A 144179-nucleotide genomic window follows, 5' to 3' on the forward strand; every position below is an offset into this window, starting at 1 on the left:
CAGGGGAGTTTCGGTCTGCCCTTGTACATCACTTCAATGTCTATCAGAGTACCACCAGTCATTTATGAGACCGATATCAAGCAACAATTCTACACAAGACCGGCCTCGATTTCTGGCTGTTCGCTTTCCGAAATGGAACTGTCACAGAACCTGCAAATTGAGAGACTTTGAACCAGAAGGCCTGGTGCTGCAAAGTCTACATTGACATCAACGGTGCAATAACCATATAACACAGGTTGAGATTCTAACTAGGATGTTTACGTCCAGCTTCTAAAATTACAGAATGACACAATCAACTTTCTCTAGCACTTACTATCATGGAAGCTTTCGAGTATATCCTATATATCATGAAATGGTAGCTCAGCATTATGTTCACAGTACCTGACTCTGTCATGCAATGACTGCTCCCTAGTTGAACACAACTTTAAGTCCGGCAAAACTACAGATATTAAAATTCCATGTATTAACGCTTGACATGTTGAATGTATTTTGATTCTAAAACTACAAATCGACAGAAACATTTTGACATGATGGTATAAGTCTGCTACATACAAAACTCGCTGGGCACACCATTACCACGAAAATAGGATACACTATTGCATGTGAAGAAGCAATTGAGCTTTCTTGTAATTACATACAGGAAAATAATATGCTACTCCACCATAAATGTGGACACATTGTAAGACTCATATTTGTACCTGAAAAGTGCACATCGACCGTACAGAAAACTTCGTAATTCAATATTCGCTCTCGCCCAACTCTGACCATCGCGGATCACTTGTTCGCTAGCAGTAAACAATACGAAGCCAGGAACCTTCGATATCTATTGCATCAAACGGCAAGGACTTAAGCCAATACTCATTTGTATCTACAGTCAGAGGGCTTAAACTACTGGTCAAATACAGATATTATTCCAAACTACAAGTGCTCATGTTGCAAAATACTGCTGCACATTCTTGACTAGAAACAGTTCTGCAAAATACTATGATCACATGTGGAAAAACAAGCAAATTGTTGCCATGACCATACTACACATGAACTTTTATTAGGTAAAACAAACTGGAAGAAACAAAACATTACTGACTCCCTCCACACAGACCATTACAGTTTCGGTTCGTGAACAAATTATCGAAAGAATTACATTAATTTTGTTTGACATGCTATTGTTATCTCTCATGATTGGACCATCGAAGAGCTGCTCATGAATAAAAGGTACAATCAATGTTCCCTTTGTTACGTTCGTACTGATTCTTAACCATGCAAAACACGTGATTTGTTTAAAAATATTGAAAGTAGCCAGCCGTTGCTGTGTATGCAGGTAACGCAAGAAAATAATCCATATCGCTTGTATTTTTAAGAGATTTTGCCAATGGCTATAGGTCGACACGAGGGGACATATAACAGGGGCTTACCTGTTTAGCAGGTACAGTACAACTTCAGCGATGAAGGTCGTCATAATATGCTGTTCCCTTGTCTGCCTTGCCGGTAAGTAACTGTTGGAAACTCAAACCTAACAGAGCACACCCTTCAAGTTTAGCATGAGGAACATATGACCTAACCTTGGCTCCATGTTTGGTCTAAATCAGAAATACTTGCTACGATTGTTTGTAGCCATTGTCAAAATTAATTATTAGGATCCACAATGTGTTTCTGAGTCAAGACAGATGGAGAAAATGATTTTTTCAAGGGGTTTTCCGAAACCCTTTTCAGCGTGTTGCCAATTTCCTCTTTGACGTTCACATTTCTTCACCACAGCCTTCATTCACCTCTATGCTCACGCTTCAAGTCATTAGATAATCTTCAGTTGTTGTTCTACAGCTTTCATTCACCTCTATGCTCATGCTTCAAATCATTAGATAATCTTCAGTTGTTGTTCTACAGCCTTCATTCACCTCTATGCTCACGCTTCAAGTCATTAGATAATCTTCAGTTGTTGTTCTACAGCCTTCATTCACCTCTATGCTCACGCTTCAAGTCATTAGATAATCTTCAGTTGTTGTTCTACAGCCTTCATTCACCTCTATGCTCACGCTTCAAGTCATTAGATAATCTTCAGTTGTTGTTCTACAGCCTTCATTCACCTCTATGTTCACGCTTCAAGTCATCAGATAATCTTCAGTTGTTGTTCTACAGCCTTCATTCACCTCTATGTTCACGCTTCAAGTCATCAGATAATCTTCAGTTGTTGTTCCACAGCCTTCATTCACCTTTATGCTCACGTTCCAAGCCATTAGATAACCGTATGCCAACTTTCCAAGCAAAATTAGTCTTTACGATGATCAGTTTCGTCAGTGTAAAACAGCGGTGTATAGATACTTGTACCGTATTCACGTATAAGGGTGGTAAAACAAGACAAGCCGAGGTAAGATAACAGCACGATGAATGTGATACCAGTATGGTTGGGGATAACAAATGGGCGAGGCGAATTTTTTTTATGTAAGAACATATTTCAGCGCACAGAGTGCCAAGGTATCAGCGGCATTGCTTTAAACGTGTGCTTAGATGGAAAAAGAGAAACATCGGGCCACAATATATCATACACTACACAGTTGAATGATTCAAACCAAGGTCCCACCTCAGTTTTGTCTTTGTGAGATATTACCATCGGCGCGTAAGTTGTTTTTGCTAATATCTCAGTTTATATGTTTTGACAGAAGCTAAATTCTTGATACGGTGGCTACGTTAACCTCATTTAGTCGAAAATTGCACAATACGTGAAAGGAATGGAACTGAATATGTTGTAAAGGCGTCGAAAGTGGTCGATGTCTCGGCTCTTCCGATTCGCACCGAAAGACGGATCAAGAAATGCTTTAAAAGATGTCAATTAAATATGATGTGTCATGAAAATATGACATAGGGGTCATAACCCATAACCATTCAGCTTATAAGACAAGTCGATATCATGAACATTTAATACTTGGTAATATCAAACCCTTACGAAGTTTGGACTTACTCTCTACCGACTGTCTATAGGGGAAATGGTAGTTCAGTACGACCAACTTCCGGATGAGCAAGGACAGGGCTTACTCCATGTTACTGTAAGGGTGATTTTGAGTGGTGAGCTATGATAAAGTAAGTGTCAGTGTCTGTTTTCTGCTTTGATAAACTAAGGATGTGATCTTTGTGTAGATATTGGTTTTGAAGGGGACGCCTAGACTCAGATTGAATGTATTGGTCAGTGTAGGGGGGTTTGCGGTAGACAGAGTTTGGATAGTGTTGTCTGCAATGCGGCTGTCCAGACCGACCAGGAAAGGAAGATGTGAGTTGTTTTCAGTTTCGATAAAAAACAAAATTCGGGGATACCGTAACAGTTGGTTAAGGTGTTGGCGGAGGACAAGTGCGTCGTGATTTTGACAGAGAATAACAAAGGCATCATCAACCTTCCTGAATTAGATGTTGGTTGGTTGGTTAGTGAGGTGCAGAGTGGTTGTTGCTCGAAAGAGGTCATATAAAATCCACAGGCAAAAGAAAATTCACAGGTGCAATTGGAGCTGAAATCCCAAATATGCTAACTGGTAAACTTATTGAAGAACGTTGATTGTATAAAACCAACCATCATGTTTCTTTTGTCAAAATGCAACCCAATGCATTTGAACGCGTTTTGCACGAAAGTCTGCAGTGGTCACCACTACATCACTGTTTATTGTTACAATATCATTTTGCTGATAAAACACGTCTGTTGCAGTGTACTTCAACATACAGTTTCCATTTCATCAAAAGGTTTTGTTATTTTTATCTTAATGAAAGAAGCAAAACCTGTGTACTTTCTTTTGCTCGTCAGTTTAGATTTCAGATAGCACAGGAGAATCTGCTGAGAGATGTCATCACCCGGGTAACGTCAGATTTACACCGCACTCAGCAATGTTCCATCTGTATAAGGTTGTGGTTTGTAAATAATCGAATCTAGACCAACCCAGAGATCACTGATCAGCGCAAATTTGAACCATGTGAAAATGGGTTGACATGTGTCAACCAAGTCAGCGTGTCTGGCCACCCGATCCCGTTAGTCGCCTCGACAAGTATGGGTTACTGAAGGCCCAGTATTCTAGCTCGGACGTTCAAGGGTCAGCTGGATGATAGAGTCAGTGAAGCTTTTAAGGTTATGAATGCGATGCAAGAGGATGTGAAGGTTTTCGTTAATGGGTGCACCGGTACATAAGTACATTTGTAAATAGGTACACTGGTTAATAGATAAAACGATAACTAGGAACACTGGTAAATAGGTACACTGAGGAATAGATCAAGAACATCATATCTTAGTATATTACCAGGTTTTGTGGTAGATTTGTGTTCGTCACAAAACTGGGTTGAATCTGCGATGTAAGGCTCTGCACTTTTGCCTAGGGCGGCAGGATGTTTGAGCATTATTGTAGGTGTTGAGCATTATTGTAGTACACAGCACCTCTTGAGCAAACTAAAGGTCTACCTGTAGGGGGTTTTGTGAATGCTCACTGCGGCATGTGCATATGGGGTTTGTAGGGAACTGTCGGCTTGCGATGGAGTCGTGGGTTATCCTTATCTTTAGTTGTCCTTAAGTTGCTTTAGGCGGGCCTTACGCTGTCTTTGAAATTTCTGGGTGGGATCTTTGCGGGATGGGGTGGTGTCTTGAAGGATGTTGTCAACCAAGGACTCAAAGTTTGGAGTGTTGGGAACCACAATTGTCTTGCCTTTGTCAATGGTACTATGGCTATACTGGTATCTCTGCGGTGATGACCTTTTTCTGTTCTTGAGATGTTGGGTCGTTCTGACTTGGACAGTTGGACTTCGCTAGGATGTCAGCAATCCGGTGGCGGAGGAAGTCGATCTTGCCGCCAGGTGCCAGATGTTTAAGGTTCTTCTCGATGTTGACGATCAAGTCATCGTGGTGGTTGGTTGGGTGGGGACGAACTTCCAGCTTCTGGACAGTACGCTGATTTTGACCTTGATAAGGTACATGTCACTGAGGTTGACAACAGTCCATTCAATTAATTGGTACTCACCTGAGTCGAGGCGCTCTGTATTGCGGGTGGCCGACGTCGTCAGCAGGAGCTGGAGCATCTTCACGTGGGTTGGATTAATCTCTCCTCAAGGAAGTTATTGGCACGTCCAGAAAAGTGAGGTGGTTGCTGTATAGGATGTGCTATTATAAGGGTAAAGCTATTTCTCATGGCATTATCATTTGCAGAAGGCCGAGGTCTTTCATGAACTGCCCGACGAAGGAGGGCAGTTGAAAAGACCAAGGGCTCCTGCAAATGATAATGCCCTGAAAAATAGCTTTACCGTTATTATAGCTAAAATGAAGAGAATTTTTTAATAAAATAAGAATACAAAAACTGCGGCATCGGTTTAGAAGCATTTACTGCCAACACCAAACGACGGAGGTCACTGACACACATTTTACAAATACAGACACGTCATAGAACAACACAGATGATGTCAATATTGAGAGTGACGATATTCGACCTTGACCTTTGCCCATACTACCAGCCGCCATTGTTTCCAGTGATCAACAACGTTAGACTTCAAGTCGATATTTTCATTGCTGTATGTTGTCATTTATGGTACAATTGTTATTGTTGGCACAGGCAGGAAAGTGTGCTTAATGGCACAGGCACATGTGACGAATGTTAGCCAGATATATGGTCAATAATGAACCCAAGTTCAAAAGAGCCGTGGGTGATTAAACTTCAACAGCTGAGCTACTTATGACGTCACCTAATCTATACCAAAACGTCGCGATTGTAAAATAAAGTTGATCATCCAGGAAAGACTTGCCATTCATATTAGGCTCAACTTCTAGAATATGGCACTCAAACAGTTCGCTTGGGCTCACGATTCGTTCATTTTCAAACTATAACATTTCTAAGTCTCCATGCACTTGCATTTCGCGTTTCCCAGCCAAAACAATTTGTACTATTCTATATATTCGAGGCTTCATAAATTTCTACATCGTTAAAGCTAGACTAAACTGTATAAGGATGATATCGCTGATAACAGGACGTGCTGGGTGGAGTAGAACGCATGGGGAAGAGATGGACATAATCGCAGATTATTGAGCGCGCGAGATGGACAAGAATGTATAGAGGGAGATTATCGCCATCAGAATGACGTGTTGGATAGAGTGGAATGTATAGAGGGAGATAATCGCTGACTACAGGATGTGCTAGCTTGAATGTATAGAGGGAGATCATCGCTGACTACAGGATGTGCTAGCTTGAATGTATAGAGGGAGATAATCGCTGACTACAGGGTGTGCTAGCTTGAATGTATAGAGGGAGATAATCGCTGACTACAGGGTGTGCTAGCTTGAATGTATAGAGGGAGACAATCGCTGACTACAGGGTGTGCTAGCTTGAATGTATAGAGGGAGATAATCGCTGACTACAGGATGTGCTAGCTTGAATGTATAGAGGGAGATAATCGCTGACTACAGGGTGTGCTAGCTTGAATGTATAGAGGGAGATAATCGCTGACTACAGGATGTGCTAGCTTGAATGTATAGAGGGAGATAATCGCTGACTACAGGGTGTGCTAGCTTGAATGTATAGAGGGAGATAATCGCTGACTACAGGATGTGCTAGCTTGAATGTATAGAGGGAGATAATCGCTGACTACAGGGTGTGCTAGCTTGAATGTATAGAGGGCGATAATCGCTGACTACAGGGTGTGCTAGCTTGAATGTATAGAGGGCGATAATCGCTGACTACAGGGTGTGCTAGCTTGAATGTATAGAGGGAGATAATCGCTGACTACAGGATGTGCTAGCTTGAATGTATAGAGGGAGATAATCGCTGACTACAGGGTGTGCTAGCTTGAATGTATAGAGGGAGATAATCGCTGACTACAGGGTGTGCTAGCTTGAATGTATAGAGGGAGACAATCGCTGACTACAGGGTGTGCTAGCTTGAATGTATAGAGGGAGATAATCGCTGACTACAGGATGTGCTAGCTTGAATGTATAGAGGGAGATAATCGCTGACTACAGGGTGTGCTAGCTTGAATGTATAGAGGGAGATCATCGCTGACTACAGGATGTGCTAGCTTGAATGTATAGAGGGAGACAATCGCTGACTACAGGATGTGCTAGCTTGAATGTATAGAGGGAGATAATCGCTGACTACAGGGTGTGCTAGCTTGAATGTATAGAGGGAGATAATCGCTGACTACAGGATGTGCTAGCTTGAATGTATAGAGGGAGATAATCGCTGACTACAGGGTGTGCTAGCTTGAATGTATAGAGGGCGATAATCGCTGACTACAGGGTGTGCTAGCTTGAATGTATAGAGGGAGATAATCGCTGACTACAGGGTGTGCTAGCTTGAATGTATAGAGGGAGATAATCGCTGACTACAGGATGTGCTAGCTTGAATGTATAGAGGGAGATCATCGCTGACTACAGGATGTGCTAGCTTGAATGTATAGAGGGAGATAATCGCTGACTACAGGGTGTGCTAGCTTGAATGTATAGAGGGAGATAATCGCTGACTACAGGATGTGCTAGCTTGAATGTATAGAGGGAGATAATCGCTGACTACAGGGTGTGCTAGCTTGAATGTATAGAGGGAGATAATCGCTGACTACAGGATGTGCTAGCTTGAATGTATAGAGGGAGATCATCGCTGACTACAGGATGTGCTAGCTTGAATGTATAGAGGGAGATAATCGCTGACTACAGGGTGTGCTAGCTTGAATGTATAGAGGGAGATAATCGCTGACTACAGGGTGTGCTAGCTTGAATGTATAGAGGGAGATAATCGCTGACTACAGGGTGTGCTAGCTTGAATGTATAGAGGGAGATAATCGCTGACTACAGGATGTGCTAGCTTGAATGTATAGAGGGAGATAATCGCTGACCACAGGGTGTGCTAGCTTGAATGTATAGAGGGAGATAATCGCTGACTACAGGATGTGCTAGCTTGAATCTGAAGAGGGAGATAAACCATCCAGTTCAGGAAGGTTGATGATACCTTTGTTATTCTCTCTGAAAATCACGGCGCACCTGTCCTCCGCCAACACCTTAACCAACAGTATCCCCGAATTTTGTTTTCTATCGAAACTGTAAACAACTCACATCTTCCCTTCCTGGTCAGCTGCATTGCAGACATCACTATCCAAACTCTGTCTACCGCAAACCCCCCTACACTGACCAATACATTCATTTTGAGTCTAGGCGTCCCCCTCAGAACCAACACCGACACAGGGCATATGTACTTTTTTTCCCTGCTCACTTCACCACATTGTCTATGAACATAATCTGACAACAAATCTATCACTAGACAAAATGACACACACTCAGTATAAACTGTATTCGTTCCGTGAATGACATCGATATCTCTCTTCTGTAGAGAGCTGAATTGTACAGGGCTCTTTAACACGAAAATATGATGCCAAAAACCTTGAAATAAAGCAATAAAGTAATGGCAAGAACCCATACCATCCCTGTCCATCTGTTATCTGCTAAACCACATAATATGTGAGCTTGTCAACATATCCCCATAACTCAAAGTAACAGTAAACCATTGCTTTTCTATGTCCATAATTGCAGGCGCAATTTCTAGATGATAGTTCGAAGAGGTATAAATATTAATTACCGATGTCAATAATATTTGGTGACAGTGTATTTAATGCACCGTGTATCACACACGTGTACATTGATTTCTTGTTGGTAATATGAGAGAAATATTGCCCCTAAGCTACCAATTTTTGCCATAAATTTTGAACTATCGGATATTCTATAACGTAGATATAGATATTAACTGCGATTAATTTCATAAAACACAGGACAATAGGGTAATGTGCTTGTGCATTAACAGCATAATGTATACTCTGCCAAGAAAACAAACGCATATGTTTAATGCATGCTGACATTCGAAAGTGTCAACTTGCATGAAAGTTTGATGGAGAAAAAGTCATTGGCACTATGAAGAATCGTGAACAGGGATATTGCCCATATAAGGCCATTCTGCTTCTAGACGGTCCTTAGCATTTCTTAGCTAAACAAATTAAAGAATATGCCGAGACTCTAGATCGAAACATTGCCATTGGACGTCTGGACGCAGGGGAGTCTCAGTCTGCCTTTGCACATCACTTCAATGTCCACCAGAGTACCGTCAGTCGTATATGAGACCGATATCAAGCAACAATTCTTCACAAGGTCGGCCTCGAAGTGGCAAATAGACCTTTGGCAAATAGAGTACGAAAGGTGTGATGTCATTTTTGCTGACAATGATGGTCAAGTTTAAATAATGTGACATGTTTGACGAGGTCTCTGTCCTGGAGAGACAGGTATCAATGTTAAACTTTGTATATACTTGACATTTTCGCAGCGGTTATTCACTTATCTGATCACCAAATGTGTATATAGCTGATATAACACACGTACGGTGATTATTACCTATTTTAACGAAAGCGTTAATATGCAATCTAAATGAAATTTATAGTCAGCTGGGTCTGCAAAAGAAGTGCCTTTGAAACGAAAATTGAATTAACATATCACAGATCAAGGACCATCAACGATGAACACACATACCTTAGAGCACACACATACATTTCAACGCTGTGCAAACCTTACTTAGATCACACACATCAACGCTGAACACACGTACCATAGATCACACACATCAACGCTGGACAAACATAACTTAGATCACACACATCAACGCTGAACACACGTACCATAGATCACACACATCAACGCTGGGCACACGTACCATAGATCACACACATCAACGCTGAACACACGTACCATAGATCACACACATCAACGCTGGGCACACGTACCATAGATCACACACATCAACGCTGGACAAACATAACTTAGATCACACACATCAACGCTGAACACACGTACCATAGATCACACACATCAACGCTGAGCACACGTACCATAGATCACACACATCAACGCTGAGCACACGTACCATAGATCACACACATCAACGCTGGACAAACATAACTTAGATCACACACATCAACGCTGAGCACACGTACCATAGATCACACACATCAACGCTGGGCACACGTACCATAGATCACACACATCAACGCTGAACACACGTACCATAGATCACACACATCAACGCTGAGCACACGTACCATAGATCACACACATCAACGCTGGACAAACATAACTTAGATCACACACATCAACGCTGAGCACACGTACCATAGATCACACACATCAACGCTGAACACACGTACCATAGATCACACACATCAACGCTGGACAAACATAACTTAGATCACACACATCAACGCTGAACACACGTACCATAGATCACACACATCAACGCTTGACAAACATAACTTAGATCACACACATCAACGCTGAACACACGGACCATGGATCACACACATCAACGCTGAGCACACGTACCATAGATCACACACATCAACGCTGAGCACACGTACCATAGATCACACACATCAACGCTGGAAAAAACATAACTTAGATCACACACATCAACGCTGGGCACACGTACCATAGATCACACACATCAACGCTGAACACACGTACCATAGATCACCCACATCAACGCTGGACAAACATAACTTAGATCACACACATCAACGCTGAACACACGTACCATAGATCACACACATCAACGCTGAACACACGTACCATAGATCACACACATCAACGCTGGACAAACATAACTTAGATCACACACATCAACGCTGAACACACGTACCATAGATCACACACATCAACGCTTGACAAACATAACTTAGATCACACACATCAACGCTGAACACACGTACCATAGATCACACACATCAACGCTGAGCACACGTACCATAGATCACACACATCAACGCTGAGCACACGTACCATAGATCACACACATCAACGCTGGAAAAAACATAACTTAGATCACACACATCAACGCTGGGCACACGTACCATAGATCACACACATCAACGCTGAACACACGTACCATAGATCACCCACATCAACGCTGGACAAACATAACTTAGATCACACACATCAACGCTGAACACACGTACCATAGATCACACACATCAACGCTGAACACACGTACCATAGATCACACACATCAACGCTGAGCACACGTACCATAGATCACACACATCAACGCTGGACAAACATAACTTAGATCACACACATCAACGCTGAGCACACGTACCATAGATCACACACATCAACGCTGAACACACGTACCATAGATCACACACATCAACGCTGGACAAACATAACTTAGATCACACACATCAACGCTGAACACACGTACCATAGATCACACACATCAACGCTGGGCACACGTACCATAGATCACACACATCAACGCTGAACACACGTACCATAGATCACACACATCAACGCTGAGCACACGTACCATAGATCACACACATCAACGCTGAGCACACGTACCATAGATCACACACATCAACGCTGGAAAAAACATAACTTAGATCACACACATCAACGCTGGGCACACGTACCATAGATCACACACATCAACGCTGAACACACGTACCATAGATCACCCACATCAACGCTGGACAAACATAACTTAGATCACACACATCAACGCTGAACACACGTACCATAGATCACACACATCAACGCTGAACACACGTACCATAGATCACACACATCAACGCTGGACAAACATAACTTAGATCACACACATCAACGCTGAACACACGTACCATAGATCACACACATCAACGCTTGACAAACATAACTTAGATCACACACATCAACGCTGAACACACGTACCATAGATCACACACATCAACGCTGGGCACACGTACCATAGATCACACACATCAACGCTGAGCACACGTACCATAGATCACACACATCAACGCTGGAAAAAACAAAACTTAGATCACACACATCAACGCTGGGCACACGTACCATAGATCACACACATCAACGCTGAACACACGTACCATAGATCACCCACATCAACGCTGGACAAACATAACTTAGATCACACACATCAACGCTGAACACACGTACCATAGATCACACACATCAACGCTGAACACACGTACCATAGATCACACACATCAACGCTGGACAAACATAACTTAGATCACACACATCAACGCTGAGCACACGTACCATAGATCACACACATCGACGCTGAGCACACGTACCATAGATCACACACATCAACGCTGGACAAACATAACTTAGATCACACACATCAACGCTGGGCACACGCACCATAGATCACACACATCAACGCTGGACAAACCTTACTTAGATCACACACATCAACGCTGAGCACACGTACCATAGATCACACACATCAACGCTGGGCACACGTACCATAGATCACACACATCAACGCTGAACACACGTACCATAGATCACACACATCAACGCTGGACAAACATAACTTAGATCACACACATCAACGCTGAGCACACGTACCATAGATCACACACATCAACGCTGGACAAACCTTACTTAGATCACACACATCAACGCTGGACACACGTACCATAGATCACACACATCAACGCTGGACAAACATAACTTAGATCACACACATCAACGCTGGACAAACATAACTTAGATCACACACATCAACGCTGAACACACGTACCATAGATCACACACATCAACGCTGAACACACGTACCATAGATGACACACATCAACGCTGGACAAACATAACTTAGATCACAAACATCAACGCTGAACACACGTACCATAGATCACACACATCAACGCTGGACAAACCTTACTTAGATCACACACATCAACGCTGGACACACGTACCATAGATAACACACATCAACGCTGGACAAACATAACATAGATCACACACATCAACGCTGAACACACGTACCATAGATCACCCACATCAACGCTGGACAAACCTTACTTAGATCACACACATCAACGCTGAACACACGTACCATAGATCACACACATCAACGCTGGACAAACATAACTTAGATCACACACATCAACGCTGAACACACGTACCATAGATCACACACATCAACGCTGCACAAACATAACTTTGATCACACACATCAACGCTGAACACACGTACCATAGATCACACACATCAACGCTGAACACACGTACCATAGATCACACACATCAACGCTGGACAAACATAACTCAGATCACACACATCAACGCTGAACACACGTACCATAGATCACACACATCAACGCTGGACAAACATAACTTAGATCACACACATCAACGCTGAACACACGTACCATAGATCACACACATCAACGCTGGACAAACATACCTTAGATCACACACATCAACGCTGAACACACGTACCATAGATCACACACATCAACGCTGGACAAACATAACTTAGATCACACACATCAACGCTGAACACACGTACCATAGATCACACACATCAACGCTGAACACACGTACCATAGATCACACACATCAACGCTGGACAAACATAACTTAGATCACACACATCAACGCTGAGCACACGTACCTAGATCACACACATGGACGCTGAACACACGTACCATAGATCACACACATCAACGCTGGACAAACATAACTTAGATCACACACATCAACGCTGAGCAAACGTACCATACATCACCCACATCAACGCTGGACAAACCTTACTTAGATCACACACATCAACGCTGGACACACGTACCATAGATCACACACATCAACGCTGGACAAACATAACTTAGATCACAAACATCAACGCTGAACACACGTACCATAGATGACACACATCAACGCTGGACAAACATAACTTAGATCACACACATCAACGCTGAACACACGTACCATAGATCACACACATCAACGCTGGACAAACATAACTTAGATCACACACATCAACGCTGAACACACGTACCATGGATCACACACATCAACGCTGAACACACGTACCATAGATCACACACATCAACGCTGAACACACGTACCATAGATCACACACATCAACGCTGGATAAACATAACTTAGATCACACACATCAACGCTGAGCACACGTACCATAGATCACCCACATCAACGCTGGACAAACCTTACTTTGATCACACACATCAACGCTGGACACACGTACCATAGATCACACACATCAACGCTGGACAAACATAACTTAGATCACACACATCAACGCTGAACACACGTACCATAGATGACACACATCAACGCTGGACAAACATAACTTAGATCACACACATCAACGCTGAACACACGTACCATAGATCACACACATCAACGCTGGACAAACATAACTTAGATCACAAACATCAACGCTGAACACACGTACCATAGATGACACACATCAACGCTGGACAAACATAACTTAGATCACACACATCAACGCTGAACACACGTACCATAGATCACACACATCAACGCTGGACAAACATAACTTAGATCACACACATCAACGCTGAACACACGTACCATGGATCACACACATCAACGCTGAACACACGTACCATAGATCACACACATCAACGCTGAACACACGTACCATAGATCACACACATCAACGCTGGATAAACATAACTTAGATCACACACATCAACGCTGAGCACACGTACCATAGATCACCCACATCAACGCTGGACAAACCTTACTTTGATCACACACATCAACGCTGGACACACGTACCATAGATCACACACATCAACGCTGGACAAACATAACTTAGATCACACACATCAACGCTGAACACACGTACCATAGATCACACACATCAACGCTGAACACACGTACCATAGATCACACACATCAACGCTGGACAAACATAACTTAGATCACACACATCAACGCTGAACACACGTACCATGGATCACACACATCAACGCTGAACACACGTACCATAGATCACACACATCAACGCTGGGCACACGTACCATAGATCACACACATCAACGCTGGACAAACATAACTTAGATCACACACATCAACGCTGAACACACGTACCATAGATCACACACATCAACGCTGGACAAACATAACTTAGATCACACACATCAACGCTGAACACACGTACCATAGATCACACACATCAACGCTGGATAAACATAACTTAGATCACACACATCAACGCTGAGCACACGTACCATAGATCACCCACATCAACGCTGGACAAACCTTACTTAGATCACACACATCAACGCTGGACACACGTACCATAGATCACACACATCAACGCTGGACAAACATAACTTAGATCACACACATCAACGCTGAACACACGTACCATAGATCACACACATCAACGCTGGACAAACATAACTTAGATCACACACATCAACGCTGAACACACGTACCATAGATCACACACATCAACGCTGGACACACGTACCATAGATCACACACATCAACGCTGGACAAACATAACTTAGATCACACACATCAACGCTGAACACACGTACCATAGATCACACACATCAACGCTCAACACACGTACCATAGATCACACACATCAACGCTGAACACACGTACCATAGATCACACACATCAACGCTGGACAAACATAACTTAGATCACACACATCAACGCTGAGCACACGTACCATAGATCACACACATCAACGCTGGACAAACCTTACTTTGATCACACACATCAACGCTGGACACACGTACCATAGATCACACACATCAACGCTGGACAAACATAACTTAGATCACACACATCAACGCTGGACAAACATAACTTAGATCACACACATCAACGCTGAACACACGTACCATAGATCACACACATCAACGCTGAACACACGTACCATAGATGACACACATCAACGCTGGACAAACATAACTTAGATCACAAACATCAACGCTGAACACACGTACCATAGATCACACACATCAACGCTGGACAAACCTTACTTAGATCACACACATCAACGCTGGACACACGTACCATAGATAACACACATCAACGCTGGACAAACATAACATAGATCACACACATCAACGCTGAACACACGTACCATAGATCACCCACATCAACGCTGGACAAACCTTACTTAGATCACACACATCAACGCTGAACACACGTACCATAGATCACACACATCAACGCTGGACAAACATAACTTAGATCACACACATCAACGCTGAACACACGTACCATAGATCACACACATCAACGCTGCACAAACATAACTTTGATCACACACATCAACGCTGAACACACGTACCATAGATCACACACATCAACGCTGAACACACGTACCATAGATCACACACATCAACGCTGGACAAACATAACTCAGATCACACACATCAACGCTGAACACACGTACCATAGATCACACACATCAACGCTGGACAAACATAACTTAGATCACACACATCAACGCTGAACACACGTACCATAGATCACACACATCAACGCTGGACAAACATACCTTAGATCACACACATCAACGCTGAACACACGTACCATAGATCACACACATCAACGCTGGACAAACATAACTTAGATCACACACATCAACGCTGAACACACGTACCATAGATCACACACATCAACGCTGGACAAACATAACTTAGATCACACACATCAACGCTGAGCACACGTACCATAGATCACACACATCAACGCTGGACAAACCTTACTTAGATCACACACATCAACGCTGGACACACGTACCATAGATCACACACATCAACGCTGGACAAACATAACTTAGATCACACACATCAACGCTGAACACACGTACCATAGATCACACACATCAACGCTGGACAAACATAACTTAGATCACACACATCAACGCTGAACACACGTACCATAGATCACACACATCAACGCTGGACACACGTACCATAGATCACACACATCAACGCTGGACAAACATAACTTAGATCACACACATCAACGCTGAACACACGTACCATAGATCACCCACATCAACGCTCAACACACGTACCATAGATCACACACATCAACGCTGAACACACGTACCATAGATCACACACATCAACGCTGGACAAACATAACTTAGATCACACACATCAACGCTGAGCACACGTACCATAGATCACACACATCAACGCTGGACAAACCTTACTTTGATCACACACATCAACGCTGGACACACGTACCATAGATCACACACATCAACGCTGGACAAACATAACTTAGATCACACACATCAACGCTGGACAAACATAACTTAGATCACACACATCAACGCTGAACACACGTACCATAGATCACACACATCAACGCTGAACACACGTACCATAGATGACACACATCAACGCTGGACAAACATAACTTAGATCACAAACATCAACGCTGAACACACGTACCATAGATCACACACATCAACGCTGGACAAACCTTACTTAGATCACACACATCAACGCTGGACACACGTACCATAGATAACACACATCAACGCTGGACAAACATAACATAGATCACACACATCAACGCTGAACACACGTACCATAGATCACCCACATCAACGCTGGACAAACCTTACTTAGATCACACACATCAACGCTGAACACACGTACCATAGATCACACACATCAACGCTGGACAAACATAACTTAGATCACACACATCAACGCTGAACACACGTACCATAGATCACACACATCAACGCTGCACAAACATAACTTTGATCACACACATCAACGCTGAACACACGTACCATAGATCACACACATCAACGCTGAACACACGTACCATAGATCACACACATCAACGCTGGACAAACATAACTCAGATCACACACATCAACGCTGAACACACGTACCATAGATCACACACATCAACGCTGGACAAACATAACTTAGATCACACACATCAACGCTGAACACACGTACCATAGATCACACACATCAACGCTGGACAAACATACCTTAGATCACACACATCAACGCTGAACACACGTACCATAGATCACACACATCAACGCTGGACAAATATAACTTAGATCACACACATCAACGCTGAACACACGTACCATAGATCACACACATCAACGCTGAACACACGTACCATAGATCACACACATCAACGCTGGACAAACATAACTTAGATCACACACATCAACGCTGAGCACACGTACCTAGATCACACACATCAACGCTGAACACACGTACCATAGATCACACACATCAACGCTGGACAAACATAACTTAGATCACACACATCAACGCTGAGCAAACGTACCATAGATCACCCACATCAACGCTGGACAAACCTTACTTAGATCACACACATCAACGCTGGACACACGTACCATAGATCACACACATCAACGCTGGACAAACATAACTTAGATCACAAACATCAACGCTGAACACACGTACCATAGATGACACACATCAACGCTGGACAAACATAACTTAGATCACACACATCAACGCTGAACACACGTACCATAGATCACACACATCAACGCTGGACAAACATAACTTAGATCACACACATCAACGCTGAACACACGTACCATGGATCACACACATCAACGCTGAACACACGTACCATAGATCACACACATCAACGCTGAACACACGTACCATAGATCACACACATCAACGCTGGATAAACATAACTTAGATCACACACATCAACGCTGAGCACACGTACCATAGATCACCCACATCAACGCTGGACAAACCTTACTTTGATCACACACATCAACGCTGGACACACGTACCATAGATCACACACATCAACGCTGGACAAACATAACTTAGATCACACACATCAACGCTGAACGCACGTACCATGGATCACACACATCAACGCTGAACACACGTACCATAGATCACACACATCAACGCTGGACAAACATAACTTAGATCACACACATCAACGCTGAACACACGTACCATGGATCACACACATCAACGCTGAACACACGTACCATAGATCACACACATCAACGCTGGGCACACGTACCATAGATCACACACATCAACGCTGGACAAACATAACTTAGATCACACACATCAACGCTGAGCACACGTACCATAGATCACACACATCAACGCTGGACAAACCTTACTTAGATCACACACATCAACGCTGGACACACGTACCATAGATCACACACATCAACGCTGGACAAACATAACTTAGATCACCCACATCAACGCTGAACACACGTACCATAGATCACACACATCAACGTTGGACAAACATAACTTAGATCACACACATCAACGCTGAACACACGTACCATAGATCACACACATCAACGCTGGACACACGTACCATAGATCACACACATCAACGCTGGACAAACATAACTTAGATCACACACATCAACGCTGAACACACGTACCATAGATCACACACATCAACGCTCAACACACGTACCATAGATCACACACATCAACGCTCAACACACGTACCATAGATCACACACATCAACGCTGGACAAACATAACTTAGATCACACACATCAACGCTGAACACACGTACCATAGATCACCCACATCAACGCTGGACAAACCTTACTTAGATCACACACATCAACGCTGGACACACGTACCATAGACCACACACATCAACGCTGGACAAACATAACTTAGATCACACACATCAACGCTGAACACACGTACCATAGATCACACACATCAACGCTGGGCACACGTACCATAGATCACACACATCAACGCTGGACAGACATAACTTAGATCACACACATCAACGCTGAACACACGTACCATAGATCACACACATCAACGCTGAGCACACGTACCATAGATCACACACATCAACGCTGGGCACACGTACCATAGATCACACACATCAACGCTGGACACACGTACCATAGATCACACACATCAACGCTGGGCACACGTACCATAGATCACACACATCAACGCTGGACACACGTACCATAGATCACACACATCAACGCTGGGCACACGTACCATAGATCACACACATCAACGCTGGGCACACGTACCATAGATCACACACATCAACGCTGGGCACACGTACCATAGATCACACACATCAACGCTGGACAAACATAACTTAGATCACACACATCAACGCTGGGCACACGTACCATAGATCACACACATCAACGCTGAACACACGTACCATAGATCACACACATCAACGCTGAACACACGTACCATAGATCACACACATCAACGCTGGACAAACATAACTTAGATCACACACATCAACGCTGAGCACACGTACCATAGATCACACACATCAACGCTGGACAAACCTTACTTAGATCACACACATCAACGCTGGACACACGTACCATAGATCACACACATCAACGCTGGACAAACATAACTTAGATCACACACATCAACGCTGGACAAACATAACTTAGATCACACACATCAACGCTGAACACACGTACCATAGATCACACACATCAACGCTGAACACACGTACCATAGATGACACGCATCAACGCTGGACAAACATAACTTAGATCACAAACATCAACGCTTAACACACGTACCATAGATCACACACATCAACGCTGGACAAACCTTACTTAGATCACACACATCAACGCTGGACACACGTACCATAGATAACACACATCAACGCTGGACAAACATAACATAGATCACACACATCAACGCTGAACACACGTACCATAGATCACCCACATCAACGCTGGACAAACCTTACTTAGATCACACACATCAACGCTGAACACACGTACCATAGATCACACACATCAACGCTGGACAAACATAACTCAGATCACACACATCAACGCTGAACACACGTACCATAGATCACACACATCAACGCTGCACAAACATAACTTTGATCACACACATCAACGCTGAACACACGTACCATAGATCACACACATCAACGCTGAACACACGTACCATAGATCACACACATCAACGCTGGACAAACATAACTCAGATCACACACATCAACGCTGAACACACGTACCATAGATCACACACATCAACGCTGGACAAACATAACTTAGATCACACACATCAACGCTGAACACACGTACCATAGATCACACACATCAACGCCGTACAAACATACCTTAGATCACACACATCAACGCTGAACACACGTACCATAGATCACACACATCAACGCTGGACAAACATAACTTAGATCACACACATCAACGCTGAACACACGTACCATAGATCACACACATCAACGCTGAACACACGTACCATAGATCACACACATCAACGCTGGACAAACATACCTTAGATCACACACATCAACGCTGAGCACACGTACCTAGATCACACACATCAACGCTGAACACACGTACCATAGATCACACACATCAACGCTGGACAAACATAACTTAGATCACACACATCAACGCTGAGCAAACGTACCATAGATCACCCACATCAACGCTGGACAAACCTTACTTAGATCACACACATCAACGCTGGACACACGTACCATAGATCACACACATCAACGCTGGACAAACATAACTTAGATCACAAACATCAACGCTGAACACACGTACCATAGATGACACACATCAACGCTGGACAAACATAACTTAGATCACACACATCAACGCTGAACACACGTACCATAGATCACACACATCAACGCTGGACAAACATAACTTAGATCACACACATCAACGCTGAACACACGCACCATGGATCACACACATCAACGCTCAACACACGTACCATAGATCACACACATCAACGCTGAACACACGTACCATAGATCACACACATCAACGCTGGATAAACATAACTTAGATCACACACATCAACGCTGAGCACACGTACCATAGATCACCCACATCAACGCTGGACAAACCTTACTTTGATCACACACATCAACGCTGGACACACGTACCATAGATCACACACATCAACGCTGGACAAACATAACTTAGATCACACACATCAACGCTGAACACACGTACCATAGATCACACACATCAACGCTGAACACACGTACCATAGATCACACACATCAACGCTGGACAAACATAACTTAGATCACACACATCAACGCTGAACACACGTACCATGGATCACACACATCAACGCTGAACACACGTACCATAGATCACACACATCAACGCTGGGCACACGTACCATAGATCACACACATCAACGCTGGACAAACATAACTTAGATCACACACATCAACGCTGAGCACACGTACCATAGATCACCCACATCAACGCTGGACAAACCTTACTTAGATCACACACATCAACGCTGGACACACGTACCATAGATCACACACATCAACGCTGGACAAACATAACTTAGATCACACACATCAACGCTGAACACACGTACCATAGATCACACACATCAACGCTGGACAAACATAACTTAGATCACACACATCAACGCTGAACACACGTACCATAGATCACACACATCAACGCTGGACACACGTACCATAGATCACACACATCAACGCTGGACAAACATAACTTAGATCACACACATCAACGCTGAACACACGTACCATAGATCACACACATCAACGCTCAACACACGTACCATAGATCACACACATCAACGCTCAACACACGTACCATAGATCACACACATCAACGCTGGACAAACATAACTTAGATCACACACATCAACGCTGAGCACACGTACCATAGATCACCCACATCAACGCTGGACAAACATAACTTAGATCACACACATCAACGCTGAACACACGTACGAAAGATCACACACATCAACGCTGAACACACGTACCATAGATCACACACATCAACGCTGGACAAACATAACTTAGATCACACACATCAACGCTGAGCACACGTACCTAGATCACACACATCAACGCTGAACACACGTACCATAGATCACACACATCAACGCTGGACAAACATAACTTAGATCACACACATCAACGCTGAGCAAACGTACCATAGATCACCCACATCAACGCTGGACAAACCTTACTTAGATCACACACATCAACGCTGGACACACGTACCATAGATCACACACATCAACGCTGGACTAACATAACTTAGATCACACACATCAACGCTGAACACACGTACCATAGATCACACACATCAACGCTGGACAAACATAACTTAGATCACACACATCAACGCTGAACACACGTACCATAGATCACACACATCAACGCTGGACAAACATAACTTAGATCACACACATCAACGCTGAACACACGTGCCATGGATCACACACATCAAAGCTGAACACACGTACCATAGATCACACACATCAACGCTGAACACACGTACCATAGATCACACACATCAACGCTGGATAAACATAACTTAGATCACACACATCAACGCTGAGCACACGTACCATAGATCACCCACATCAACGCTGGACAAACCTTACTTTGATCACACACATCAACGCTGGACACACGTACCATAGATCACACACATCAACGCTGGACAAACATAACTTAGATCACACACATCAACGCTGAACACACGTACCATAGATCACACACATCAACGCTGAACACACGTACCATAGATCACACACATCAACGCTGGACAAACATAACTTAGATCACACACATCAACGCTGAACACACGTACCATGGATCACACACATCAACGCTGAACACACGTACCATAGATCACACACATCAACGCTGGGCACACGTACCATAGATCACACACATCAACGCTGGACAAACATAACTTAGATCACACACATCAACGCTGAGCACACGTACCATAGATCACCCACATCAACGCTGGACAAACCTTACTTAGATCACACACATCAACGCTGGACACACGTACCATAGATCACACACATCAACGCTGGACAAACATAACTTAGATCACACACATCAACGCTGAACACACGTACCATAGATCACACACATCAACGCTGGACAAACATAACTTAGATCACACACATCAACGCTGAACACACGTACCATAGATCACACACATCAACGCTGAACACACGTACCATAGATCACACACATCAACGCTGGACAAACATAACTTAGATCACACACATCAACGCTGAACACACGTACCATAGATCACACACATCAACGCTCAACACACGTACCATAGATCACACACATCAACGCTCAACACACGTACCATAGATCACACACATCAACGCTGGACAAACATAACTTAGATCACACACATCAACGCTGAGCACACGTACCATAGATCACCCACATCAACGCTGGACAAACCTTACTTAGATCACACACATCAACGCTGGACACACGTACCATAGATCACACACATCAACGCTGGACAAACATAACTTAGATCACACACATCAACGCTGAACACACGTACCATAGATCACACACATCAACGCTGGGCACACGTACCATAGATCACACACATCAACGCTGGACAAACATAACTTAGATCACACACATCAACGCTGAACACACGTACCATAGATCACACACATCAACGCTGAGCACACGTACCATAGATCACACACATCAACGCTGGGCACACGTACCATAGATCACACACATCAACGCTGGACACACGTACCATAGATCACACACATCAACGCTGGGCACACGTACCATAGATCACACACATCAACGCTGGACACACGTACCATAGATCACACACATCAACGCTGGGCACACGTACCATAGATCACACACATCAACGCTGGGCACACGTACCATAGATCACACACATCAACGCTGGGCACACGTACCATAGATCACACACATCAACGCTGGACAAACATAACTTAGATCACACACATCAACGCTGGGCACACGTACCATAGATCACACACATCAACGCTGAACACACGTACCATAGATCACACACATCAACGCTGGGCACACGCACCATAGATCACACACATCAACGCTGGGCACACGTACCATAGATCACACACATCAACGCTGAGCACACGTATATCTGACACCAGTGCTGTAGAATAAGTATCGTAAGTTATACACACCTGTGCTGGACAAACGTGTTGTTTGTACAGAAACAGAAGGCAAACGTAGAGGATGCTGGTTGTATTACCTCTCGATCGGTTTATTGCTGTTTCAACTTATTGTGGTAGATATGTTCAGTGATATCCACGCAATACATCCACGTATCCACCAAAAACAGACATGGAATAGCTGTTCAGAAGTGAAACTTCCACTTTCGTTGCAGACAGGATAATGTCACCACAACTCTTTATTGACGTTTGGAATCGATATATCTTGATGCATTTTGTGGAACTGCTAGTTTTATTTACTTCTGTTTGTCACAACCTGTGACAGGAGCATCAATACGTCATGTTTCATTGATCATGTGCCTTTAAGTTAGAAACTCAACTTCAGGTGAATGTACCGTAGTGTACTGAACAGCGTTAAGGTGTGTTTTAATTCTGAAGAACATATGTACAGTGTCCAGATAACTGAACAGTACACTACAGTAGTTCGAATACTAAGAGTATCAACAATAGATACAATGCTACCAATATTTACAACAGTTGTAACGCTAACAATACTTACCACATTTATAGAGCTAACAATACTTACAACAGTAACAACACTTACAACAGTTGTAACGCAAATAATACTTAACACATGCCACCAATATTTACAACAGTTACAATGCTAACAATACTTACAACAGTTACTATGCTAACCATACGTACAACAGTAAGAAAGCTATAAATGCTTACAACAGTTATAACGCTGACAATACTTACAACAGTTAAAACGCTAACAATACCTGTAATAGTTACAATGCTAACAATACTTACAACAGTTAAAACGCTAACAATACCTGTAATAGTTACAATGCTAACAATACTTACAACAGTTAAAACGCTAACAATACCTGTAACAGTTACAATGCTAACGATACTTACAACAGATACAACGCTAACAATACCTGTAATAGTTACAATGCTAACAATACTTACAACAGTTAAAACGCTAACAATACCTGTAATAGTTACAATGCTAACAATGCTTACAACAGTTACAACGCTAACAATACCTGTAATAGTTACAATGCTAACAATACTTACAACAGTTAAAACGCTAACAATACCTGTAATAGTTACAATGCTAACAATACTTACAACAGTTAAAACGCTAACAATACCTGTAATAGTTACAATGCTAACAATACTTACAACAGTTAAAACGCTAACAATACCTGTAACAGTTACAATGCTAACGATACTTACAACAGATACAACGCTAACAATACCTGTAATAGTTACAATGCTAACGATACTTACAACAGATACAACGCTAACAATACCTGTAATAGTTACAATGCTAACAATGCTTACAACAGTTACAACGCCAACAATACCTGTAATAGTTACTATGCTAACAATACTTACAACAGTTACAACGCCAACAATACCTGTAATAGTTACAATGCTAACAATACTTACAACAGTTAAAACGCTAACAATACCTGTAATAGTTACAATGCTAACAATACTTACAACAGTTAAAACGCTAACAATACCTGTAATAGTTTCAATGCTAACAATACTTACAACAGTTAAAACGCTAACAATACCTGTAATAGTTGCAATGCTAACAATACTTACAACAGTTAAAACGCTAACAATACCTGTAATAGTTACAATGCTAACAATACTTACAACAGTTAAAACGCTAACAATACCTGTAATAGTTACAATGCTAACAATACTTACAACAGTTACAACGCTAACAATACCTGTAATAGTTACAATGCTAACAGTACTTACAACAGTTACAACGCTAACAATACCTGTAATAGTTACAATGCTAACAGTACTTACAACAGTTAAAACGCTAACAATACCTGTAATAGTTACAATGCTAACAATACTTACAACAGTTAAAACGCTAACAATACCTGTAATAGTTACAATGCTAACAATACTTACAACAGATACAACGCTAACAATACCTGTAATAGTTACAATGCTAACGATACTTACAACAGTTACAACGCTAACAATACTTGTAATAGTTACAATGCTAGCAATACTTACAACAGTTAAAACGCTAACAATACCTGTAATAGTTACAATGCTAACAATACTTACAACAGTTAAAACGCTAACAATACCTGTAATAGTTACAATGCTAACAATACTTACAACATTTAAAACGCTAACAATGTAATAGTTACAATGCTAACAATACTTACAACAGTTAAAACGCTAACAATACCTGTAATAGTTACAATGCTAACAATACTTACAACAGTTTTAACGCTGACAGTACTTACAACAGTTGCAATACTAGCAATACTTACAACAGTCATGAGTGATGGTACTGACGTGGGCGTCTAGTCCCTCTCGCTTACTGGTAGTTGGTAAGAGGCAGTTTTAGATTGGGTTGGGTTGAGTTGGTCTTTACGTCACATCGGCACTATTTTAGCAATATACTGACGAGATCAAGTTTGCATTTATTGCCGTTTTAAGCTCATGGTCCAAAAGGTTTTTGTTACTAAAGCATGTATTTTCTGGCCAGACATAGGGCCACCTACATATCTATTGTGACACACTCCATCTGTCTGGCCAGGCACAATGCCACCAACATCGTCATCATGGAGCATAACATCTGTCTGGCCACGCATAGTGCCACCAGCATCGTTATCGTGACAGAGACACCAACATCGTCATCATGGAACATTCCATCTATCTGGCCACGCATAGTGCCACCAGCATCGTTATCGTGACAGAGACACCAACATCGTCATCATGGAACATAACATCTATCTGGCCACGCATAGTGCCACCAGCATCGTTATCGTGACAGAGACACCAACATCGTCATCATGGAACATTCCATCTATCTGGCCACGCATAGTGCCACCAGCATCGTTATCGTGACAGAGACACCAACATTGTCATCATGGAACATAACATCTATCTGGCCACGCATAGTGCCACCAGCATCGTTATCGTGACAGAGACACCAACATCGCCATCATGGAACATAACATCTATCTGGCCACGCATAGTGCCACCAGCATCGTTATCGTGACAGAGACACCAACATCGTCATCATGGAACATTCCATCTATCTGGCCACGCATAGTGCCACCAGCATCGTTATCGTGACAGAGACACCAACATCGTCATCATGGAACATAACATCTATCTGGCCACGCATAGTGCCCCCAGCATCGTTATCGTGACAGAGACACCAACATCGTCATCATGGAACATTCCATCTATCTGGCCACGCATAGTGCCACCAGCATCGTCATCGTGACAGAGACACCAACATCGTCATCACGGAACATTCCATCTATCTGGCCACGCATAGTGCCACCAGCATCGTTATCGTGACAGAGACACCAACATCGTCATCATGGAACATTCCATCTATCTGGCCACGCATAGTGCCACCAGCATCGTTATCGTGACAGAGACACCAACATCGTCATCATGGAACATTCCATCTATCTGGCCACGCATAGTGCCACCAGCATCGTTATCGTGACAGAGACACCAACATCGTCATCATGGAACATAACATCTATCTGGCCACGCATAGTGCCACCAGCATCGTTATCGTGACAGAGACACCAACATCGTCATCATGGAACATTCCATCTATCTGGCCACGCATAGTGCCACCAGCATCGTTATCGTGACAGAGACACCAACATCGTCATCATGGAACATAACATCTATCTGGCCACGCATAGTGCCACCAGCATCGTTATCTTGACAGAGACACCAACATCGTCATCATGGAACATAACATCTATCTGGCCACGCATAGTGCCACCAGCATCGTTATCGTGACAGAGACACCAACATCGTCATCATGGAACATAACATCTATCTGGCCACGCATAGTGCCACCAGCATCGTTATCCTGACAGAGACACCAACATCGTCATCATGGAACATAACATCTATCTGGCCACGCATAGTGCCACCAGCATCGTTATCGTGACAGAGACACCAACATCGTCATCACGGAACATTCCATCTATCTGGCCACGCATAGTTCCACCGGCATCTTCATCATGACATTAGCTTAAGGGCAATACCAACTGGCATCTCACATCAATATCGCAATCGGCGGTATCATTTACAGCTGTAATAGTGAGAGGCCACAAACTCAGTAGTTACACTGACTTTCATGATACTTTCTCAACATATTGACATGACAAATGTGTGACTTGATACCACGGAATGCTGTTATCACAACATAACCAGTACCGCGGACGCTTGTCAATTGCATACGGATCATGGCACCAGACACATAATGGCCGACCAGAGACTGGCATTCACTTTATCACCAGTGTTGCAGCTTCTACCCTGACACACCTTGCCATAATGACTGTTGATCTTCTGGGATTCTTTAAACGTATCCTGAGGACCTTCACAAGCACTGGACAGCATAGTCTGAAACGACGAAACAACCTAAATTCCTTACATTCATTAGCCATTGTTTCTGTTAGGGCGAAACAGATCCTGTTCTGGTTTCAGGGGCTGGACGAGTCCGAAGGCTGATCGGCGGTAGTGATGCTGTGCCCGGCTCCTGGCCTTGGGTTGGCTCCTTACAATGGTTCCACAATGGCTCCTTCGTCCACATATGTAGCGTCAACATCATAGACGACAACTGGGCTCTCACCGCCGGACATTGTGTTGACAACTCCTCAGTGTGGGTATCTCATATGTTCCTGTAGTTATCTCCACATGTAACCACCACCCACACACCCCATCCCACCCACACAACCCATGTATACACAACACCACATCTTCAAAACCACCAGAGCCTGTGTACGCAACCGTCACAACCCATGTAGACACCAACCACAATCCATGTAGACGCATAAAACAACCCATATATACACCAACCACAATCCATGTACACAACCATCACAACCCATGTATATACCAACCACAATCCATGTAGACGCATAAAACAACCCATATATACACCAACCACAATCCATGTACACAACCATCACAACCCATGTATATACCAACCACAATCCATGTAGACGCATTAAACAACCCATATATACACCAACCACAATCCATGTACACAACCATCACAACCCATGTATATACCAACCACAATCCATGTAGACGCATTAAACAACCCATATATACACCAACCACAATCCATGTACACAACCATCACAACCCATGTATATACCAACCACAATCCATGTAGACGCATAAAACAACCCATATATACACCAACCACAATCCATGTACACAACCATCACAACCCAAGTATATACCAACCCCAATCCATGTAGACGCATAAAACAACCCGTGTACACACCCATCACGACCCAAGCACACAACCATGCATATGCTATGTTCCCTGTGTAGATTCTTGTAATGGCGACAGCCGAAAGCCACCGCCCTCATCACCCACACACATACACACACACATACACACACACACACACACACACACACACACACACACACACACACACACACACACACACACACACACACACACACACACACACACACACACACACACACACACACCTGTCTCTTCACCAGTTTTCCCACAGATGCCCAAAAGGATGCCTGTCTCCTACCTATCAGTTATTCACTTCGCTTCTACTACGTATTTCATCATTCACTCATGGAGCTTAAATGTTCCTTGGATGTTTAAACTGCATGCTCCCTCCCAAGCGTTTCGTCCATCGAAAGATACTGGTATGTACTTTGTGTGTTTCATCATGCTGAAGGTGTTCAGTTATCTCCAGTTTGTTCTGTATTTAGTCCTTTATCAAGCTACAGGCTGAGATTCGGCGTGAAAAATCCCAACGCCACATCTCCAGATCAACAGACCATCGGTGTCTCCAACATCTTCGTTGTAAGTAAACTATGTCTCCTCCCCAGTACCAGTCAGTACTACGTATATCTCCCCCTCAGTATCACCCAGGGTCACGTATATCTCCCCCTCAGTATCACCCAGGGTCACGTATATCTCCCTCTCAGTATCACCCAGTGTCACGTATATCTCCCTCTCAGTATCACCCAGTGTCACGTATATCTCCCTCTCAGTATCACCCAGTGTCACGTATATCTCCCTCTCAGTATCACCCAGTGTCACGTATATCTCCCTCTCAGCATCACCCAGTGTCACGTATATCTCCCTCTCAGTATCACCCAGTGTCACGTATATCTCCCTCTCAGTATCACCCAGGGTCACATATATCTCCCTCTCAGTATCACCCAGTGTCACGTATATCTCCCTCTCAGTATCACCCAGTGTCACGTATATCTCCCTCTCAGTATCACCCAGGGTCACGTATATCTCCCTCTCAGTATCACCCAGTGTCACGTATATCTCCCCCTCAGTATCACCCAGTGTCACGTATATCTCCCTCTCAGTATCACCCAGTGTCACGTATATCTCCCTCTCAGTATCACCCAGGGTCACGTATATCTCCCTCTCAGTATCACCCAGTGTCACGTATATCTCCCTCTCAGTATCACCCAGGGTCACGTATATCTCCCTCTCAGTATCACCCAGTGTCACGTATATCTCCCCCTCAGTATCACCCAGTGTCACGTATATCTCCCTCTCAGTATCACCCAGTGTCACGTATATCTCCCTCTCAGTATCACCCAGTGTCACGTATATCTCCCTCTCAGTATCACCCAGTGTCACGTATATCTCCCTCTCAGTATCACCCAGGGTCACGTATATCTCTCCCTCAGTATCAGTCAGTACCACGTATATCTCCTTCTCAGTATCAGTAGGTACCACGTATATCTCCTTCTCAGTATCAGTAGGTACCACGTATCTCCTCTCCAGTATCAGGCAGTACAGCGTGTTTCCTCATCGGTATTAGTCAGTACCACGTATCTCCTCCCACATATGAGGCAGTACAGCGTATATAACCTCAGCATCTTTACGTACCAGGTTTCTCCTCAGTACCAGTCAGCACCACGTATCTCCTGCCCAGAACCAGTCAATACCACTTATCTCCTCCCCAGTATCAGTCAGCACAACGTATCTCCTCCCCAATATCAGTCAATGCCACGCATCTCCTCCCCAGTATCAGTCAGCACCACGTATCTCCTCCCCAGTATCAGTCAATACCAAGTATCTCCTCCCCAGTATCAGTCAGTATCACGTATCGCCTACCCAGTATCAGTCAATACCAAGTATTTCCTCCCCAGTATCAGTCAATACCACGTATCTCCCCCTCAGTATCAGTCAAAACCACGTATCTCCTCCCCAGTATCGGTCAATACCACGTATCTCCCCCTCAGTATCAGTCAGTACCACGTATATCTCCTCCTCAGTATCAGTAACACGTATCTCCTACGTCATCACAAGGTCATGTTGGACTTATGAGGATATGTGACGTCGTACGTACGTGTTGAATCAGTATAGCGGCTTAATTCCTACGTGGATATATGAGGTCCTGTAGGACATATATCATCAGTATAGCGGCTTCCTACGTGGATATATGAGGTCCTGTAGGACATATATCATCAGTATAGCGGCTTCCTACGTGGATATATGAGGTCCTATAGAACGTATAGCATGAGTAGAGCGGCTTCCCACCTGGGTGTATGAGGTTAGGTAGGACGTATGTCATCAATACAGCGGCTGATCTTTCTTTTTATGACGATTGCCTCAACACACCCAAACGACAACCCAAATGGGAGATATCATCTAATCATTTTCATTTCTTCACAGCATCCTGATTGGTCCCGCCGAGGCTATGGTGAACCAAACGACCTTGCTCTTTTGAAATTTGACAGAAATCTGATCTTTAACGAGAGGACACAACCCGCCCTGTTCAATACTTCCAAATCAAGCACGAAAGTGCCAGATACCAATGACTGCTACATGTCTGGTTGGGGAGCGGAGGCAGGTAGGTCGAGTCTTATTGGGGGAGTAAGTGTGGCTTTACGCTTTTTTCGCAAACATTCCAATATCACGGATACAAGAGAATTTGTGCTTCATACATTATGTCAATGTGGATCTTCAAACGCTTAAGCCAATGTCCAAAGTTGTGTACGTAGACGACAGTGTGATTGGGGACTTGCAAGCTTATTAACCCTACTCAGCAACACGTGTTACAATGTAACAGTTTGTTTTAACTTCAGTAACCGTTGTTAGTTGTGGCGTGTAAAAAGGTTTCATTGAGCATTGTCGTTCAAGATGTCAACTCGACCGTTCCTGAAGCACTGCAGCAAGCATCAACGAGAGTTTTCTCCGATGAAGACTGCCACACGTATTTGAGCAGCGTCCAGCCTCAACAACTCTGCGCCATCAACACCGACAACCCGAACACCATCTGCCATGTGAGTTAGTGTATAACGAACAAATGTGAAAATCAGGAATAACTTCAGTGCTGTCCTACATCACTGTGGGTTCTTCTACCACACGTGAATAAGGTCAGTACTGTCCTACATTACTGTGGGTTCTTCTACCACACGTGAATAAGGTCAGTACTCTCCTACATCACTGTGGGTTCTTCATCACACGGGAATAACTTCAGTGCTGTCCTACATCACTGTGGGTTCTTCTACCACACGTGAATAAGGTCAGTACTGTCCTACATCACTGTGGGTTCTTCTACCACACGTGAATAAGGTCAGTACTGTCCTACATCACTGTGGGTTCTTCATCACACGGGAATAACTTCAGTGCTCTCCTACACCACTGTGGGTTCTTCATCACACGTGAATAACTTCAGTGCTGTCCTACATCACTGTGGGTTCTTCATCACACAGGAATAACTTCAGTACTGTCCTACATCACTGTGGGTTCTTCTACCACACGTGAATAAGGTCAGTACTGTCCTACATTACTGTGGGTTCTTCTACCACACGTGAATAAGGTCGGTACTCTCCTACATCACTGTGGGTTCTTCATCACACGGGAATAACTTCAGTGCTGTCCTACATCACTGTGGGTTCTTCATCACACGGGAATAACTTCAGTACTGTCCTACATCACTGTGGGTTCTTCTACCACACGTAAATAAGGTCAGTGCTGTCCTACATCACTGTGGGTTCTTCTACCACACGTGAATAAGGTCAGTACTGTCCTACATCACTGTGGGTTCTTCATCACACGGGAATAACTTCAGTGCTGTCCTACATCACTGTGGGTTCTTCATCACACGTGAATAACTTCAGTGCTGTCCTACATCACTGTGGGTTCTTCTACCACACGTGAATAAGGTCAGTACTGTACTACATTACTGTGGGTTCTTCTACCACACGTGAATAAGGTCAGTACTGTCCTACATCACTGTGGGTTCTTCATCACACGGGAGTAACTTTAGTGCTGTCCTACATCACTGTGGGTTCTTCATCACACGGGAAAACTTCAGTGCTGTCCTACATCACTGTGGGTTCTTCATCACACGTGAATAACTTCAGTGCTGTCCTACATCACTGCGCGCTCTTAATCACACGGGAATAGCTTCAGTACTGTCCTACATCACTGTGGGGTCTTCGTCACACGGGAATAACTTCAGTGCTGTCCTACATCACTGTGGGTTCTTCTACCACACGTGAATAACTTCAGTGCTGTCCTACATTACTGTGGGTTCTTCTACCACACGTGAATAAGGTCAGTACTGTCCTACATCACTGTGGGTTCTTCATCACACGGGAATAACTTCAGTGCTGTCCTACATCACTGTGGGTTCTTCATCACACGGGAATAACTTCAGTGCTGTCCTACATCACTGTGGATTCTTCTACCACACGTGAATAAGGTCAGTACTGTCCTACATTACTGTGGGTTCTTCATCACACGGGAATAACTTCAGTGCTGTCCTACATCACTGTGGGTTCTTCATCACACGGGAATAACTTCAGTGCTGTCCTACATCACTGTGGGTTCTTCTACCACACGTGAATAAGGTCAGTTTCTGTTCTGCATCACTGTGGGCTCTTCCATCATACGGTAATAACTTCAATACTGCCTTGCGTCACTTTGGGCTCTTCTATCATAGGGGAATAACTTTAGTAATTTAATGCATCACCGTGGGCTCTTTTATCATAGGGGAATAACTTTAGTGTTGTCATGCATCACCGTGGGCCCTTCTTTCATACGGCAATAACTTCAGTACTGTCTTGCATCACCGTGGGCTCTTCTATCATAGGGGAATGACTTTAGTATTGTCATCCATTACTGTGGCAGTGTAACAGTGTAGCGGTCCCGGGTGATTTTATTCACTGTGGAGTAGCGATCTCAGGTGAGGTAAGTGTAGTATAGTGGTCTCAGGTGATGTGAGTCACTGTGGTAGAGTGGTCTCAGGTAATGTGATTCACTGTTGTGTAACGGTCTCAGATGATATGAGACACTATAGTGTAGTGGTTTCAGGTGATGTGAGTCAATGTAGAGTAGCGGTCTCGGGTGATGAGAATCACTGTAGTGAAGTAGTCTCATGTGAGTCACTGTAGTGTTGCGGTCCCAGGTGGTGTGAGTTACTAGTGTAGCGTTCCAAAGTGATGTGATTCACTGTGGTGTAGTGGTCTCAGGTGATGTGAGTCACTGTAGTTTCGCGATCTCGGGTGATATGATTCACTGTATTGCAGTGGTCTCATGGGAGACACTATATAGTGTAGTGGTCTCAGGTGACGTGATTCACTGTGGTGTAGTGGTCTCAGGTTACGTGAGGTTCTGTAGTGTAGCGGTCTCAGGTGATGTGAGTCACTGTATTGAAGTGGTCTCAGGTGATGTGGATCACTGTAGTGAAGTGTTCTCAGGTGATGTGATTCATGAATCCCAGTAGCTAAAGCCATTCACTCACTCACTCACTCTCTTGTTTCAGGGAGACAGTGGCGGAAGTCTTGTGTGTCGTCTTGACGACAAATATGTGGTTGTCGGGGTTCTGTCATGGGCGACAATCCATTGTCCAGTTACAATGCCGACGGTGTCCACTAAAGTGTCCTTCTTCTCCAGTTGGATCAACAACATCACTATGGGCTAAACGTCACAACACCTTCTACTGAACACTGACTGTCACACTTTCAGATATCTACATCATGATATTGTTTACTTGCTCACAACGTCACAACATCTTCAACTGAAGACTGAAAAGCACAACTTAAATTCATAGAAACTGGTTTTCCTTTATATAAAATACATACACATGGGATACAATCAGTATATATGAGTTAAACAGAATACGAGATGAACAGACACTTGACATGGAGGACGTTTCACCTATACGTAACAAGTTGATTTATTGTTCGTTGTCATTGTATGATTAAATAAAACATGCAACTATGTCCACTATGTAGCTCGGCCATAGAAGATGAAATTCACTTCGTTTTTGTATGCCTATATTATGTCGATTTAGGAAACAAATATGTCCCAGATATCCCTCAACTGCCTTTGTTTCCATTCTATCCGCCAAAAATGAAAATGTAATACGCAAGTTTCCCCTCTATGTAAACCATGCTGTTATCCTTAGAAGCAGTATCTTATCTGAACTGTAATGTCTTGCTCGAATTGTCTGTAACATGTGCTGATAATATACCTGTATTACATGTATATGGGCCGGAGGCCTTAAGTACAGTATATATCCTTGATTTGACTTGAAACACGAAATGTACATATATATACTCTCAAATAGCAGTGTGGCCATGTTATATTCCAGTTCGACGTCAGAATCCTCAAACCAGGCATAATCTCCACTCTTACCAGAAATCCAGCACTATGTTTTCACCAACACTACCCACCCAAGCTAGTTGACAAAACTATGACCACCACTCATCATCCAGTAAACTCACCACCAACAAACTCGACCCAGCACCCATTGGAATCACTCTCCCCTTTCATAGGAAAGACCCCCCACCACATCAATTATATTCCGTACACTCATTGCCGCAGCTCTACACCACTGAAAACCCTACTGCAAGCCAACGGCAGAAACACCTCTAAACAACAAAAAAAAACAAAGGTGGTGTGTGCAAAATCAACTACGACTGATGCGAGGCCTTTGTAGGTGAAACTCCCCGTCACATAAACCTCAGAATCTCGAACACTTACCATCAACAAATATATCAGACCGTAAATCCACCATGTCAAACCACATCATCAACTGTTCTAATCACAACATGAAGTGGGATAATGCTGAAATATAATTTAAAACACCTCAAGGACATTTGTTTCCACAAAAATGAAACTCAGAAGCAGTTCAAATCGTCCGACACAAGCCCTCAATCCAAAGAGACCAGAGTTGTCTGGGGGTTCCCGTTTTGTGGAACGCTTTCGTTCTAGCTAATAATTCACTCATCAATGCGCGATGATCCCTTAAATAATTGGGGATCTACTTATAATCTTATTGGCATGCAAATTTAAACAAGTCAGATTATCTTTCCTTCTATAAATCCTTTAAAACTGTTTTTGAAGCTGAATCGTATATTGTTTCAGATATTTCACCTAAAGATTTACTAAGGCTGTTTGCTAAATTAGGATGGCAGTCTCATAATCTCAAGTCCAGAATATATAAGCAATGTAGCAATGACAACATGTATGATATAACCTGCACATGTTGTTGTCTTCATGAGAATTTGAATATCATATTACTCTTATATGCCCATGTTAGAAGTCCATCTCTTAGAAAGTTAGTATGTATCTTCCTCTGATATCAATAATCCCACAAGGATGAAATTTTGTTAGTTATCAGCATGCAGAGACTCTTCACTGGTAAAAAATGTTGCCATCTTTTTACAGAGAACCAAAATACGTGTGTTTAAATTATCTCATTATACAACCACACCGTATTATTGCCGCTATTGTGGTGTACTTTGGGCCATGAGGTCTTAAATTCTGAATAAAGTCTGTCAGTTCAATGTCCGTTGTTGTTGTCGTTGTTGTCGTTGTTGTTGTTGTTGTTGTTGTTGTTGTTGTTGTTGTTGTTGTTGTTGTTGTTGTTGATACCATTGAAGGCATACCCTCGTCATTTTGTATAGAAACAATCAATACACTTCAGGCATTTCATTTAAATTCATTTCACCTGTCTTTTGTTGGACGGGAAGTGTGAATGCTTCAAAGCCAAACTGAAATGCAACAATTCTGATCCATTTTCACAAATTTAGGCAACTAGTGAACTTTTATGAACTGACTGAAATATATTGATTGTTATTGCACAAAATGAAGCAAAACGGGGGCCCTTTTAGTCATTTCACGAAATAAACTTTTTTCGGTATTACTCATGTCAAGAAATGACTGACTTCACAATCAGACTGTAACATATAAGTCGGTTCTATCCTGCGTTACTGAAAACTCTTGTGCGTCAACGGTATTGGAAACTACAAGGAAACGTGGCGCTATATAACGTAATCAAGGCCTGGCCTTACATTGTCGTATCATGTCTTTCTTGTTATTCTGTTGCAGCTTCTGCGGTGTTCAAACAGACCAATTACTCCTTCCGCGACAGTGTGCACGACCACACATTGTCCTTGTTATCAAGTTAGGTCCCTTCATGGTGTTTTTCATCCATAGCTAGACACATACACAGTTATCACCCCCTGGAACCACTGTCCTGCAGAGTGCAGTGATGGGGTGACTGTCCGTCCGCGTTTGCAGTGATCGCGTGCTTGTTGTGGTAGTGAATGTATGATCGGTGTTAAAAATCTAGTCACCATTTGTGAAACATGAACAATATGGTTGAAATATTAGCATTTCACGAATGCACTGGATGCGGCGGTTATAAATAAAAAGTTTCAAGTTGCTAGGTTAAACATGAAAGAAGCAATCGTCGATTATCGGCAGAAGATATCTTTTCACGTAGACAAATACTAAGTTTATTTCCTAATGGTTTGATTTTGCAGCATTTCTATGAGCCGATATTGTTAATGATACATTTTCCCACATATATGTGACGTCTTTGCCCTATTGAATGCATAATATTCATTTTATCTATCTAAATGTGATCGTGACGTGATCGGGGTCCAATGACTGTACACCCACTGTGCATGCTTGTGTGGGTAAGTGAACCCGTCAAGTGTGTTTCTTACCAGTACATGGGTTTTGCTCGGTTAAGTATGTTACTTTTCCGATTTTATGGTGTACAAAAGGGAAAAACTCCAGTAAAAAAAGAGGATAGTTTTTTGGTGTCAAGTATACGTGCACGTGGAATAAAGAAGAATGTTTCACTCCCCAATAAGGGTTGAAGCTTATGTGTTCACATACGATTATATCAACCCAGCTGTAACACTTGCAGTGATCGTATTTTTTCTTGCAGTCATCGGTATCCTACAATCTTTTCAAACATGCGCATGGACCATGTAGAAGTGAAGATGACTGAAATACATTGTTTGGATCTTAGCTTTATTGGCATAGAATCAGAAATTTAAGTCCCAGCTATTGTGCGAGAAAGGATTCAGACGGCACAGCAGAGGTTAGTGAAAAGATAACGGCACAGCACAAGCTAATAAAAAAATAACACGTGCTTCACGAACACCTGACTTTCCGTTTCTGTGCACTCCCCCCTCTTAACAAACAGTGAACTGTGCGAGTATTTTAATGATAGATTGTTAAACAACTTTTTTTATTTTTAGGACAAAAAATGCTCACAGATTTGGTATGATGGTTTGATTATGATCGAGTGTGCTACGTTTAACAGTTTCCGAGTTAGATTGCAATTCATCGTCCTCTTTTGTGCCAAACGGACTAGAGTAGTCATTAATAAAGAGTCAAACGATGTATAGCCTAACACAAGCCTGGAAACATTTCTTAGAAATGATAGAACTAAGAGTGTCATCATAATGTTTATTATCACACTTCACGCCTAGATGTCGCTTTGTGATTGGCTGAGCGCTTTTCTGTTGCTTTCAATGGACCCCGCTTAAAAGTGAGTAACATTTCCTATGTACCCCGCCGCTGGCAATGGTACTTCGCTGTAGTAATTCTTTATCTCGAGTTACAATGAATCACGTATGATATATACAGAAATTACCGATATAAGGGAGATAACTCTAAATTTGGTTTTCTTGGCAAATTCTAGCAATGGCTACAAAAAGTGTTGCACCCTTGCTTCTAACAATTCAAAGTTAACATAGGGAACATAAACAAACATCACCCCATGTTCGCCTCCTGGCCAGTGAACAACTTGTATTGTGTGTATACTAAAAAGTCGTTACATGGGTTTATTACCCCGAGTGGGAGGTGGGGAGGAGAAACAATGAAGGCCTTGTCTGTCTGTCCTCTGCCGACCACCATGGACGAACAAATTGAATCTGCTTTCATCCGTGAAGAGCTCACGAGACCTCTGGCCATGATGTCTACTCCATCTCAAACGCGCTTGCCTGTGACGTGGTGTTAGTGGTGGACGAAATGCATGTCGCCTACAGCAGAGTCCGGCTGCCTTTAAACGTTGACGACCGGTGCTCCTGGATATCCTTACATTGTTAACATTGAAGCGTTTTGTTGTAAGATCTGGTGCGTTAAGGAATCGGTGTAATAACGCAGCGTAAATCATGTGCCTATCATCTAAGACTGTTGGCTAGTTTGAATTCTTGAAATCTCTGCCACAGTCTACCAACAGCATCCTGACTCACATAAAAGCGGATAGCAGCCTACTGCTGAATTTGACCAGGCCTATGCACTGACAATCTCACAGTCCCTGAACCACATTATTTTCCACACATCCTAGCCTCCCTGCAATGCTAAAGTCCTAAATGAATCAAGTCTAGATTTCCCCTGGTTCAGAATCCCTGGTCTCCTAATGGCTCATTTTCAATTTATAATAGGTTTGTTGGTTGCCATCAAAATTATGATTATCTAAACATTAGTCTAAGTCTGACACGTTTCAGCAAGTGTCAACTAATAGATTTCCATTTTGATTAAAATGTGTGTCATTTGAAACAGAATGTATCGTACATTAAAGAACTAAATGTGTTTTTCCATTTTGTTAAGGTTTGTAAAAAAACAAGTTGTATTTGTTTGAAACCACAAGAGTCATCAGAAGATGACATATCCACCCGGTCCCGATATATTTGAAAAGACAAATCATCTGACAGTTACTTGATTTTTTTAGACTAAGTCTGAATTATTTCCATGGAAATCATGAAAAACAATAAATGCCATATATCTGTAAACAGCAAAAGGCACCACTTCAAGAGCTGTCACATACATCTGCCAAGATCTGTTGAAAGATATCAAATGGTTTTCGAGTTATGCTCTGAAAATGAAGCCCACCTCTCCATGTTGAGACTAAGTCCGAATTGTGTCCATGGAAACCGGAAAAAAATAAAATGCCAAAACGTTTTTAATAGCAAAAGTCACCACTTTGTAGTCTGCCTCAAATATCAGCCAGGTTTTGCTGAAAGATATTAAATAGTTTTCGAGTTGTGCTCCGGAAAACGAGGTCCTTTCCTCCATTTTGAGACGCAGTCCGCATTGTTTCCATGGAAACCGAGAAAATGATAAATCACAAAAACCTGCAAATAGCAAAAGGCACCACTTTGCAGTTTTGCTGAAAGATATTTCAGAAGTTTTCGAGTTGTGCTCCTGAAACGAAACTCACCTCTACCTTTGAGACAAAGTCCAAATGTTTTCATGGGAAACCGAGAAAATAAGAAATCACAAAAACCTGTAAATAGCAAAAGGCACCACTTTAGGTTCTGACTGATATATCTACCAAGTTTTGCAGAAAAAATATTCAACGGTTTTTGAGTTATGATCCGGAAACAAACCCACCCCACCACTGGACTAAGACCAAAACGTTCCACGGAAAAACAACCAAAATAAAAAAATGCCAAATATCTGTAAATAGCAAAAGGCACAACCATAGTTGATATTACTGTATCTATCAGTTTTGGTCTAAAAATACTGAATGGCTTTTGAGCTATGCTCCGGAAACAAAATGGTTACGGACGGACGGACGGACAGACGAGGCGTCGACTATATCCCTCGCATTACATGCCGGGGAGATAAAAACGAAGATTTTACAACTTTTAAAAATTGTTGTTACTAATAGTTTGGCCCTTCATCAATCAACGCTAGCAGACATAGGGGTGGATTTTGCCTTGAATGAAAGTTCCTTCAACACCATTACTGTGGCGGTTGGGTATCCTAGAAGTTAAAGTGTTCGCTCTTCACGCCGAACACTCGGGTTCAATTTCCCATATGGGTAGAAGGTGTGAAGCCCATTTCTGGTGTCCCCCGACAGGAAATTGCTAGAATATCGCTAAGGGCGGCGTAAAACTAAATTCACAACACCGGTAATGGCGTGTAATTCCATTAATATATTTGGAACTACAAATATCGCTGAACACGTCTTATGAAAATTATTCAGAGAATATAAAATAGTACAAAAACTACGAATTGTTCTCTTTCCACGTCTCACATGATACACGGATCGATTGTATGTACTCCACATTGAGGAAACCTTTCGTGTCTGCATGTTTGTCTGTGTGGTGACCACTGATCAGTTGGTTAACAACAAATCTCTGTGAGTATGTTAATGGAAAGTTGGAGTATGGCGCATATTTCCGCCAAATGACAACACTGATTTTCTCACTTTGGCGATACATCCTGGATATGTGTCTCTGGTTCGCTTTTTTTGCTTAGGGAACTAGCTGTGGCTTAAGGTACTATGCCTAGTGATTGTTTTGTTTTTCCAGATGTGTAATGTCTTTTTAGTACCCTCAGGTTGGCTTGATATATATTGTCATACGTGTACGCTTGGTAAATATGAATTATTGCCTTTGTTTTTGTTAAGTGTTGTGGTCATAATCCCTATTTTCAAATCTGCATGTTTCTGCACACAGTGATTGACAACTGCAGAAAAGTCATCCAGAGAAGGGAAATATCCACACCTAACCCCCTCATTCATGTTGCTAAGTCTGAAACTGACTGAAAATATACTTTACATCGAAAAACCTACATATTTCATATTTTCTATAAATTTTGAAAAAAAGTGTACAGAAATTTCCGATCACTGCATATTCCAAATTGCCGATCACTGAATTAATGTGTTCACTCTACTCTCGCGATCACTTCACTGAATATCAGGTTTACATTTTGTACAATACCTTCTTTTGTTTTCATCTGAATGACTTTTCACAGTGGGTGCTACTGGTGATACCTATTAACTCTGTTTATCATTCACAGGAAAAATGGAAATATCTGACATAAAATCAATATTTGTCTACTTGAAAAGATATGATCTGCCGATAATTGCTTTCTTCGTGTTTAACCTAGAAACGTGAAACTTTCTATATATCACCATCAGGACCTGTGCATTCGTGAAATGGTAATGTTTAAACGATATTGTTCATGTTTCGCAAATGGTGATTAGATTCTTAACACCGATCTTACATTCGCCACCAAAACAAGCACGCGGTCACAGCAAATGCAGGCGGACAGTCACCCCATCACTGCACCTCTGCAGGACAGTGGTTCCAGGGAGTGGTTATGTTTCTGTAATCATCTGTTATTATGAATATTCCCTTTCTGTCTGGAAAGTATATTGTTGAGAAATTGGGATCACTTGTTGACGAATAGACATCTACAAACTGGGTTACAGTGATAGGGTTTACTAGTTTCTAACCCCGGATCGCCTTAGAATGAGTTAATTCCATATTAAAGTGTTCAACGACAGTGTACAGTGTACAAATTGTCTTTCCCATAAACTGTTTTAGATCACCAGCATAGATCTACATGTTTCTTTTTTAAATATATATTTCGCACTGGCTCAATTTTCGTTTCCTGCTTGTGTCCCTTTCACATTTTTCGCAAGGAATCATGGGAAGTGAAAATGGCTGCGCCCATGGTCGAAGCATGATCTGTTTCCGTTTGGTAAGCAAACTGTCCTTACACAGAAGAACCTTACACATTCATTCTCTGAGTGAACGTGTCCTTTTTAATGATATGTGATAACTCCGACTGATCAAATTGTCCGTCGTAGGTATGACACACTATCATTCTGACAGGAGCATTTCTTTCTGTTAACTAGAAGTAGAAGAACCAGTTTTCGTGCAGTCAGATATTTGTCATCATGATCTACACTCTCTAGCCTTCATTGCAGTTGTATTAATTTCCAGTGTAATACCTGAATACAGACGTCAGTGATGATGTAACTGCCTGATTTTGAACTGATTTGATCTTTGAAACTCCCCAACTCTCATGGAAAAAAATTAAACACAGTTACACACATTTCAGATTAGTATTTCTAATAATTGACATTGAAATTATTGAGAAACATAGGATTTATAAAGAGCACACAAGTGTCACGTTTGACATACTAGTAACAGCTTCAGTCAAAGTCAATGTGAAGTATACAGTCAGATCCTGGATCCGACGAGTTGTAAACTTCTGTCACTAGCACTAAGTTATCTTTGTGCAATGAAGTGCTGGTCTGGTCTTTGAACCAACCACAGTTCTGACATAATTATTTTCTGAACGATTATGTAACTGGGTGAGGAATCCTTATCTTTTCAGTTTGCCCAGAGAGTTAACCTCTTTGGTCATGTGGACAAGGCATCAAAATTCGAATTAAAAGCAACATATGTCATATCTGGGATTTCACTTTCTTAGTAAAGTACAAATTCTAGTACTTTTTTCGGTTGAGTCCCATCCGGGATTCGAACCCGCACCCTCAGAGTCAGGCACCTAATCGCCAGCACACAAAGTCAGCCGCCTAGCCCGCTCAGCCACCGCGACTTCCACAAAATGAAAGTCGGACAACTGTACTTTACTAAGAAAGTGAAATCCCAAATATGACATATGTTGCATTTGACCACTTTCTAAATGGCATCGTGTAATCATAGCTTTCGGCTGTGGGAGCCGTGCCAATTTACACTCATCAGAGGGGTACACAAAGTATGCAGTCTAGACTACCAGTTGTCCGACTTTCATTTTGTGGAAGTCGCGGTGGCTGAGCGGGCTAGGCGGCTGACTTTGTGTGCTGGCGATTAGGTGCCTGACTCTGAGGGTGCGGGTTCGAATCCCGGATGGGACTCAACCGAAAAAAGTACTAGAATTTGTACTTTACTAAGAAAGTGAAATCCCAAATATGACGTGTTGCAATTGACCACTTTCTAAATGGCATCGTGTAATCGAATTAAAAGGTCCATGAATCAAATCCCAGCACAGAAATTTTATGTAAGCTACCAGTAAAGTACAGATTGTGGTACATAATTGGGTTGTCACATCTGGGATTCAAACCCACACTCTCAGATTCAGAGATGTAATCGCCAGTACACAGTCAGCTGCCGTCTAACCCACTCAGTCCACCATAGCCTCCACAACAATGGAAGTCCTTGTCCAGATCATGCTACCCCTCTGACAATTCCCTAGGTTTGCTGTCTTCAACATGGCTGTGATGTAGAAGCAAACACTGGGCGTATCACAATTATCACTGGATGAAGGACCAGTGGGCTGCGTCCTGTAGTGGCTTCTAGTGATATTCCAGGGATCGATTTTGTTGTTTTTAATGGGCTGCACCTTTCAAATCAGTTTGAGGGCCTTTCCAATTGTATTTTGTTTAGCTTGACTGACTCGCTACCAAAACCGGATTTGGGACAATGGAAGGGATTTGGGACAATGACCTGCACTGGGTGCTACATGAAATATAAAATAGGCTGCACTCAGCAATTTTCACCTGCACTGATGCAGTTTGTAAATAGCAAAATCGAGCCTTGTATGCCCATTATCTGATCCCAACCCACAAATCGATTAGATTGATAATGTTTTGTCAGTTTGTACTCTTCATTCCATGGATACACTGACCAAAGGTGACATGGCATCATGCGTCTTCATTAGAATAGAGACAAGTCAGGAGTGTTATCCTGGAAATGATATTGCATGCGTTTTGATAAACATTAAAATGTCTGGCAACTTGATATAGTGCGCTTCCTGTTGGCTGTATGTCAGCAGCTCAAACTGAACCATGAAGAAAAGCTTGCACATTAGGAATCATTCATTACTGTCGAGTAGAGATGTTGATGAATGTGAAGTGAATGTTACATTATTTGTTTCAAGATATGTTCTCATTCAACTTTATTGATGACAGTTATTTGTTTTTGATAGAAAATCGAAGTATCACTTTAAAGGTAAGATATGTCAGAGGTTTTTATCACTGTCCTTTTGTAGAGTGCATCCTAACATTGAGCAATGAGATCGTGAAGCATTCATCCTGATCTCGCTGAGTCAGCAATGTCTTGCCTGGAACAGCAACAGGTGGGTGGATTATAAGTTCTGTTGAGAGAAACACTCACTGTATTTGAAGAAAAACAACTTGAAAACGGTATAAGAATCCATACCAAAACGTCGCCATTGTGAAAATAAAGAAGTTGATCATCCATAAAATTTGTTCCTTCACCTTTAAGAAAAAGAGTACTGTATGTGAACAAAAGGAGTACTCTGTGTATGTTGTATTGAGCTGAACATCACAAATCTAATGTAATAACTACATAATTTTTAATGCAAAGCGATGTTTTAAGACACATGTCTAAAAAATTCACGTTTTTCCACGTTTTTGATTATTTGTTTAATCCTGTCAACAGTGACAAGTGTTATGTTGAAACTTATAGAGATTCCTCGAATCCTGTATTTTAGAGAGTTTCAAAATGACGGTATGTTATAACTTTCCTTTAGGAAGAGCTGGAGGTGCTTCACTCTATATATGATGGTGATGGGAAATTTAAACAGATGAGCCCAACCTGCTTCCAGTATAAGGTATGTGCTACTCTGTATATACATGTATATGATGGCAATATACTCCCTATATATGAAACCGACATGATCAGATCAACCATGATGTAGGGGCTAGACCCTTGTATCATGGTGACAGGAACAGATCAAATCAGGGATCATGCATAGTATGATCTTAGATTGTTATTAAACTTGGATCAGTATTGTGGCTGATACTATCGATGTTTTGTGTCCTGATATCAACCCTTTGTTGCATCCTATACTGTCACTGTTTTGTGTCTAATAACATCCTAGTTCTTTGTATGATGACATCCATGTGTTTTGTCTGATAACATCACCGTCCTGTGTCTGATACAGTGACTGTCTTATGTCTGATAACAGCACTGCTGTATCTGATAGCATCACTGTGTCATCAGATACTGTCACTGTTTTGTGTCTGATATCATCCTGGTGTTGTGTTTGATGACATCCGTGTGTTTTGTCTGATAGCATCACTGTGTTGTCTGATGTCACTGTGATGTGTCTGATAACATCTCTGTACTGTATCCGATAACATCACTGTGTTGTGTGTGATAGCATCCGTGTGTATTGTTTCAGTATGGTGAGGACGGTGAGCATCAGTCATTCCTGGTGGAGATATCCTGGGGAGATAACTACCCAGAAGTGGCCCCCACTGTCAACCTTGACCTCTTCTACAATAAACACATGTAGGCCTTTCACCTTTGTCCTTTTGCAACTCTCTTAATACAAACACATGCGCTCAAAACAGCTTTACTTTCACAAAAGAAACACACGCTTCCGCTCCTGCTGTGCTCCTGTGCCAGTCACAGTTTTTGTATGATTGATTAGCATCGTGCTTTGTAATGTAAGAATGTATATATAATACTGCCTGTATCATAATTAAGTATGCACAGTACTGTCTATAACAGAACTGAGTGTGTACAATACTCTTATACTAAGAGTATGCAACAATCTTTCTCTTGCAGACTTGATTCTGTGAAGGAGAAAGTACGAAGTGGAATCCTGGAGGAGGTGAGTGGCTCTGTCGGTTTGAATAGCGGATGAGACTCAACTAAAAAATTTGTACTCTTCTAAGAAAGTCTTATCCCAGATATAACATATAACTTTCTAAATGGCATTACTTAGTCATAGCTTTTGGTCATGGGAGCTGTGCCAATCAACAGTTACTTACTTATCAGAGGGGGGGTACACAAAGTCCACAGTTCAAACTACCAGTTGTTCCATTTTAATTGAAGTCATGGTGGCTGAGCAGGTTTGTGTGCTGGTGAATAGGTGCCTGACTCTAAGGCTGTGGGTTCGAATCCCAGATGGGACTCAGTTAAAAAAAGTTCTAGAATTTGTCCTTGACAACAAAAATGTAATCCCAAATGTAACATGTTACATGGTGAAATGCTGGTGAAGTGATGGTGTGTTAGTTATGAATCATTGCCATTGTTCTTCATGAATCATGGAGGTGTGTCTGCTCTATATTGTTATTGTGATGATCGAATCACGGCCAAGCAACACATAATCATGTAGTGCAGGTAAAAGGGGTGTGAACTGACATAATGGGGGTCCTTTCTGACCGGAAATACTTGCCTGAAGAAAATGGACATCCTGGATGCAAGAGCATTTTAGCAATGGTCATGTCAGGGTTTTGTCAAATCTGTATATTTGTAGTTTACATTGTTAGTCTGCGGTAATTGTGCGGAAGCTATGTGTTAATTAACTGTCTTTGTCAACTAACAAGTCAAGCTGAGATACCCAGGGTGAGCCTGTGCTATGGCAGCACATATTTCATTGTTGTGTTTCTATACTAGTATTTGGTTTGTTACCTTTTGCTGAAAAATAATTAAATTTAAGTTAAACCTTATCCTCATGTGTAAGTATTTTTGATACAAAAGCCTTGATATCTTTGATGGTTGTTTAGGTGGAAAATCTCTTGAGTTCCCCAATGACATTCTCACTATTTGAGTGGGTGAAGGACAACTTGTCCTCACTTCTTGAAGAACAGCCCCAGTCTGCTCCAGTGAGTCAGGTGAGTCAGTATTATCTCACTTTATGCCTGTCAGGATTATAACCCTTGCACCTGTTGGAGTTGTCCCCCTTGCATTCATTCACCAGCCAACTGAAGGTTGTAGCTTTCAGTAATGATGGTAGTCTGATTCTGCAGTAGCTACCTAGCATCATGTCCGCTATAAATCATTCAGACAGTTTAGATGAAATGTGAATTTTAGTTTTAATGAAACTCAGGAGCACCTTTGGAATACAGCACCAAAATTTCTCATGAGGACCTCCTCTGTCCTTAGGTCACTTGTCACTAGGACAAACAGCCAGTTTATGAAAACCCAGCGGAGGTGAGCCCAAGAGCTAAGCAACAGCTAACCAACTTAGCTACGTTCACACTGTTACACAATGGGCAAATTTAGCGAGCCATTCCGGTGACATCACGAAAAGGAACAGAAAGGGTCAAATAGGTCACAGACAATTACGAAGGTTAAGGGTAGACCTTGTATTGTGATTTTAATCTATGGGACACTTGTCAAATAGCTCTGATGCCATTTGGCACACTCATCCTATCCTGTGATCTACAAGATACAGAGTGGTGTGGAATGAGACTATATGGCTCAAATTGAAACAGTTGTTGCCGTCTGGTTTCACAGCGTACATGAATAACATGCTTTCATAAAAAAAATCATTGGGTGATTTTGTGACAGAAAAGTGTTGTAGGGAACACAGTAAGGGTAATGTGGATCGCACTGATGATTGAGGGAGAATATGTCTTGTGACGGCATGAGGGTGAGTTAGCTTTCGAAATCATTACAGAACAATTTGACATGTGAAAGTGGCTTGAATGCAAACTTCAGGCCAATTTCCATTAACCCAAAATTTCTACAATAAACCATTTCATTGTGTACTTTTCATGCTATTTTAGCTTCCATTTTTGGCTTGAAAAGCATATAAAAATTGCAAAAGGAAACAAAAAAATCGTCAATGCCACTCATCCACCACACATGGACATGTACTTATGATACTGGATTTGGTCCCTAACCCTAACCCTAAACCCTAAACCCTAAACTCTAAATGTAACCTAACCCTAAACCTTAAACCCTAAACCCTAAACCCTAATCTCTAAATGTAACCCTAAACCAAACACCTTGTAATAAATCTGATGAATAGAATACATTAACTGACCGACACAAAAATGGCTGATGTGATCTGTGTAATGCTTTCTTACCACTTTAGAAAATAGGTACTTATAAACTCCATTTCAGTGTACTGATGCAAATTACACAATGAAAAAAAAATATGTTTATTACTTCACATTTATAATTCATTTAGTCCTAGTAGTTACATTGAAAATGGAAAATTTAGATATATTTAAATAATTACATAGACCAAAACAGTGAGTAATAGAATGTGGCATAATGTCTTCAGAGTAACAAATTCTTACTTAATTAAAAAAAGGATCACACTACCAAAATGCACAAAATATAAGACCACAGCACCCATTAATACAAATAAATATGAGCGTATTGGTGAAATAATATTGTAAACTGGTGCTTGCAAGTAATTTTGCATCCACCAGTAAACAACTACTAGAAACTCTCAATCTTGTTGGGCTCATACAATGACAAAGCTAGTACATATGAGACATCAGTGAGTGAAGCTTATACATACTCCCTGAGCTAAACAAATGTGTTGCTAACCTGGTATGCCAGCATCACAGTGTATTTTCAAGAACTTGCTTAAGAACAAAATCACCTAAAATTACATAAAAGGATATTACGATGAATTTTTAAAGTTTGTGATGCTGTATTCTAAAGGTAGCATAACTCTATTACTGTGTCATGATTCTCAAGTAGACCTGACCCCGTTTCACAAAGACCTGGTAACTTTCCTCATTACATTCATATCTCCTGTACTGCAACATAGGCAGTACAAATGTTATGATAAAATTTATGAGATTTTAGGCTTCTGAGAGCTTTGTGAAACAGGGCCCTGTCCCAGAGTTGTGCACCAACCATGAATCCTGAGGCTAAAGGGGCTTCAGGTGGGCCATCAGGTAGACAGTCAGGTGGGCCGTCAGGCAGTCAGGTTGACCTTTGGGTGGGCTGTGGGGTGTGTTTACCAGGCTCCGACTGCTGCTTCATTTTTGTCTTGTAGTATCTGCCTGTTTCTTTGCTTATGGATAACCTATGTTGTTCTGTCCCCAGGCTGAGTGCAAGACTGACACTGTAATAGCAGAAGATAATTCCCCCGAGAAGAAAAAGGAGAAGAAAGAACAGTTGACAAAAGCCCAGAAGAGGAGGTACTTTGACAAATACGGCTCCAACACAGATCGTCCAAGGGGCTGGGACTGGGTGGACGTAGTGAAGCATCTCAGTCAAACTGGTAGTCAGCAACCAAAGGCTGATTCATGACCTTAAGAAGCTTAGTTCAGGGTTAACACCGGTACTCCCGGAACAGGGTGGGTAAACAGGCACTCATTTGGAGGGTATGGGTTAACACAGGCACTCCTGGAACAGGGTGGGTAAACAGGCACTCAGTTGGACAATATGGGTAAACACAGGCGTTCCAAGGCAGGGTGGGTAAACAAGCACTCAGTTGGAGGATATGGGTTAATGCAGGCACTCCTGGGCAGGGTGGGTAAACTGGAACTTAGTTGGAGGGTATTGGTTAACACAGTCACCCATGGGCATGGTGGGTAAACAAGAACTCGGAGAATATGGGTTAACACAGGCACTTCTGGGGCAGGGTTGGTAATCAGGTACTTAGTTGGAGGATATGGGTTAACACATGTACCTCTGTGGCAGGATGGGTAAACCAGCACTCAGTTGGGAGGACATGGGTCAGCACAGTCACTCCTGGGGTAAGATGGGTTAATAGACTCTCACTTGGAGGATAGGGTTTTATGGTCTTCTTATGACTGAAACACTTTTGCTGGGGATAAAAATATTTCAAAAGATGACATACTTTCAAAATTTACTGTGTGAACATTCAATGTCGACAGTGTCATCCTAAATGTTGATACTCTAACTGTGGAACAAACAATCTGTGAATGTCATCATATTTACAGCTCCGGCAACGTTATCTGGGATGATCAGGGTAGATTAGAGTGAAAGTAAATCCACCACTAACGGGAATTGTTGCGTGTGGTAACAGCAGGGATCAGAATGACCCACTCAAATGCTCCCTGTAGATATCAGCTCTTGTGTACAGTAAGTGTAAATGTGTAATAATTATTTTATCATTAAGATAATATTATTTTCCCTGTGAAATTTTGTAAATAAAACTGACTCACAGACATGTTGTCTGTATGTTTGTATGTATGCACAGTAGTCAGTGACATGTGGAGGTGCTCACATGGGGATGGCTGACTCTATATACGGAGTTATGTCCCTTAGACACCTAGGCCCTTACGTAGGTTCAAAGTTTGCAGTTTGTATGTCCATAGAGGTAAACTCAGACTGCTTGCACACACAACTCACTAGCACATGAGCGCACACTCCACGCTTTCACACACACACCACTTACACTACATGCACGTGCACGCACGCACGCACGCACACACAACACAGAAGACGCTTTTACACAACACACACAACACGCACGCACGCACACACTACACGCACATAGCGCACAGCATGAATCAAACGCCCCCTGATGTCATTGGCCCAATAGCCCAAACTTATGATCAAATCCAGGAGTGGTCACGTCCTTAAAGTGGTCACGGGGTTTAAATCTCACAATTGCAGTATGTGCTCTGCTGTTTTCTGAACAGATATACGAGAGGACAGCACTAAAAATAAACATTTCCTGTTCATGGCAAGCAGTAGACGTTCAGGAAAAACAGGAATCAAGTAACTGGCGTACATGACAGTGATGTCAAACAACCTCATTTTTCAGGAGCCCTGAGATGACCTCATGTCACCCTGCCCTGTACCCCAGCATGACCTGGAATTTATACAGTGCCGCATCAGATTGTGTTCACAGACTGTCTCGTTTCAAAATAACGTAAACGATGTCATTTCTGAAGTCATACACTCCAGACTCGACAAACATAATGTTTCTGTCATTGTTGTATTTGCTTTCCAATCTCAGTGCTCAGTAGGGGTTAGCATTAGGGTAATGAGTGAGTGAGTTTAGTTTTACGCCACACTCGGCAATGTCCCAGCCATATGGCGGCGGTCTGTAAATAATCCAGTCTGGACCAGACAATCCAATGATAAACAAATATGAGCAACATGCGCAATTGGGAACCGATGACATGTGTCAACGAAGTCAGCGAGTCTGACCACCCTTAGACTAACAGCTATTCTCAGAAATGAACATATTTTACTAAAAGAACGTTCATAGTGAAAAAAAAAATAATATAATGAAATAGAGCCCTGAGACTGAGACTTGCCACATTTTCTAGACTTGCGTGTTAGTTGGTTATATATACTTCAGGGTCTGTACGACAGACAAGACCACCCTGTCCCGTTAGTCGCCTGTTACGACAAGCATAGTCGTCTTTTGTGGCCTATTCTACCCCGGACCTTCAGTTAGGGCAGGGATATGTATACAGTCTCCCTGGTAAGGGTTAGGATTACGTGGCAGTTAAACAATATTGACAATATCACAGCATCCTGACCATAACGTAAACCCGAAACCTAAACTTACCCTAATCCTAACTCGGGAGACTATATCTAGATTATCCCTGTCCTAACCAAAAGTAAACTCGCTTGCTTTCAAACATGGCGATATGTATCTGTAGTCTGTAGTCTGTAGTCTTACCACTGAACCCGCTTTTGTGCGTTTGATACCAAGCCATTCACTCGTTTCATAAATGTGGTATGACACGGACATAGTTTGGGATATTTGTTTTCAATTACCCACCCAGTGTTAGAAAAATAATATCGATCAAAGCACATCCTTCCTGAGAATTCAGCGTGTGTGATGATTCTCGGATTTCCGTGATCAAGAAAGGCCTACTGAAGTAATGTCGGAAATACAAATATAAACCTAAACTGTGCTTATTTTTTACGACAGTCTAATTTCAGAATGGATGTTTAAAAACTGTAATACAATATCATCGCACTCTAGTTTGCATAAAGCCATGGTCTGTTCAAAATAATTAGGTTTGGACTTTGAAAAAAACCCGCATGGCTCATTTCTGTACACTCCTCAGTAAAATCCTTTTTCCACGTTTCTTATCTACCACCGGAACTGTAGTTAAACCTAGCTAAACAGATATTTCACACTTCCACACATCAACTGTATAAAAACTCATTTTTTAACAATGAAAGTATGAACCCTCTAAATAAGCTCTGAAATGTAATGTCATCATGAGGCGTTTGTTTGCCGAGCTAAACAGGCAAGTTACCGAGGTCCGACTCACTGACCAGATTGAACGAATCATACCCCGTCAGCTATATTTCGGGATTGGGAATTATCTGTGACAATGAATGAATTTTCCGTTACATCAATTTCGTAATCACAAAGTTTCTGTGACATTTGACCAATTCATGGAAATTGATACGTAGGGTTCTTTTTGCAGGTAAAACACCTTATGATGAAAAAATAAACCCCCACTGTAACACTTTGTATTAATTTTACACTTTTTAATGGGATGATTTGTCACAATAAAACGATTATTTATCAAAGACTCTGACATATCGCAGAGTTTCCGTTGCAAAAATCACAAAGGCTCCACCAGTGATTTTGGTTACGTGGTAACATTGTTTGTACAATGTGTTCATTTCCTTCAAGGAGCAACGCCATCACAGTGTAGAATTGACGGCCAGGCAACATCTAGATTAAACAGCAGCCTGTACATCGAGACATAAGAAGCACAGTGTATCTGCATCACGTGATATGGGTCTAATAAGTTCTAACAACGTTATTTGTTTATCAGTCGGATGCCAATGATGTCATATCCAAGGGACATAACCCATAGTGTGTTTATTATGGACATAGAACTCGCGGTTAATGTGGAAAATATTAATCGATATAACGCAAAACATAAATTAGCTACTTCTGGTATCTCTACCGTTTTGGCTTTAACACTACTTGCCAAACAATTTCTATGATGAAAAAGTGCAGATAATAAAGTTAATCTTCGTGTAAACTTGCCATATAAATTATTAAACAGTGAAATCTTCAACCATTTATTACGATGTCTCACAACTGGGAGTTCTCACAAATGGGATGACACCATTCTAATAATACGTATGTTTTATTATAAATAATTGGTGGACATACATTCCACTCAAAACATGAGCAACCTCCCCAAACAAAATGACTGTTTTTATTTCTGTAGAGTTTAGAACTAGTAATGCAAAACGTTTCACAGCACCATTTGAGATTTGTTCAAACACTCTTAATTAGATTCAGTAATTAGATCCTGTCTTATCAAATTATATATTATGTGAATCTACCTACTCCTTTTTCTGAGAATCACCTTTACATTAAAGTTCAGGTAATAGAGTAAATACGTTAAATACTTATATCAGTGTGCATTTTCATACTGCATGGTGTTTTACATATACATGAAATGACAGTTGGAAACCCGTTTGAAATTTAAACAGATACTCAGCTCGACCTGCTGTTTTATATAGTAATAAGTTGAAAAGATACTTATATTCTTCTTGCTTGTATTATGTTAAATGCGGTAAATTTGATGTTTTTAATTACAAACATCTATATGATGAATAAGTTGAGAACTAAAAATTGAAGTTATGTGATAAATGCCCAACTACGTGACATTACTCTATGTAGTGTACTCATTCAATCTCTCTCGGGACGAATTAACGTGTACGTGCGTTTTGGTGGGAAAAATAAAGTTTTCGTTCATGATATAGTCCGAAAAAAATCTTATAAAACATATTATGAGGATTCCAAAACAGAATGGTTAGCGTTTACTACAATTTGTTCTAGGTTGCGCTGCACAGGAACTCTCCCACAGCATGTGAACGACGTGGCTTTACGTTGTAGTCCATGAATATGGCACGGATAGTAAATGTGTGGTTATGAATATGAGGCACAACCTGATCAAGAATGTTCACGATGAAGCGCAGGCCATGTCGGTTCCCCTGCACGGTAACCAGCGTTACGTTACAGTCATCACAAGTCGTTGGAATAGTGTGGCGTCAGCTTAAACTCACTCACTCATGTGAGGCACACCCCAACACCATAACGTAGGCTGCACCAAGAAGTATGTTGAATGATCCTTTGGAACAGTGTTCATTCGTGTTAACTCGCAGATCACCGTTCTCATGACCAATGTATCCATCACCAGGTCCGAAGATGCCAGCGCCAACGAGCAAAGCGCCGTTGCAGACGCAACGTCATGAGTCAGAGTTGGACGCCTGTTATGTCAAACCAGGTGCCCTGAGACGGTTACGGTCTTGCTTGACAAACGTTTGTTGGGCATCCACAGTTATTTCAAACGAGTGCTCACCCCCGTATAACGGGATTGCAATCATCTGGAGTGGTCTGCTTTTTTGCACTGGCCTTGGTCGATCACTTGCATCGCGCGTGTTGGTGGTCCCGGACACGTCTACTGACGACAGAGTGACGACAATAAAGCTGACGCCTGATGGCCTAGAATAGTATGCCAGATGCATGCATATCCACTAATCACCACCTCAGTCCCTAGAAATCTTCTTCTCGCCATGTGAATGTGTATGGGTGAGACGGATTTTCACATTTTTTAACCCTTAAACGACCAGGAAGAGATATTGCTTTCCGTGACACGAGTGAGTAGGTTGTTTAGCGTACAGGAGGGTTGCGTTTTGTCAAACCGTTGCAAACTAAAACCTTGTTCTTCATTACCTTAAATGTGCTACTGAACAATGGAATCATTCACATATCATCTTCATCGATAGCTACATCACTATGATGAAATTTGTTGGGGGATGGTTAATGAAATGTCATGTGTGTGTGTTTGTCGTGTTGGTTTGGGACTATACGATATCCCTACAGCAGAGGCATTAAAAGCACTGAACCCAAGATCGCACATGTGTTCAGTAACATGTTTCCAGAGTAGGTCCAGAAGTATTGAGTATCGAGGCCATGAGTCGTGCAACCATGATCCGTACGTGCTTTCCCATTGAACGTGCAACCTTTACGTACACTCTCTGTCCCATTAAACATGCAACCTTTGTCTACATTCTCTCTCCAATTAGACGTTTACTCTTGAGTAACATACTTTTTCCTATTAACGTGCAACCTTTATCCACGCTCTCTCTCCCATTAAACATGCAGCCTCTATCTACAATGTCTTTCCCATTAAACATGCAACGTTTATCTACACTCTCTTTCCCATTAAACGTGCAACCTTGATCCACGCTCTCTCTCTCTCTCCCAATAGAAGTGCAACCGTAATCTACGCTGTCTTTCCAATTAGACGTTTACTCTTGATTAACACACTCTTTCTTATTAACATGCAACCTTGATCGACACTCTCTTTCCTATAAACATGCAGCCTTGATCGACACTCTCTTTCCAATTAAACAGGCAACCTTGATCGACACTGTCTTTCCCATTAACCAAGGACGTAAATATGGCTGGAGGCAGGGTGCGGCAGTTTGCGTACCATGTTTGGTCACAATGGTTACTTTACACGTCCTTTTCATGAACCAAACAGATACAAAGGAAATGATGTGTTGATGTTCTTCTCAAAGCGCTGAAGCACAGCATCCGATTTCATGAGGAGGAAGTATGTACACACACCCTCGTAGAAAAGGAAGTATTTTGTTCACGGAACTTAAACTGCATTATTTCAGTATGACAATGTGACAGAAAACTAATGTCTTTGTATAGGAAATATACATCCTGCCGTGTCCAACTAGATATCACTGACGTAAACTTCCAGACATCGCTCACAAGACCAGCTGACAATCCGTCGCCTGATTGCATTCGATCGGATTTAAACTGACCGTTAACATTCCGCCCCAAGCTTTTCCTTCACGTTAATGTAGTATACATCTCTTGGTGAGAAGATTGAAGAATAGGGAAATATAGCAACGCATCTGAATATAGGCTTTATGTACTTAAATTAGCATCCTCTCTGTGTCTCTGCGGCATATGCAGTCGCTCACAGCCGACAAACACACCGTACTCTTAGTATATTGCGTAACATGTCTCATTATACATCAAGCTGATATTCCTTAACATGTCTCATTATGCATCAAGAAGACATTACGTAGCATGTCTCATTTTACATCAAGATGACATTTCGTAACATGTCTCATTATGCATCAAGATGACATTCCGTAACATGTCTCATTTTGCATCAAGCTGACATTTCGTAACATGTCTCATTTTGCATCAAGCTGATATTCCATAACATGTCTTATTTTGCATCAAGAAGACATTACGTAGCATGTCTCATTTTGCATCAAGCTGACATTTCGTAACATGTCTCAATATACATCAAGATGGACATTCCGTAAGATGTCTCATTATGCATCAAGCTGATATTCCGTAACATGTCTCATTATGCATCAAGATGACATTCCGTAACATGTCGCATTATGCATGAAGATGACATTCCATGACAAATGTTATTATTCATCAAGCTGACATTCCCTAATATGTCTCACTGCACATAACGTTTTCTCCCTCTACATTGTCTCACTAAGCATAATATTTTCACTCTGCAGAGCCAATTTGTGATCGAAATCTGCATCAGTTCGTCTTCTCCTTGTCCGTGCGGTACGCCGAGCTGAAGCAGGTGTCGAGGATGTTGAAGACACACACAACGAAGAAGAAGCCGTACACGCAAATCAATCTCATCCTCTCTGTAACGTCACGTGGCCCTGACACCTTGTACACAGTGAAGTCATGCAGCCAGGTGGTGAAGCCGACAGCGAGGACAGACGTGGTAGTGTGGACGCTGTACATCAGCGACGGCAGCCGTATCCAGGGGCAACGCTGCGCACCTGTGGGGGTGAGTAAGTGAGTGAGTGAGTTAGTCGATGGATGAGGTTAAGCTACGCCAGGCTGTTTCTAGCTACTTCTTTGGGTTCTGTCAATCAATTGTAATAATACATAGAATCCTGAGAATCCGGAATGTTGTACACGCAGCCCAGGGTCTAAATTTGCGGAGCTCTCCTAGCGTTAAAATAGTCGTAAGAGCCATAATTAGCATTAACTTACGATTATCTTAGCGCTAAGAGAGCTTATAAAATCTAGGCCCAGGTTAACGCTTCCTGTTCTCTGATTATCTCACCCCTTATATGTCTATGGCGTAACACAGCTGGAATGTTCGCTCAGGGCGTGAGAGAGATAGCTAACACTGAACTTTATGCAGCCCGCATTTGTTCTTATAATCAATACGAATAAAGTCTTAACTTACCTGGAAGGCATCGCAAAAAGACCCAATTAACAATTATAGATTCACCCAAATGCTATGATATATAATCAAGGGTCAAATGTGTACACATTATATTTTATAACATCGTAAATCAAATTTGTCAAATCTTGGACTTTATCTTCGGTCGGTTATCAAGAGATAGGTAGCCCAATGTAAGAAGTGTCCCTACATCACACATTAGTCTTCAATTAAATAAATAAATGAATGAATGAATGAATGAATGAATGAATGAATGAATAAGTTTGGGGCACAACTATATTGTTACACAAATTACCTAGACTTACCGTAGAAATACGCATATGCAGCGATGAAGAAGAAAGGTATTTCTAGGGAGAACTCAATCACGCACGTGGCCATGAACCAAGGGAAAGACATCGGGTCTGCCATGTAGGGATCACGGAAACCTTCAACGTAGGAAGCTCGCATATTTTGCAACTGAAAAGAAGAAACGATTGCTCAACAACAAATATGATGTAAGGCTATACTGAGTGAGTGAGTGACTGGAATAACCGATATCTTCCCTACTGGGTGAATCATGAAACCTTATTTTCCGCAGGGAGGAAACCATGTGCGCCGTACTGGGTGAAAAAGGAAAACATGTGTGCCGTACTGGGTGAAAGAAGAAACCCTGTACGCCGTACTGTATGAAAGAGGAAACCCTGTACGCCGTACTGGGTGAAAGAAGAAACCCTGTGTGCCGTACTGGGTGAAAGAATAAACCCTGTACGCCGTACTGAGTGAAAGAGGAAACCCTGTACGCCGTACTGGGTGAAAGAAGAAACCCTGTGTGCCGTACTGGGTGAAAGAGCAAACCCTGTGTGCCGTACTAGGTGAAAGAGCAAACCCTGTGTGCCGTACTGGGTAAAAGAGCAAACCCTGTGTGCCGTACTGGGTGAAAAAGAAAAGCCTGCACGCCGTACTGGGTGCAAGAGGAAAGCCTGTACGCCGTACTGGGTGAAAGAGGAAACCCTGTGTGCCGTACTGGGTGAAATAGGAAAGCCTGCGTGCCGTACTGGGTGAAAGAGGAAACCCTGTACGCCGTACTGGGTGAAAGAGGAAACCCTGTGTGCCGTACTGGGTGAAATAGGAAAGCCTGCGTGCCGTTCTGCGTGAAACAAGAAACCCTGTACGCCGTACTGGGTGAAAGAGGAAACCCTGTACGCCGTACTCGGTGAAAGAGGAAGCCTGTATCCCATACTGGTGATGTGCTGTAGTCACGTGATATGGAAACGTGTCTTGGTGATGTATTGTTGGCACGTGACATCGAAATGTCTCTTGAAGATCGTTTTTGTCATGTGACTTGGAAACGTGTCTTGGGACTTTGGCGTAGTCATGTGACATGGAAACGTGTCATGGTGATGCGTAGTAGTCACGTGATTGGGGCTGCGTCTTACATCATGTTGAAACGTGTCTTAGAGATAGTTCGGTGTCATGTGAATATGTCATGGTGATACGTTGTTGTCATGTAAAATGGAAATGGAGATGCATCGTATTAAATTGGAGTGGGTGTATTTGCACAGTCACATCCGCACGACCAGCGTCAGGTGTTAGTTACACTCACGTACATACACACATACACAATGCGTTTTCCCAAAATCTAAGATGCGAGAGCATTTCTATCTCTACATAACTGTGTCGCAAACCGCTCCACCCACACACCACCCCACCCACACACCATGCCACCCATAAACCGAGCCACATACACACTACATCATCCACACACCGTCCTCACCAAGCTACAATAGAGTCTTTTCTCTGCTACAGTACCGTCTACAGTACTCACCCACTGCGGGTAGACCCAGGAGGGGAACAGCGTCTCCCTACAACCCCTACATAGCTCCAGTACCGTCTACAGTACTCACCCACTGTGATTAAACCCAGGAGGGGAACAGCGTCTCCCTACACCCTCTACATAGCACCACCACCGTCTACAGTACTCACCCACTCCGGGTAGACCCAGGGTGGGGGGAACAGCGTCTCCCTACACCGCCTACATAGCTCCAGTACCGTCTACAGTACTCACCCACTGCGGGTAGACCCAGGAGGGGAACATCGTCTCCCTACACCCCCTACATAGCTCCAGTACTGTCTACAGTACTCACCCACTCCGGGTAGACCCAGGAGGGGAACAGCATCTCCCTACACCCCCTACATAGCTCCAGTACTGTCTACAGTACTCACCCACTCCGGGTAGACCCAGGAAGGGAACAACGCCTGTGTGTCCAGCAACACAGTCGAAGGAATCTGGAAGACGAAGTAGCAGCAGAAGACCACGTCCAGTGCATGTCTCAAAGCCATGGGAGATAGCGTCCTGATGTAAAGAGGGGAAGTTCGTTCAGCAACTGCAGCCAGACAGCCTCCAAAACCACCGCTCAGTGCTTTCGAACGAGGATGTTCTTCCCAACTCACAGCAGGTATCAAAGCAACATGGAAATACTGAAGCTGGCCCAATCGCGTAGTTCCATGGCGGATATAAACATGACTATATATGGTGCGGTGAAGTGGTAGGCCATATCAATATCCACTCACAATAACACGACAGTCCCGTACTCAGACGTTTTTAAACACACATACATTCACATACATACAGACTCTCTCCTACTCACACAAACTCCGCCCACTGACTCTCCACAGAACATACAGACTCTCTCCGTGTACTTTAGGTTACAATAAACTACAAACGTGCACATGTACGTATGTGCTGAGGTAGAATATGTGGACGGAGAGTGAATGAGTTTAGTGTTATGCCGCGCTGACCAATATGCCAGCTATAAGACGGCCGTCTGTATATATTCGAGTCTGGATCAGACAATCCAGTGATCAACAGCATGAACATCGATCTACATAACTGGGATACGATGACGTGTCAACCACGTCAGTGAGCATAATAACCTGATACCGTCACCTCTTACAAGCATGGCTTACTGGAGACCAATTCTACCCTGGATATTAACAGGTCACGTGGAAGGGGAGGCTGGGTGTAAGTTCATGTGCTAGTTTCCGAGGTTGGGGAGAACATACCCCATGCTGCTGGACGTGATACACCCGTAATACGTAATACGTGTGATAAGACTTGATATGGTGGAAGCTGTGGACCTCTGGCTGTGTGGATATATCGCTCGACACAAGGGTGTCCTAGATGCCGGCTGTTTGGGGACAGACATTGTAGTACTTAAGCAAATGATGCCTCGAGGCGTGAACAAAGGGTAACTGAAACAGTGTGTTTGCTGTTCGCAAAAGTCCAGCTATAAGACCGTGGACTGTAAAAATTCGACACGGGTCAGACCAACCAGTGATTACTATTACAGGTATCATCCACAGTGTCGGCTGGGGAGCCACACCCTTCGATCTACTTGATTGTCATATAACACAGGATATAGGGGACTGACTCTGAACAGGGGTCGCCACAGTGACATAAACCAGATTACGATATCAGGAATGTTTTGATTCACAGTGGTGCAACCAAGACATGGCCTCTATAAACACTATCTAAGTAAACTTATCCTCAGTACTTTTCGTTACACTCCACTACTGAGTCTAACAAAACCTTATGTGAGGTCGCGTCAGGTAACCTATGAGATTGACCAATCAGAACACAGCTTATCAAATCGCGAAAGTGGACATTCGAACATACCTTCTGAACCTTTTATCTCGAAAAGGTTCGTACCCGAACGATTTCGAATGCTATTTAGCGTACGCTCGCTTCTGGGTGATGCGCACGGCGTACGTTACAACCATGGCAACAGTGAGTAAACAGTCGCTGAATATAGTGTTTTTGGCAATATTCAAGGATGTCAGCTTGCGAAAATAATAGGTAATGGTAACCATGTCAACAAAAAACCCAAAGCGTATATACTGCAGGTCAAATAACTGTGTTATAATTATGCGGATTTTTGTTCGTGGAAAAATCTGTGTCAGTGACCTGAATATTTGGAAAGTCCCTCCGATCCCTAAATAGTAGCCGTTGTCTGATTGGTTAAATCTATTTAACGGTCTCGCGTTTGATTGGACGGTCATTGGTCCCTCTAAGGTTACCTGACGTGACCTTCTACTCGATTTTCTTAGACTCAGTGGTGGAGTGTAACGAAATATACTGAGACTAGGTTTACTTAGACTGCTATAAACAATACCCTCACAAACATACGACCAAAAGAGAAACAAAAGAAGAAAAAACAAACAAACAGACCATCGTTGATATCATATACAACGTTAGTGGGATCAGAGACCATATAATAGATCTATTATATGGTCTCTGGTGGGATATCGCTTGACGATATTTAGTATTGCATTCAAGCATGCTGTACACATCAGGTAAACCGGGAACATGATACGTATAGATCTGGTAAACCGGGTACATACCACATACACATCGGGGAAACCGGGTACACTCAGCAAACAGATCGGGTAAACCGGGTACATACCACGTACAAATCATATTACGCGGTTGAGCACAGATCAGGTAAACTGGGTACATGCTGCAAATAGATCAGGTAAACCGGGTAAAGGTCAGATACCGGACGAGTGCAGATCAGGTGCAGAAACAGGTAGATGTCTTATGTTTCTGTATGAACAAGTGGTTTTTCTGTCTCAAGCGGAAATCTATATAAAAGGGGTGTCTGTATCAACAGGCAAGTGTCTGTATCAACAAGCAAATGTCTGTATAAAAAAACAAAAACAAGTGTCTGCATCTACAAGCATGTGTCTGCATCAACAAGCGGTCGATGTATCAACAAGAAGGTGTCTATAACAACAAGCAGGTGTCTATAGCAACAAGCAGCTGTCTGCATTAACAAGCAGGTGTCTGCACTACCAAGCAGGGGTCTGTATCAAACGCAGGGGTCTGCATTAACAAGCAAGTCCTGTACCAAAAAGCGGTTGCTGCATCAACAAGCGGTTGCTGTATCAACAGGTAGGTGTCTTCGTCAAAATCCAGGTGTCTACCTCAACAAGCAGATGCCTGTATCAACAGCGCCTGTCAACAGTATCTGTCTGTATCAACAAATAGGTGTCTGCATCAACAAGCAGGTCTCTGTATCAAGACGCGGTTGCTGCATCAACAAACGTGTCTTTCAATAAGCGGTTGCAGTATTAACAGGTAGGTGTCTGTATCAACAAGCACGTGTCTGCATCAACAAGCAGGTGTCTGCATCAACAAGGCATCTGCATCAAGAAGCAGATGTTTACGTCAACGAGCAGGTGTCTACATCAACGAGAGGGCGTCTACTATACACCAACCAGCATGTGTCTCTATCTACGAACAGGTGTTTAGGTTAACAAGCAAGTGTCTGTATCAACAAGCGGTTGCTGCAACAATTGTGTCTGTATTAACAGGTAGGTGTCTGTATCAACGAGCATGTGTCTGCATCAACAACCAGGTGTCTTTATCAACAGCAGGTGTCTCCATCAACGAGCGGGTGTCTCTATCATCAAGGGGCAGGTATCTACATCAACGAGCAGGTGTCTGCATCAACAAGCGGGTGTCGATGTCAACAAAGAGGTGACAAGCTGTGGAGTGCATCAACAATCAGGTGTCTGTGTATCGACAAGCGGTTACTGTACAAACAAGATGGTGTCAATAACAACAGCCAGGTGTCTGTAACAACAAGCAGAAGTCTGCATTAAGAAGCAGGGGTCTGTATCAACAAGCGGGTATCTCCATCAACAAGCAGGTGTCCGCATCAACGAACAGGTGTCCGCATCAAGAAGAAAGTGGGTAATGCATTGACCAATTAAAAATGGTCAATGGAGAAAATGGAGAAAACATTCCAACATATTCGGTTAAGTACTACTGTTCAACACAGGCCGGCAAGGAACGGGTCACCATACAAGACAACCTTTACACGTCTCAAAGAAGAGCGTTTTATCCCGCACTTTATCCCGCTCCCATTACACGGCGCGCCTTTGTGTGGGCCTGCCGAGGCGTAGGTAGGTATTCACCGAAAACAGCAATATTCAAGCAATCTGTAAGCAGACTTGCTGCAACATAGAGGAAGAAGGTGTCTGATATTGAAAAAATCAGTTTATTGACATTTATTTCACGGTCAAAATTAATGATCACAAATCACTCTTTCTCCTTTCTTTTATACATTTTGAATTTGAAGTAAAAGCCGAGGTGCATCAAATTAAGCGGTTCTCAACTTAGAATCACATTTGATACCTGCAAATCACCGAAACCGAAGAGTGTAGCAACAATGCAGGTGGGATCGCCTGCTGTTGAACCCTCCGGCGAATCCACTGGATGCTAAACGATACCTTTAACCTGACCCGATGTTACCTGAACGTCATCCTCAACACAACAGCCAACAAAATACAGAGTTCATCTGTCACACATTCCTGCGATCGTGTAATGAATTCATTAAGAAAGGTATGTTACTTTATATCATGATGCTTCTCTGTTATATCATGGTGCTTCTCTGTTATATCAAGAAAGAGTGAAGAATTATAATATAATATCGTAGCTGTTATCAATAAAGTAACAAACCTTTCTTATTGTTCATCAACTTATAAAAGTCAAATGGGTGAGTTCATCCATTGTGAGATACTCCAAACTAAATGGATGTTGATCTGCATGAGCCCACGCTGCTGATGTCATTAACGATGAAGATGATGAAGATGTTGATGAAATAGACAATGCTGACAGTGATCAGTTACTGACAACAGCGATATTAAAAAGAAGTTAAAAACAGATGGCGATGTAAATTGCCAAAATATAATTATAAAACTGTCTTAACAGTGTAAATTCGGCCATACTTAAATTATTCTATCGATAGATTTTCAAACTAAGATACAATTATCGTTCTGAGAAATTATCAATTCATTGGAACTGTGAGCTAGTTGCTGCGGTTTTTGAGATCATCACAGCATAACATGGTTTTGTCAGTCATGTGATCATTTACATTTTAAAAAAATATAACAAAAAAACAAAAATACAGCAACCCCCCCCCCCAAAAAAAAACAAAACAAAAAAAAAACAAAGAAAAAACATGTGAATCTTTTAACTTTCATCTTCTCTTCTTGTTGGAAGCATTGTACCCAGACGGAGCTGGCCGATACGCGGCGCTGAACATGGCGTCGAGCATCAACAACACTGGTATAAGGAGGTAGGGTAAGTAGATGGCGAACAGCGTGCTTCTCTCCTTTAAGTCTCGAGGACCCGGATGCTTGGAGTTTGAAAAGTCGTGGGTAAACACGTAATACGATATAGCGATCACGGTGGTGGCGACATGGGAACCGTAAACGGCGGCGGGAAGTCGTAGCCATTTGCATTTGGCAGCACCTGTACATATAGAGATTTAAATAAATATATAAATACATTTCAGGTTAGAGCACGGATTTAACGTGTTGATCCCGTGATCACAATATCTGCTGTGCACTTTGAGAATGGTGAGAGAGTGAGTGAGGCACGCGTTGCAAGCGTGTAAGCCTGATAGGTTGAAAAGCTTCATATTGGCTTAACCAACCTTTTCAGCCACAAACATGTGTAGGCATCATGATTATTTTCAAAAAGCTAGCCATGCACCTAGTATAGACTGTAAATTATCATAGCACAAACTTCCTAGTCCAAAGAACCGTTAAGACATGCGTACGTCATCAAACAACATTCACTCGTGAACTCAGATTCATCTGAGGTTTCGTTGACAGCGAGACTTCTTCACTCCACACATACAATCTGGATGTGCAACACAATATTGTAACAGCGATGTACACACAATAGATGATTGTCAGAGACGGATCGTTTCTTTTGTCTTGAAATTTTAACAATAGTGTGCATCCCTCCCACCCTGCTCCCTCCACCCATCCATTTCAAAAAGCTATATCCGTCCCCGACAGAAACGAGGAAGTAATATCTTCTACCTTTAAAGTAGGCATATGCCGCCACGAAGAAAAACGGAAACTGAAAGATGAACTCGCAGTAGATGAAGGAGAGGAACCACTGTGGGGGATCCATCATCATGGCGTCCCGGTACTCACGACAGTACCAGTCCTTTAGTGCCACCACCTGCAGACAGGGTTAGGAGTTGATATGTGACATATGCTGACCTCAGATTGATAATTATACATACATCCTTGCAATACTAATTTGAAATAGATGCACAGAGTTTTAAAGGAAGGTGAACCATGCGTCATGCCGTGTTAGGCTGCCCTGTTACATGTGTCATCGATCTGTATGATGTTAAACATACTCAAGGTTAATTAAGGTAAATAAGGTAAACGATGTCATTTCTGAAGCCATACACTCCAGACTCGACAGACCTAATGTTTCTCTCATTGTTATATTTGCTCTCCGATCTCAGTGCTCAGTTGGGGTTAGCGTTAGGGTAAGGAGTGAGTGAGTTTAGTTTTACGCCGCTCTCAGCAATATTCCAGCTATATGGCGGCGGTCTGTAAATAATCGAGTCTGGACCAGACAATCCAGTGATCAACAACATGAGCATCGATCTGCGCAGTTGGGAACCGATGACATGTGTCAACCAAGTCAGCGAGTCTGACCACATGATCCCGTTAGTCGCCTCTTACAAGCATAGTCGTCTTTTATGGCAAGCATGGGTTGCTGAAGGCGTATTCTAGCCCGGGAGCTTCACGGATCTCATTAGGTTGAACTACATATGTATGCATTGACGAAAGATAACACCAAACCAATGCCCTACCGTATTGAGTCCTTCATTGAGGAACTTTCAAACTGATAATTGCATCTTGATAGCCACAGGATTTGTTCAATATGGAACAAATAACGTATAAAAACAAAACAAACAAACAAAAGTACAAGAAAAAACAAAAAAAAAAAACCATCCTATTTTCCTTTCCGACCACCCACAACTAACTAAACCCTCTTTTAGATACTTTAGGATGAATGTGCAAGTTCCTATATTTACCTGGAATAAATGCTGTGTATGGAGAACGAATTAATTGTTCCGCATGCACTATTACAGGAACAAATACTGGAATAAAAAGTTCCAACGGAACTTTTACTATGGGGAAACGTATGACGGGAGTAACAAACATGGTGTCCACGACACTGATCAAAGCATACCGTCAGATTAAAGCGCAGTAAAATCACCTCCCATGGTTGTCTCTCTTGCATCACGAATTTCCCCATCCCCCGATATAACGAACATTTCCTCCCCCGATATAACGGACAGTTCAGGCAAACACCACAGATACCAGTCTATAGTAAACGAATCTGCTCAACTCTGTATTAGTGTGAGCGGGTTACCGTTCCACACTTTCCCGCGAAGACAACTGACCCTATTCATGGACGCGGTGGGCTAGCTCAAACACGTTGTGTCGTTTAAATTTAAATCAAACGACACGCTGACATGACAGCGATTGATGATTGCTGATTGCCACAACAACCGACAAAACGACCATCCATCCGGATGTAACTAAATTTTCAAAGAAAGACACACAATTTAGGTCTGAGGTTACGCCGACTGCGACAGCCCGAAATATCGCACGATGATACTACACCTTTAACCTTTGACCCTGGAAGTAAACTAATGATTTTTTGTGGTATTTCACTAGCGCGTATACATATAAAATGTTACCTGAGCTGGAAAATACGACGACGGGAAAATAGCCTGTGCATCTATAAATATTGTTATTGGGATGTGTGAGGCGAAATACAGAAAGAACACAAAGTCTAACACTCGCGCCATGGTGGCGTGAGCTCCCACTTCCCTGTCGCCGGCTGAACAAAGTGGTGGGTTCGCCGACTCTGTGTAAGGGAGGTAACTCCTGTGACCCAATACATTTCGTTGTTGAGATCCCAGTTCCAATCGCACGATTTCCTTGCGATCTGCACAAGATTTACACATTTCACTCCAAAACATAGATATCTACTCAGGAAAACAGTTAACAGTTTACTTCCGCGACATAGATACTAACACACAACAAGATCACCTGTTAACAGTTTAAACCCATGGCTTCAAAGGAGCATGTCTCATACAATAAAAAGCATCCTCGAATTTAGCTCTCACCTGCACTGTTAAGCACGAACAGGCCTGACCTTCCACGAGATGGCCAATAACTCCTCCCCAAAGTAAATTACTGAACCTACTGCTATCCTGTCATGTTTAAGATGAAGATGCTGCTTTTGTCGTATGCGGAAGACGTGTCAGTGTCAGTGCATGAGGACTCGACAAACAGAACCTGTTTTATTTTCTGTTTAGAGTTCCTACTCGCATGGGTTTCAAGGTCATCCATGTAAAGGCTTATGATATGTGTTTGGGATCCGTGCTAAGGAGACCGAGGGTGATAACACTCATCTTGGTTCAGTAACAACTTAACGGATTTAATGACACACATACTGCTAGACACATATTAGATGATCCTGCGCACTAAACACATTTGTGACAAGAGAGGCGGTACAAGGAATTGGGCGAGTACACTTGGCTGCTACTGCTAGACACATATTAGATGATCCTGCGCACTAAACGCATTTGTGACAAGAGAGGCGGTACAAGGAATTGGGCGAGTACACTTGGCTGCTACTGCTAGACACATATTAGATGATCCTGCGCACTAAACGCATTTGTGACAAGAGAGGCGGTACAAGGAATTGGGCGAGTACACTTGGCTGCTACTGCTAGACACATATTAGATGATCCTACGCACTAAACGCATTTGTGACAAGAGAGGCGGTACAAGGAACTGGGCGAGTACACTTGGCTGCTACTGCTAGACACATATTAGATGATCCTACGCACTAAACGCATTTGTGACAAGAGAGGCGGTACAACGAATTGGGCGAGTACACTTGGCTGCTACTGCTAGACACATATTAGATGATCCTGCGCACTAAACGCATTTGTGACAAGAGAGGCGGTACAACGAATTGGGCGAGTACACTTGGCTGCTACTGCTAGACACATATTAGATGATCCTACGCACTAAACGCATTTGTGACAAGAGAGGCGGTACAAGGAATTGGGCGAGTACACTTGGCTGCTACTGCTAGACACATATGAGATGATCCTACGCACTAAACGCATTTGTGACAAGAGAGGCGGTACAACGAATTGGGCGAGTACACTTGGCTACTACTGCTAGACACATATCAGATGATCCTACGCACTAAACGCATTTGTGACAAGAGAGGCGGTACAACGAATTGGGCGAGTACACTTGGCTGCTACAGGAAGCCTGACGATTATGCACGTGCAATACATGCTAACCGTGACATGAAATAAAAAATTGGGGAAATGAACTTCTCGATATTTATCAGACAACCTGTCTCCCTCTTCTTTCAAGTGGATCGTTCTGTGGGGCGTTCCCTAGTATGCAAATTGGGGTCATTTGTCAGGTCGTGGATCATCTTATATGTGTTTACCAGCAGAAAGGTTAAGGACTTAATACATCACCCTGAAACAAATGAACTCCGACGCAAGGTACCATAGTGAATCAGATGTTTGGTAGGGTAATACAAGGCTCCCTTTATTGTTTACACACTGTAAACAATCTGTAAATAATGAAAAAGTTGCACATCCATCACTTGCATGTGATTACTCTTGGAATTCAACCTCCATAGGCCAGGTACAGACTCACAAGCTTTTAACACTTTGAGATCTGACAATGGTCTCTGTTTACCTCTTGAAGGACACCGTTTTGCACAAGCCCTACCATGAATGCATACGTTGTAATAGGTTCCTGTACTGTGATACAGAATCGACCATTGTCGCCATTGGTCTTCCTCTGTCTTCCAGCTCTTGAACGACCCTTTACTAAAAACATGTACTTTATTTTAATGAATTTTGACGCCAAATTTGCTTGGAGCCATCGCAGCACTTAAACATGCGACCAATTGCTGTCGAGATATTTTGTGAAGCACATTTGCATTTTCATTCCAGTATCCTTTGCTACGATCGCCTGTTTGGACCATTTGCCCTGATTCAGTGGGGTGATTAAATAATACTTATGTATGTGTGCTGTTTCGGTCTGCAGGTCTCGGAATCCGTCCTAGACAGCGTGTGGTGTTTCGGTCTGCAGGTCAGGGAATCTGTCCAGGACAGCGTGTGCTGTTTCGGTCTGCAGGACAGGGAATCTGTCCAGGAGAATGTGTGCTCTCTCTGTCGGAAGGTCCCGGAATCTGTCCAGCACAGTGTGTGCTCTCTCTTTCTGTCGGCAGGTCAGAGAATATGCTCGGGGCAGTGTGTGCTGTTTCTGTACTCCAGGTCAGAGACGAGAGATAAGAAACACTTGCACAGGCACATGACATGTTATATTCCAGTACTGCAGGATCCCGACAACATGCAGGTTCTTCTATGTCTGTGTGCTTTGCTGCCTGTAGCGGGTCAGTATTGTCTATACTTTTAGATTACTTCCTCATCTATACACACTACGGTTAATGACAATTTGTACTTTGGTAGAAACAGATATATGGATGATTTGTGTGTGACACATAGTGCCATAGCTACTCGAATTATTAGTCTATCTTCAAAGATAAGAACATTTATACAACATCATCGTTATTGTGTAACACGTGTTTTTGTAATCAAGTAAATATCTGTGTGAATGGTCCACTATATGTCTGTCTAGGTTGTCCGGCACATATTTATCTGCACGGTCCAGTGTATGTCTGTCTGAGCAGTCCAGTACATGTCTTTGTCTGCATGGTCCAGTATATGTCTGTCTGAGTAGTCCAGTATAAGTCTCTATGTGTACGGTCCAGCATATATCTGTCTGAGTAGTACAGTATATATTTGTCTGCATGGTTCAGTATATGTCTGTCTCAGTAGTCCAGTATATGTCTGTCTGAGTAGTCCAGTGTATGTCTGTCTGAGTGGACCAGTATATATTATGATTATTACAGGATATTTATATAGAGCACATATCCATGCATCTAGTGATTGTTCTGTCTGAGTAGTCCAGTATATGTCTGTCTGAGTAGTCCAGTATATGTCTGTCTGAAGGGTACAGTATATTTCTGTCTGGGTAGTCCAATGTATGTTTGTCTAAGTGGACCAGTATATGACTATGATCCAACACAAAACTATGATCATGGTCCAGCGGGGTCTGCCAGTGGATCTGGATGCTATACTTACTAAACTCCTAAATATTTTCCTTGACCCTCTCATATATGTCATAGGCAGTATGTGCAAATAATCATTTTGATTCACTCATCCAAAGTGACAAAATATATAAGACAAACTGTTCAACAGTGACCGAAACTTGAAATTGTAAGAAGCCCTAAATGTATTTAGATTGACTGTCATTTACACGTGCTCAATCATATATGACATAAAATTGCTCTATTCGTCTTCCAATAGTCTAAATCAGTAAATAAAAAAAGAATATTTTCAGTCACATTTCATTCCAGTTTCGAAACATTTTCCAACTCTTTTGTTGCACTGTTAACCACTATGACCACAACTACCCTGGTTACATCTGACAATACATCGCCAAACACACTTTCTCCAACTGCGCCTTGGAGCCTGGCGTCTTGACCAAAACCATGCATGCTGTACTTTGCAAGGTCACTTCTGGAACATCCTTCCAGGACAGGGAGAACTGCCTCGCCGTATCAGTGATTACTACTCCTGTGTGGAAGGACACCCATGATGTTTCCAGGATCACCTTCACGGCTGCCTACCGAAGGAATGTGAACAGTGACATTACATCTTGCTCTCTGTATATCTAAAAATGTAATGTTAAAAGTTCGACTCCGGCGGCAAGAACAAGATCGTGTTTTGTCATGTCACAGTCCATCTGCAACCACCACCTTAATGCTGATTCTTTATTCAGAAACGATATTTATAACCTTATCTGTGTAGCATGGTTTGCTTTTGCTTGCCTAACATTAAAATGGCCACTGCAGGTGTCACACTTCTGGTGCCAAGTTTAGACATAGATGCATGAATCTGTTCACGTCAGTCATCACGAAAATCTAATCCTTTAAACACGCTGACCCTTCTAATCCTTTAAACACGCTGACCCTTCTAAATTGTTAAACACGTTGTCCCTTCTTATCTCTTAAACTCTACCTCATGACCTGCCGTATTTTACTCCAGTAGGTAATACTTCATCGTCTGAAAATTATGTCTGGATTGTATTGCTTTACAACTTCTTTATTATTTTACGACGCATCTAGTCTACTTCTTGCCCCTTCATCGGGTTATCGGTACATGGCGTCCGAATTGTGTTCTAAAGTATCAGAGACTTTTCTTCAAGATTGGGAAAAGGACCAAGCAAGAGAAAACAACATCAGAGACAATGGAGGAAACAAACTGCGAAAATTTAAGTCTAAGAGATCCCCAAAAAGTTATGCTCTCGATCATATGTCAAGATCTTGTCGTAGTCCTAGCGAGTTTTCGATGTGGTGACTTTATATACAGTGTGGGAGATACAACATTACGTCCATCAACCAGAGACTATGTTGCTTTTTGCCCTGACACTGTAAAGGATGGGATTCATGTTATACTACACCGCCCAGTATACAGGGAAATTACATCACTGCTTACAGAAGCATCCACAGCCAGCTACTATAATGTCAACTACCTTAATGATATACAGAAAATATGTCTGTCAGTCCTGACTTTTCTGCTTCGGTTGCAGTATACAGTCAGACAACTGTGGGCCCACTGTCCACCCGCTCCTGGGTCACGTGTCAATATCAACAAAATGGCTTCCTGGAAATGGGTTGCTGGGGCTATGTCACGTGCAAGAACGGGGTCCCTTTCACCACCTACTGTCCAACTGGTCAGGTTTATGACCGAGACTCCAGCTCTTGTGTTGCGTAAGTGAATGTTCTACTACGACACGCACGTGCAGGGCATACATATGTTGACTAAACGTCAGGTTATCCGCAGTATAACATTCGTTTACTGACCAAACGTCAATGTACCCACAGTAAAACATTCATTTAATGACTGAACATCAGGGTACACGGAGTATAACATTCGCTTATTAATTTAACATCACGTTATCCATAGTATAACATTAGTTTATTAACTAAACAGAAGGTTATGTAGATTATAACATTAGTTCATATTAAATAAACATCAGGTTACCCCAAGTATAACATTCTTTTATCTTTTCAGTTTCCAAACAGAAATCAGTTTCCAATATTTTTACAGAAACGTCTAGTAAACATCCATCTAATGATACATCACCTTGTGAACACGCACTTCATCAGGTGCCATATCATGAACACTCACTTCATCATGTGTCATATCGTGAACATTCACTTCGTCACGTGTCATGTCGTGAACACTCAGTGTCATGGCGTCATGCTACTGTGCGTACAAACGACTTTCGTGGAGAAATGATGTGACAGTATAACTGAGAGGTCACCGCCCCATGTTTTAGCCCCGGGACTAACCACGTGAAGTGTAACGAAGTGAAGCCATGCACCCTGAAGTACGACCACCGCTACGCCGACCTGGAGGATAAGTGCGAGTCCTACTACCTGTGTATGGCACAGTCTTTCTTCGGCAGGTTCTACTGTCCTAAAGGTAATCTTTACACACTGACGCCACTGAACTACCAACACTGCTACTGCCACGGTCATTACCACCACAACTACGTAGTAATAGAGAAAGATTTGTATGACCACTACCACTACCGCCACCACTATCATTACTACAAGAACTAACACTACCACAGACTATGTGAACCTATCCTTAGTACTTTTCGTTACACTCCACTACTGAGACTAACAAAACCTTGTGGGAGGTCGCGTCAGGTGGCCTTTGAGATTGACCAATCATAACACAGATTACCAAATCTCGAATGTGGACATTCGCACATACCTTTTGAACTTTTTATCTCGAAAGGATTCGTACCCGAACGATCACTACAAGAACTACCACTACCAATACCACTACTATTACTATAACAACTGCCACTACCACTAACATTACTGTAAGAACTACCACTACTACCACTAGCATTACCTTAAGAACTACCACTACCACTACCATTACTATACGAAAAACCACTACCATTATTATAACAACTACCACTACCATGACCATAAAAACTGCCACTACCATTACCATAAGAACTACCACTACCATTACCATAAGAACTACCACTACCATTACCATAAAAACTGCCACTACCATTACCATAAGAACTACCACTACCATTACCATAAGAACTACCGCTACCATTACCATAAGAACTACCACTACCATTACTATAAGAACTACCACTACCATTACTATAAGAACTACCGCTACCATTACTATAAGAACTACCACTACCATTACCATAAGAACTACCACTACCATTACTATAAGAACTACCACTACCATTACTATAAGAACTACCGCTACCATTACCATAAGAACTACCACTACCATTACTATAAGAACTACCGCTACCATTACCATAAGAACTACCACTACCATTACTATAAGAACTACCACTACCATTACCATAAGAACTACCACTACCATTACCATAAGAACTACCGCTACCATTACCATAAGAACTACCACTACCATTACTATAAGAACTACCACTACCATTACTATAAGAACTACCGCTACCATTACCATAAGAACTACCACTACCATTACTATAAGAACTACCACTACCATTACTATAAGAACTACCACTACCATTACTATAAGAACTACCGCTACTACCACTACCATTATCATAAGAACTACCACTACCATTACCATAAGAACTACCACTATTATTACCATAAGAACTACCACTACCATTAACATTACTACAAGAACTGACACAACTACCACCTTTACTACCACTGCCACCACTAACACTACCACTACGATCACAACCACGACCACCAGGACCACTAACACCACTACTACTACTACCACCACCACTACAACCACTATCACCACAAACACAACCATGACCACAAGCACGAATACGACCATACCGTTACTGCTAGCCCTACCAACACTACTACCACCACTACCACCACTACTGCCAGTATCACTACGACAACAAACACCACCACTACCACTGCCACTACTGTCACTACTGCTACCACTATTCTACTACTTCTATCAATACCACTGTCACTACCAACACTGCCAGTGCCACTACTACCACTACTGCTATCACTACTGATTACTATGCGTGCTGCTAATACTACAATCAGTATTACTTCCAGCACTGACACTACCGTTATTATTGCTACTACTGTTATCTCCATTACCAATTTTGGCATTTAATATCCAGATTGAGATTCTCAGAAAGGTCTTATCCCTTTCCCTAAACAAAAACTGATCATATATTATAGGCACCGTATTCAACGAGCCGCTACAGACATGTGACTACCCCGGGGACACCCCACCACCATGCGGCACCCTGACCTTCACCCGGACCACACCCCATTTCTGATATGGCCTCGTCCCAAGGGAGGATACTTCCCGGCATTCTATCCATTACAATATGTAACAATAAAGAAGTTTGTGTCAGTGTGCCTTGATTTGTTCATGCATCATGTAAGGTCTCGAGGCAACTACTGATACGTCTTATCGTAGCTCGGCACACAAAGTAGGTTGGTGTCGGCACACCCGCACGTGGCAGCAGATTAACATACGCAAATTACCAAAATATATTATGTGAGAGACCCTATGAGAACAAAACATATATTCATTAGCTTGCCACATGTAATGTTGCGATTTGTAATTTGCCGGGGATCAATAAATAGCTATAACGGAATGTGTACCAGTGCTTTTTAACACAGACTTGCTGAATTGGTGCCTCAAATGATGGACAAACTATCGCATCAGTTCAAGAAGGGAATGTCTGCATGTGTTAATATCCAAATACGTCCCTTCAAACATGGAGTATATATTACTGTGAACCACGCATATCACACCATAGGTCTCTAAGAATCGGTGCCTTGTGTGGGATCGAACACGAATACCTAATACTTGGCTGTGCCACCGCCCCAGTAGCATTGATATTAGTTCTTATTTACTGAAGGCTTTATCAGGCAGGTTGGCGCAGCTGTTGCCAACCCTTGCACCTTTCACAATGTGGAAGTTGTCAGTCCCTAGACTCCATACTCCAATACAGAAAGCGTTAACCGCTAGACGTCTTGTATCTATAGCAATAAAAAGGTGTTAACCCCTAGCAATCTTGATTCTATTGCAATACAGAAGGTGTTAACCTCTAGAAATTCTGAATCTATTGCAATACAGGTGTCGTCAGCCAATAGACTTGTTGCATCTTGCTGCACACTTTATATCACCATGATGGCACCCTTCTTCATTATGATGACACTTACTTCACCATGATGATACCTGTGGTCACCATGATGGCACCTTAGTTGACCATGACACCTTTGCTCCCCATTACGACACCTAACTTCACCATGATGACACCTGTGTTCACCATGACGACACCTAACTTCACCATGATGACACCCATGAAGATAGATACCTTTGTTCACATGATGGTCCCCTTCTTCGTCGCGATGACACCCGTGATGACACCCGTGATGGCACTCTAAGTTTCAACTATTTGCCAAGTTGTCGTGTAGGGCTATAATACAATTGCGAGTGAGTGAGTTAATATTACACCTCACATACAATATCATGGACATACACTGTTTCTTCGTAATGTATTTTTGCCTAAATGAGTCAGCAAAGACGTCTCCTCCTCAAAATACGAGAATACCACGAATACATTATACACTAAATAGGTCACTTTAACCTACATTGATTATCTTTCAGTTCACAAGTCACCACCACCAGGCCGTCTGGTCTCCATCCTTACAATGTCACGTGGTTCTGTGCGTCACGTGGCTGTGTGTGCCAGGTGGTTCTGTCTCAACCAAACACTTTCGTCAATGTGACCTGGAAAGTGAAATCGGTTGATTGACCCTATTCAAAACATATATGGAAATTGTAGAAGGCGCGATCTGAAGAATGGACTGAATTTAATCCAATGTTTTATTTCTGAATGAATGAAACGACCGTGTTTTGGAGGCACAAATCGTCCATAGTTCTTTAAGCGTTGAACACAGGGACAGCGGTAATGGCGGATTATCAAAGCGTTAAACTGTTACGTGATATAACTGATCTCAGTTCATCCCCAACGAGATTACAGCCGCCAGCACATTCAGTTAGTCTGAGTGTTGAGTCAAGTTTAGGGAGACCCACCCCACAGCCTACGGCCAGTCACTCCTGTTGCGGTAGACATGTTTAACCTAGACTTATACACTATTAACACGTTCAGAACAATGCGTACTCTTAAAATCTACGGTTACCCTTAAGTAACCTTAAATTTCCGAAACGTTTTGAGACATTCACGTATGGTTAGTTATATACAATAACACTGAAGGAATCGGGAATGCGTTAAGTGACAGTGGACGTTATCACTGTCATCTGTCTTAAGGGGCGAGAGATGTATGTTGGCAATACTGCGTATGAATGAGCCTGTCTACATCATCTTGCAGCGCCCGGCCAAGTTCAACATGGGCGCACACGTATCTTATCAGCTCTCTGACTCGAACATGTTTAACGGGTCTAACAGTAGGGTTCCAGTTCTTGTTCTGGTACTTTGTCATACTGGAGGGTAAGTATCACCAACGTGTGTAGTAAGCACTGGCGACGTCCGAAGCGGCAAACGGTCAAGACACAGACAACAAAGGATCTCCGAGTGTTGGACCGACAGTACTAGTGGTTGATCTTTCATTGCACAAAGGAGGTACGCTCAGTCCTTGTGCTGTGGTATCTCCCTAATCTACCGCGGGGTCTGTGATGAGGTGTCTGGTTAACGCTAGCTAGACGTTGATTTCCACGATTTATACGACCACGCCTACCAAGGAAGTGTAAAGTGAGTCACCTTAAAAACGCCTCGTCACTATTGACAATCACCTGTTTCCACGTCGTTTACATCAACTACAGGTGTTGACAACACGAGGATTCCCAGGGCCGGTACAGCGTTTGGACGTCAAGTATGGAGATTGGCTGGCAAAGATATCTACCTGTCTTACGCGTAACCGTACTCATGTAGCTTGGTTGACATTCTGCAGCATTCTGCAACTGTCGTAAATAGTGTCATAGCATATCATAACTATCGTCTTAGTAACGACTGTCGTAAATAGTGTCATAGCATATCATTACTATCGTCTTAGCAACAACTGTCGTAAATAGTGTCGTAGCATATCATTACTATCGTCTTAGCAACAACTGTCGTAAATAGTGTCATAGCATATCATTTCTATCGTCTTAGCAACAACTGTCGTAAATAGTGTCATAGCATATCATAACTATTGTCTTAGCAACAACTGTCGTAAATAGTGTCGTAGCATATCATTACTATCGTCTTAGCAAACAACTGTCGTAAATCGTGTCATAGCATATCATAACTATCGTCTTAGTAACGACTGTCGTAAATAATGTCATAGCATATCATTACTATCGTCTTAGCAACAACTGTCGTAAATAGTGTCATAGCATATCATTATTATCGTCTTAGCAACGACTGTCGTAAATAGTGTCATAGCATATCATAACTATCGTCTTAGTAACAACTGTCGTAAATAGTGTCATAGCATATCATAACTATCGTCTTAGTAACGACTGTCGTAAATAGTGTCATAGCATATCATAACTATCGTCTTAGCAACAACTGTCGTAAATAGTGTCATAGCATATCATTACTATCGTCTTAGTAACGACTGTCGTAGTGTCATAGCAAGTCGTACTTTGTGCACGTTACATCCCTTTCCTCCTTTATAAGTATATGGATGTTAGTGTAGGCTTACTGGATCCAGGACGTATTATTTTCAGCAATACAAGCCCCTGTGATGTAGTGATCGTATTAGCGACGACTGTCGTACATAGTGTCATAGCATGTCGTAACAACTATCGTACTGGCATTATCTGTAAAGTAACAACCAGCAACAACTGATCCGACTGTTGTTTATGGTATGAAGTAAACATCGTTCCAACACCAACTGCCATAAACTACGCTATGATATATGACGATCGTCCTGGAGATATCTGCCGTTAACAATGTCATGTTTCAATAACAATAACGATCATATAAGGTCTCAGTGCTACAGTACAGTAGAACCAAAGGGAATCGAACGTAAGGATTTGGTTTAACAAACGAGAACTGTACGGCACCAAGTCTCTCTCTATACGTTAGCTTCACTGTTCGATTCTTTTTGTACGAAGACCCATGCATTTACTTACACGGATAGAGCTATAGCTGCATAAATGCACTTCATGCCCTGTGTCACGTGGGTTGTAGACGGAATCTACACAGAGCGTAGGAAGAATTAATTTATTTCACTCTGTTAACACATGTCTGATCAAAGATGTTTGCACGCGGTCCACGAAACGAGAAGGAGGTGGGGATCACCACTGAGTTAGTATTTGAAGCTAACATCCACGGATGTAGAACTCACGACCCCTAATCAATCATACCCCCAACCCGTCGGCTGCTCCGTGCTCTAAGCAACAAGGGTGGTGCACCGGTAAGTAGGTTCTCTCCCACACAAAGATAAGGGACTGTAGGTATAAAGCTGAAGAGATAGAGAGACAGTTCATCTGAAACCACTTTCCGATCTTCATCAGACAGTCTGATTTCAACATGCAGCAATTATTTGTGATTTTACTGGTGCTTCCCGCAGGTAGGTCACATGACTAGTTCTGTATATGGGTTAGTGATCATTATGGACGTGAACCGCCTTCTGAGAAACAGATGTATTAGTTTGTTATGACAGTGGTTCAATGTGTAATTTACCTATGAATTTTAAATAGCTGATAGTGTTCTAGAGCTTGTTGTCTGAAAGGACGGATTAAACATGGTACCAGTTCGAGGACTTTCTGAGTGGCCTGTGAGGGATTAGACACGTTTCGTAATGCAGTGGACAGATGTCTTTTTTTTCATAACATAGAATCTCGCTTCCCTCCGGAATATCAAACGATGGCCTACAAACTCGATAGTTCATTATGCCTCAATTTAGAGCGAAGAAGGGACATACAGAAAAGACAAGAAAGTTCAAATCATATTCAAATGTCAAAGAAACACGAAACAGTGAAATATAGTTACATGTACGTGACATAGTTACATGTACGTGAATGCAGTTACATGTAACTGAAAATAGTGACATGTTCGTAAATATAGGTATCGCTAATGGAATATAGTTACATGTACGTGACATAGTTACATGTACGTGAATATAGCTACAGGTACGTGAATATAGTTACATGTACGTGACATAGTTACATGTACGTGAATATAGCTACAGGTACGTGAATGTAGTTACATGTAACTGAAAATAGTGACTGAACTGAACATAGGTATCTATACTGGAATATAGTTACATGTATGTGAACAGTGTTATTTGCCGTAATAATAATTTGTAACGCTTTGCCATGTTCTAAGCGCAAACACAGCACATTCAGTAGCGATGAAAAAGGAATGTCTTTAGGTGAGATTTAAAACTTGAGAGAGATAGAGTACATCTAATGTCTGTATGGAGAGAGTTCCATAGGAAATCAGCTGAATGTTTGAAAGATCTACAACCGAGAGTTTTGAGTTTATATGGAGCACAACAAAAAGTGACTGATCGACAGATCTGAGATTCTTCTGTGGGGCGTGGGGTGAGACAATGACTTGTCATTATAGTGGAGAAGTTCCATTCAGTGCTGACTGGATGTGACTTGCCAGTTTTGAGCATTTCATAAACCTGGCGACAGAGCTCTACAGAGACTATTCCAATGTCTAACCGCGACAGCACTTTTATTTTCTGTTTCTCATCGCCGACTCGAACATAGTACGTGACTTACCGCCTCGTCATATAAAATGTGCATCTTTTAATCAGTCGCTGTCAGAGGCACGCGGGAAATTAAAATACGAATTACAATAAATGAGAATCAAGGACATTATTCAGATCATTTTGCCGTTATTAAGTCTGTTTCCTCGACCGATCGACCCATGTTCAGAATTCGGTGAAACGTTTTGGTTTTTTTTATATTACTATTAGATCTATAGGAAATGCATATAACTATTGCTTGCTCTAGGCGCTGGTATTCGTCTGGCTGGCTACGTGAAACACATCAATTTAAAGCAATGATGATCTAAAGCAGTGGTGATTCTGATGAAGAGTAAAAACAATGTTCCTCGGTTGGTGGTGGCAGATCTTCGATAGGTGGTTCATATGATGGTTAGATTCACGTCTAAAACACGCACATCTTTTTATACTATGATAAACAGGAAATTCTGCGCCATCGTTCTGGGGATGATCGATGTGGCATTCTTGAGTCAGAAAAAGTAATCGTGAGTTAAGTGTTTGCTCTGTTTAGTTGAAGTGTGTTCTTAGACATCTAGCATTTAACACCTTTCATACACGGCTCCATCCTGGCACAAACTTCAGTCTGACTTTGGGGTGACTTGTAACGTTATCTATGAGCTGAGAGTCGTCAGCGTAAAATGATCCGGAGGACGTAGGTCATTGAGAGCAGAGTTGTTTCGTATAAAGGGTGAGCAGGAAAGGCCCCAAGACAGTATGTGGTACTCCACATTTCAATGTGGTAGAAAGTGGCATATGTACGTGGGTATGTTCCATATACGTGATCATATCAACCAGTTGCCTCAGCTGCCCTCCTGAAACTGTGTGACGCATATTGCCCTCCTGTAGCGCTGGCTGATGGCATATACCCTCATGCAGCTCTATGACGCATAGTCCGTCTTGCAGCTCTATGACGTACGTTCCCACTTGTAGCTCTGTGACGTACCTATGACGTTTAGTTCGTCTTGTAGCTCTATGACGTACATTCCCTCCTGTACCTCTGTGACGTACGTTCCCACTTGTAGCTCTGTGACGTACCTATGACGTATAGTTCGTCTTGTAGCTCTATGACGTACATTTCCTCCTGTACCTCTATGACGTACGTTCCCACTTGTAGCTCTGTGACGTACCGAACCTCATGTAGCTCTGTTACGAACAGTCCCTCAAGTATCATTATGGCTTAAATTTTCCTCGGGGGTCATTAGGACATACTATTACATATACGCAGTTCTGACTATCGTATGACCTCTTATGTAACTCTTGAATGTAGTTCTTGGTGACGTATACCCCGCGGTAGCTGTGGCTAACGTGCCACCCCCTTGTCTCTCTGGCTGACGCACGCTCCCTCCTGAATCTATGACTATCGTACAGCCCTCCGGTATCTCTTGCTGTATCTCACGGAATCACCTCCTGCAGCTGTGGCTGACATACATCTCCCGTAGCTCTGACTAACGTACTCCACCTCTTGTACCTCAGGCTGACGTACAACCCTCCTTTGTACCTCTGGTTGACGTACAACTCCCCTTGTAGCTCTAACTGACGCACAACCCCGCTTGGACCTCTGTCTGACGTACAGCAGCCCCTTGTATCCCTGGTTGACGTACAACCACTCTTGTACCTCTGTCTGACGTAAAACCATCTTGTAGCTCTGACTGACATATGTTTCCCGCCTGTAACTCTTTAACATTCTCATCCTGTCTGATTCCGACGCATACTACTCTTCTATAGCTGTGTGACGTACAATCTACATTTTTTGTAGCTCTGTCAGACATGTGACACACTGTAGCTCCGTGACATACATGTATCACGCCGTACCTCTATCAGCTTGCTGTATCTCATTGCAGCTCTATGTCTGAACTGCACGGGCAAGCCTGATGGCAACTATGACATAGGCTGCCGCTCCTACTCCACGTGCACTGCAGGCAGCTTCCAGATTGTCAGTTGCCCTGACACCCAGGTGTACAACAAGAAGATCGGGAAGTGTGACAGGTAAGCAGGCCTATACATGCACAACAAATTTAGCTAAGGCACTATGACACACTTGCGATTTCACCACACTTTTACACTGGTCTCTTTGTGATCATAACAGCCATCAGTCTTATTGCAGCAAGAAGACCAACCTGTATAACGGGGAATGTTCAAGGTGATCTATACTCTAATCTCTTATATCCCGCAGACCCGAGAACGTTGCTCCCCCCTGTGGTGTGCAGATGGATTGTTCCGGCAAGCAGGACGGGCACTACGCCGACATGAGCAACAACTGCCAGTCGTACTTCACGTGTGCGGCCGGAGCCTTCTTCGGGCACAACCCTTGCCCAGCAGGTAACGCCAGCTCCCTACTCACACAACAATATTATGACGAAGTCTATCATTTACTGATTCAATGTACTACACATCATTCTCCTGTAATATTGGCAAAACCCATATCACTAACACAAACATCAATTTTATACACTTGTTTACTTTTACCATGTTGTGTTTGAACTTTTATTTAAACCTTCAACATGAACCTTTTTAAAACGTTGCGAACAAGGCAACATAGCAAACGTTAGTGAATAACTTAGAGATGGATCTGTAGTACTGGGGGTAGAGGGTGTGAGGGTGTGGGGGTGTGGGGGTGTGGCGGAGTGGGGGTGAGGTGGGGTTTGGGTTGATGGCGGGGCTAATAAGGCTCACACGATAATGACATGTCAGCTGATGTTTGACATTGCGCGATATATTCATCCAATAACTGTTACTGAAATGAAGCATATTTTTAATCGTATAAACAAGTTCACTATTTTTTACGATGGAGGAGTGAGGAAAAAGAAACAGAAAAGTGTTCAAGAAGCACATGCACAAGTGCCGACAAAGTCATTTATTCATTGCCATTTGCTATTCCGTCTCCATCCTTTCTCGCACACCTGTCGGCCCTTTACTCTGCGCCCTCCACATAGATTGACGATGTCACTGAAACCATGTGCTGGATGTGTCCCCAGACACCGTGCTTGATTCATATAGACTGACAATGATATCATGTCCTTGATGTGTCCCCAGGCACCGTGTTTGGTCTGTATAGACTGACAATGTTACTGATGTAAGGTTCTCGATGTCTTCCAGGCACTGTGTTTGACGAGAATATGCAGACTTGCAACTGGGCCAACGCTGTCAAGCCTCCATGTGGGACATACGTCACAACAACTGCCAAGTCCTCCAACTAACATCCGTACGCGTGTCAGTAATAAACCATTTCTCTTCTGTACCTGATTCTTACTTCTTGCTTCCTTTTTGCCTGTGTATTTGACTTCAGGCAACCCCGATGTTCACTAATACTGTCACATCACGGTGATCAGTAATACAGTTAAACCCCGATGTTCACTAATACTGTCATATCACGGTGATCAGTAATACAGTTAAACCCCGATGTTCACTAATGCTGTCATATCACGGTGATCAGTAATACAGTTAAACCCCGATGTTCACTAATGCTGTCATATCACGGTGATCAGTAATACAGGTAAACCCCGATGTTCAGTACTACTGTCATATCACGGTGATCAGTAATACAGTTATATCACGGTGTTCTGAAATACAGTTATATCCCGGCGTGGATTGATACAGTTATATCCCGGTGCTGGGAAATGCAGTTTTGTCAGGATTTTCGGGAATACAGTTTTACAGTACATCTGTACATTTCCATTATTATTTTAAGTAAATGTAAGAGATCTTTGATTTCCTATCGATTACAGTATGGACAGATACATTGCTCACGAGATATGTATGATATCCGACCTCTGCCAGTTGAATGGATTAAGACTGAATAAAGAAATCATGGTCTGTATACCGGTGCATCCTAAACGTATCCCGATACGTAATTATTACAATCCTGTATTACGTACATCGGAACACCGGTAATACCGTGCAGTCGCACTTACTTTCCACAATCACATTTATTCGCACCTTCTGCGATTTCTTTGGCTGTAATGTGGCCATCAACAGTGTGGTTCCCGTTACCGTCTATATCATGAAAGACTATGTTAATATTTCCTAAGTAACAGCTGCAGAAAACAATTCATTAAAACGGTCAAAATATTCCTGGGTGGAATGACGTATTCCAGTCTCACAGTTCCAGTCATTCCCTAAACTTGCGTCCAAAACTCTTTTCTACAGTTTCTTGAAATAATGATGTCTCTGTTTGATTCTAAAATATGTCTTATATCTGTTTTACAAATCTCTGTATGGATATATGTCTTATATCTGTTTTACAAATCTCTGTATGGATATATGTCTTATATCTGTTTTACAAATCTCTGTATGGATATATGTCTTATATCTGTTTTACAAATCTCTGTATGGATATATGTCTTATATCTGTTTTACAAATCTCTGTATGGATATATGTCTTATATCTGTTTTACAAATCTCTGTATGGATATATGTCTTATATCTGTTTTACAAATCTCTGTATGGATATATGTCTTATATCTGTTTTACAAATCTCTGTATGGATATATGTCTTATATCTGTTTTACAAATCTCTGTATGGATATATGTCTTATATCTGTTTTACAAATCTCTGTATGGATATATGTCTTATATCTGTTTTACAAATCTCTGTATGGATATATGTCTTATATCTGTTTTACAAATCTCTGTATGGATATATGTCTTATATCTGTTTTACAAATCTCTGTATGGATATATGTCTTATATCTGTTTTACAAATCTCTGTATGGATATATGTCTTATATCTGTTTTACAAATCTCTGTATGGATATATGTCTTATATCTGTTTTACAAATCTCTGTATGGATATATGTCTTATATCTGTTTTACAAATCTCTGTATGGATATATGTCTTATATCTGTTTTACAAATCTCTGTATGGATATATGTCTTATATCTGTTTTACAAATCTCTGTATGGATATATGTCTTATATCTGTTTTACAAATCTCTGTATGGATATATGTCTTATATCTGTTTTACAAATCTCTGTATGGATATATGTCTTATATCTGTTTTACAAATCTCTGTATGGATATATGTCTTATATCTGTTTTACAAATCTCTGTATGGATATATGTCTTATATCTGTTTTACAAATCTCTGTATGGATATATGTCTTATATCTGTTTTACAAATCTCTGTATGGATATATGTCTTATATCTGTTTTACAAATCTCTGTATGGATATATGTCTTATATCTGTTTTACAAATCTCTGTATGGATATATGTCTTATATCTGTTTTACAAATCTCTGTATGGATATATGTCTTATATCTGTTTTACAAATCTCTGTATGGATATATGTCTTATATCTGTTTTACAAATTTCTGTATGGATATATGTCTTATATCTGTTTTACAAATCTCTGTATGGATATATGTCTTATATCTGTTTTACAAATCTCTGTATGGATATATGTCTTATATCTGTTTTACAAATCTCTGTATGGATATATGTCTTATATCTGTTTTACAAATCTCTGTATGGATATATGTCTTATATCTGTTTTACAAATCTCTGTATGGATATATGTCTTATATCTGTTTTACAAATTTCTGTATGGATATATGTCTTATATCTGTTTTACAAATCTCTGTATGGATATATGTCTTATATCTGTTTTACAAATCTCTGTATGGATATATGTCTTATATCTGTTTTACAAATCTCTGTATGGATATATGTCTTATATCTGTTTTACAAATCTCTGTATGGATCTTTGTAGTCCTGGCCTTAACTTTATTACAGTGTTAGTCTCTATCACATCATGCGTTCTTCTTGCCGAGTACCAAAAGGGTTGAAATTTCCTGTTAAACATCGATGTATGTTAAAGTATATTTTCCGTGAACAAATCAACAGACTGCTTAGTGATGTTGTCTGTTCGTCTTGGGCATTATCTATAGCAAGTAGAAATGTGAGACATTAGACATGTCTGTCTTCATTGTCAAACGTTAATCGCTTGGTGTTGAGCCTTGGCTCTTGTTAACATCGAAGGACTTGTGTGAAGAGAACGGGCGTATATATATCAGACAATAGTCTCTGAGACTGGATCCACAGTGAAATGTGTATACACACACATCGGTACTGGAGTCGCAGGTACACCTGCTGCTTATCATGTGCATATCCAGCGATATACATGTTAATCAAACTTCCTCTATATGGACTAACATTATGATCTCCTGAACGTGTTATATCAAGGCGGATCTTCCTTCTCTCCTGTTATATCATCAGTACAATCCTTCAGATGTCTGGCCCGGCCGCTGAGATCGCCACCAAGCATGATGACAGGCTGGGAGTTGCAGCCCTAGGGGACGTCCACAATGTCACTTTCTAACATGGTTATTCCGTTTTTGTCATCACATTATGAATAGAAAGTAGAACCTGGCGGGAATACATAAACACGGCAATATAAAACATCTCTATCAAGTTCAAAAGGTCAATTGTAACAAAATTTGTATACCCAATGGGGTGTAAAATACATTGTAAATATAAACACGAATGCATTTTCGCATAAAGAGACATGATTACCACCTGAGTTACGACCAACACTTCATATAGTCTTTAAAATGTGAAAACAAACATCTGAAAAATGTTAAGAAAAATCATCAATGTTCATAGCTGACTATGTCTCTGTCGAATCATAATTGCCATGGCTTTTCACAGACGTATGTCGAGGTTGCAGTGCATGAACAGCCCATCACGCCAGCTACAGCAACGAACGATTGCTTACAATACAGAATGGTACTCCGCTATATACGACTGCAATGTAGTGCCCAGCTATGTATGACTGTGTTAAAATATCCACCTATCGATGATTGTAGTGTAATACCCTGATATACATGACTGTAGTGTTGTAGCCACCTAGTGTAGTACTCAGCTATATATGACTGTATTATATTATCGAGCTATGTATGAATGTAGTGTAGTGCCCTGATATATATGTCTATAGAATAGTACCCAGCTATATATGACGGTAGTGTAGTACCCAGATATATGTGACAGTAATGTTGTACGCTGATATATATGCCTGTAGTGAAGCTCCCAGCTGTATATGACTGTAAGGCAGTATATATTTAACTATATAACTGTCCTGTAGTACCCAGGCATATACGACTAAAGTGGAGTACCAAGTTATATGTCAGTGTAGTGTAGTAGACCGTGTGTGTCTGGCAAATATGAGACGTTGACATAATACAGCAAACAGTTGTGGCCCCACTGCAATCTTTGACAACAAAGTGGGAGGTGGACAAATACCGGAAGTCCCTAATCCCTGTTTGTCTCGTTATTTGCTTCCAAGTTGCCATGACGAAACAGATACCCAGTGCAAACAGAAAACTAGGCATGCAGTGAAAGATTTGTCAATGTTCCTCCGATTTCCCATCATATATCACAGACGTCAAACAGAACTGGTGGAAGGACGTGAAGATCTGAACCTGGAAAATACATCAGCATGAACGGGATACGAATAGTGTTGGTTGGCACACTGCTGGCAGCGTTGGCGACAGGTAAGTAAGTAGACTTGATAGCAGTAATGTTGGGTGACGCTCTGCCGGCAATGTTGGCGATAGATAGGTAGGTAGATTTCATGGCAGTAGTGTTGGATGGCACACTGCCGTCAATGTTGGCGACAGGAAAGTAAGTAGACTTCACAACAGTAGAGTTGGTTGGCGCACTGTTGGCAATGTTGGCGCAAGGTGAGTAGGTAGACCTGACCACACTCTGCAGATTTACATCTATAAATAAGAAGTCCTACTAAGATTTGCGACATGTTATGCGTCGTATCAGATACTGTGAAGACATTAGTAATAACGACGCATTTATTGGAACAGGTCGAGTTGTAAAGCAGAGCGACGGTATTATCACTTCCATCTGTCCTCCGTGACCTGCCACCATTTCCGTCAATGTTTGATCTAAGGCACAAAGACATGCCCGTTCTCTTTTTGTTCTGGATTCCAAAGCTATACACAAATCAGCACAAAGAAAAAGTGCGAAATATGCATTTGAAAGATTCACTTTAATCTTAGTTAAATCCATTAAGGACTTCGTTTACGCTGACAGAGTCGTGATACACATGGAAACCACATATTTGGTTTCATATTTAATCCTGTAAACAATAACTACAAACAAAAACTCAACAAATGATGACACGGGATCACTTCAATTTCCACGTATCAGCTTTCCAGCTTTTTTTGGACAGTATCAAGCAGTTCGGGTGTTGAGCGTTTCCAAAAATATTACACGCGAATGAGCTGATTGTACGAATACTTCAGGATAATTTTCCAAATATGATCCATTAGGTGTAGAAATCCTTATAAATCCATATAAGAGGTAATATATGTAATATATACGAGACTGAATTGGATCGAGTGTTTGCAATCACTTTACCAATGTATACTATTGTGACTACGAGTCAGCGTTTGTGGTGTTGTACTCAGGTCACAAGGCAGTGTTTAATGGACTGAATTATGGCTACAAAGCAGTGTTTACTAATGTTTTAGCATGGCTACATGTCAGTGTTTACTGACTTTGAATTGTGGCTACATGTCAGTGTTGGCTGGCACCATATTATGGCTACAAGGCAATGTTTACTGCTGCTATATTGTTGCAACAAGGCAGTGTTTACTGCTGCAGTATTGTGGATACAGGTCAGTGTTTACTGGTACAGTATTGTTGCAAGAAGGCAGTGTTTACTGTAGTTTTATTGTGGCTAGAAATCAGTGTTTACTGATGTTGCATTTCAGCAGTGAATGGACGCCGGACTGTCAAGAAGTCTGTGTACAAACACTGGTGTGAGGACCTCGAGGACGGCATGTACATCAGTGACTGCACCACCTTCTACCGCTGCGTCAATGAGACTACCGAGTACCTGCCGTGTCCCAACAATCTTGTCGCTAATGAGAAGCACATGTGGTGTGACTAGTAAGTCAAGAGAGTCTGACTGGGTGATGACCAGTCTTTGCGTATGCCTTATCGTATGCCTTTCTCACAGTGTTGGGGAGAGGCTGGATGTGTGATGATCGTGTGTGTGGGTTTCCCGTGTGATGACTACGACGTGCTGGAGCATAACAGTTGCTGTGGCCGAATGTCTGACAATACGAAGTGTTAAGGTGGGGCAGATTGTATGACAATAGGAAATATTACGATGTTTAAGATGGGACAACAGGAAATGTTAAGCTGTAGCAGGTTGCAGGATAACAGGAAGTGTTACAATGTGTCGTGTGTATGACAATGGGAAGTTTTATGATGTGGCCGTGTGTATGACAGTAGCAAGTGCTATGGTTGGTCAAATGTATGACAAGATGAAGTGTTGAAATGTTGTCATGTGTATTACAGTGGGAACTGTTAAGGTGTGGCAGATTGAAAGACAATAGGAAGTGTTGGAGTTTGGTCGAGTGTATGACATGGAAAGTGTTACGATGTGGCAGATTGTAAGACAATAGGAAGAGTTAGAGTTTGGTCGAGTGTATTACATGGAAAGTGTTACGATATGGCAGACTGTATGAACATAGAATGTGTTACCCTAGAAATAACAGTAGCACATGTTTGATTACAAGAGGTAGACGAGCCAATTGCATTAACGTCTCCATTTTGTCTTCATTAGTAAGGATCTAGTTAAACCCCCATGCGGCACCGCCCCCAACTGTACTGGCATGGACGGCAACTACCCCGACTACGCCAGGAAGTGCCAGTATTACTTCACGTGTCTACACGACGACTTCTACGGCTACACACGATGCGCAGCCAGTAAGTAAAGAGCGTAGATAGAACGGCGGTATAACATGTTCTTGCGTGCACCTGCACTTACTCCTGCGGGGTCAAGTCAAGCCACCTATAAACAAAAATATCACCCTGCATGCTCTTCATTCATGCAAACATCAGGTCGGCTGTTCACATTTGACGATGGATTTCAACAGTAAGCCTTCAGTATTTAAGAGGAATTTAGAAAGATCCCGGAACGAAGAAATGATTTATCTGAAGCTGGAATTACAGTTGAAAACGACATACAATACATAAGCTTGTAAGTAAATGAGCAAAACAATTCTCCCCACAGTCCCACCTCGTACAATCCCAGCAAATACACTGAGGTTGGTGCACATTTAGAGCTTCCTGTGCTTTTTCTACTCCTACATGCAATTTGACAGTTTTGCTCGATCACTACATACTGTTCGACCTCTCTAAACCGGACGCTGTCGGCCTAGGGCAGAGGTCCACATTTGCACCTGGGGGTTCGAGTACATGCCAATTCACGTGCTGTCTTCAGAGGAAACAGTAGAGATCTATCTAGATGTTCCTTACATAATGCAAATGTTGTTTTCATTCCAAATGTGTGTTTGTATGGCTTTTACAAAGTATGTAATGTTTCGTTTTGACAGATTTGCTGTTTAATCCCGAGAAGAACAACTGTGACTGGCCTTGGTTGGTGAAACCCCCGTGTGGGACGGCCCAGGGGAACGTGTGGCCAGACGGAAGGCCCCAGCCCTACCGAAGATAGGGGTCACGTCTTCACCTATGGGATCGTTGACATGACACATTAACGCCCATGGTGTTTGATCTTTATGTTCACAGTTGCATCCCCTTGATCTTTAAATACTACATCTCTATCCTCTTTACAGGTGAACGATACAACCGTATCCTCCCAATAGGTAAATGGTACAATTTTATACGTCGTATAGATAAATGGCACAACTATATCCTCCGTATAGGTAAATGATACAAATGTATCGTCCTTATTGGTAAATGATACAATTGCATCTTCCTTATTGGAAAAATGATACAATTGTGCCCTTCGTATATGAATAAGATACAACTACCTCGCCGACTGAGGTTGTCCATGTTAATTTAACAAAACGTGATCTAGGGTTAACTGTGGATGTCTGAAGTAAACTATGAATGCCTACGAATAACCGTAGACCCGAGGGTTAACTGTGGATGTCCAGGTTTAGCTGTGGAAATCCAGAGCGTATAGGTTACGGAATCATGTACAAAAGAACCCACAAGCACTAATATCTATGAAGCACAGAATATCCAGAACAAAAGTTCACTTTCTGTAACATTTTCACGAGCGTGCACGTGCCTCATCAAATAAAACTGAATCATATGGTAATTATTTGTGTTCTTCCCTGTAGTATGGTCGCCAAGGACTGATGTATCACGCGGCAATCCACTAGGCATCACTTAATCGACTACGACACACATAGTCCACTAGGGACCACCTGATTCACCACGACACACATAGTCCACTAGGGACCACCTGATTCACCACGACACACATAGTCCACTAGGGACCACCTGATTCACTACGACACACATAGTCCACTAGGGACCACCTGATTCACTATGACACACATAGTCCATTAGGGACCACCTGGTCGGCTAAGACATAGTCTACTAAGGACCACCCGATAAAGTATGACTTAGTCCACTAGGGACCATCTGATCCACTACGACACTCATAGTCTACTAGGGACCACCGGATTCACATGATTCTATAGGTTAAAAACGAGAGACTATGTTGCATGATATGACATACAAGTGCGAGAATCGTCCCACGATTAAGAGCTGACGAGGGAGAAAGAGAACGATGGGGTCGACATACAATGCTGTTGTCAACGCCGTATCACGGTTAATCAGTGCTACAGGGAGACAATCGCCCACCCCTAGATTTTAAGCAAAACATGAAAAGAACTGTTGCATTACATCACTGGAGCAACACACAAACACCTTTAGATCCTTCTCGAACTACTCGGATGTTAATACATATTACCATTCATCATTACATTTTTTAAAGACACTGTAAATATGTCAAGCATCATATCATTGTAATATTACAATTTTAGTGGCCAACTGGTTGACAGTTATCCCGCTAAACATTGATTTTTAACACAGGGTCAGTTCGCTCCAATTAGAAAAATGAGACAGGAGATACGTGCAGGAATTGTCGTGCTTGACAACGGTACAAGAATCTGTATCGAAACTTAGAACTCTCGTAATAAATTGCAGCCAGTAAAGTTTGTCTTCTTGTACTTCTGAAATGCCAATCATCCATTCACTTAATCAGTATTGTTGTCAGCCCCCATCATACAGTCAAGTAAACGTGCATGGAACATCAAAGCAGCGTTCAGTTTGCCAGGGACCTTCAATATATCTCCCACCAATCTCCCAATATATGCCATTGATGTGTGACAGTAGCCTCGGCCAGCGCCTCGTGACACCCGTTTCCCCGGAGATTACCCCTCGCTTTTTGTAGTTAAGGTCAGGGTACGTGATGGAGTGTTTTCAAACGCTTAATAGCGGACATATAAATCAGCAGTGTGCTGACCACAAACATTCCCCATGTTTGACATATCACGTTGGCAATGGGGAGGCTAGAGTTCGGTACACGTCACAAATACATCCTCTGCCAAGGTATACCTTCACACATATAAATATTGGGCTGATGTAGGTAGCACCAGTCAAGCAACGACATCGACACAAGGAGTGCAATATTTCGCGATGTTTCTGCTGCTCGTTGCCGCCGTCTGCATCTGTGAGTATATCTGTGTTTCATGTCCATCCATTGTGGCGTAACTCTAGGATTACAAGCTCTAACATGCGTTGTTGGAAATGAATTTACATCTATCAATTCAGTGGAAGTAATCTCAGGAACTGTTCGTTGTATCTACCTTTGGGCAACTGTGAACCTATGAGCCCATTATAAACATATAGTCCCGGGTGAAAAATATTCATGACATCTCAACCTGTTTTGCTTATTATTCGTATTGTCTTTACGTTGGACCGTAGTCAGTGGAACCAGCGGGAGATTCTGCCCACATTTAATTTCATGCTAGAGATTGTGAAAACATACTGTACGTACCGACAGATACGTGATAGTTGTTGCCTGTTGTCGACTCAAGTCGACTGAGGGTGGTGTTCATTTAACGATTCATAACTTTAAACTTGAGTCTACTGTTTGTTGATTTAAGTCCGTCTTCTTTTGTTTTCTGATGTCTGTTAACTGTTGGTTGTTCTGTTCTGCAGCCATGGCGAGTGCGGGGAACTTCCAGACGGACTTCAACTGTACGGGGAAGCCAAACGGTCTGGCATGGTGGGGGTGCAAGGCCTACGGCACGTGTAACAACGATGAACACATCCAGACCGACTGCGTGAACGGCACCGCATACAGTCAGGGGACACAGGACTGTGTTCAGTAAGTGCATTAGACATGTAAACGATCCGATGTTTCACCTGCGTTCTTGTTAGTTTTGAACTATAGGTAATGCCAACAACATGCTAGTGTAATAAAGCATCATGTATCCACTGGTATGTCTCCCTCCACTTTACCCCACATCCACTGGTATGTCCACCCCTACTGTCCCCAGGGAGAACCAGGCTGATTGGCCTTGCAACAGGGTCGTCAGCTGCGCGGAACTCAACAACACCGTCCACCGTCTGCCGGAGTATGAGAGCCAAGGCGGCTACCCACCCTGCCGCTTCTACTACACCTGTAATTATGGCCACTATGCCGGGCATCAGATCTGTGGAGAAGGTAAACTTCTTACTTCGATCACCGTGATACACAAAAATAATGCTAACAACAATCTGAAAAATTGTAATCAGCTGTATTCCGCTTAGGTGGATGCACTATGTGAAGGATAAAAAAACTAAGGCAGAGAAACTGGAGAGGGCCGATAAGGACAGCATGAATGAACCATGGTCAGGTCCTGTAGACATGGTGGACCAGGGGTTTCTGATGTGACTGTAGGAATGAACCATGGCTTGTAAACAGGGTGGAGCAGAGGTGTCTGCTGTGACTGTAGGAATGAACCATGGCTTGTAAACAGGGTGGAGCAGGGGTGTCTGCTGTGACTGTAGGAATGAACCAGAACCGGGTCTTGTAGACAGCTTGGAGCAGGGGTGTCTGATGTGACTGTAGGAATGAACCGGGTCTTGTTGATAGGGTGCAGCAGGGGTTCTGCTTGGGCTGTGGAAGTGAACCATAAAATGTTTGGGGACAAAATACTAACTGTTAACCTGTCTTTGAATCTGGAGTTATGTTCTGCTAATATTCACGTTTAATGAGTAAAAAAATTCCAATTCTCATTAATTCCTGGTTATATTACATAATAACTAAACTAAAAAAGTTACTTTGTCTGTGTTCAGTTTTACACATTTGCTGATGACCGGTCTCTAAATCCCTTGTTTCCAGGTTTAGTGTACAGCGAAGGAGCTCAAAACTGCTTGACCCCGGAATTCGTGCCCTCTCCATGCGGCACTCTAGACGCCCTTTAATCGACCTGCAGACGCCCTTGTACATGTATCGACATACCTCATTGCAGGATTAATGACGCATTTCAGTTTACACTCTGACACTTTTTTCAAATCTCCACAGCTGGACTTCTTTGTTCGTTTCTGATTTCAACTTTCTAACTGATTCACCCACATCCTTCGTCAATGGACTTGCGTGTCAGTATTTGTGGGAGTTGGTCGACCTGGCAGGCATGTTTGTATTCCTGGATTATCGGAATGTCTACACTGATGGACACTTTCAAAATGTGAATTTTGTATGTACCAAGTGTCTGTATTTTTATACTTGTTGTATATATTATCTTTGAGTAAATATCTATTGGCAATGCAAGGTTTGATCCATGTAGTCATCAATCACATAGTTACCACAACTATGTCTGTAAGCAAGAAGGCCGATGACCATGTTGACCTGTGTACGCATGACTCAAGGCCTGAGCCCCGTTGCTCAAAGCCATCTAAGTATATGCATGTAAGCATGGGAGTTACATAGGGCTGCGGTCGCTTTGAGGAAAGGCGCACTGATCTGTAATGATGGCACAAACAAACAGGCAACACATGCACTGTTTGATGTGACAGTGAGTGATACCTTTGTAGTAGTAGCCCCCTCCATGGCGTGTCCGATATTTGCAAGGATCCCAACTGCAACACTGTGCCATGTAATGCCAACCGTCATCCAGACCATTAACCGTATCAATCCACCCGGTAATTCACGGCGTCCACTGACACTTGGACACATGCTGGCAGCAAGAGTTATAACAACCAGCATGTTATAACGTCCCAGTGATAACGTGATGTCTGGTTACATCAGACACATATTTCCGCTAGCCACATTACGTGACTCTGTATTATACGAATACAGCAATGCATATACTATTTATTTCCCGTCATAGAGATGAAATGGTCATGATGCTCTGTAGAAGGTTAAAAGTCTCACACAGAGGACACCAGCGTCATGGTCGTCCTTATATGGCAATATTTGCAGAGATGACAGAAACAAACGATTTTACCCCAAGCTTAACAGTGTTACAAAACACAGGGACACAGGGACTTAAAAACCAGAGAACGATGTTCGGTCTCTGAGTAGGAGAGATAACATTACTACATCATTTCCTAATCGATATGAAAAGTTCACAATGCAACAAAGGTCTGTTTGCAATGCACGCTCCACTATGCGTGCCTCCTTGCACTCTCCACCAGCACCGAGACGACTTGCAAGGCATCTCATCACCTTACACGCGTATTTGCAGTCGCTATGACACCTTAGCCAAGTTGTTGATTACTATTAAATATTACATGTTTCATGGACCTCGATAGCTAGTTAACTAAGCATTGATTAAAGTCGGAAATAGTTACACGCATACACGGCTGATCCTCTTCAGAAGGCAGTGAGCATTCATAGAGTACCCTACTATCACAGAGTATCACAGCACCTCCTTCTGTCAATAGGTTACTATTAACTAACAGGACGTATACACTGAGTATCGCAACACCTCCTTCTATCAATAGGTTATCATTAACTCACAGGAAGTATGCATTGAGTATCGCAACACCTCCTACTATCAATATGTTACCATTAACTAACAGGACGTATACACTGAGTATCGCAACACCTCCTACTATCAATATGTTACCATTAACTAACAGGACGTATACACTGAGTATCCCAACACCTCCTACTATCAATAGGTTACTATTAACTAACAGGACGTATACACTGAGTATCGCAACACCTCCTACTATCAATATGTTACCATTAACTAACAGGACGTATACACTGAGTATCCCAACACCTCCTACTATCAATAGGTTACTATTAACTAACAGGACGTATACACTGAGTATCGCAACACCTCCTACTATCAATATGTTACCATTAACTAACAGGACGTATACACTGAGTATCGCAACACCTCCTTCTATCAATATGTTACCATTAACTCACAGGAAGTATGCATTGAGTATCGCAACACCTCCTTCTATCAATAGGTTACCATTAACTAACAGGACGTAGAAACTGAGTATCGCAACACCTCCTTCTATCAATAGGTTACTATTAACTAACAGGACGTAGACACTGAGTATCGCAACACCTCCTACTATCAATATGTTACCATTAACTAACAGGACGTATACACTGAGTATCGCAACACCTCCTACTATCAATATGTTACCATTAACTAACAGGACGTATACACTGAGTATCCCAACACCTCCTACTATCAATATGTTACCATTAACTAACAGGACGTATACACTGAGTATCGCAACAGCTCCTACTATCAATATGTTACCATTAACTAACAGGACGTATACACTGAGTATCGCAACACCTCTTACTATCAATATGTTATCATTAACTCACAGGAAGTATGCATTGAGTATCGCAACAACGTTTAATATCAATTTGCTACTATTAACAAACGGGAAGTACTCACAGAGTATCACAGAACCTCCTTCTAGCAAGAGGTTACCATTAACTAACAGCAGTATACACTGAGTATCGCAACACCTCCTTCTATCAATATGTTACTATTAACAAAAGGGCAGTATACATTGAGTATAGCAACACCTCTTAATATCAATATATCACTATAAACAAACAGGAAGTGTACACAGTGTCTCGCAACACCTACTGTCAATATGTTACTATTAACAAAAACGCAGTATACATAGAGTATCGCAACAACTCTTAATATCAATATGTTACTAATTACAAGCAGGAAATGTACACAGAGTCTCGCAACACCTCCTACTATCAATATGTTACCAGTAACAAACAGGAAGTATACACAGAGTCTCGCAACACCTCCTTCTATCAATATATTACTATAAACAAACAGGAAGTGTACATTGAGTATCACAACAACTCTTAATATCAATATTTTACTATAAACAAACAGGAAGTGTACATTGAGTATCGCAACAACTCTTAATATCAATATATGTTACTATTAACAAGCAGGAAGTGTACACAGAGTCTCGCAACACCTCCTACTATCAATATGTTACTATTAACAAAAAGGCAGTATACATTGAGGACCGCAACACCTACTATCAACCTGTTACCATTAACAGACAGGAAGTATACATAGAGTATCGCAACAACTCTTAATATCAATATGTTACCAGTAACAAGCAGGAAGTGAACTCAGAGTCTCGCAACACCCCCTTCTTCTATCAATATGTTACTATTATCAAAAAGGTAGTATACAACAGCCTTGTCTAGGATGATCCTCTTCAGAATGATGATCGTAACATGGTCAAGTTTGCCGCCATGTGAGATGAAGCGCCTTCACCGTGGGAGTTGTCACCCTTTGTCGAAGTGATCGCTCAGGGCCCTTAACAGATCATTTTTCTCTGGATGACAACCAGCATCGATATCTCTTGCAACAGCCCTCGGTGATATTTTAGCATTTTGCATACCAGCAATTTGCTATCATGGAACAGTTGACAATACAGGAGGCATCAAATTTGTTCATCAATAACAGACAAGACAGATTTTCCAAGTTTCGATCTGAGAGCACAGTTTACTGATGTTTGATGAGTGACGGGGACTCGCGTTGCAGAGGCGATACTCACCCTCTGTCGTAGCACGTGCAGAAACACGGGCAAGGGGCTTGGCCAAACTCCGACAGTGGACCGGCAGTAGGCTACTCCTGTCTTCAGTCCAAGTTAACCCTACGTTTGCCCACATTTACTTAAGGTCTATGAAGAAACCGGTTAATGAGAGGAATCGGGTGGAGGTTTATCTCAGTCATAATATCCGTACATGTAAAATATCGATGAGAAAGGTTCGATGAACTACATGGGTTCTTTTGCGCATAGTCTCTATGAAATCTGTCACGACATAATAGCAAATTTGCTGAACTACAACCAAGGACAACCCATAGGACAAGGTTACAATACAATATCTCACTTAACACAAGAAGGACACAATGAACGCTCATGTAATTGAGGAGGTGGATTATATTCTGTTGTCAATGCCGCCTGTCTTGTCTGTCGGGTATTCATCTCGGCCACCGATATACACTAACCAAACTCAAGCCTTCCATACGGGATCTCTCACCTTAAACAGTTCAAATATAGCCACTAACGATCATCAGTACAGTCTGTGGCGTGCAAACAGAGGCGTATCTAGCTCCTCGCTATTGTAACCCACGTATGATGTGTATTTCGGTGTTCGTGTCAAAAGACTGTTCGTGATCAGTGAATCATATCTTGTGCTCCATCTACACAGGTGTTCATTAGACGAGCCTCACAGTCAACCTACGGTATTGATATTGTACCTGGTGCTAATCGATAGTCTATTACCCAACGCCTGCTCAAACAGTAGACAATATACTGGAAGACCTTGTTCCACATGGGCCTCGGAACTGGAAGGTAGATGGAACGTTAACTGCTTCCAGCGATCTTACGGAGTTACAAATGTTGAAGAGATTTAAGATGTAAGTCTGGCTTGATGATGGCTGTGGCTGCTGTTGTGTCTCCAACGCCATCGTAATCATCACCGACATCAACTACGCTTACTGGAATCAGGATTCAGTTTTGACGTACAATTCCAAGGCATAGGTAAGGTAATGTAGCTACGTGGGGAGGGTGTGTGTGTTAGTTTTCTGCATCAAGTGTGAGCTGTAATAGTCTGTATATCTCCCGTGTATAAGGGACAGGTATCACGGTGTATCGGGGACACTTATCTCCGTACATCTTTGACACGTATCCGTGTATCTTGGACGCATATCTCCGAGGACAATTATTTCGTGTATTGCGGACACGTATTATCGTACGTCAGGGCCAATTATCTCCGAGGATCGGGAATAACTATGGCGTACACCAGAGACATTTATCTCAGTGTATCACAGACATTTATCTACTTGTATCCGGACACTTATCCCGTGTATCGGGGACACATGTCTCCGGCTATCAGAGACACATGTCTCCGAGCATCAGATACATTTCTCTTCGTATATCGTTTGATCATATCTTCGTGTATCGGAGACACTTATCTTCCTGTATCGGGGACACTTGTCGCCGTGTATCACAGACTACTTGCTGCCAAAGCTGTCATGTTTTCTTTGTCGCTACGGTTTGTTTGGGGTCCAAAAGAGCATCAGGGCTGCAGCCACTTCACTCTGACGTGGAAGGGATGACAGCAACTCTCCATATGGTACAGGCATATGGAAGAGGACAGTCTCCGGAGATTCGTGGCTGCTATGTCTGGCAAGGAGGCACATGATCTCCTTTCTCTTACTGCACGCTGACGACTTAAACGGCGTCCCTCGCCACCGGTCGATGTTGTACTCACACATTTCAGTTGTTTCCATAACGTTTGTTTGCCTTCTCAATGACGGCGTAATTACAAGTATTGATCAGTGGTGTATGGAGAGCAACGCGCCGAGGTAACTGGGCCGTTGCAGTTGTATTTATTGTATTTGTATGTTAACATTAATATCAAACTGATATTTCAATATTACTTGTCCTTCAAGATAGCTTGAAGTTACGTTAATAACTAGAAGATACGTCACGCTTGACAAAGAAACTGAATATGCCAGAAATCAAGCAGCGATTGCTTCATGTTATCCGTCAGGTCAACCTTGGCGTTAAGCTCGGTACCAAGTTATGCCCCTATCCACGGATTGAGAGCTGAAATACTCAGATCTATAAAGAGTCGGCCGCCGTGTGACGTGTATGCTGGATGTGTTCCAGGTGATTGGTTCGAGGTAGACTGCTGTGTGGTATCCAGGTCTTCTGTTGGCCGGCCACCTTCCGGCAACAGCGTATCCGGGTAACGCTGTTTGTAAGCAGCCATCAGTTTGAGGGAACCCTGGGGGGATGTACACATGTGCAAGGTAAGGAATACTTAATACCACGGGGTGGTGTATGACAGGGTTCCCTTTTGAAGGTATTACTGTCTCTGTGCGTCACCTAACATAGTGATGCATCAGTATTACGGGACAGTTAATTTACACGTACACGTGCCATTTTCATAGATCTACGAGCTACGTCCCGGTTGTTATGAACAATCACTTTCATGTTATCACAGAGAATTTCTACTGTAACGGAAAATCATAGGATGTGTATTTTGTTCACTCGTTCACGAGAGAGTTTAATGCTGGAGAGTTTACCAGGCCTGGTCGTGTTTGTACCCCTTGACGTCCGTGTTTGCAACCCCTTGACGCCCGTGTTTATGCCCCTTGACATCTATGTTTGTACCCCATGACGTCCGTGTTTGTACCTTGTATCTCTTGACGTCCGTGTGATTAATAGCACCATCTTGACGTTTATCTGGTACGTATTAAACCCGACAGTGCGTGCGTCAAGAGCAAGGCGTCAGTGGCACATTTTCAAAACGCCGATATGTATCTACCTGTATTTCTGATTGAGGAACTATACTTAAATACACATTGTAACATGTGGCGACCTATGATTAGTATGCCTGGACATAGACATGTGATGTTTGGTGTTATAAAATTAATGTACTTGGAAACATACACGGATTCTTGGGATAATATGGGCAACACACCTGGAGAGGGGCTTATGTTATTAATATACTGAACCATTGACACGTGATACGTGGTATGATGTAGTTAATATACTGGGTCATAGACATGTGATACGTGGTATGATGTAGTTAGTATACTGAAACATAGACATGTGATACGTGGTATGATGTAGTTTATATACTGGGTCTTAGACATGTGATACGTGGTATGATAAAGTTAATATACTGGGTCATAGACATGTGATACGTGGTATGATAGAGTTAATATATTGGGACATAGACACGTGATACGTGGTATGATGTAGTTAATATACTGGGTCATAGACATGTGATACATGGTATGATAAAGTTAATATATTGGGACATAGACACGTGATACGTGGTATGATGTAGTTAATATACTGAAACATAGACATGTGATACCTGGTATGAAAAAGTTAATATACTGGGTCATAGACATGTGATACGTGGTATGATAAAGTTAATATGCTGGGTCATAGACACGTGATACGTGGTAAGACATGTGATACGTGGTATGGCGTAGTTAATACACTGAAACATAGACATGTGATACGTGGTATGATAAAGTTAATATACTGGGTCATAGACATGTGTTATGATAAAGTTAATATACTGAAACATAGACATGTGATACATGATGTGATGTAGTTAATATACTGGGTCATAGACATGTGATACGTGGTATGATGTAGTTAATATAGTGGGTCATAGACACGTGATACGTGGTATAATGTAGTGCATATACTGTTTCACAGACACGTGATACGTGGTATGATAAAGGTAATATACTGGATCATAGACATGTGATACGTGGTATGATGTAGTTAATATACTGTTTCATAGACATGTGATACGTGGTATGATAAAGTTAATGGTTTGGGCCATAGACATGTGATACGTGGTATGATGTAGTTAATATACTGCTTCATAGACATGTGATACGTGGTATGATAAAGTTAATGGTTTGGGCCATAGACATGTGATACATGGTATGATAAAGTTAATGGTTTGGGCCATAGACATGTGATACGTGGTATGATAAAGTTAGTATACTGGGACATAGACATGTGATACGTGGTATGATGTAGTTAGTATACTGAAACATAGACATGTGATACGTGGTATGATGTAGTTTATATACTGGGTCTTAGACATGTGATACGTGGTATGATAAAGTTAATATACTGGGTCATAGACATGTGATACGTGGTATGATAGAGTTAATATATTGGGACATAGACACGTGATACGTGGTATGATGTAGTTAATATACTGGGTCATAGACATGTGATACATGGTATGATAAAGTTAATATATTGGGACATAGACACGTGATACGTGGTATGATGTAGTTAATATACTGAAACATAGACATGTGATACCTGGTATGAAAAAGTTAATATACTGGGTCATAGACATGTGATACGTGGTATGATAAAGTTAATATGCTGGGTCATAGACACGTGATACGTGGTAAGACATGTGATACGTGGTATGGCGTAGTTAATACACTGAAACATAGACATGTGATACGTGGTATGATAAAGTTAATATACTGGGTCATAGTCATGTGTTATGATAAAGTTAATATACTGAAACATAGACATGTGATACATGATGTGATGTAGTTAATATACTGGGTTATAGACATGTGATACGTGGTATGATGTAGTTAATATAGTGGGTCATAGACACGTGATACGTGGTATAATGTAGTGCATATACTGTTTCACAGACACGTGATACGTGGTATGATAAAGGTAATATACTGGATCATAGACATGTGATACGTGGTATGATGTAGTTAATATACTGTTTCATAGACATGTGATACGTGGTATGATAAAGTTAATGGTTTGGGCCATAGACATGTGATACGTGGTATGATGTAGTTAATATACTGTTTCATAGACATGTGATACGTGGTATGATAAAGTTAATGGTTTGGGCCATAGACATGTGATACATGGTATGATAAAGTTAATGGTTTGGGCCATAGACATGTGATACGTGGTATGATAAAGTTAGTATACTGGGACATAGACATGTGATACGTGGTATGATAAAGTTAATATACTGGGTCATAGACATGTGATACGTGGTATGATAGAGTTAATATATTGGGTCATAGACATGTGATACGTGGTATGATAAAGTTAATATACTGGGTCATAGACATGTGATACGTGGTATGATGTAGTTAGTATACTGAAACATAGACATGTGATACGTGGTATGATAGAGTTAATATATTGGGACATAGACATGTGATACGTGGTATGATGTAGTTAGTATACTGGGACATAGACATGTGATACGTGGTATGATGTAGTTAATATACTGGGTCATAGACATGTGATACGTGGTATGATGTAGTTAGTATACTGGGACATAGACATGTGATACGTGGTATGATGTAGTTAGTATACTGGGACATAGACATGTGATACGTGGTATGATGTAGTTAGTATACTGAAACATAGACATGTGATACGTGGTATGATGTAGTTAGTATACTGAAACATAGACATGTGATACGTAGTATTGTCTAGTAAATATATTGAGACATAGATATGTGATACGTGGTTTGAAGCTCATGTAGATTAACATGATATACCAGATATATAGGACATGCGATGTTTATGCTTGGCACTATATGGTTAAGATACTTAACTATAAAAACTTATAGTATAGTATATGAAATCTGTTATTGCAGTTCTCTCATCATATCCCAGACACGTTGTCATTTGGCCCGGCTTGATTTGATGTTTGATATTCACGGTGTAAAGTCTGAAATGCTTGTTTCTATACAGTCAACTGTTGAACATACCTGACCCAGAATCTCAGGTCAAAAGACTTAATATTTAATTCATCTCGGCCCAGCGAATGTAGAGACACGCCTCCAGATGCAACCATGGTACGACCGTGTTGATCCTTCACAGTGTTGCCTATTGTACTGAGTGGAGATATGAACAGTCTCTCTCATTATAGGGTATATATACACGGGGTCATAGTCAGCGTGTCATTGAGCAGGCCACGCTTCGTCTATATAACTAGTGGAGATTGAATAATTTATACTCGTGACAATGGGTATTAATGAATCCGAGTGACACCTGATAGAATCATAGAGTGAAACATCAGGGAGATTCATCGGGTGAGCCATGAGAAAGATTTATAGGAGAAACAGGGAGGAGAGTCATTATGTGAGATATGCATGAAACAAAAACAATTAAAACTGAGGAGAATCTTAGCATGAGATATGAGGAGAATGTTAGGGTGAGAAGTGGAGAATATTGGTGTGAAACATGGGTCGAATGTCTAATGAGTGAGACATGAGGAAAATATTAGGGCGTGACATGAGGGAGAATATCAAGGTGAGACATGGAGAGAATCTTAGGGTGAAACATGGGGAGAATATAAGAAGAATATTAAGGTGAAACATGAGGATGAATCCTAGCATGATAAAGGGAGAATGTTAGGGTGAGACATGAGGGTGAATCTTAGAGTGAGACATATGGAGAATGCTGGGGAGAGATATGGAGAAAATCTAAAGGAGATATATGAGGGAGAATCTTCAGGTGAAAAATAATGAATATTAGGGTAAGACATTCGGGGAATATTAGGGTGTCAGCTCACCCAGCCTCTCTCAGCCCAGCCCGTCTCTGTCAGACCACCCCACTTCTGTCAGCCTACCCCGCCTCTCTCAGCCCACCCCGTCTCTATCACTCCACCAGGCCACTTTCAGTCCACCCAGGCTCTGTCAGTCCACCCTGCCTCTGTCAGCCCACCATTCTCAGCACCAGAAAAACAGTTATCCGGTTCCTGCCTGTGAGTATGTGAGCACATATAGATGATGGATATTGCGACCTCGCCATGCATTACAACTAACATAAAGCCCACCCGGCAACGACATTAAGATTTGTCTTTAATCGTACACTGTCAATCACTGACATTGCCTATGGACGCTTGACCATTACAAACACAATACAATCAATTTCGGCCGACCTGGAGATCAAGAGCAACATGTTTACGAAAGATATCTAGATCGGAAGAGAGATATTTGATCTGGTTCTGACAATATAGCCAATGTATACAGCTTAAATTACCATTTGCCAAACACTTTAACATTTGGAGGGGGCGCTGGCGAGACAGTGGACGGTCAGGTTGGTATGGATGTCAAGACGAGGCCTAGGCAAAACAGGGAAATGACGTAAATCAACAGCTACTATTCGTTCGTCATTGACGTATGAGCAATATACACTAGTTAGCTTTGATTGCATGGAAGAAACTAGATACGTACGTATGTGCAAACACGGTACGTATGGTTTTACACACGAGCCTACGCCGTTGATTAGAATGGCAGTTAACCTTCCAGGTTGTCGAATGGATTTGGACCAGATTGGAACATGTTCCGTTAACTCCTTGTCATCCAACTGCAGCAGCACCACACACTGTAAACGTACTTATATTCGCTTAGTGCAAATTTCGCGGAGTTGACAGTTTAGACTACATCGCGCGGTTAATTATTCATTAATTGCTGCCAGCTGTCTGTTTCGCCGTCACTAAGAGCAATAAAAACAATCAGAGTGTCTTAACCTGACATGCTGCATGAATTGCTAAATCACAGGAGGTCCCTCCCTGCCTGTCTGATATATACAGCAATACGGTTACTCACGGAAGTATTAAGAATTATTAGGAAGTGACACATTGTGATGGTATATTATATAAAGCGCCGAAAAACACATCAGTGTTATGTTCCGAGTTCTGACGATTTGATGACGGCATTGCGAATGTGACTAAGGAAAGCACCTACCCCCAATACACCCGGACTTCCAGATCCAAACAAGCCGGGCTGTGGAGAATGTGCTGATGAGTTAATTGACTATCAATTACGAGTACTATTGAACTTCTATAAAATTTTAATGAATAAATAAAATGCCACTGTATTATTTCTCTCCGAGTTGTTTTATGGTAATCCGTTTTGTACCCAACCATCTCTCTCTATGATTGGTCAAATAGAACACGTGACCAATTTCAACGGTGACTACAACACAAATTACTGATTTCGCTATAATTCGTAATTCTGCTATAGGAATGGGCTCATTAATTATTTTCGCTGCACGATATGGGAAATCCATTACAGCTATAGTTACTAGTAAGTTTGATTTGCCATTTTAAGATACCCATAGATTCCGGTCCTCAAACTTGATATGTTATGGCAACAACTTAGTGGCAAGCAAGCATGTGTTTAGTTCACGAACGAAAGGTTTACTCGCTGTGTAAAATCTTTCGTCGCAAAATGTTATGCGCGAAATGCTCGAAAATAAAGCCTGCGCGATATATAAATACGTTTACAGTATCTGTCCAGGTGATCTCCAGCTTACACGTATCGCCGCTATATACCATCTCCATCGCATTCACGTACCGTGTGTTTGTCTTCTGTACTTGACCTTTGTGTGGTACGTCATCGTGCCACATTCCTGACTTTTCACGTGTCCTCTGCGTGATGTCACAGCGTGACATTTGTGTCACGTCTATGTTTTACGTGAATGTGTGACGTCTATGTATGGCATTTGTGCTACGTCTATGTGTTTCGTCTATGCGTTGCGTCTACATGTGACATTTTTGTTACGTCTGTATGTTACGTCTATGTGTGAGGTCTATGTGGGACGTCTGTGTGTTACGTCTATGTGTTTCGTCTGTGTGTTACGCGTGTTTGTGACCTGTGTGTTACGTCAATGTGTGACGTCTATGTGTGACATTTGTGCTACGTGTTTCGTCTATGTGTGAGGTCTATGTGTTACGTGTGTGTGTGTGAGGTCTATGTGTTACGTCTATGTGTGAGGTCTATGTGTTACGTGTGTGTGTGAGGTCTATGTGTTACGTGTGTGTGTGAGGTCTATGTGTTACGTGTGTGTGTGAGGTCTATGTGTTACGTGTGTGTGTGTGAGGTCTATGTGTTACGTGTGTGTGTGTGAGGTCTATGTGTTACGTGTGTGTGTGAGGTCTATGTGTTTCGTCTATGTGTGAGGTCTATGTGCTACGTGTGTGTGTGTGAGGTCTATGTGTTACGCGTGTGTGTGAGGTCTATGTGTTACGTCTATGTGTGAGGTCTATGTGTTACGTGTGTGTGTGAGGTCTATGTGTTACGTCTATGTGTGAGGTCTATGTGTTACGTGTGTGTGTGTGTGAGGTCTATGTGTTACGCGTGTGTGTGAGGTCTATGTGTTACGTGTGTGTGAGGTCTATGTGTTACGTCTATGTGTGAGGTCTATGTGTTACGTGTGTGTGTGAGGTCTATGTGTTACGTCTATGTGTGAGGTCTATGTGTTACGTGTGTGTGTGTGAGGTCTATGTGTTACGTGTGTGTGTGAGGTCTATGTGTTACGTGTGTGTGTGAGGTCTATGTGTTACGTGTGTGAGTGAGGTCTATGTGTTACATGTGTGTGTGAGGTCTATGTGTTACGTGTGTGTGTGTGAGGTCTATGTGTTACGTGTGTGTGTGTGAGGTCTATGTGTTACGTGTGTGTGTGTGAGGTCTATGTGTTACGTCTGTGTGTTATGCCGATGTATTACGTCTGTGTGTAACGCGTGTTTGTGACACGTGTGTTACGTCCATGTATGACGTAGTTTGGGTGTTTAAAGGATGTTGCAGACTCACCACAACTGTGATTGTTAACGCTGTTTCGCTCTACTGCTTTGCCCCGTCTAAGGATTAGTGTTAAAGTAAAACATCTAACGATCCACTATCCAGACCCACTAGGATGGTACGTAGGTCAGTCATTGACCTGTAACACTAGCCAGTGGAAAGTCAACGATGGCATGAGACGATGTCCAACACACATCTCCGACGTGGACAGTCCTTCACAAACCAGTAGCAGCGTATCTAACGCCAGCAAGGTGTTACACACCTGCGTGTAACCAGGAGAGCTCAGCCCTCCACTATTGAGGCAAATCAGTGTACTTAAGTGTAGCCATGCCTGGATATTATGGGAGCTTGGGGTCATTAAGGATTTAAGGCATTAAGCCAGGTTAAACCCGTCAGCAAAGGAGGCGGTGAGAAACATTGACGTCATTCACGAAACATCTGTGTAGCGATTGAAATAACGACACAGGGAAAGATTGGACGTGTGAGGTGCTCGATGCCATATGAAAGTTAGTAGCCTGCTCTCCTGCACTGTGATCTGTTTGCCATTATGTCTACCATGGTTCAAAATCTCTACAGAATGTATTGCTTGGAACATAGTGTTGTGAAATGTCTACTGTGTTGCATGACAATAATTGTTGCATGACATGTATTGTGTTCTGATATTTAGTGTGATGTTCCATTCAGTGTTGTTTGAATCGTTCTATCATCTGAAATCTCAGAGATCCTATCACAATGTGTATTTTCTATTGATGCCATTTTGGATACGTGTACAGTGCTAAGACGAACTTGTCTATGAAAAGTATAATTAAGTGTTTTAGCATGCAGACACCAACGAAATCAATTACTCAAATGTTCACTACCAGTAAACTTAATGTTCTTTAGATCTATCTGTTACAAGATTCTAAAATCTTTCGAATCTTGCATTCTTCAAATCATGTGTCTTTTGCAGATGATTGCCACCGTGCAGTGTATCAGTCAGCTCTGTGAGTGTCACGAGGTATGAAGGCGATGGATGGGGTGAAAACCTATCATTTCCCTAACATCACCCCTACTGCTGTACCGAGAGTCTCCTCTATACGTCCAGCAGTGACCACGGTCAGCTCGTGCGTCATCGATACCCCCCGCGATGAAGGTCAGAGACACCGAGAGACCCTGTGGTCATTTCAGAAACAACACCGTGGGGTGAAAGGTCAAGGTGATGCCCTCCCCAACATTCCCTTCCGTTTGAGGTCATCTGAAATTGAAAGTCAAGGAGACGTTAATTTTCTAGATAGTTTCATGAGTGGAACATTCACGGACGGTTCACTAATGCGACAATTGACCCGAACCCGAACTAACTTACAAACTAAGGATGCAATACCATCACTGAAGGGCGAGGTGGGGGTTTTCGGAAAGAAAATAAACATTCCATTGACCAAATCACTGAGATTGTGTTCGAGAGAAAAGCGAAAAGGCCGACATCATAGCTCAGGCTTCATCACAGAGAGGCTTCCTCGCATGTCAGGTCAGAATGAGGCTTGTGGTGCAGTGAAGAAGACGTCCTCCGAGTTGGACATCCGTCAGGAAACACCAGGCAGGCCGCCATCGAATATCAGTGATGGGGACAGTAGTTCACTGGTGGACGTTAACTCTGACAATATTGGCCACACGACTCACTGCTCCACGGACACTCGTCGGACACTTGCCGACATTCTCAACCGTCACGACAACTCCCGATACCACGACCTCAACCGGATGGCTTTAGAGGGCTCCACCTTCAGTCACACAATCCCGACAAGTGTTTCTAATTCCGGACCTAATAAACAATGGATAAACAAATTTGAAATGAAAATTGTTGATGGCGATGCTTATGACAACTTTGCTAGGACCCGCAAGCCCGACTGTGATAAGGACACGACAAAGGGGGAGTCGAAATCAGTTAAACGACCTTACACTCAGCGATCGTCTGACCTTGAACTGTTTAAGCCGTCAGAGGTCAAATGTAATACTGGTCCTCAGAAAGACGGAATTTCAGTCCGTAAAATAGCTGTTGCTACGAGCAAAACAACGAAACATACAAAGCTTAGATTATCCTTATCAAACAGTAGATCCATTGAATAAAATCTTTCATTCCTAAAGTTCCACAAAGATATGTCAATTGTTTATAATTGTATCAGTATGGACCGTGCACAACTGTAAGTGGAGATGGACTGATTACTATCCGGTATTATTAACCAGGTATGTCGTAAACTATTCATTATACGGGTATGGGCAGACTGATAATTATCCGGAAACGGAGTAGACTATTTATTATCTGCATATAGGGGTGGAATGGTTATTGTTCGGGTATGAGGTAGACAAATGTTTATCCTGCTATGAAATAAAATACTTATCATTCTTGTATGAGATCTAAAGTTTATCATCATGGTATGATATTATCCATCACCCAAAATGTGGAAGTCTATTTTTGACCCTGGTACTAGGATAGACTTTGATTATCCTGATATGTGGGTGGACTATCTATTTTGGGAGGCTAATGTTAGAAAACTAATAATGAGCAGAATTTCGTCATTTTACAGCGACAATATGTGAGCTGACCATATGTTTCGCATTGTGTAAAAGCCTAGGAGCAGAGCATTTTGTTTACCACTGTGTCTGCAATCAACAGAAATTAAACATGACCCAGAATTCCAGACCTCTGTGGACGTGACCTAGTGGTCCCGTTGATACAAAGTCAAACATCTCCCGTCCTGTGTCCTGACTGGAAGTCTCCGAACACACAGTGACGGATTATGTCCCCATCAAACGTGATAGTGAAGGAATGCACAGTAAACTGTCGACGATTCTGTGGATTGTGTCTTCATAGCTTGGAGGGATAACTTCGCAGGGGATAAGGTCATGTAACTAGGTCATAAATACTGTACACGGTGATGACCCACACAATCTGGAGGCCGTTTTTCAAACCTCCAGCAGCCATTACACGTGCTTAATTTTGTTAAGAGCGGTAAAATTAAAATTCACGTAGCAACATGAATTTAGAAACGGATTCGAGATTGGGGATTGGGTGTTCGAATCGGTGTGTTTCTGTATGTATGTATTTTCGTGCTGTGTGTGTGTGTGTGTGTTTTGTGTGTGTGTGTGTATGTGCTTGAGTGCGTGCAGGCAGGCATGTAGGTAGGTAGGTGTGTACGTAAGTACGTAAGTACGTAAGTACATATGTTTGAGCGCACTTCCCGTACACATTTGGAATTTGGAACTTCGGTGTCCTTGTAACCATGCTGTGTGCTCACGATGCCGTGCACCTTTGGATATAGGCAACGGTCCTGAAGGTCTACCCTGCTTGCAAACGCCAACTTTCCTCTACAATCGAAGAAAGACGAACAATGTCAATATACATTATTTCATCTCCCTTCTAATGCAGTAGGTCCTCTTTATGAGCCTGGGTACCGTAAGAAATTAAACAATTGAAGTACAGTTTCCCATATTTGAACCTAAAATTTGAGTTTTCTTCACATTCGGGTTTCGGCATTTGAATCTGAATCCCGAATCTTAATATTTGCTTTCAGATTCTTTATCTTGTCGAATCCCGAATCTAAAAAACATATTCAGATTTGGGATTCAAATGCCCAATCCAGAATCCAGAAGCCGTTTCTAACTTCATAGTTTATAAATTACTAAGTTAAAACGTGATACTGCAGGTTACAGTTGGTTGCTAGTTTCCATACTAAATATGTATGTCCTGTACATCTTTGCACAGCCATATTCTACCCACAATTTCTACATCAGCACCCACGTTCTGCACACTGTTCACAGATTCAAACAGTAAGTACCACATAAAAGTTCTTGTACATCAGCCTTGACTGTATACAGTGCTAATGACACAGTGTCATTTCGGTGCTTCATCAAGCATGTTTATACATCTTCATCCAGGATATGATATTCAGCTGAGAGATATCGAAAAATGGCACTGAGGACTCGTCCCATTGATTTGAAATGCAATGTGACTTAAAATACGAATGTGTTGACAATGCATGACAACCCGGATGGACAAAGGTTATTTTACATGTCATCATCATATATTCCCCTTCATCTCAACATCGGGGCGATGGGGTAGCCTAGTGGTTAAAGCGTTCGCTCGTCACGCCGAAGACCCGGGTTCGATTCCCCACATGGGTACAATGTGCGAAGCCCATTTTCTGGTGTCCCCCGCCGTGATATCGCTGGAATATTGTTAAAAGCGGCGTAAAACTAAACTCACTCACTCATCTCTACATCACTCTGACAAGGGTGATTGACTGGGAAAATGGTGTTGACATATCCAACAGAAAGTAGGCAAATCTTGACTTTGAGAAGATTTTACATACGCATCTGACACTCCTTTGTCAATGTCCAGATGATGTTGTGAAGGAATATGTGAAGGAAAGACAACCGAGAAACGCTTATCAGTTCACCAGAGTATTGTCACACATTGTCTATCACTCTTGATACAACCAAGGTAGGGATATAGGTTGATTCGTGTATTGTCACACATTGCCTATCACCCATTGATACAACCAAGGCAGGGATAATGGTTCACCAGTGTATTGTCATACATCGCCTATCATCCATGAGACAAACCAAGGGAAGTATGTATTTATATTCACTGAACACTTGTTCGAGACAAGTGGTGTTTTGTGGAGTTTTAATGGTCGAAGAAAAGTGCCGAACTGTTGCACTGTCAGTTAAAAACCACGCTCACGTGTTTATAAATGTCTATGTTCTATTTATACACATAAATCGGAATTTCTCCTCGGCAACTTCAAAGAAAAGCAAAGTTTACAAGGCAAGTAAATAATTAAATCAACGAGAACTTTGAGCTTCTTAAGAAAACCTGATGTACCAGGTAACTGAAAATCCCAAGGTAATCGAAAAAAGAAGAAATTGCATTGAATTTGGGGTATTGTATTCCATTGTCGATGGAAGGTTTGTTCCAAAACATCAAGATTTTGTACTAGAGAATATCGATCGTTGACATGCTTTGTGGGATGGACATCTGCACTCCTTCCGGACCAAGATACACTTGCTATCGTCTCCTCACGAAAACTGTCAAGCATGACAGGGCGTGGACGGGCATTGTCATCTGTTGCCTTGTGTTCAGAGGATGAGTCAGGAAACAAACAACCCGCCTTGGATGTCAGTTCAGAGTTACTCTAATGGGCAAAATCTTTACATATAGGAGAGGTACACCTAAAGATCGATTAGTCAAATATCAAACGATACTTGCCCAAAGATAGTGCATGGTGCATGATGCACCAAACGCTAGCTTGGTCATTAATATGGACAAAAGAAATGGGCGATCGTTTTGAATTTATCTTCCCGTTACTAATCCGCTAGGTGCGCTGATCCGGACGGTCCAACCATAAACTGACAGTACATGTCGTATGCGCGAAGTGCACCATCCATGTTACTACTACACTTAGAGACAGTTAACCAGTATAGCCTTCACCGTCACTGGGAACGTTCACGCTGTTGCATGGACAGCATATCTTTTCTCTTTTACGATTATATATCAAGTGTTATGTCCTGAAATATTTATTCTATGATTTTATGACACACCTGGGATAGGCATGACTGCTTACATTGCAAGTATGAATCGCGAAATGGCAGTTCGAAGCGAGGGGGTTTGAATCAGCTGATCGTTTTCAGGTCATGTTTTGTCGTTTTGTTGACGTTTTGCAATTGGTTATTTACGTCTGGCACTAGATGTCTCAGTATCACACATTTAAAACTGCAGTGTATTTTTATTGTATATGTAATCAAATTGTCTTAGCATTACGGCCGATATCGCTGTATTCATGGAAGTCACTAAGGTGAGGTGTAGATGAGATGCACGAAATGTGAAACACTAAAAGTCTTGTTATGTAAATTTCATTGGGTCCTTCATGATGGGATTGAGATTTCTGACAACACAGATATTTCGCAGGTACAGAGGAAAGGGAGACAGGATGGTGAAGTAATTGTAAAATAACAGTAACGGACGAATTATGGCAGTTATCGCCTACATGTAGCCAACTTTCAAAAGCGATAAATTGGGCATAACTACAATCCCTACTGTACATGTTTTTATGTCTGTAACGGTTTGTGATGCATGAAACATTAATTCACTGTATAGATAAACAATAAACAAAAATATTGCACATTTCTACAATGACTGCATTTTAAGTATCCTCAATTAAGTGTATAAATTAAGACGTTTTTCTTAAGTTTTGATAAAGAAAATAATATAGAAATATTAATTTATTAAATATACTATGCAAAACTACTAATATGTTAAGTACATACTCAAGGGTACTTTCCAAATGTTATTTTTCAAGACACAACTAAACAATACATATATTCGTATTGATAATAAATTTCAATGTCTAATATAATAAATGGCACTGTTAAATGTTGTTAGCATCGAATGGCTTACATTTTCCTGCAGTGTCTACTTTCATCTTGTCTTCACAATGATCAGATTATTATAATAGTCATGAAAAAGCTTTTATTTCATTTTTTGGACCTCGCTCTTTATGTTTTGTTGCATTATATTGCTTTTTCAAATTCTAACACAAATATATCAATAAAGTCAATATCCTTTCCCACTTTACATTGTATTTGCTCTGTACAATGTTGTAAATCTATCTGATTCTTTGTATGCTGGTGCATGTATACTTTAATATTACATTACACATGCATGACTTTATTCAGTCATTGAACATTGTACTGTTATGTTTTATAATATAAATAAATCCACCAACATGTCTTCATTTAATAATTGTGGAGTTAAATTCAAATCTATATCATCTAAAACATATATTTAATAATAAACATATTTTCTGTGTTCATTCCTAACAAGCAGACATAACCTAAAGTTTTCTTTTAGAACAGTAGTATGAAAATCAGAAAGTTAGATAGTTAAAGTTACATAATACATAGTCTGTCATGAGAAATATTTTGTCAATTTAGTGTTACCAAAACAGGAAACTTATGAAATGTCATTTTATGATTCACACCCTCTTGGGTGGTCAGAAATATATGCTGTTCGTTGTGAGAAATCTCTGTAAATATATTAAGAGCTTTAAGTGGTGTTAAACTTTTATAAGAAATGAATCAGTAAATTCACATATATAACAGGACGCACAACACTGACTGGTGGACATATTTTACAAGGGGTAAATACCTTCAATGTATGGTGACTGGTGTTTCTGATGCGAAGGGCTAACTGCTTGGATAATAGATGTATGGCACTTGTATAAGTATACATAAAAATATACAGTAGTGTCAGAATTTAAAACCAAAATATACTCAGATTAGTGAGGAACTGCTGCTCAAAATTTAATATTTATGCTTCTAACTAACTGTTGCATTCTATACGGAATTTCTTCAATTGTCAGGGATGTGTAGTAATCACAAATTCTCGATACAGAACTTCCAGGGAATACTCTCTCGCTGGAGGTGTATCTCCGATTTTCTTTAACGTTGAGATATGTGGTATTATAGGAACTATTTGTAAGATTTTAATGTGGCAATAGTTAAAGAATTACTGTTGGGAACAAGTTAAGGGCTGATAACGTATAAAAAAAAGAAATTTCATTATTTCACAGATGCTACGACGCCCGAGACTGTCTCGTGTTCTGTCGTAGGAAACCCCTTGACAATCTAACAACTTTTCATGGCGTTTTCCCTGATATCTTCTATCGTGTCAATTCGTACTGCATTTGGAAATTAAACCAGCAATGCATTTCTAAACTAAACATCAAAGCAAAACATGTGTCAGTTAATGGCTTTTCGTCGTAAACGATCATTTTTTCAATGAAGGTGACCACGGCAACGCGTTTGCTGGGTTCTGTCTTTACATGTAGCAAGCTGTCGCAGCGAACTTTGAGTCAGGAACCAGACCGGAAGCGAGACGTTGGACCGTCACGTATATCATTTCAAAAGGAGAGTTATCGCCCCTCGCAACAAAAAGATCACACGTCCACGCCCATTGCCCATGACGTCAAATTCCTGTGACCTTGACCTTGAACAGCAAGCCGGACCTGCCAATTGTGCTACATCTCGAGATGACAAAGGACGTCTTCTGTGTCACCTGGCTCTATACCCGACCACTTCTGTTGACCGAGTGACAATGTGAACACCACTCTGTTTTTATCAGGCCACTTCACATCAACGGATAATGTCCTGTGTATGTATTCTGTCCTGTATTCTGTCTAGGACCTGTTACTCAAGGTCGACCTGCACCCAGATTTTTACAGCGATCTTAGCTCCGACTGATTGCAAGAACTTACACCAAAAGTTACGAGAGTCTCAGACATAAGATAAGACATATTTTCAAAGCTCTCGTAAAACTGTCGCAAGTTTGGAAATATTGCGACATTGTCGAAAGTTTTCATCCGAACTCTTTCTTCATTGAAGTTACAATTAGAGGGGATATTCCTATGACGCAATGGAATTCCCTTGAAGCATACGTGAATCTAAACTAACATGGAGTCGCCGATAGCTGAGATATCGTTAGTGTTACGATAGCTTCCTGAAAATATACAGTTACGGCAGTTGTATGATTATATCAGGAGTTAATACACCCTTAGCGCTAAGAGAGCTTTTGACGCTAAATCGGCTGTTAATCGATGGATGACAACCAACATATCTTGCAAGAGCCCTCAGTCAGATGACAACACTTCATATACCAATAATGTTGTAGTGCCATCATTTAGCAGCTGTCAGTTGAAGACACCTCATAAACAACGAAATCAGCTGTTTACTACCTGTATAGAAAATATAATAGTTATCGATCTATAAGAATTGCTTGCTGAAACTGTATATTCCTTACTGACGGGTGGACACATTGCACTCTCATTGTTCAATTGTTCACTTGAGCACAGTGTTTGGAGCCCAGTTCTGGTGTCCTCCGCCGTGATGTTGCTGTAATAATGCTAGAAGCGGCACAAACCATACTCAACGGTACAAATAAATCCAAATAATCACAGGACTAGTGCACGTCCACACACTCAACCACCAGGACTAGTGCACGTCCACACACTTTACCTTCAGGACTAGTGCACGTCCACACACTTTACCATCAGGACTAGTACATGTTTACACTCTCTGCCACCAGGACTAGTGCATCCACACACTCTGCCAGCAGGACTAATGCACGTCCACACACTTTACCATCAGGTCTAGTGCACGCCCAGCCACTCTGCTATCAGGACTAGTGCACGTCCACACACTTTACCGTCAGGACTAGTGCACGTCCACACACTTAACCATCAGGACTAGTGCACCTCCACACACTTTACCACCAGGACTAGTACATGTTTACGCTCTCTGCCAGCAGGTTTAGTGCACGTCCACACACTCAACCAACAGGACTAGTGCATCTCCACACACTTTACCACCAGGACTAGTACGTGTTTACACTCTCTGCCACCAGGACTAGTGCACGTCCACACACTTTACCGTCAGGACTAGTGCACGTCCACACACTGTACCATCAGGACTAGTGCACGCCCACATACTTTACCCTCAGGACTAGTGCACGTCCACACACTTTACCGTCAGGACTAGTGCACGTCCACACACTTTACCGTCAGGACTAGTACATGTTTACACTCTCTGCCACCAGGACTAGTGGATCCACAAACTTTACAATCAGGACTAGTGCTCGTCCACACACTTTACAATCAGGACTAGTGCACGTCCACACACTTTACCGTCAGGACTAGTGCACGTCAACACACTGTACCATCAGGACTAGTACATGTTTACACTCTCTGCCACCAGGACCAGTGCATCCACACACTTTACAACCAGGACTAATGCACGTCCACATACTTTACCGTCAGGACTAGTGCACGTCTACACACTTTACCATCGGGACTAGTGCACGTCCACACACTTTACCGTCCGGACTAGTACATGTTTACACTCTCTGCCAGCAGGACTAGTGCACGTCCACACACTTTACCATCAGGACTAGTATATGTTTATACTCTCTGCCATCAGGACTAGTGCACGTTCACACACCCTGCCAGGGAGTCTAATACACGTTCACATACGCTGCAAGCGAACTAGTACACGTTCACACAGTCTGCCAGGAGGACTAGTACATGTTCAGACACTCTAAGATAAGAGAGGCTGACATAAGATAATGTTTTATTATCCCGAAGAAACTTTTGGTTACATCGTAAAACACAATAGACCAAAAAAAAAACCCAAGATAACACATTTCAGAAATTACTGTTATAGTACTAAACAAATAAATAGATAAGTGCACTAAACCAAGTGGTGGTGTAAAATGGTATACATGATGGTAAGGTGATGATTATAAACACTGAACATTAAGTGTTCTTAAAATAATGAATACCGGCTGGTACAAAGGAGTGACGGAACCTGTTTGTTCTCGCTATCGGCAGGCGCACACGACGCCCTCATGGAATAAATTCAAAGTCATAAAAGATACTGTGAGAGCTGTCGTTTACAATTTTCTGGACTTTTTGATGATTTTCTCCTCCTAAATAAGGCTGATAGATGTTTTTCATTCAGTGCCAATAATTTTGCGTGGTTTCTCAACAATTGTGCTGAGTTTAGCTTCATTTTGAACAGACAGGTTGCCAAACAACAGAGAAGGTTAAAGTGAGTTTAGATTCATATCATCTGCCAGCAGAAATAGTAGACTTCAACAACGTCTGCCAGTAGAAATAGTAGACGTCCACACCCTCTGCCAGCTGAAATAGTAGACGTTCACACACTGGTACATTCACAAACGAAAACTGTGGAATTAGGACACAACCTAGATAATCAACAAGATAAATACATCAAGTATTTTCGGAAAGTAAGTGTGAACAATGAACCGTACACTATCGACTATAATGATCACTTCTGACAATAAACAATCTTAAATCTACAGATGTGTCTTCCCAGCACTCCATATATCGACACACATTGTCTGTCAGAACTGTAAATGATCAGATGCAAATACTCTACGACGCCATATATAGGCCAGGAAGATGGACTCAGATGCCGCATCACACCAGAGATATCTTGTCCAAAAGGGAGATCAAACTTAAATAATAAACTTCTATCATTTTTTAACATAAACATCGTTTTCCTTAATTTCTTTTAGAATTTGTAATGCTATTTAAAAAGTCATCTTTAGCTTTGTCTTGGGCGAAAGTTTACCGCCTGTATCATTTTCCTCTGAACAGGACTGACTTGTCCTGTCTTCTCCAGGACAAAAATATGTGGACAGTTGATTTTGGATCCTGTCCCCGGTATTCCCCGTTATCATACTCACAATTGAATACAACGGGGGAAGAAACCATTACACTGGATCGGGTGGACAGGCTGTGTGAGGCTGCCCATTGCATGCGATCCTCAGCTCCTTATGACATTGTATTGTCCTAATTTGAACTCTCTCTTTCTCTCTCTCTCTCTCTCTGTCTCTCTTTCAAAACCCATATATATATATATATATATATATATGTGTGTGTGTGTGTGTGTGTGTGTGTGTGTGTGTCTGTGTGTGTATAGTTTTATTTCTTGATATTATCACCTTCTAGTCGGTTTTACTGTCCTTCGATGACAGTTGTGTTTTTGACTATAAATTACTCATTCACTTATTGACTTACTCACTCACATAATACCCCAAACGTGCAGATTGTCTCCTACTGCCCTCTACTGTTGTAGATTGTAGGAATACCCAGTGGTGTTCACACTCCTAAATCACGGATCCGATGAGTACAACGTACAACACAATTGTACGGATGTACAATCATACCACTGCTATCTTGTTGGACCACAGTTACAAACGGTACAGAGTAGACAGGGGGTGGACATTTCCAGTCTTGACGCGTCACTAATAGAACCCATTTCAGATGCAGTTCTTCACACACCGTTCGCTTATAAGTCAATTATACAGTAGTATGTCTTCGGATGGCATTCAGGAGTGATCCACGGGATCATTTATGGATGTCAGCATCTTTATTATGAGGAACACGACGCTTTCGGAATATATTCATCCTCCTTCAGGGTAACATGGTTCAGTTCCATCAGGGTCACATGGTTCAGGTGCATCAGGGTTAAGTAGTTCGGGTCTATCAGGGTCACGTGGTTCAGGTCCATCAGGGTCACGTGGTTCAGGTCCATCAGGGTCACGTGGTCCAGGTCCATCAGGGTCACGTGGTTCAGGTCCATCAGGGTTAGGTAGTTCGGGTCCATCAGGTTACCCTGATGAAGATGTGAGAATATATTCCGAAAGTATGAAGGAACAAGAACACATCAAGAATCAAGAAGGTGACATCTGAAAACGATCACCTGTTACTTCAAGATGTTGTTATACATCGTGTAATCTGTTCCTTCCGTGGGGCATGCACAAAAATCGAAATACGCTAATTAGGTCTGGCAGAACAACTAAAGTAGACACAAACGAAATTATAATGATGCCGAACAGGCCAATATACTGGGCGCTTGGTTTCTTATTTACGGCGCTGCGTTTTCTGCGAATGTAACTGGAAGTATTCGTGGTTGGAATGATCAGCTTCTGTTTGATTGCAGTGCTCAGTTCGTCCAGTAGTTCACGATCGTGCTTGATGAACGTCTGGCATCGGCACCGACAGCTCGCAGTAGTCACCGACGAATCTAGCGTAGCAGTGGATGTTGACAACATAGCTGCAGTACTAGATGTATCTCCAGAAGCCGTCATTGACGCCGTTGGGTGGCTGGTTTGGAAATGGCTGCTCTGAAAGCTGGACAACTCTACAGCTGTTACATGGCTGTGTGACAGTGACGACATGTTGTCGAGTGCTTGTGATGTTGTATTAGGGCGTGGCCCTGAACTCAGTTGTACACTGGTTTGTGTGACATCCAGCGAGTCCGTGCTGGAGAGAGCGTGGTCGTGTGGGACGGAGAGACTTCCATCATCTAGGGTGGAAAGATTGATGCCAAACAAAGAGGGGCTTGCAAACGTGGAGATGTCAGTGCCAGCTGTGTCTGTGTTCAATACCTCCGACGTCGATAACAACACGTGTGAACTCATCACATACTCATTTGTCGTCAATGATGAGTAAGAGGACAAAAAGGCGCTTGAAAGCGTTGATGACAATGTCACTGAAACAGATATTGGTTATAATCCGTGAGGGGTGGGAAGTAGGTGTTTGTTTATGCAAACGTATAAAACATCACCCTTGTTACTTTGTGTTAGGTGGGGACAGGCACACAAGGAAAGCTGACACAAACAGTATCTCGGAACCTCACACAGCAAAGGGAGTGAATGCATGGAATCGTAGATCCACCGACCACACGAGTTCTCAGTGTACAGCAGGTAATGGCAACAAATAACAGTATTTATAATGAACAATCTGTCATTCATGGCAGGATTCTCATCTCATTGAAAACAAGCATCAGGCATACCAAGACTGTCATCTCATCAAACAAGCAATGTCACTCAAACACACCACACTTGTTATCTCATCAAACAAGCAAGGGCACTTACACCACACACAACACACCACACACCACAAAACAAGCGATATTGCTCACATCGCATACCAGGTTTGTCATCCCATCAAGCAAGCATTGTCACTCATACCAAATCTTTCATCTCATCATATAAGCATTGTCAGTTGCATTGCGTTTGCCACCTCATCAAACACAACGGCTGATATCACTTACCGAGAGCTTTTTCTACCAACGTCAAAGTACAACACGGAGACCTATATCACATGCTGAGAGCTCTTTCTACCTACGACCTAGTACAACACAGAAGACTGATATAAACTTACCAAGAGTCCCTGCTAACTACGTCACAGTACAACAAAGACACTGTTATTACATACCGAGAGTCTTCTCAACCTGCGTCAGAGTACAACGCGGAGACTGATGTTACGTACCGAGAGTCCCGTACCCCTACGTAAGAGAACAACACACAGACTATTATCACCGTACCGAGTGTTCCGTAGACCTCAACCTCGCACAGTGTCAGTCTTTCAAACCCTGTCAGCTGAATCCTCAGATAGCGTCCGGCAGTGTTTTGGCTGCAGAAGATGGACTTGGTGGTTGTGCCATATGTCCCTTGGTGGAAGTAACAGAGCTTGTAATGTCCGCCAACATCATGGCTAACACTCACATTGAAATTGGCCAATCTCGCAGCTGCAACCGGATAACACACTTTGGTAATTCAGGAGGTATATGTGAGGAGGTGCGGCTGCATGGTGATCAAAGCGTTTGCTAGATTCGATTCTATTCTATTCCTCACATCTGTATAATGTGTGGATTCCATTTCTGGTTGAAATGTTCCTAGAGCCGCGCGATTCCAGACTCATGTAATCACTTGAAGATGCGTGTGCCCTTCAGTGAAGTCAGTGGCCTTTGAGTTTACGGTTAACTGATGACTTAAGGATAAGGATGTTTCCAGTGAACTCATGTATCGTGGATATGGGGTGAGTGATTGAGTGAGTGATTGAGTGAGTGATTGAGTGAGCTTAGTTTTATGCCGCTTTTAGGAATATTCCAGCAATATCACGGCGGGGGACTCCAGAAAATGGGATTCACACATTGGTCCCATATGGGGAATCGAATTCGGGTCTTCGGCGAGACAAGTGAACGCTTAAACCACTAGGCTACCCAACCGCCCTGTATGGATATGGTGGACAATATCACCCCTCATAAGTGCCCCAGGAAGCTGGAGGTATGTGCATAGCACCGGGTATTATATTGTGAAGGTAGTAGCTTTAACTTCCTTCCAGTCAGTTTATGCTGAACACAATCAGTGTATGTGTCTTACCGCAACAGTCCACTCTGTTGGTGATCCTCAAGCTTTCCACTGTATAGTCCGCAGTGAGGTCCACCTCCCACCACGGCTGGTTCTCGCCTGTGTCGTTAGTGTGAGTGCACTTGTCCACAAACAGATGCTGCCCGGTATGTCCGTCCACTCCGTAACCAGGGACAAAGTCCCGCCATGTTGAACTCTGGCGTGTTGGCTTCCCAAATGCGATGTTTTCGAGGGCGTGTCCTGGAACACATCCATTAGTGGAAGACGGCACCTTCACAACACTACATGCATGTATACATCACAGGAAGACAGCACCTTCACAACACTACATACATGTATACATATGCATCACAAATACAATGCGATGTTTTCGAGGGCGTGTCCTGGAACACATCCATTAGTGGAAGACAGCACCTTCACAACACTATATGCATGTATACATCACAGGAAGACAGCACCTTCACAACACCATATGCATGTATACATCACAGGAAGACAGCGCCTTCACAACACTACATACATGTATACATCACAGGAAGACAGCGCCTTCACAACACTACATACATGTATACATCACAGGAAGACTGCACCTTCACAACACTACATGCATGTATGTACATCACCGGAAGACACTTCCTTCACAATAATACATACATTATATATATATAGATAGATTTTACACGTAAATTGCAACCAACTTCAATCTTCCGATGAATGGCATAAATTCCGTTCACACTCATGAACATCTAGGCCTTATAGTTCAGCACGATTGCTCATGGAAGGAGCACATTAACGAACATGCTAAATATTTCAACCCATTCGTTGGTTTCACATTAATTTCAGACTCGCTGTGCGCATGCGCAGAGCGTGTAAAAATATCTACTGGCTAAGTTCCGCTTTGGTCGTACGTTTAAATACACTCGAAACAAAATGATAAAATAATGATTGTTTACGAGTGACAACTATTCATAGCTAACTAAATACATCAATTTGCATATGATTTTCAGCTATTGATGTCCAATTTTGGTTGTAGCTGCATCAGAAATGTGTGTTTTGGTAGTTGTGACAAGGGGATGTGCGGGCAGAACGGTGGTGTGAGATGTTTATACAAGAACGTATCGACATAAATTAAGCTATTTTACTACTCCCGGTCTTTGGTGCATACAAGTGCATACAAGTATAAAAATAAGTTGTAATAGACATAAAACTAGATATTTGGTTTGATTGACCGTTTTCTTTACAGTGTCCTAACACTATCGGTAAACGTACGACCAAAGCGGAAGTTAGCCAGTCGATATTTTTACAAGCTCAGCGCATGCGCACACCGAGTCTTAGATTAATGTGAAACCAACGAATGGCGAGCTGTCTAAGAAGTTGTAAATATCGTTTAAAACGGTAGACATTAGAATCCACGTATAAACAGTTCATATTACCAGTTTTTGATTATTGCAGTCAAATTATTATTCTTAATTGTAACATAGGATATTTATATAGCGTACATATCCATGCAACTATTGCTTGCTCAAGGCGCTGGTATTCGTTTCGCTCGATCACTGGATGTCCGACTCAACGTCAGATCGTATTATCAGTTTCAACTCCCTGGGAAGTATACAACTCATGCTGCCACTAGGCGCACTGAATTTATTGTGGCTCTCTCATCCTAACTAGGTACCCATCTACAGCTGGGTGGACTGGGACACATAGTCACAGTACTTTGTCCAAGTTTACTGTATGTTGCTGTACCCGCAACTAGGTGTTTGCATGTATTCTTGCGGCCACCATCTGGTGATATACCAACGCATTCGACGGTTCTTTTAAGTGCACAGGGTTGTGTATTGCACACTAGGGGTTGTGACAACACGGAAAGAGTCTGCACGCAAAGATGACTCCGAGGTCTTTACACCCGGTCACAGGAGGGCTCGATCCCGGCAGCTTAACCTCGCTGGGTCACTAGACTGGGGCTTTAGCCAGCTCGCCCACCACATGGCTATGTTTTACAAAATAGTTAATATCGCTACTCCAAGCTATCTTAGTAATCTTGTTCCTCCTAGAGTATCAGATGTATTTGGTTATAATCTGTGCAATGATTCAAATCTTCAGACTGTAAATGTAATGTAAATGTAAAATGTAAAAATGTTATGTAAATGTAAAATGTAAATCTGTAAATTATGCAAAGTCCTTTCTTCCAGATACCGTTGAGTTGTGGAATTCATTAACAACTGAACATAGAGAATTAACGTGCCTATCGAAATTCAAAAATGTATATTCAAACGATTCTAATATCTACAGCAACTTTGACTTAAATTTCGGTAGCAGATTTTGTCAGATCATACATTTTCGTCTCCGACTTGAATGTAGGGACCTTAATGCACACAAATATGAAAAATTTATGTCCCCAACATCATCTTGTTCTTGTGACCATAACTGTGAAGACTGCTGATTACTTATTTTCATGTGCTCTTGAAGACAATATTCGTCAAACTAATAGGTTCGACCTAAAATCAGTTTTGTTTGGAAACCAGAACTGTTCGTAAATAGAGAAAAAAATGACTTTCAGTTTCAGTGCACTCGTTTATAAATTTAACAGGCAGATTTGATCTTAAATAATTTATCAGTATGGGATATATTTATAAACATCGACTGGCGTTATTTCTCGCTTCTGCAACATGTTTACAAGGGTCTTACAGCCCAGTAACCCTTTCAAAATACCGTGTGACGAGTTTATTACCCTTAAGGTGTTTTAAAGAGCTTATCTTTAAACACCAGCATTCAACCTTCGTCGAATAAGACGCAAAATGTTTAGACATGATGTTTACTGAACGGTCATAAAGGGACATAACTCGGGATAACTTGGTTTGAGAAAAAATATTATATTTGAGGTTTTATTAAACAAGTGAAAAACAGAAACAGTTTAGTTTTATTATATATTTATTGACACAAACAAACAAAACGTTGTGGCAACAACTTCATACTCATTTCATGCTCATAACTCTAGAATTTCGAAGCGATCATTCGTTTGGCAGCTACGTTCCATCTGAGGTCAAGGCTATTCGTACAACACGTGTATTGGTGTACATATTCTTATTGTAACCCCATATTGTTCCTAGGCTGGCATATATTTACTTTTCCTTGATGTATTTGCCTAATTTCTGTTAGTCTAATTACAGGTTACACAAACGCCGGGTTTGATGTCGCAGTATCGGCAGCAACAGCCTTTGTGTTACCAGTGATGCCATATTGGCCTGGTGCAAATTCATCAAGCAACTCATTTCAATTAAAACTGCATGTTCACAAGTAATAGCCAGGGTGCTTTTTACACGCTTCAAAACTGTATTGATTGTAGTAGCGACGTAACAGTATTGAATTCTTGATGTTGAGTATCTAGCTCACTTGTTTCAATTTCTTTGCTTTCCTTATTTTGGCTTGGTGAAATTAAAAGATTAACGAAGGCTACAATGTCTATTTTCGCAACCGAATACCATTCTTTATTCAATATCAAACGTCGAAATATTGATTACATATTCTTATACTAGAGGCTTATGATCACACCCATGGCCTGGATTAACACATATTTTTATTGTATTAATCAATGAATAGATGCCAAAAAAGGAAACACTCACAATGAAACATACGGGTGTCCTGAACAAAAGTCAAGCAGACTGCACAAGGTACTTTTCATATACGAACACCATTTCTTTGAGGTTGTTATACGGTCGTTCTACCGTGAACGGGTGTGCTGACAAAACCTCCTATGGACAACCTGGGTCCATAACAATCTGAGCACTAATCTGCCTCAAATCTAAATACTAAGTTGATTAATTAAGGTTTAAATACTCTTGAAGTCAGTTAATCCGAATCAGTAATGAAGTTTCATCCTCAATAATGTTTATAAACAAAATACTAAGGTAAAGTTAATCAACGATGCCTATTAATCTCTATCCCTTATGATCTCTATTACTGATTTAATAAAACATGTCACTTAAGCCAATCACTCAGTAGTTAAAACATGTTTGGGGATTTTGTCCACAGGTCTTCATTTGGGGTTTTTGACCTTGTGCGTTTTTGTGATTAGGGGCTCTTGTCCCAGGGATTTTGTTCCACGGGAGTTTTGTCCATAGGGGGTTTTGTCCTACAATCCAACAACGTAGGAGTGGCGCCTCACGTTGTATACATATAGTCCATTTCATAAGGCTTTCAATGTGCAATGTACAGAATCAGATACAATCCTGTCGGACACATTACAACTGACCAGTGCTTACTCCAGTGTTGACAATGGCAACCTTCGGCAGCTATTAAAATATTGACCAAACTATCGTGAATAGCCTCCTACCAACAGATTATAACCATAATGTTGTCGTAGTATATGCAAAACACTGAGCCAAACGAGAAGAGGAACTTGTAGAATGTTTTGCAAGAAGCGAGTGTATGATGCCATTGACAGAAGTGTGACAGTGAACAATTCATCTTTGTATTCTTCATATGTATGTATGTATGTATGTATGTATGTATGTATGTATGTATGTATGTATGTATGTATGTATGTATGTATGTATGTATGTATGTATGTATGTATGTATGTATGTATGTATGTATGTATGTATGTATGTATGTATGTATGTATGTATGTATGTTGCATATACTTGCGTGACAGTTCACATTCATTTTGAAAGGTTGCTAATAATGAAATGTCACTTCAATTAGCCTTCATGTCATGGCTCAAACTGATGTAACGCATCTGGCATGGATAATTAATAGAGGCCATGTACCACTGAACATGCATATGTCAAGCTTAAAGCTCAAGTTATTTTTATTGCACCAATAAATGTCTTAACGACACACTGTATAGACATCCGGACCACAACTGTAATATATCCAGTCTATTTAGCCCCAAGCTAATTAGGCCCAGCTACTGTTGTCACGGCCAGGTGACATCAGCTGTAGGAAGTTGTTAAAGTTCACATGCAACCAAAAAATCAAACATAATTAAAACACATTTATCACTTATTCATGACATGTAATATACATTGTTGCTTTTTAAAAAACAAATAAACAAAATTATAAGCGTACAATCGCGATTCCAAAGTGCAATATTTTGAGATCGAACCCAGTCATAGCGGGTGGATATGCACTCAAGTGTAACGACGGCTTCCGATTGGCTGTTTCATTTGCTGACATGCTGAGGGTTCATTGTGTGTACAGAAAGATGATGTTTGATGGGCATTTTAGAAGTATAGCCAGTCACAAGAAAGTAAGATTCTTTATGGATAACAACTTCTTTTTGTGTACTTGATGCGTCGTTTCAGTATGGATTCATATACTGTTGTCAAACAAAATCATATACACTAAAAGAAGTCGTTATCCATGAAGAATGTATATAGATATGTTGGGTTTGGAAAATACATGTTCTCTGAATTTGCGCTCGATCCATTCAAATATCATGTCAATAGAGATGGTAAAGTACTGGGTGGCTGGAATCTGTCCAAGTACAAAGCAGGACTTGAAACCAGGGAGCCTATATAGAGAGGGGAGTGGAAACTCCTCGAAAAACCGCTGAACGTATGTCTCGCTTTGTCACGTGACCAGTGGAGACAATATGGCGGCAGCTTAGTATTAAAGATTGAGCTCGGTTCATTTTCAACAGCTGATTACATTCGCTGAGTGTTGTGACAACTCGGATCCTACACGTAGAACATAAGTCACCTGTTCTGTTACTTCAGTTCTAGTCACATATTTGTAATTAGTGTCAGCATAAGAAAATATGTTTGTAGTAAAGTTTCAAGTCGGCATCTTGTAACTCTCTGGCTTCAATTATCGGTACACAGCGAAGATTGACTGAGTTTCGTCAATAAAAGCTTCTTTCACACATTCCTTTATGTTTTAGCAGGAAATTATACCTTTAGTTGAAAGGTATCTGCAAGCAATAGTGATAGTTTTGTGACTTAAAAACATGTTGGGGTTTAATTGGGGTGTGTGAAAAATGTGGCAGATCGCCGATCTGATCTGATGCGCCATTGAAATACTACACGCCGTTGTTTGAAGTGTGTCTAGATATTGCTCAACACCGTCTTTCACATACACCTTTAATTTTTATGAGGGGAATTTACCATCAGGCGAAAGGTGTTTGCTGGTAATAGTGATAGTTTCATAATCTAAAATAAATTGTTAGGACGTACTTGAGGTGTGTGTAATATGTGCCATCTCGCCGACCTGATCCGATCCGCCATTGAAATATTGCACGGCGTTGTTTGAGTGCTTTTGTTTCAGCTTCAAAAACTTCATTCACATACACCTTTAATTTCCATTAGGGGAACATACCATCTAGTGAAAGGTGTTTGGAAGTAATAGTGCTAATTTTATAATTTAAAAAAAAATTGGTAGGGTGTTTTTGAGGTGTTGAAAAATGTGCCATCTCGCGGATCTGTTCTGATCCGCCATTGAAATAGTATAACTTTGAGTGTTTCTAGTTATTGCTCCAAAACCTCTTTCACATGCACCTTAAATATTTATGAGGGGAATATACAATGACCCGAAAGGTGTTTGCAGGTAATATTTATAATTTGATAATCTAAACATATTGTTAGGATTTATTTGAGGTGTGTGAAAAACGTGTCATCTCGCTGATCTGTTCTGATCCGCCATTGAAATACTACACAGCATTTTTTGAGTGTTTCTAGTTATTGCTCAAAAAACTTCTTTCACACACACCTTTAATTTCTGTTAGGGAAAAAAGTTCCATCTGGTGAGAGGTGTTTGGAAGTAATAGTGATGATTTTATGAATTAAAAAAATAATTGGTAGGGTGTATACATTCACAAGTATTTCATGTGTGTGAAAAATATGACATATCGTTGATCTGATCTGATCACTCATTACTACAAGCCAATGTTTGAATGTGTTTAGTCGTCCTAAAATTCATTTCTTTCAAATACACCTCTAAGTATTGAGGGGAATATTCTATCTGGTGAAAGTGTGAGGTATGACATATCTGATCTGTTCTAATCTGCCATAGATGCCTTTGATGCTTGAATGTTTTAGTTCTGAAACTATTGTTGATATTTGACAAAACTGCAAAGGACGTTTTAACGCTTTGTGATGGTTTTAAACTTTCTGGTTTTTTAGGGGGGAGTGACTGTGTCAGTTGACATTCTGTCAGTATCCATGCAATTGCGCACATGCAGGAAGACATCTGGTCATCTTCATTAACTACCCTCTTAAAAAAAATAATTTCGACTTTGCCACGACCGTCCATTTGTCCATTATAGACTGAGTGTCTGTAAGAATGAGAGTGACTGAATCTACAACTCATTAACATGTGCTTGACTTTCCAAACTGTATTCCTGAAGGAAAAATAAATAAAAATGTGTTCCTCCCTCGTCACATTTTTTCTATCAAAAATTAAAAATCAAAGTCTTACTCGTCACTTTTGAAAAGAATGTGCCTGAGAAACATATTTTTATGCAGCCTAAGCATTCCACACAAACAGAAAACCACTGAAACATAATGAGACATTTTAATTGTGTAACAGGTCATTTCAAATACATATAATAACATAATAACCTTTAGTTTGCCATTTGGCCATCAGGGCTTGCTGCCACTTGCAGTCTTTAAAGTCTGCATAGCCATTTTGTTGAAATCAAACCAATAAAAACAAAATAGTCTTCATTGTAGAGAGTTTCACAGTCCCTACAAAATCCATTAGTGAAGTGTATGGAGCACAGAGAAGTTTACATTAGTTATAGACTGCTGACATTCCTATGCGGCACTGAATATATAATACTATGAAGTGAAACTGGAAGTTATCCTAACATGAGGGATCAAGGATAATTCCTGAACATTAATACAAATTATGGGCACGATGCTAGTTGAAAAGAAATGAGATCTAATTGACAGAAGACCACATGGGCCTGCAGATAACTGAAACTGTTGGCCTGATACATTAACAACCGACGCTGGGCCTCTGGGCTGGTGATCGTTTCGAACGCTGTATCAAAATTGTCACATAAACAGAGAGTCTTTGAACAAGGCAATGTGTAAACACATTCTCAAGTCCTCTCATTAATCCACACATGCATCATTCGGCGACAGGAAGTGTAACCAGCTTGTTGTGACAACATTCAGGGGAGCCTACTCCAATTTACCGAGTATTACTCCGGGAGATGCCGATAGTTTCCGACAGTAAACTGGTTGAAATACTGTTAAGCGCAGCCGATTTGCGCTGAGAACAAACCAAGTCGACGTGTGCAGTGGAGCATGACAAGGCACACGTTAATTAGTACAAATGGTAAGGAAAGCTAGCGAGTGACCAATCCCTGTTATAGAGTATCCCTGTTGAAACTGACAAGAGTTTGCACCAGTTTCCGTCAGATCCAGTCATCCGAAAAAAATGAATGTGGTTTGTTTGCAACCCACAGACATAAAAACATGTCATGTGTATCACACGTGCCTAATTACATAATGTGGCAGACACGGGACTCGGGTGCGCGAGTCATAAATCAACTTATTTTCTTTTTGTCGTATAGTCTGATAGGTGCTAAGTTCAAATTGCACGTGGTCAATGATTGAAGCTGTGTATTGCATGTTGTCATTAAGTAACCATAATTAAGCCGAGGTAATTATCCTGTCACGATCACGTGACTACCCCTCCAAAAATTCATTTCGGCTTGTCCAATCAGTAACCAATAGTAAAGATATCAGATCTTGGCCAACCAATCAAAATCGTAATTGTACCCTTTCGGCCAATCACAAAAGAATTCCAACATTGATCAGTGATGTTTCGGCTATAAAAAGAGGTTAGTGATTTCTTATCAACACAACGTGAAGGGCCGGGGCCGTTGCCTTCAGCAACCCATGCTTGCCATGAAAGGTGACTATGGTTATCTTAAGAGGCGACTAACGGGATCAGGTGGTCAGGCTCGTTGACTTGGTTGACACATGTCATCGGTTCCCAGTTGTGCAGATCAATGCTCATGTTGTTGATCACTGGAGTGTCTGGTCCCGACTCGATTATTTACAGACCGCCGCCATATAGCTGTAATATTGCTGAGTGTGGCGTAAAACTGCATTCACTCATAAAGCTCATAAACATACTCTATAAACATATCTATAAAGATACTGCTGCAGGAACTGATACCAATATTGTGTAAACTCCTGAAGAATTTTTTTTAGCATTTATGACAGTAGCTTGATTTCGTCATGGCGTCATTGCTACAATTCCTTAACCTGGACGTGAGTATACCGATCCTTCAATGCATCGAAAAACTTCACTAACAAGCTGCGTTTGCAAAACCGTGGACGATCAGTGATTGATTAGTCCGGAAACCAATAATCCTCTTACTGACACACAATGTGCTTTATGCTAGAAACAGGAGATTTACACCGTTTAGTTCCCAAGGTCTTTCACTTCCTCTGGCAGTGTGGGTGGATGTGCCTACCTAACATTGTAAAATAACCCTGTACCCATAGTTTCCATACGCGAGGAACAGCGGAGGCCTTAAGGATACAAGGATCAACCATGATGTTTAGTTCATCAGAGAACATTTCATGGGATCAAGAATGTCCATACAATGTTCAGGTTGCAATTTGTTATTATGCACATTGATTAATATGGAAAAAACCCCAACAGTTTGGCTGTATTCAACTAAAGCTTTTAAAAACAAAAGAGTGAATTTTAAGACGTAACAGGTTGATCTTCCACCACCTAAGGCTAATATGTTTCCTAATCTAAATTCACTCATCTGCACATTGTCCCATTTTGTGGAGCGCACCTTCGCAGTGTACAAAAGTATGGAAAATTTTAATTTATTTACTTTAAAAATGGCACTTCATCCCTTTCAGTGCTTGCCAAGAGAATCCAGCTCACAAAATTTGCTGAAAATCTAAAAGCCCATGCGTAAATAGGTTAAGATTAAACTATAATGGAGGGAGATAGTTAGGAATAGGTAAATCAAAATGTTTATGTCCAAAATGTAAACAAATGTACATTGTAAAATTTGTAAATTGTACATTTACGAATTAAATATGAGTGTCATCAAAATCTGAACCTGTACAAATTTAGAACTTTTCTATCAACGGATAATGTAGTAGTTTTAAAAAGCCTAAGTAAACTCTTATGGCAAGGATATAACAGAGTGTATAAGTAAAACTTCGGAAAGTTTAGGATGATAGCTATCACACATACGATATTTGATAACCATACAATATGCATATTTGTACATGTGTCTATACATGAGTGTATATATATCATGGTACATACTGAACAATGGTAGAGCTTATGGTGTAAACTGAACAATGCAAGAGATCATGGTACACACATAACAGTGCTAGAGATCATGGTACCCACAGAGCAACAGTGGAAATCATGGTATCCACGGAAGAGTAGTAGAGATCATGGTACACACTAAACATAACAAGCGAGCGTCCTACACAGACAACAGCGCTAGAGATCATGGTACACACAGAACCATGGTAGAGATCATGGTATACATAGAACAACACTAGAGATCATGGTATCCACAGAACGTTACCAGACATGATGGTACACACGGAACCGTGGTCGAGATACCGATGCACACATAACAATGGAAGAGATCATGGTACCCACATAAAACAGTGCTACACATAGAACAGTAGTAAAGATAATAGTACACACAGAACAGTAGTTGAGATCATGGTACCCACAGAGATCATGGTCCCCACAGAGATCATGGTACACACAGAAAAGTGCTAGAGATCATGGTGCACATAAAACAGTGCTAGAGATGATGGCACACATAGAACAGTAGTAAATATAATGGTACACACAGGATAGTAGTAGAGATCGTGTCACCCACAGAAAAGTGCTAGAGATGATAGTACCCACAGAACAATGCTAGAGATCACGGTACCCACAGAAAGTTACCAGAGACTGTGATACACACAGAACAGTTGTACAAACTGAACAATGCAAGAGATCATAATAATACCGAACAGTTTTAAAGATCATGGTACAAACAAAACGTTTTAGAGATCATGGTGCAGAGAACAGTGTTAGAGATCATGATACACACAGAACAGTAGTAGAGCTCGTGGTACCTACAGAGCAGTAGTAGAGATCATGCTACACACTGAACATGGCAAGATATCATGGTACACACTAAACAATGCTAGAGCTCATGGTACACACAAAACAAGGCTCGAGATCATGGTACACGCAGAACAGTAGTAGAGATCATGGTACACACTAAACACAACAAAAGATCATTGTACACAGAACCGCGGTAGAGATCATGGTACACACAGAAAAGTGCTAGAGATCACGGTACACACAGAGAAGTGGTAGAGATCATAGGTACACACAGAGAAGTGGTAGAGATCATAGGTACACAGAGAAGTAGAACAGAGATCAATTCCTTTTTACGTTGGAATGTAAATGTAAATGTAAATGTAAATGTAAATGTAAATGTAAATGTAAATGTAAATGTAAATGTAGAACATTTGTAAGACATTTGTAACTACTATTGAATCGTTGCCTCGCGCCACAGGGAAGAACAGTACAGACATACAGAAGCGAGTGAAGATGGGATGGGCAGTAGAATGCTTCAGGGTGTTCACTTCTTACTTGAACAACAGTGAACGGACAGAGTGACACAAAAACACTTATTCGAGGAATCTGACACGCAATAAAGGCAAGGTGACAAACAGTTGATGTAACTTTCATAAATTGTCAAGAACCATGTCGAACTAGTTTACAAGCACCAACACTCAGTGTACCTGGAGTTAGCAAAGTTCCAGTGACGACGAGAGCAACGCGGTACAGCAACATCATGTCAACACCGGCGACTAACTGGCAACTGGCAATGAAAACACCTCGATCCTCAACCTAACACACACACGAGTCTCTGGGAACAATCCAAACAAATTCAGTACTGTACGACTCGTGCCGTGTTGACTGTAACGCAGTTTATGCAGCAGCATCTCCTGCTATAGATCTGTACGAGTCGTTCAGAGTTTGATCAATATACTGGTTATAGCGTCAGATGTCCTGAACCTGGATGCTTCACGGGGTGATGTTAAGACAAAGTGCACGTTAACATGGTTAACACAATAAAGCCTGACTTGTGCACGTATGCGCAGTGGGGTAAACGCATTTAATAGCAAATATGATCTGAAACAAAATATGCAGTACACGGAGTTCGTCTACATACGTCGGAGACAATTCCTGCACTTGCTTCATGTAACACATGTACAATGACCGCCCATAATTGTGGAATGTCATCGAAATGAGGAATGACGAAGATCGCATGTATACGAAGACCGAATGACGCCTTAGTGTTGGATAAATAAATATCTGTTAAACCCACGTTTCTTTAATCCCAACAAAGAACTAATATTTTCTCAAAAGTTTGAGTTTTTCGCTATCATGACTTCGTTTTTTATCGCGGTATATCAATAACTGTATTTCAAAATTATTTCAAAACCAAGAGGTATTTTTCTTTACATTAAGCAATGAAAGTTTCTTTCAAAACAGAACGTTTTTATATTGGCGCTATTATTTCGTTTTTAAATATGCTTAAAAGATCGAAATCATTGAACAACCAAGGATATAGAATGATAGATGTAATCTGATCACAGAGGGGACAATCTACTTTTGTAAATATAAAAAAACAAGTACAGTCAATGTACTGCGAGTTCTCTTGGAGCGCGTGTGTTCCAGGAAAGATCTATTAACGTGTTCTACCCTGTGGGCAATAATAATAATAAGTCCATTTGTATAGCGCCCTATATCCAATCACCAAGTGATGCTGATCCATGTCCTCTGCAGGAACTGTACCTCCTGCCCCTGTACAACCGTACAACTGTTGTTCATATTTACAGGATTGGCTGTGTAATTTTGTTTGTTCACTACATCAGTCACTACTGTGTATTGTAAAGCAACACACAACCTCCACGATCCGGGAGTTACTTTGCTTATTGTTCACAGTCCCACTTACATATTAATAGCGCTTGAAGGTGGATCATGAGCGACCAGTCACTCACAGTGTCAACTGTGTGAGTGAGATCGTGGCAGTCCGTGAATAATACACAACACAGGGTGCGCTTTGTTCTCCCTGACACATGGTACCTTGCAACACACGTCTGACAACGTGATAGTAATCAGATGAGTTGAAGTTTAACATCAGCATTTTGTCAGCTATATCCCCAAGACTAAGTCTGCACATATGCATTTTCTATACAAAGTTGAAATGAGATTTTATTCAATACATGCTATTTTATTTCACTGTCAGTTGAGTTGAGTTGAGTTTATCCACAAAGAGAAAATGAGATTGCATCGAATTTATAAACAAGCGATTAATCCCAATCATTACAGTTACAATGTATGATACAGACAAGTCTCTCCCAACTACATTACAATGACATTCAGATTTATGGCTACATGGTGTGAGTCCCTCGTATTTGAAAAGTCCACACAGTCAACAGAATGTGCTTGATTGTGAACACTTCGATGCAAGAAACACACCTGGGAGGTACATTTCCATCCTTTTTGAGCAGATAGTCATAAGTGAACCGAAGGTGGTCAATGCGACATTGTAGTAGAATTACCTCACGTTCTGACTTACAAGCCAAGGTATTGTTGGTTTCAGGTCGTGAGGTTTAGCATGCAATTGTTGCCATGTTGTCTACATACCCATGATGCTTCAGTGCAGACATAAGCAGATTATATATAATTATCTGCCACTACACTTTAAACGGCAGTCAGAGCATACATAAATCCATACATTCTTGTGAAAACCTTGGAATCAATGCAGCTGTAACAATAGATGTAGGAACTCATTGGTCGTTTATTATTCAAAACCCCACGAGACATGTGCGTTTGAAAAAGCCCCGGTTTCCTGACATGAATAGTGAGTGAACGGAAAACGCTAAGTTTTATCTCTGCACCTATACTTTCGAAACTCCACCAAGTTTAGCACCAAGACAGTCGTAAGTTACTGTAGGGTACTTACGTCGTATCTTAGGCCTAACAGAGCTTCGAAAATCTAGGCCCAGGGCTTCAACCACCCCAACCAGGCGCTGAACAAAGTCTTAATAAATAAAATGAAAGTATAACGCGGTGATCCCAGTTACATTATGACGTGCCAGGTGCCATTTCATATTGAAATCTATGACAAGAGGCAATCAGTGTGAAATCCTCCAACAAACCTATATTAAGCAATTTAATTTAACACATACAACGCCCTACAGTGACATTAGGCAGGAGGGCAACTGCGGCAGCCCCACGGTAGTACAGTGGTTGTATAGTGTGTAGCGGTAACAGGGGTACGTCAGTGATAACAGACTCGTTTTGTGACAACCGACAGGCTTCAACTAGCTCTAGTGAGTGGGTGATTTCAGCAATATCACCGCGAGGTACACCAGAAAATAGGCTTCACACATTGTACCCATGTGGGGAATCGAACCCGGGTCTCCGGCACGACGAGCGAACGCTTTAACCACTAGGCTAGCTAGCTCTAGGCTGGATACCCTGTGTGAAACTATAATATCCACACACAACTACCCTTAATGTGATTTACAATGGACGGCGGATGTCATTACCTTCTGATAACGTGACAAGACATGTAAGAAGATGTCACTCTGTATCATAAGCGTTTATGATGGTCCAGAAGATCCCAGATAACACTCGACCTAAAGGCATCTAAATGAACTACAACATCACTGCTTTCACTTCATAGCAATGCATTCCAGACATATACTGCTTTTTGTCAAGACACAGTGTAAGAACGGATAAAATGTCGTAAAAAGACAACAATAAAAAACTTTGTTACACTACAATGCATTGCAATTAATTCCTTAAATAAAAAACAAACTACTTTAACGCGGAGTGTGTAGTAAGACGTACTAAAGGTAGAACGGAGTGTCAGATGACTGTGACAGGGAGACTATATACAGACTGTAGATTATTACATCTGTGACGTAACCACTTGGGCATACCTTTGTATGGTGGTGTGTCACTGAGTGGTGACTGTGACGTAACCACTTGGGCATACCTTTGTATGGTGGTGTGTCACCTTTGTGGTGACTGTGACGTAACCACTTGGGCATACCTTTGTATGGTGGTAACACTGTGTCACGACTGTGACGTAACCACTTAGGCATACCTTTGTATGGTGGTGTGTCACTGAGTGGTGGCTGTGACGTAACCACTTGGGCATACCTTTGTATGGTGGTGTGTCACTGAGTGGTGACTGTGACGTAACCACTTGGGCATACCTTTGTATGGTGGTAACACTGTGTCACGACTGTGACGTAACCACTTGGGCATACCTTTGTATGTTGGTAACACTGTGTCACGACCGTGACGTAACCACTTGGGCAAACCTTTGTATGGTGGTGTGTCACTGAGTGGTGACTCTGACGTAACCGCTTGGGAAAACCTTTGTATGGTGGTGTGTCACTGAGTGGTGACTGTGACGTACCCACTTGGGCATTCCTTTGTATGGTGGTGTGTCACTGAGTGGTGACTGTGACGTAACCACTTGGGCATACCTTTGTATGGAGGTTTGATCCTGGCATCTTATCCTGTCTAGAAGGAATTGTGCGTCACTACCCGTCTCGGTAAAAAGTAATTCAGATATTGCCCTTGTTTAGATATTGCCCCCCCGTATCAGTACAACGTACTATTTATCCGTTGAAGACGGTCAGCCACAAAGACATCACTATCAGCTACCAAACAGCTTGAGAGATGGCATCTGAAGACGTTTCTGTGGGATAAATATTTAATACATTTCCACTTGAATACATAAAAGGACCGAAAGGAACATCAGAACAAGACAATGTAGAAAAACAATGGACAATCGAAATAGTTGTGCTTCTACTTACTGGACTGCCAGCATGCTCTACTGACAGCGCATGGCAAAAACCATTCAAAGTCACTGGAAAATGCCGGCGTTGGTCTTTCGTTCTCCAGCTGTGGAACCGACACCTACACCAACCCCTCGCTTCTGGACACTGGTCAAGGTTACATAAGCCACCGGCAACTACACTTAACAGACAACACTGGCTATACCTGGACAAGGTTACAAACCAGCACATGATTATTCCGGCGTCCAGTTCATACAAGGTTCTCGAGCATGTAGTCCTCAGTTGCCATATCGCCTAGCGACCTCCCCTGCGTTCCGTGTGATGTAACGGACACTTGTAACTCAGCTGACCGGAATGACAGCAAGGACACTTGGTAGGCTTCCAGAAATCTGCCGTGAAGCCACCGAAACTATGGTCTGACCCTCACTGGAATCTAACGCGCGCTTCTTGAACCCTCGCTATCAGCTATTACAAATAGCAGCTCTTGACATGTACACAGTCATGAACGTTTGACAGAAATAGCCCTGCAGGGGTGAATTGGGATTGGAGATGCTTAACGGATCTAGCCCTGAATTGGTGAATTGGGATAGGAGATCCTTGACGGATCTAGCCCTTCATGGTGAATTGGGATAGGAGATCCTTGACGGATCTAGCCCTGCATGGTGAAGTGGGACAAGAGATGCTTGACAGATCTAGCTCTGCGGGCTGAACTGGGGTAGGAGATGCTTAACAGATCTAGTTCTGCAGGGTGAGAAGGGGTGGGACACGATTGATGGATCTAGCTCTGCAGCGTGAACGCAGGTGGGGGATGCTTGAGGGATCTAGTTCTGCAGGGTGAACAGGGGAAGAGTGGGAGGAGAAGTGGCTTGACAGATCAAGCTGGTTGAACTGGGATAGGAGAAGTCTGACAGAACTAGCCATGTGCGGTGAACGGAACAACAAAACTGAGTGCGATGAGTTTCAAGGTAAAGATAACTGTTGGCAGTTCCCTTTGACAGTCAACTAATGTCGCTTGACTGAACAAAAAAAGAGAGAAATATCATGACGTGCGTGGTTTGTTGTGACAACGCTAATCTCTAGGTTGTGTGGTGCATGCAGTAGGGTTTCATAATATTGATTGATAACATGCACACACAATGGCATCAGATGATAACACATTAGTCGGTTCCTTTATATCAAGACGATTATCAACAATGTTATTTAGATCTAATGGACCGATAGGGTGAAAAACACCTTCTAAGTTCCAATAGGGATAAATAATCTATATCGATCCACACTTGTTCTGATGATGAAAGATGAAACTGATTGAGGACAGGAGGTGCTATGTGTACAAGGAACCACTTCATGATCTACGGCCTGTGTGTTAGTTTCCTCATACTTGCCCACATCGATACAGATGGGTTTCGTTATACACTAGGTGACGAGGTTGTATGGGAGTTGAACAGGAACAAGCATTGCAAGTGCTCATATCCTACAAACATTGGAGTTAACTGGGCTTCACAGTTACAATATTTCCATATGTTTTGGTTCAATTATCACTCGATGCGGTAGCCCAGTAGCTGAAGCGTTCACTCGCCAAGCCGTGAAACCGGGCTCAATTCTTTAAATGGGTAGTCTGTGTGACGCCCATTTCTGGTGTACTGGATATTTCTGCAATATTGCTGAAAGCGACTTCAAATTATTTCACTAAATCATTTGATTTATCACTCATATTCACGTGTACTCGTTCTGTGAGAATGCGTGCAGTAATCCTTACTGACGTGTGAGTAATGGGCTACTGACAAATAGGTTACAGAAATAATGAAATGAGGGTTGTATCTCTCACATTCTGCCATCTTTCGCTGCACATTTACAATTTGAATAAAATACACAATTTACCAACACTAGAATAGTATGAAAACTATCAACACTCCCTGCCTTCTTAGTGGCCCGAGCAATACGCGCTAATTCCGTCTGCAGTAGTGTCCATTTGTTCTCACATTCCATTCTCGTGTGTTGTTAAACCGATTATACCATTCGTCCTGTACTCAGGTCCTTAACCACAATCCTTAAAGGTCCCATGCAACCAAAAACTCAAACAATATTAAAACACAAATATCAGTTAATCATGACATATAATATACGTCGCTGCTTGTAAAAATCAAATTAACAAAATTATAAGCGTACAATCGCGATTCAAAAGTGCAATATTTGGGCTTATTTCCCGAGAAACGAAGCCCTCGGGAGACCGAACCCAGTCATGGCGGGTGGATGTGCACTCAAGTGTAACGACTGCTTCTGATTGGCTGGTTCGTTTGCTGATACGCTGAGGGCTCATTGTGTGTACAGAAAGATGATCTGTTTGATGGGCATTTTAGAAGAATGGCGAGTCACAAGAAAGTAAAATTCTTTACTCTTTACAACTTCTTTTATTGTACTTGACGCGTCGGTTCAGTATGGATTCATATACCGTTGTCAAGATTGTCAAACAAAATCCTATACACTAGAAGAAGTTATTATCCATAAAGAATGTATATAGAGATGGGTTTTTTTGTTAAATAATGGGTTTTTTTTTTTATTTCTCAAAAATCATCTCAGTAGAGATGGTGAACTACTGCATGGGTGGAAACTGTCATTCGTCCAAGTATAAAGCAGGACTTGAAACTGACAAGAGTTTGCACCAGTTTCCGTCAGATCCAGTCATCCGAGAAAAATGGATATAGCTTGTTTGCAACCGAAAGACATAAAAAAAACATGTCATGTGAACAAGTATCACACCTGCATAATTACATAATGTGACAGAGACAGGACTCGGGTGCACAAGTCATAAATCAATTTATTTTGTTTATGGCGTATAGCCTGGGAGGTGTTAAGTTCGAATTGCATGTGGTCAATGATTGTAGCTGTGTATTGCATATTGTCTTTAATAGACAGGCAGGCAGGCATGCAGATGTCAATAAACCAGACATTGAGCTTTCTCTGTGACAGAAGTTGCTTACCACAATCAACAAGTTTTTTATGTAAGGAGTAGATTATTTGCTAGTTTGTGTACGCAACCATGATTAGACTACTGCTCACGACCTCAGACTTTGGGCATGCGTACTGTTTCGAGCCTATTCACTGCGCATGCGTTATGGGCGCAGCGCAGCACAGTTGTTGAAACCACATTTTCCCCCGTTCTTCCCTCGAAATAGAACTCTCGTGAGACCGATCCCAGCCATAGCGGGTGGGTGTGCACTCAAGTGCAACGACGGCTTTCGATTAGCTGGTTAATTTGCTGATACGCTGAGGGCTCATTGTGTGAACAGAAAGATGATCTGTTTGATGGGCATTTTAGAAGAATGGCGAGTCACAAGAAAGTAAAATTCTTTATGGGCAACAACTTCTTTTACTTGACGCGTCGTTTCAGTATGGATTCATATACCGTTGTCAAACAAAATCCTATACACTAGAAGAAGTTTCTATCCATAAAGAATGTATGTAGAGATGTTGGGTTTTGTAAATACATATTCGAATTTGCGTTCGATTCAATCAACAATAATCTCAGGAGAGATGGTGAACTACTGCATGGGTGGAAACTGTCATTCGTCCAAGTATAAAGCAGGACTTGAAACTGACAAGAGTTTGCACCAGTTTCTGTCAGATCCAGTTATCGGAGAAAAAATGGATGCAGTTTGTTTCCAGTCCACAGACATAAAAACATGTCATGTGCACAAGTATCACACCTGCCTAATTACATAATGCGGCAGAAACAAGACTTGGGTGCACGAGTCATAAATCAATTTATTTTGTTTATGGCGTATAGCTTGATAGGTGCCAAGTTCAAATTACATGTGGTCAAGCTGTGTACTGCATATTGTCCTTGGCAGACAGGCAGGCAGACATATAGGTGTCAATAAACCAGACATTGAGCTTTCTCTGTGACAGCGGCTATTTATCACAATCACCATTTTGTTTTCTTTTTTGTGTAACGAGTAGGTTATTTACTTGTTTTCGTATACAACCAAGATTAGACTACTGCTCACGACCTCAGACTCGGGACATGCATACTGTTTCGAGCTCCGCTACCTTATTCACTGCGCATGCGGTATGGTCGCAGCCCTGCACAACTGTTGAAACCACTTTTCCCCCCAGCGCTGGGGGATATTTAGTGAATCGTTTGAACTCCGATTTCGAGGGCTTTCTTTTCATCGCGTTGTTTTTCAACTTCATAGGATGAATTGGCATTTTTGATGATTTGTTTCGGCAAGTGCATACCGAAAGGTATCTGCAAAGTTGTGTTTTACGTTGCATGTGACCTCTGAGGAGTTGTTTCTCCGTCATATTCTAGGAAACAGTCTAGTAATGACAAGGGCGGAGACTTTTCAGTAAGCGATGCCTAATATCTCACTTAGTGATGGTCGTGCTGGTGTCACTGCAAACACTGGTCTCTCTGAAAGGTTCCCAGGCAATGGCGTGATGGCTGTTTTGTCTGTGGTCGCCCCGTACCTGATTAGTACAGTAGTATCGCACTTACTGCGGGTCGGGTCGTGCCGTGTCGTGAAGGTCGTGA

At 41.8% G+C, this 144179-nt stretch overlaps 9 protein-coding genes across 9 annotated transcripts; 6 read left to right on the forward strand and 3 right to left on the reverse strand.

Annotated features, from left to right (window-relative positions):
- Positions 1-1381: 1381 nt before the first annotated feature.
- LOC137292827 (elastase-1-like) lies at positions 1382-36121 on the forward strand. The gene is made up of 6 exons (XM_067823862.1): positions 1382-1485; positions 29361-29535; positions 30627-30720; positions 32563-32740; positions 33031-33173; positions 35663-36121. Exons 1-6 carry the CDS (start codon positions 1443-1445, stop codon positions 35819-35821), a joined length of 792 nt encoding a protein of 263 aa, XP_067679963.1. The 5' UTR covers positions 1382-1442; the 3' UTR covers positions 35822-36121.
- A 7450-nt stretch (positions 36122-43571) lies between these two features.
- On the forward strand, positions 43572-51808 carry LOC137279949 (RWD domain-containing protein 4-like). Its single transcript, XM_067811849.1, has 7 exons — positions 43572-43644; positions 45940-46026; positions 46444-46524; positions 47098-47207; positions 47487-47532; positions 48431-48538; positions 50718-51808. Exons 2-7 carry the CDS (start codon positions 46003-46005, stop codon positions 50922-50924), a joined length of 576 nt encoding a protein of 191 aa, XP_067667950.1. The 5' UTR covers positions 43572-43644; positions 45940-46002; the 3' UTR covers positions 50925-51808.
- Positions 51809-54784: 2976 nt separating this feature from the next.
- Positions 54785-61479, reverse strand: LOC137292870 (sigma intracellular receptor 2-like). The gene is made up of 3 exons (XM_067823865.1): positions 61046-61479; positions 59149-59299; positions 54785-58430 (listed from the first exon to the last, which is right to left on the reverse strand). The coding sequence occupies exons 1-3, from the start codon at positions 61160-61162 to the stop codon at positions 58177-58179; spliced, it is 522 nt and encodes a 173-aa protein (XP_067679966.1). The 5' UTR covers positions 61163-61479; the 3' UTR covers positions 54785-58176.
- Positions 61480-64870: 3391 nt separating this feature from the next.
- Positions 64871-68564, reverse strand: LOC137292886 (sigma intracellular receptor 2-like). The gene is made up of 3 exons (XM_067823866.1): positions 68410-68564; positions 66719-66863; positions 64871-66140 (listed from the first exon to the last, which is right to left on the reverse strand). Exons 1-3 carry the CDS (start codon positions 68518-68520, stop codon positions 65866-65868), a joined length of 531 nt encoding a protein of 176 aa, XP_067679967.1. The 5' UTR covers positions 68521-68564; the 3' UTR covers positions 64871-65865.
- A 2504-nt stretch (positions 68565-71068) lies between these two features.
- LOC137279965 (peritrophin-48-like) lies at positions 71069-76263 on the forward strand. Its single transcript, XM_067811850.1, has 4 exons — positions 71069-71153; positions 73415-73595; positions 74168-74313; positions 76083-76263. Exons 1-4 carry the CDS (start codon positions 71072-71074, stop codon positions 76181-76183), a joined length of 510 nt encoding a protein of 169 aa, XP_067667951.1. The 5' UTR covers positions 71069-71071; the 3' UTR covers positions 76184-76263.
- A 4135-nt stretch (positions 76264-80398) lies between these two features.
- On the forward strand, positions 80399-84818 carry LOC137279981 (chitin-binding domain protein cbd-1-like). Its single transcript, XM_067811852.1, has 4 exons — positions 80399-80438; positions 83447-83591; positions 83779-83924; positions 84702-84818. Exons 1-4 carry the CDS (start codon positions 80399-80401, stop codon positions 84800-84802), a joined length of 432 nt encoding a protein of 143 aa, XP_067667953.1. The 3' UTR covers positions 84803-84818.
- Positions 84819-94082: 9264 nt separating this feature from the next.
- On the forward strand, positions 94083-95858 carry LOC137273325 (uncharacterized). Its single transcript, XM_067805918.1, has 4 exons — positions 94083-94116; positions 94608-94776; positions 94949-95115; positions 95776-95858. The coding sequence occupies exons 1-4, from the start codon at positions 94083-94085 to the stop codon at positions 95856-95858; spliced, it is 453 nt and encodes a 150-aa protein (XP_067662019.1).
- Positions 95859-101660: 5802 nt separating this feature from the next.
- Positions 101661-111151, forward strand: LOC137279997 (uncharacterized). The gene is made up of 2 exons (XM_067811853.1): positions 101661-101719; positions 109992-111151. The coding sequence occupies exon 2, from the start codon at positions 110042-110044 to the stop codon at positions 111140-111142; it is 1101 nt and encodes a 366-aa protein (XP_067667954.1). The 5' UTR covers positions 101661-101719; positions 109992-110041; the 3' UTR covers positions 111143-111151.
- Positions 111152-121027: 9876 nt separating this feature from the next.
- Positions 121028-135611, reverse strand: LOC137273333 (fucolectin-like). Its single transcript, XM_067805931.1, has 4 exons — positions 135560-135611; positions 123825-124052; positions 122982-123190; positions 121028-121270 (listed from the first exon to the last, which is right to left on the reverse strand). Exons 1-4 carry the CDS (start codon positions 135609-135611, stop codon positions 121028-121030), a joined length of 732 nt encoding a protein of 243 aa, XP_067662032.1.
- Between the last annotated feature and the right edge of the window lie 8568 nt (positions 135612-144179).

Source organism: Haliotis asinina, chromosome 1 (genome assembly GCF_037392515.1).
Source record: "Haliotis asinina isolate JCU_RB_2024 chromosome 1, JCU_Hal_asi_v2, whole genome shotgun sequence".
Classification (NCBI taxonomy): Eukaryota; Metazoa; Mollusca; class Gastropoda; order Lepetellida; family Haliotidae; genus Haliotis; species Haliotis asinina.

Coding starts and splice junctions, on each gene's coding strand:
- LOC137292827 (XM_067823862.1), top strand. CDS start 1,443: ATGAAGGTCGTCATAATATGCTGTTCCCTTGTCTGCCTTGCCG. Junction 30,721..32,562: donor GTGTCTCCAACATCTTCGTT/GTAAGTAAACTA, acceptor ATTTCTTCACAG/CATCCTGATTGGTCCCGCCG. Junction 32,741..33,030: donor TGGTTGGGGAGCGGAGGCAG/GTAGGTCGAGTC, acceptor TTGTCGTTCAAG/ATGTCAACTCGACCGTTCCT.
- LOC137279949 (XM_067811849.1), top strand. CDS start 46,003: ATGTCTTGCCTGGAACAGCAACAG. Junction 46,027..46,443: donor CTTGCCTGGAACAGCAACAG/GTGGGTGGATTA, acceptor ACTTTCCTTTAG/GAAGAGCTGGAGGTGCTTCA. Junction 47,533..48,430: donor GAAGTGGAATCCTGGAGGAG/GTGAGTGGCTCT, acceptor ATGGTTGTTTAG/GTGGAAAATCTCTTGAGTTC.
- LOC137292870 (XM_067823865.1), bottom strand. CDS start 61,162: ATGGCTTTGAGACATGCACTGGACGTGGTCTTCTGCTGCTACTTCGTC. Junction 59,300..61,045: donor CCTGGGTCTACCCGGAGTGG/GTGAGTACTGTA, acceptor TCTTCTTTTCAG/TTGCAAAATATGCGAGCTTC. Junction 58,431..59,148: donor TGCATATGCGTATTTCTACG/GTAAGTCTAGGT, acceptor TCACCCCCACAG/GTGCGCAGCGTTGCCCCTGG.
- LOC137292886 (XM_067823866.1), bottom strand. CDS start 68,520: ATGGCGCGAGTGTTAGACTTTGTGTTCTTTCTGTATTTCGCCTCACAC. Junction 66,864..68,409: donor CGTCGTATTTTCCAGCTCAG/GTAACATTTTAT, acceptor CCCTGTCTGCAG/GTGGTGGCACTAAAGGACTG. Junction 66,141..66,718: donor GGCATATGCCTACTTTAAAG/GTAGAAGATATT, acceptor CTATATGTACAG/GTGCTGCCAAATGCAAATGG.
- LOC137279965 (XM_067811850.1), top strand. CDS start 71,072: ATGACATGTTATATTCCAGTACTGCAGGATCCCGACAACATGCAGGTT. Junction 71,154..73,414: donor TGCTTTGCTGCCTGTAGCGG/GTCAGTATTGTC, acceptor CTTCGGTTGCAG/TATACAGTCAGACAACTGTG. Junction 73,596..74,167: donor GACTCCAGCTCTTGTGTTGC/GTAAGTGAATGT, acceptor CCCATGTTTTAG/CCCCGGGACTAACCACGTGA.
- LOC137279981 (XM_067811852.1), top strand. CDS start 80,399: ATGCAGCAATTATTTGTGATTTTACTGGTGCTTCCCGCAG. Junction 80,439..83,446: donor TTTACTGGTGCTTCCCGCAG/GTAGGTCACATG, acceptor ATCTCATTGCAG/CTCTATGTCTGAACTGCACG. Junction 83,925..84,701: donor GCACAACCCTTGCCCAGCAG/GTAACGCCAGCT, acceptor GATGTCTTCCAG/GCACTGTGTTTGACGAGAAT.
- LOC137273325 (XM_067805918.1), top strand. CDS start 94,083: ATGTTTCTGCTGCTCGTTGCCGCCGTCTGCATCT. Junction 94,117..94,607: donor CGTTGCCGCCGTCTGCATCT/GTGAGTATATCT, acceptor TCTGTTCTGCAG/CCATGGCGAGTGCGGGGAAC. Junction 94,777..94,948: donor GGGACACAGGACTGTGTTCA/GTAAGTGCATTA, acceptor TACTGTCCCCAG/GGAGAACCAGGCTGATTGGC.
- LOC137279997 (XM_067811853.1), top strand. CDS start 110,042: ATGAAGGCGATGGATGGGGTGAAAACCTATCATTTCCCTAACATCACC.
- LOC137273333 (XM_067805931.1), bottom strand. CDS start 135,611: ATGTTGCTGTACCGCGTTGCTCTCGTCGTCACTGGAACTTTGCTAACT. Junction 123,191..123,824: donor CAACAGAGTGGACTGTTGCG/GTAAGACACATA, acceptor ATCCGGTTGCAG/CTGCGAGATTGGCCAATTTC. Junction 121,271..122,981: donor TCTACGGAACACTCGGTACG/GTGATAATAGTC, acceptor CATCTTCATCAG/GGTAACCTGATGGACCCGAA.